This window comes from Equus quagga, chromosome 6 (genome assembly GCF_021613505.1).
Source record: "Equus quagga isolate Etosha38 chromosome 6, UCLA_HA_Equagga_1.0, whole genome shotgun sequence".
NCBI lineage: Eukaryota > Metazoa > Chordata > Mammalia > Perissodactyla > Equidae > Equus > Equus quagga.
This window is the reverse complement of record NC_060272.1, coordinates 62,147,027-62,291,205: the sequence shown is the minus strand read 5'-3', so window position 1 is coordinate 62,291,205 and position 144,179 is coordinate 62,147,027. Positions and strand designations below refer to the sequence as shown.

Genomic DNA, 144,179 nt, shown 5'->3' with positions numbered 1-144,179 from the left:
TGTCTCCAGGGTTCGCCACAGAAAGTGATGCAGCTCCGAGTGTGTGTCAGATCCACAGCCAACAAGGGATGAGGCTCAAGCACAAGAAAGAGGCCAGAGGAACAAGGCCCTAAGCCACTGAGCTGGGGAAGGCGCCACTGCGGATTTCCAAGGACTCAAGTCCTGAACACCAGGGCTTGGGTTTGCCGGAGCCACCCTGACTTGTTTCTGCTGATGGCAGGAGAAATAAATTGAAACTCAGTGATTTGAAGATTCAGCTATTAGAGTAAATTATTATGGGATTGAGGTCATCAAGCGAGAGAAAAATCTGCTCCCTTAGAACGCTAGAACTGAAGTCATATTTTCTAAGAAACAAACGGGCGGTGTTTGTAACCAAGTTTTTCCGAAACGAAGCCCGGCTAATGTTCACGGAGGAGATGTATAAGCGATGGGGCGTGCAGTATCTAGGTAAAGGCTGAGAATGACAGAGGGTGGGAATGTACCATCTGAGCACTGCTGCACACAATCTGTGGTGTTCTGTCCCTTCCATCAGGTGAGCAATTTCTAGAACCCCATCTCTGTTCTCTCCACACTGTGTGGTGATCACGAACAGACTGTCATTGAGGGCAGTGATTCTCAAACTATAATGCACATGTGAATTGTCTGGGGAATCTTGTTAGAATAAAGAATCTGGCTCAGCAGTGCTGGGCTGGGCCTCAGATTCTGCATTTCTAACAAGCTCCCAGGTGATGCTGATGCTCCTAGTCCCTAGACCACACCTTGAGGATCAAGTGTCTAGACCAGTCTGGACAATAAAGAAATGCTTCCCCTTTTAACACTCATGTTCCCAAAGACAGCCAAATGAGAGGCTCTGGTACCATAGGAACCTGGACCTGTACAGACTCCTCCTATTGGCCTTTTAGGCTCAGCTGAAATATCTCCCCTCCACCAGGAAGCCTTCCTTGATTCCTCCGAGGGGAATCAGTGCACCCTCAGGGCTTCATGCGAGACTTTGTTGCAGAGCATGTTGCTTTAAGTACACGTGTGCATTTTTCTCTCCCTCCCAGACCATGCGACCCTGGAATGCTGGATCATCTTTGCATCTCTGCTGGCTGGCTCAGTGCCTGGCTCATAGAAAGTTTTAGTTTTCTATTGCTGCTGCGATAAATTGCCACAAATGTAGTGGCTTAAAACAACACAAACTTAGTACCTTATAGTTCTGTAGGTTAGAAGTCTAACACAGGTCTGAGAATCTCCTTTTCCAACAACTAGAGGCTACCCACATTCCTTGGCTTGTAGCCCCTTCCTCTATCATCAGTTGGTGTGTTAAGTTCTTCTCACATTGCTTCACTCCAACCTCTCCTTCACCTGCTTCCACTTTTAAGGACCCTTGTCATTATGTTGGACCCATCTGGATAATCCAGGATAATCTCCTTATCTTACAGTGATTAGCAACCAATTCCATCTGCCACCTTAATTTCCCTTTGCCAGGTAAGGTGACCTATTCACAGGTTCTGGGCATTAGGACATGGACACCTCTTGGGGGGGGTGGTGGTCGTTATTCTGTCTCCCACAATGCTGGGCTAATGTTTACCAAGTGAATTTATGCCTATGGTTGGCCCTATGGGCACGGCTCTCAGCAGAGGGGTTTTGAAGGGCAGAGAAGTCTACAGCTCTGGACGTCCAGTGGCCCCTTGTGTGGCATTTTTTGGTTATTTTTCATTCAGCCAGAATCACGTCTGACCACTGACATCTCAGAAGACATTGGCAGTCTCTTGATTCTAGGCATACACACGTGGGCAAGGTCTACGCAAAACCAAAGAATTCAGTTCACCTCAGTGAGCGTTATGTGGGTTTTGGTTTCCATTCTGGGTCAAGACCCAGGAATGGGAAGATGGTTACTCTCTCGGGGCTCGCTGTGAGTATCTTTCTGGTGGCGGAGGATGGATCCCTAGGCAAGCGATGGGCTCAGCTGGGGCGTGCGCCTGGCTGTGTAGGACGTCCAAGGCAGCTGTCTGGAGAACCAGTGGTCTCGTTACATAGATGGTCTCCGTAGAAGACGTTTGTAGCACTGCTAACGGTGTATGCAATTTACCCAGGATTTAAGCCAAATTTGAGCTGATACACGCTTTAGCTTGTGACCAGGACGGAGAAGTGTGTTGAGAGAAGCACATTTATTTATTTGCTTTTTTAGTTTAATTTTTTATTTTTCAGTTGTGGTAAAATATACACCATAAACTTTACCATCTTAGCCATTTGTAAGTGTAGAGCTCAGCAGTGTTCAGTCTATTCACATGATCGTGCAGCCACACTCCAGAGCTCTAAGGAAGCACATTTCTTAAAGGCCACCCTCTCAAATGATTGAAGTTCTAAGTTGACTTCCTAAGGGGCTAGCTCGAACCTTATCCCAGCAGGTAATGAAAACAAAGCCCAGTATCAACACCCCTCAACTTTCCCAGATGTAATGTCTCTGGCTGTAAATTTGAGTGAAAATTGTAAAATACAACAACCAAGTACCCAAAGATGCTTGTTTGCACCATGAGCAAGTGTCCAAAGACTACTTGTCAAAACTATCCCCTGGTAGTGCAGTGGTTGAGTTTGCATCCTCCACTTCAGCGGCCTGGGATTTTCAGGTTTCAGGTAAACATAGATCTACACATCGCTTATCCAGCCATGCTGTGGTGGCATCCCACACAGAAGAACTAGAAGGATATACAACTAGGATATACAACTATGCACTGGGGCTGTGGGGAGAAGAAAAAAGAGGAAGATTGGCAACAGATGTTAGCTCATGGCGAATCTTCCTCACCAAAAAAAACAAAAACAGAAACCCTAATCTGGGTAATATCTGGGGGTCCCTGCAAACAGGTTTCCAGTAAATAAAAATGTGAGCAGTAAAAGTTTACCATGTGTTTTTGTCTCACAGTCATCCTCAAAGCAGGCTGATGACTCCTTTTGTGGAGTCTCCTGAAGGCATTTCAAAAAAGAGATTTCTTTGAAACTGATTTGCGTCTATGAAAACTTTAAATTTCAAAAGTTGGTTTGCTTGTGAAAGATTCTTTATATACATGTGAAGTTCTAAAGTGCTGCAAAAATGTATAATTTGTACAGTTTTTGGAAAGAGTTCTGTTCCTTGAGCTAAAATGTAGACTCTGACAGCGTTACTGTCTTTTGTTCCCGTTATGCCTCCACTCTCTCAACCCCACCTCCAAGTGTCAGAGCAGGCGCCGACACCCTCATGCTCACCTCAGTCTTCTTGACTTGTGTGTCTGGGGCCTGGGGTTGATTGACCAGAATCAGCCTGCCACTGATCATGCAAAATGATGACAATGACCAGGACAGAGGACTTTTCAGCCTGGTTGTCTGTCAAGAGACAGAACCAGTTGGAGCATTTTCCAAAATGGCTCTTTATGGGAATCACGTTCTGGCTAACTCCATTTATATCCATGTTTCAGATTTGCTAGATTTCTCTAGGAAATATCTGCACCCACTCTTATCACATTTGCCAATTAAGGACGATACAGATCAGATTTCCAAGGGCTTCTCTGATTTCAGCCTATGGGCCACCTCCTATAAAAGAGGACCTCCCTCCACGTTGAAAAAATTTCTGAGCAGGCTTCTGAGCCAAATTAAATGATTGGAACTATGAGCTGCAGAGATCAAGGACCCCATCTAGTGGGAAAATATGAAGCTGCTACTGCCGTTACTGAGTGAAATTAGTAGGATGGTTGAAATTCCTGCCCAGCTCTTCCTGTAGGGCCCAAGGTGACCTCTGCAGAAGCCTCGGTTCAGGATCTCAAAGATATTAGCCTTTCTCTATAACTGTGTGGGGCAGAGGTGGGCAGTCCAGGAAATGTTTTGTCAAGGGCAGGAAAAGAGGCTTCTATGACTCTTTGGGGCATGGAAGATGCAACCTGTTCCCCTGTCGGAGTAAAGGGAATCCTGATCCTGAGTCAGGAGCAGTCAGCTAGCAGAGGAACCCGGGCCATTGGAAGATTCCTGAACCCTAACAGCCTCCACATCAGGCAGCTACAGCTTGCGGGCAGCTAGCCTGAAACCATCAAGGCCTGTCTGGCTGGAGCCCAGGGGAGGGGGTGTAACTGAGGGCCCTCCAAGACCAGTTCAGCTGACCCCATCTCTTATCAACAGAGTCATTAAGAATTGTCTTTCAGAAAATTTGCAAAGTCATGTAGCCAGAGCATGTGCAGAAGAAAAAATCTTGACCTGAAATGACCGTGAAACTAAAGATTCTCCTCCCCATGGAGCCAAAGGACCAGGACACGACCGGAACTTCAAGGAAGCTCGGGGTCTGTCACTCAGGAAGATCTGGTGTTAAAATTCCTCCCCCTCCTTACCGTAAATGTTTAGAACCTCATCACAAATGTTTAGACACTCATTATAAATGTTTAGAACTTTACCATAAACATTTAGAACCTTACAGTAAAAGCTTGAAGCCCACCAATCAAAACCTGTCAAACGCTGTCCCACCAGCGTTTCCGTGCGCCAGGCTGTTCTCCCGCCCTCTTAAATTTCTCCCCAAATCCTGAATCAGGGAGACATACCCCCCTCACCCCCATCTCCCTGCAGATCAATCTCACAGAATAAAGCTGATTTCTCCCCCCAAAAGTTGAAGCCATAATTAATTGCCTTGTTTATGCACATCAGGTAGGAGAACCCCATTTTTGTACAGCAACAAATTTTGGCAACCATGAAGGGTCTATGGCCAGTGACCGCACACCCAGGCTCTTGGGATGGGGTCTTTTCACTGACCCTAAGCGGCCACCTAGAAATTTTTGTCTGGAGGCTCAGCTGGTTGGATTCCCATGTCCCTCCATGGCGTCCCAGGCCCCCTTGGAACTTTTTTTCTTTTCAAAGAAGAAACAGCTCCAAGATCAGATGTCTTTTGGGTGCGTGACCTTGTGAAAATGCACCTGTGCCTAAAATTGTCTCATATCTCATCAGGATTGTGGGTTAGAGTCTCCACTGGTGAGATTTTTTGCTGAGTTAAAGTCCCGAGGCTGGAACTGTGGACTCACGGGACATCATATGAAAGGGTTACAGCCACTGGGGCACTCAAAGGATAGAGTTTGAGAGTCCCGAACTCTGGGGGAGGGTTGCAGCGTACCCTGGGTTAGGGTCCCAGGGTACTGGATTTCAGCGTCTGTTTGTGTTCGTCTACATTTGACTGTTTTGTTTGTTAAAATTGGCCGTTTGAGGACTGAGTTTCTCGGTAACCATAACAAACTCTCTTTAGAAATTACCTTGTTTGCTGTGGCCGCCTTGGGAAAAGCTCCCTAGAATGGGGATAACGGTAAACAGCTGGCAAGATAACCGAGGATAATTTAAAATTACAGTGGCCATTTTGGTCTTCTTTTGAGCTTTCAAACGGAGAAACAAAGACATCTTTAAAGAGTTAACTGCTCCACCTTCCAGGACAATTGTTCAAGATCTAAAGTTTCCAGAAGCTGTAAATTTTTACAAAGAACTGCAGAATCCTACCGGGCTTGCTTTTTGACCTAAGGGCTTGGCTGGGTAGTCCTCAAGGTGGGGCATCCCCAAAATACAGTCAGACAAAAATGAAGCTGCAGCCCATTTTGCGGTCAGAGATGGCTGGACAGAAACGCCAGTTGCACTCCCTTTTGTGGCTAAGGGTCCTACTACACTGCCATCAGCATCAGGGAAATTACACTGGCCATTAGAAGGAACGCTCCAATTAGATAAGATCGTTTAAAAGTGCACTTAAAAATGTAGACTTCAAAATTCCAAAGTAACCTTACTGAAAGTTTTGTTGCGAAAAGCTAATAAAAATTATGAAAGGTACCTAAAAGAAAGCATATTAGGTCATGGCTTTACAGACACCCACATAATCTACTTCCAGAGTAAATGAGACTCTGAGGCATTTTCCAGGAAACTGCTGTTCAATACTGCCATGTATAGTTACTGTTTGTCCTGGCAGAAACCTGACAGATATTTGAAAGAATTTAGCAATTTATGGACAGAAATGCAGCCAAAGTGGAAGCTGATATTCAGAGCCTGATAGGAACTTTCTTTCCTTCTTCCCTAAGTTAGAATAAAACTAAGCATCCAGAGGGAAAGTAGCCAATTGTGAATGACATAATTGTACAAGCAGATCAACCTATAATATGATTTAAGTTACAACCCAATTTCTGAAGAATTAAGAACAACTATCCTTAAAAAAATATCCTTTGGGCTGGCTCAGTGGTGTAGTGGTTAAGTTTGTGCACTCCGCTTTGGCAGCCCAGGGTTTATGGTGGTTTGGATCACAGGTGCGGACCTATACACCGCTCATCAAGCCATGCTTTGATGGTGTCCTATTTACAAAATAGAGGAATACTGGTGCAGATGTTAGCACAGGGCCACTCTTCCTCAAGAAAAAAGAGGAAGATTGGCAACAGATGTTAGCTCAGGGCCAATTTTCCTCACCAAAAACAAACAAACAAACAAAAATCCTTGCAGGACTGGAAATGCAGCTCAGATTCCACTCATTTGCCTTATCTCAAAGAGCTTGCAAACTCTCCAGGAACTATCTAGCCCATCAGCAATTCCTAAAACTGAAGAGAAAAAAAGGAAAGAAGAAAGAAAAAACGGCCATAAAAGCACCCATGCCAAAAATCTAGCATCTTGAGTGTCTTCTTCACAAATATTAGTAAAAATACTTAAAACAAAATTTGGATTCATAACTAGGAAGCCTTGTATTACTGTACCTGATTCATGGCAGTAATTTTAAAATAATAGCTGTGGAGTCTCTGTGTATGTATGTCTATATATATGTGTGTGTGATCTCTTACCTTCAGATGGTACAATTTCTAAGAGCTCCATTCAGTTGGCTTAAAGCAAGCACTTACATAAATTATTTCTAAATGGAATGGAAGCTAATCCAAATGTGTTTCAAGCTAACATGATATAAAATAATGTTCAGTAAATAAAAACTTGTTTGAGTTTGTCGGTTTAATTAAAATAGACCTGTCCTCAGGGTCGTCAACATAGGATATGATGTAAACATACACCCCTTACTGCTTCTTGCTGGTGGGTTTGCTAACAGAGCTAACATGAGCCAAATAAACTCATGTTGTCTCTGTTGCAGAATTTGTCAGCATGAATAATAACTTAAAATAACAGCTGACTTTGTCTGATGTCTCATAAAGTCTTCATAGGCAATCTCAATAATTATTGGAAACAGCTAAACTAGATTTATGTAAAAAAGGCAACAGTTTTGGGGAAACTTTTTTACAATGATTGTGCAGTATGATGTATATAGTTAAAGCAACTTAAGATGATGGCTAACTGCTTTAGTGTCACGTAAAGTTTTTGTGACTAATCTAAATATGAATTGTTACAAACAAATGGTCTACATATAAGTGAGATAAGAGTTAATCAATAAACTTTTAACAATAAATATAGTTTACGACATGTGTACTTAAAATAGCTTCCAAAATCTCTTTGGTAACTTGAAACTTTGAAGTTTTGCTCAGTTAAATTAAATGATGGAAAATTCATTGAACATTTTGAATATTTCCAAATAAAATAAAATATTAGATGTTAATTATTAAAGATAAGTTTATCTACTTTTGGCTTCTTATTATAGAGAAACTAAAAGATGTTTTATCTATTAGTAAACATGTATTTTATTAAAAGATTATACTATGAAGTAGCATGTTTCTAGAAATTATAAAATGTATTTATAAATTTGCCAAGCCACAGAATGCTAATGTAAAAGACATTTCATAATTGCTTACTTTTCAGTTTTCACTGAAAATTAAAGTCTGTAAGGGTTAAGAAGTCTAATTAATATATTTGATTAAGCTACTAAAAATTAATAAGGAAAACATCTTTGTATTCAAGGAAAGTAAGATGCATATTCTCAGTAAAGAAGGTATAAAGAATGGAAATATTTTTGTTTGTTTTATTAAGAAAGATAAATTTGCCTCAAAGTACTAGCAGGGAGGAAAGAAAGCATGGGACAAATTCTGAATGTAAAACGAAGTTATAAACGGTTTGTGGGAGAGGAACCCTGAGGAAATAATTGTGTGCGTGGTCAAGTTGGATAAGATTAAAATAAATTTAATTAAGTGAATGAGTTTTAATATCATAAGTAAGCTGGTGTGAAATTAAAATTTGGTTTTCTCTCTCTTAAAAGGGACAATTCTCTTGAACGTTTAGTCTGTTCTTGATGAAGAGATTATAAAAGGTTTTCTTTACTTTTGAGTGAGTCTCACTTTGGTTAAATAGATAGCTAAGCATTGTTTCACAGTGAGCATTCTTTCCTATTTGACCAAGTGCTTTAAAACCTTTTGATATTTTTGACAAGCTCCCCAAAATTCAAAACCTAAATGAAGTCTTTCTTTTTTTGATTTTTCTTAAAGATTGGCACCTGAGCTAAAAACTGTTGCCAATCTTATTTTTTTTTCTGCTTTTTCTCCCCAAATCCCTCCAGTATGCAGTTGCATATATTTTAGTTGTGGGTCCTTCTAGTTGTGGCATGGGGGTTGCCACCTCAACATGGCCTGATGAGCGGTGCCATGTCTGCACCCAGGATCCAAACCAGCAAAACCCTGGGCCGCCAAAGCAGAGCATGTGAACTTAACCACTTGGCCACAGGGCCGGCCCCCTGAAGTCTTTCTTTTGACTTGAAAATTTCTGAGGATTTTCAGAGGGCCCCTAGGACTACTCAAAGAAATTTGTTCTTTCTTCCCATAAAGAAGAAGATACTAAACTAATTAGGCTAATTTGGTATGTTAAATTACATAGGAATCATTGTCAGATAAGTGATGATAAACCTCCTTAGGTTATATTACGTGGGCAAATGTTACTGATATAAGTGTTTAAAAAATTATATAACATTTCTAAAATTCTGATCTGTCTCAGTTGTCAGCCATAATTCGAGTTATTATCTTGAAGTGCTGTGTGTCACAGAAATAGCCAAGTTTCTTTGTCAATTGCCCTTTTTGAGTTTTTTGTCATTTGACGATAGTTGTTGTTTTACTCTGATGTTTTTGTAGATGTGTTTCATCTTCAGAGAGATTCGTGGAAAGGACTCTGACACTTACTCTAGAATACAGGTTTCTGATAAACTTTCAGATCATAGAGCTGCACGGGGTAAGAAATTACAGAACTCTAATGGATAAACTGATGACATCATGAAACTGCTAACAAAAGATCAAGATTTGGTTACATGAAACTGAAGTCACTGATGAGGATGATTTTAATTTTTATGACTTTTCATTTGAAATATTGCTAATTTTTTTAATGTTTTGTTTTTCCAGACTTAAGGAAAGCTTTTTCTCTTTTTTCTTAAGCTAACTATGTCTTATAGCAAGTTAGTAAATTATACCTCTGTAAGCAGAATTGAAACATTTACCTTTTTCTCCCTACCTGATCACTCCAGAATTTGGAAACCTGATGAGTGTGATTTCTTATTTTCATAGCAATACAGTTATTTGAATTAGCTCAGTAAGAATCTGATCTCCTTATAGCAGGATACAACTGGAAACATTGGTTATATTACCAAGGCTTTGACTGGAATGTCATATTTGAGACAAACATGCATAGACTCAAATATGATCAGATGGTTTTTGAGGGACAAGGAATAAGAAATAAAGCCACTTGGAAATATTGGCCTGGTGCCTTACTTAGAGGGTTCCCAGCAACCTTACCAGGTGAGTAAATAAGGTCACTTCCCTGGCAGGTGCAAAGAACATCAGGATGTTTTGGGGAACCTCAAGAGAAGAAAGGAATTCACCCAAGTCCATAGGTATTGCAGGAAGAGACTGATGACAAGTCCTTGGTTTGGATTTCCTGGCCTCAAGAGGCCTTTAAAGCTCAATCTGAGATTCCTTATGAAAATTTCCAGCAGAGCAGATTTAAAAGAGCCTATGTGATTGCTATTCTTGCTGTACGTGTATAAATAATTGGGCAAAGTTTATTGAAACTAGATATTTTGAAAACTAATGAGTCAATTTGGCTATCTTTGGTAAAAATTATGAAAAATTATCTTCCAATAAAAACTATAGTACACGTTCATGGATAGTAGATTCAAGTTCTGTTAACTGTCTTTGAGTTTTTTGTTTTCTATCTGTAAACTGGACTGGATCCTGAATTCTTCTAGTCTTCTGAAATATCTGGCTACAAATCACCAAACTAATATTTTCATTTTTTTCCATCATTTTCACTTGGAATCACTGACAACTGAAACCACCCTTTTTCCTGAAGCCTTGGAAACTGATGTAAGGTTGATATAAACTTAAGAGAGAGTCATGCCTGTTGCTGTGTAAGCCACTCAGAAAGATACCTGAACACCCAATGACATCATCAGAGACATTTCAAACTGCAAAAGATCCTCAACTCTGAATTCTAGAAATCTTGTTGACTGGCTGGCCCCTGGGCTCAGAAACTGGTTTATAATTTTCTCCAACCATTAACCTTGTTTTTCTTTTTGTTTCTCTACAAGTGCTTCTTATTAAATACCTGGTTACTTACTTACACAATATAGGCCTAACTGCAGGAACCCACCTGCCTCACTGTCTTACTAAGAGACTGGTTCAACAAGATGGAACAACCTATGCTCCTTATCTGCAGGAAGAAGCTAGAGCAGTCATCACTCTATCCCTCAACATTGAGGGATGAACAAAAAGGAGGGATTTATAACTATGGGTCCTCCAGGACCAGTTCAACTGACCCCATCTCGTATCAACAGAGCCATTAAGAAATATCCTTCATGAAATTTGTAAAGTCATGTAGCCAAAGCATGTGCAGAAGAAGAAATCTTTACCTGAAATGACCACAGAACCAAAGATTCTCCTTGCCATGGAATCAAAGGACCAGGAAATGACCAGAACTTAAAAGTCAGACTCTTGGGGCCAGCCCAGTGGTGTAGCGCTTAGGTTTGTATGCTCTGCTTCATTGGTCCAGGGTTCACAGGTTCAGATTCTGGGTGCAGACCTGTGCACCACTCATCAAGCCATGCTGTGGCAGCATCCCACAGATAAAATAGAGAAAAATTGGCACAGATGTTAGCTCAGGGACAATCTTCCTCACTAAAAAAAAAAAGAGAGAGAGAATTGGACTTTTATCAGAAGGGAGATGCCTGTCATTCAGGAAGATCTGGTATTAATGCCCCCCCAACACACCTTACCATAAATGTTTAGAACCTCATCGTAAATGTTTAGAACCTTACTATAAATGTTTAGAACATTACCACAAATGCTGGAAGCCCACTAATCAAAACCTGTCCTGCCAGAATTTCTGTGTGCCAACCTGTTCTCTGTAATCTGTTAAATTTCACCCCAAATCCTGAATCAGGGAGACAGATCTGTGGGCACAAGTCCCCTGTCTCCCTGCAGATCAATTTCACAGAATAAAACTGATTTCTCTCCCAAAAGCTGATGCCATAATTAATTGGCTTGTTTATGTGCGTTGGGTAGGAGAACCCCATTTTTGTGCAGTAACAGGTGCATTTGCACAGAACCCTGGTTCCTGAGGCCCACAGGGAACTTGTACCCTCAGCAGGTGAAGAGGTTTTACTTTTCTGTTTCCTAAAGCATGTCCTGCCCCATGGGAGTGGATTTTGGTCAATTAACAAGAAGGCTCACCATGTGGTGGAGGGAAATCGTTTCTGTCCTTCTCATACACCACAGACCTAGTCCCTAGTTGGTCATTTCACACTTGAGTGGGGCATCTGGTGAATCCATACAGGCTGTTGTCCATTTCTGAGTCTCCTGGCTCTTTACAGTGCTGTCTCCCTTTTAGTTTATTGCTCTCAACTTAAATGCCACCTCCTCTGGGGGACTTTCACTGCATTTCAGAAGCCTTTACTCCTGGTCACCATTGTTCTCTCATGGCACCTGATGCATTTCCTTCACAGTGCTTCTCATGACTTGCCATAATTTAACATGACTCCATGTTTGTTGTTATCACCCCACTGGGGCAAGGACTGTGTCTGTGTGAGTGCCTGGCATCAAGTAGGTGCTCCCAGGTTTGTATGAAGGAATGAGGAGATCTGAGACAGGCGGCTGCATGGTGGGGTGGTAGAAAACATCCATGAAGACCCCTTCCGCTGGCCCCTGGTCTGTTTCCTGCCTTTTCACTAGAAGTAATAATAGCAGTGCAATTTACCACAGGTTGCTAAGGAAATCGAATGAGTCCAAAGTGCTTTGCAAATGCGAATCATTATCAAGTGCTGTTTCATTCCCATTTGCTTAGTTCCATTTACTGTAAATGCATCTGCTTCCTAGGTCCCTTTATAAGGGGTAAAGAGGTGTGAGGCGGGAGAGGGCCCACCATCTCCTGGAGCCAAGGGTCATGCTGGGAATGACAAACATCAGAGATGAGGGGCCCTTAGAGATCCCCCAATCCAGGGCTTCTAACTTGTCTGCATGTTGGAATCAACTGAGCAGTTTGTAGCTGCAGGTCCAGGCCTTACCCCAGAGGTTCGGATTTCATTGGTCTGTGAGGAGGTGCAGGTGCAGGTATGAACCAGCTCTCCAGGTGACTCTCACGTGCACGTGAGGCTGGGGCCCCTGATGGGCCCACCCTCTGCTCACAGGTGAGTAAGCAGAGACCAGGAGGACATCCTTTCCCAAGGGAGTCTGCCTTCCAGCCCTGTTCCTTCACCTGCCATGCAGAGAGGGACTGGCCACAGACACCTGGTGGGATTTTACTCAGCAGGACTGAGTCTGAGAGGTTAGTCTCTTGCATTTAGGATAAGGAAGGGCATCCACACCACACCCAGCCAAAGGTCTGAGAGCAGTCTGCAGACGCCACGTAGACATGGAGGAGGAAGCGGTACAGCATCAACTTCTGGGCAGACATGGGGGCAGGCATTCAGGACCTGGAACTTCCCTGGGATGAAGTCCCTTTGCGGACCCTGGGCCTGTTGCCAAAGCTCTTTGGAGCCCCTTCCTGTTGCAGCTGCAGCTGTTTCACTGCTTCCAGCAAGGGCATTAGAAGACTGATATAAGCCAAGGATAGGCTGAGAGCTTTCACACTGGGCCGAGGATCAAAGTGGGCTACTGCCGGGAGAGAAAACTGGTCAGGTGATGGATGCAGGCCAGACACTGAGACGAAGGAGAAACCCGGAGCCATTGGCAAGTGGTGCTTTAGTTTACATTTGAGGAGACACAGGTGGCTTGTCTTGTAGAAAGAGGTGAGAAATCCTTCAATGCATGAATCAGAGTCCCGTGTTATCTCAGATGGCCGCAGGGTTCTCGAAGGTCTTGATTCTGCAGACACCCATTTATTAGAAGCCCTGGGGATGTCAAAGGAGGAACAGGCCACTTCTAGTTTTTGAAACACCTACTATATAAACAATTTAGAAATTCCAAAACAGATGAACAAATCAGGGTATATTCTACATGTTTACATTTAACAAACAAATGCTTTCAACACACATCCAACTGTGCAGTGCAAGATAATTGTTCTGTTTAAATGTAATCATAGGATTTATAAAAGTATGGAATCAAAATACACTACAAGTGACATGGTCTGATAATGGGCCACAAGTTTAAAGTTAGGTAGTGAGCATCTTTCAATTTATTTTTGGTGAGGAAGATTGACCCTGAGCTCATCTCTTGCCAATCTTCCTCTTTTTGCTTGAGGAAGATTGTTGCTGGGCTAACATCTGTGCCCATCTTCCTCTATTTTGTATGTGGGACACCACCACAACATGGCTTGATGAGTGTTGTGCAGGACTGCTCCCAGGATCCAAACCTATGAAACCTGGGCCCCAGAAGTGGACCACATGAACTTAACCACTACTCCACTGGGCTGGCCCTGAGCATCTTTCAATTTTGTAGGTATAGCTCTGACTGGGTGTCTTGGTCAGCCTGGGCTGCTGTAACAAAACAACATTGATGGAGTGGCTTAAACAATGGACATTTGCTTCTCACAGTTCTGGAGGCTGGAAGTCCATGATCAAGGTGCTGGCTATGTGGCTCCCAGTGAGAGCCCTTGTCCTGGCTTGCAGATGGCTGCCATTTTGCTGAGTCCTCACATGGTGGAGAGGGAGAGATCCTTCTGGTGTCTCTTCTTATAAGGACGCTGATCCCATTCATGAGGTCCCACCCTCATGACCTAATCACCTCCCAAAGGCCTCATCTCCAGATGCTAGCACACCGGGGTTAGGGTTAGGGTTTTCCATACGAATTTTCGGAGAACACAATTCAGTCCATAGCACTGGGTATTTCACAGCATTTGGGAATCCTGTCAACTGCCTTTATTTTGAGACCCTTTGTGAACGTGAAGCTTGAGTCAAAGTGTCCCCTGCCCCCTCCTCCTCTCCAGGGCCTGCCCTCAGCTTACTTACTTTCTATAAGAACACAGGCCAGAAAGCAGGGCAGGAGAGAGGGAGCCAGGGTGTGAGGTGTCGGGACACTTGATTACATAAATCCTGATACTTCTATACCACAGAACACTCTGTAACCATTAAAAGTGAAGTTGAAGAAAAACATGCAATGATATAAGAAAAGGCACAGTCCATGGAATATTGTTAAGTAACAAAAGCAAGCTTCAAAACTATATGCAAAGCATGGCGTGCTACTGTAGTAGGTGTGTATAGGCCAAAGCACAGAGATGGACACTGGTAGTCTGTGCACCCATGGTGGGATTATGTGGGATTTTTAGTTTCTTCGTTGTGCTTTTCTGAAATTTTTAGAGTTTCCATAATGAATATGTATTACTTTTGTAATCAGATAAGAAATATATATTTATGTTATTTTAAAGTACTAATTTGAAAGAAAAGAAGAAAGAGGAAGAAAGGAAAGAAGGAGGGAGGAGAGGAAGGAAGGAACAAAGGAGCCCCCCCCCCCCACCTTTGTGCTTGGTTGGTTGGCTGTGCTGCAGTCCAGGGGCATCAAGAGGTGGGGGACAGAAAAGAACGGAGAAGCCAGGGGTGGGGCTGGGTCAGAGGCCAGCCTGGGTGACAGAGGGGACATATAGTCCTCAGAGCAGTCCTGTCTCTCTTCCCCTCCCTAGCGAGGGGCGGCACAGACACAGTGCATGCCCCTCGTGGCACTGGCCACAGCCCTGTTCAGGTGTGCAGGACCCTGGAATCGATGCAGACTGTGGCCTGTGTGTGACCTGCCGAGTGTCGGGGGTCTGCGAGGTCTCCACATCCCAGAGGGCTGTTCAGGGTTTGATTCTAATGCTAAAACTTCCATTATTAGTTATGGAGCATTGTTTAGAAGTTTAGCACAAGGCATAATTTTGGTTAATCAATCTGTATAAACACATACGACATTTATCAACATAAATAATTTGCATAATGTGTTTGTTTATTTCCATATGCACTCTCTTTAGTTTTCAGGGTAACCAAGAGCCGCACACGTATATGGCTGTACTATACACACACACAGAGACACACAGACACACACACACAGACACACAGAGAGACACACATGGACACACACATATAGGCACACACACACGTACACACGCACACACACAGCTCTTCTCTTTTATGGGGCCAGATGCCCAACTCTTGCTGCTCTAACCCCCTCCCATCCCTCCCCTCTGTTTTCCCCATCATGTACCTGAGGGGTCACTTGCCACCACGCAGCTCTCAAAGGAGGAGTGGGGGCAGCAAGGAACTGACATCAAGTTTTACGAGGACCAGGGCCACACCGTCTCAGTCACCACTGTCTTCCCAGTACCCAGCCTATTGTTTTGGGTGCTGGCTGCATGTTTCCTGGGTGAATGAATGACTGCATGGATGCATTCTCAGCACCTCTAGCTCGCTCATGGCCTCAGGGGCCCAGCCCTGGGCAGGCACCCTCCTGGCCTCACACCCTTCCTGGTGTCACCGGGGTTAAGGCCCTGGGACGTGCCCTGTAATCTGGCACCTTGGCGCTCCTGCAGGAGACGTCCCTTCTGGGAAGCGGTGTCTTACTGCTTAGCTTCTCTTGACAGCTCTTAGGAAGGGAAGTGACCACACCCTTCACTCCTAAGGCTGAAGGACTGAAATCGGATTGGCTCAATAACTGTTTATTGAGGCTCTGGTTCTGGGTCCCAGAATACAACGATGAATGAGAAGCAGCTGGGTTCTCTGGAGGACACATATAGCTTGGGTTTGGGATCCAAACTGACCTGGGTGCACCTCACCTCTTATTTGGGGCCCAGGGCGGAGTGTTATCCAGGTCCCCCCATCAGTGGAGTGAAAATAATACACCCACGGCTGGTTGTGAGGATTAGATGAGGTCGTGGAAGAAAAGTACCCAGCACACACCAGAAGCCCAGAGCCAACTGGATCCTAGTGGGCTGACCCTGGGGCTGGGTGGGCAGACGGGAGCCTGGGGGAGACCAGAGGGTGGGGCAGTGGATGCATCTCCTCTAGCTCCTCGCCGGCCTGGTGACCCTGGGCCAGGTTTCAGTGACACGGGTCCTCTCTGTCCCTCCACCCTAGGAGTGGAGGTGGCTCCTGCTAACGCTAATCTCTGCTTTACCCCAGTCACCCGCTTGCCTTCTTGCCCCTTCCATCACCTGCGTAACCAATCCCCTGTATTCAAGTCCCTTTGTTTCAAATACACAAGTAGTTCCTATTTTTTGGTTAGATCCTGACTGACACAGAGAGGGAAAGTGCTACAGAAAGAAAGGAGTGTGAGGAATGGACTCTGACCAGGGCTAGGCTAGGGACAGAGGTGGAGGCGGGCCTCTCAGAACCTTGCCAAGACTAGAGCGAAGGATTCGAGGAAGAAGAAACTGTTGGGCCAAGGATGGGGGCCATTTAAGCAAGGGCTGGAGGTTTGCGAATGGTGAGGAAGCTGAGGCTGCTGAGGGAGCATAGGATCGGCCTCAGCGCCGGCTTGAACCCCTCGCCTCCCCTCTCTCCAGGCTCCAGGCTGCTCTCAGCCTCAGTCGCTGCTGCAGCTGCACCACCGCCTCCTAGGCCCTCAGGCTCCGGGCCCGAGGCGGAGGCGGAGCAGCCACACGCAGGGCAGTCGCGGTCCTCCCGCTCTTCCAGCCCCGGACTGCCCCAGCGCCTTACTGCGCTCTGGCTTCGCGGCGCCGCCAGAGGGCTCCAGGAGGCTGGGCGAGGTCTGACCAGTGGACGCAGGAGGCAGGAAAGGCTGGCCGCGCACGCGCCCTCCCTCCCCCAGGGCGCAAAGGGGCAGGTCTGTTTGTGTTTGCTGAGGAGCAGGGGCCAGCTCAGCCCCTACATCTCCCATCCGCCCCCACTCTCCATCTCTTCCTTCGTTCTCGCTGCTCTGGGGCACGTGGGCCTGGTCGTATCCCGTGTGAGCAACAGGGTTGGAAAAGCCGATGGGGACCAAATCACCAAGGCTTCTACATGGCATTTTAAGGAGCTTGGGCTTTATCCCAAAGGCAACGTGGGATCCTTGAAGTGTTTTAAGGAAGAAAGCCATCAGATTCACTTTTTTAAATGTTTAAGGAGCCCATACTGGGTGCCAGGAACTGAGTGAGGTTCAGGCTGGGGGTTGAGTGGGGAACAAAAGGAGTCTGGTTTGAGGACCAGACCAGAGCCAACTTCTAAGGAAGTTTTGCATTTTAGCCGAAGATTGGTCATGGTGGGGGGTAACGGGGCCGGGGAGGACTTCCTAGGAGCCCGTGAGGTCACACCTGTGACATTAACTCTGGCCTGTTAACCATTCCTCTGCCACGTCAAGAGTGTGGGGTGGGGCTCTCCTGGCTGTCCTCCCGCGGGTCTCAGCTCCCTGATGCTCTCATGGCTCTGCCTGTATCTGTGATAATGATGATGACAATATTCTAACAAAAATGCCATACCTGTGCTAGGTGTCGCATCTAATCCCTCCAGCAATGCTAACCAAGTAGGTATTTGGGGTCTCACTGACAAGGAAGTTGAGGCACAGAGAGGTTCCATGACTTGCTCAAGGTCACACAGCTACAAAGAAGCAGAGCTAAGATAGTGGAAAAAGTAAGGATTTTTCCAAGAGAATCCCAGAGAACTCTGCTGGCCCCTGGCCCCAGCCTTGACTGACTGAGATCCTGGACCCCTTCCTTACCTCTTCTGGCTCTCAACTTTCTCACCTGTAAAATGCCGGGGGCTGTTGTGGGGATTACATGAGATGGGTATAAAACACCTAGCACAGTCCCTGGAAAATATTAAGTGTGCAGTGAAGGTTAGCAATGGCAATGATTACTGTCTTCCTGTGCTTACTGTTATACCATGTAGAAGTCCCTGCCTGACATGGGAGCCCTGGGCTCCAGCTGCTCCAGCTGCTCCCAGGGCCCCTCCCTTCCCTGTGGCCTCGTCAGCCCCCGGAGGATCTGTAGGAGCCTCTGGTGCTCACGCTGGGGAGTATTCCCGCTCAGTTAAGGAGTGCCTCAATGTCTTTATTGGACACCTCTTCGATCCCTTTTGCAGGACTCGGGAAGGAGCTCATCTCTGCTCTTCTCTGCAGAGTACAGACTCTCCTGCTGTGTCTTTAGAGGTGAACTCTGGGCCTGCAGATAGATCAATTGATTAGAATTTGACAGTTGGGGTGGGAAGGACCTTGGAGAATCCAGTTCCTCTCATTGTACAACAGGAAGCTCAGAATGGGGAAGGGAGCTGCCTAGCCCTTTGTAACGGAGCCCTTTTCTCCTCCCACATTGGGCATCTCAATAAGTCTCTATTTTTCTGTCCAAATTATACTTGAACCAGCCCCCCACTCCCCTTCCTCCTGCCCACAGCCCCAGTGTCACAGCTTTATCTATATGAGCATAATTCTTTTGGTTCGGATCGCTCCCTTTTACTCACGCTCTTAAAGTCAGCCTAGCTGAGTGCCCCAGGGACGGTGGTGGAGACCATCTCTGATGGAGTTGCTCACTCACAGGGGCCAGGAGGAGGCGAGTGGGCTGTCCCAGGACACCTTACCGGCTGACCTGGGCCTAGTCCCAAGTGTCTCTCCCTCCCGATTTCTGTCCATGTCTTCTCCCTTGCTTAGGGTATCTTCCCAACCTGCCCCATGGCCCCGTGGACTCTCAGAGGTCCGCCGTGCCATTCGTGGCTCCCTCCAGGTTGGAGAGGAGGCCTTGCAGGCAAACCAGTGGCTCAGACCATCAGATCTGCACTCAGTGGAGAGGCAGCCTCGCCAGGCCCGGGGCTTCCGCATTGCTGTGCTGAGTCTTTCCCTCCCACCCTTGGCGTGGAGCTTCAAGGGGCCTCTTCCCTCATGCCAGGTGGATCTGGGCCTATTGACAAGAAAGGTTTATGGTTCACATACACAGAGAAGCAGAACAAGAAAGGGGAGAGGAGAACCCCAAGCAGCCACATAAACCCCTCCAGGATGGAGAGGTCAGCCACAGGCTGCTGATACTGGCGATTAAATTAACTTCACATAGTAGGAATGTCCTGGCTTGCTCGTTTTCTTAATAAAGGAACAGGAATTGTTAAACCAGTTTAGTTGGAGAAATGAGCATATTTTCGATCTTTTATATTAACCGTCATAAATTCCAAGAGAGTTAGGAGTTTGGAGAAGATAATCGCACTCCACACCTCATAATGGCCCCTCTGCTGAGAGCCTGTCTGTCCAGCAGAGACAGGGGATGGGATGATGACTCCCCCGGACACCACCGAAATAGTGGGATGACCAGGCAAAGCCAAGTTTATTGTACACCTGGTGAGAGAAATTCTGAGATTTCAGAGTCTCGGAGGGGAGAAGCCAAAGAGGGGAGATCATGGAGTGTTTGGGTTCTGATTCCAGTAAGCCTGTTGACATGGGGCTGGATTACAATTGGGAGAGTTGGGATGTCATAGTTGAGGATTGGGGGACACAGGGAGAAGAGGATTTGGGCTAGTTTGCTGCTATCTATGGTCCTGAAAAGGGGATAAATTGACTAGACTTGTGGGAAATTTCACAAACAAACAAAAAAGTGATTTGCAGCTTCATCTTCCAGGCCGAGTGCCCTGGAGTTGGGGCTCAGGCCAGGACAGCTGGTGGAGAGCAGCCTTGCGAACCCCACAGTGCACCGTCAGGTGTGGTCCAGCTCTCGAAAGAGGGTGCAGAGACCCCAGGATGCTTCACTGGGGTTTTGCGCCTTGTCCTCAAGACTGGCTTCTTCTCTTGTCAGTCTCTTGTTGAGGATGGACCTTGTTGGGTCCAGAGTTTCCAAATGTCCTGTATTATAAAGTCCTGCTTTTCCTGTTCATTTTCACTCTTGGACACACAGTGGCAGAGTTTGAGATGCAGAAGGCAAAAGTGCTCACCGCCACCTGGGAGGACCCTGTGCACCAGACCTTCAGTCTACATGGAAGAGCCCCCAGACCAAGTGACAGGCATCCGGCACCCGCTGCCTCCCTAGGACCTCAGCTCCTGGGCTCTGCTGGGGGGTGGGGTCCAGCCCAGAGGAGGACTGGAGCATTTATGAAATTGCCAAATTTAATTTAAAATATATATTTAATGAATTAAAAATATATATGTTTATATAATCGGTAGAGAAAATTTCCTCTATGTGTAGTATTTTTTGCTGTGATAAAATATACGTAACATAAAATAGACCATTTTAAGCCTTTCAGATGTACAATTCAGTGGCGTTAAGCACATTCACGTTGTTGGGCAGACATCACCACCACCCATCTCCAGAACTTCTCCATCACCCCAAAGAGAAACACTATACCTAGGAAACAACAACGTCCCGTTCCCTCCCCCAGCCCCTGGTAACCTCTATGCTACTTTCTGTCTCTCGAATTTGACCACTCTAGGACCTCACATAAATGGAATCATACAATATTTGTCCTTTCATGTCTGGTTTATTTCACTTAGCATAATGTTTTCAAGTATGCATAGTTTTTTAAAGTATAAATTTCATAAAACATTGTCTTGTAAGCAATTAAACTTTAAAATTATTAGACTATTTCAAATATTCAGAAAATAATATATCAGACACTTGCAACCCCCCACCACCTGGATTTAATAGAAAGTAACATTTTGCTGTATTTGTCTCATAATTATTTTCATAAATGTTTAACTAAGTCACATTCCACTGAGTAACGAGCCAGTTTTACTTGGCCATTACTCCACGTACGTAGGTTCACATGTGCGGAGATGCAGTATAATGTACAGGTTAATAAGCAGCCACTTGCCTGAATTCAAACCCAACTTTACCGCTAGCTGTGTGACTATAGGCAAGTTAGACAACCTTTCTGTGAGTTAGCTTCCTTTCCAAAAGTGGGGAAGAGAATAAGAGTATCTATCTCATCGCTAATATCAGGATAGAATGAGTCAATAAATTGCCCACACTGATGCCTGGCAGATGGTTAGACTCTGGAACTGCTGGTTGTTACTCCTTCAAGATGTGTCTACAATTTCCCTGGAGCCTCTTTCCTTTTCCTTCCTCTCCTCTCATCTTTTAAAATTCCTCATACACCTGGCACTTGACCCCTGCTGAATTCTTCATTTGTCATAACAATCAGATATGGTCTTGATCTTTGTCCATCAAAAACAACAACAACAACTAGCAGAAGCTGACTCCAATCTTGGACTGGAACCCCTTGGCAATCCATTCCCGTCCTTTCCTCTTGTCCCCTGGGAGGCCACTCCCGAGGCCAGGACAACGAAGTCAACATTCTCACAAGCCTCTCCTTTGGACCTGGTGAGGGGCTCCCATTTTGTACAGCACCTCCCCTTTGCAAATGCATTACTATTTGCAAATAAAGCACCACAGAACTCTGGGTGCATGTGGGCAATTTAACAAACAGATCATAAGGTAATGCTTTTTAAATTTATAGCTCAATTCGGTAATATCTTAACTTCAAGAAAATAATTCTAATATTCTCTCCTGCATCCCTCTTTCATCCTCAGATGATTAAAATAGAGTTTTGCCTGAATGCAATTACTCTATTTTTTCATGTTTTTATTAACAGGAAAGATGCTTTATAAGCCAATTAAATGGCAGTCAACAGGATTAGAGGGAAATGCTTATTTTATTTGTGTTAAGACAAATGCATTTCCTTGGCACTTCTCTTCATGTAAAGTACAATTACAAATAATTCCTTATTAAAAGAAACAGTTAAGCAAGAAGCATAATTTCTGGTATGCAGTAGGTGCTCAATAGTGACCGTAACTTTGCCACAACTTATAAGATGTGAATATACACTTGTAGCTCCAGCCGTCCATACACATACACACACAGACACACACATGAAATCTGGACGCTCTCACTGGTTCGGACAGGTTTCCTTTCCCTCCAACCACGGTCAGCCTTTATTACCACGGTGTGGGTTGTCCTTGCTGTGCTCTCCACGCTGACCAGAGCAGGGGCTGCTCGTGGGCAGGTACTGCCCTCTGGTGGAAGCTAGAAGACTTGCATGCTCTGCCAAATGGAAGAAATGACAGTCACCACCCTAAGAGCTCAGTAAATATTAGCTCATCACATTTTGGTTGTATTTGTCCAACGACTGACAGAACAGGAGGAAACTATGAAGGAGGCAGAGAAGCAGCAGCCAGAGGAAAACCCCATAAGCCTGGGACAGTGATGAACACAGAATAGCCTCCAGTGAATATTTGCTGATTGATCAAGAGGATAAACCTGGGCTGTCGCTGATGTGGATACATAGATGGGGGTGGGGTTCAGCGCTGGCAATTGAGGTGACCTGAGTAACTCTACGTAAGCACTGAGAATTCTGCTGAATCTTGAAATTTTTCAGTATTCACTTCTACCCAGCACTGTCACAGAGGTGTGGGGCTTCTCTCCATCAGCTCTTTGAGTCACAGCATTGAAATGGCCAACCATTTTCCACTTAAAGAGAGTTAAATGGCTTAGAGATGAAATATACATTCTCAAAAAGCACAGTCTATGCCCCGGAAACCTCAATTCAACCAGATCAATATTCGATGCACAGTAGCAGTTTCACTCAGATTCCAAGAACAGAGAAGTAACATGTTTTGCTGGAAGGGGAAAGCTGGAGATCTGAGAATTTAGTCAGAAGATAATGCAATTACAGGTCAGAATGGACAGGCCCCTGGCACATTTGCCAATTTTGCAAACCTTGAAAGATTGAGCGCCTCTAGCTACACCTGTTCCTAATTTACTTGTCACAAATAAGGCTGGCACCTCTGCCCAGGAGAGAGGCCGTTACTGAGTGGAGCGACAAGGCAGGTCCTCTTCAGAATCTGAGGCAACCCTTCAGGCCCCCTTTCCAGTCGAGACTTGAGGAGGAAAAGCAGAGCAAAACTTACATAGAGGTTTTCCTACAGAGTGAGAGTAACAGGTTTCCTTGGAGTATGACCAGGAGGAAGAATTCCCATTGAACCCTGGGAAAAATAAAGGGAGGCCTTGGAGTAAAGCCACTCTGCGTGTTATGGGAACAGAGGTTTAACATAGGAAGTAGGGCTTACACGAGCTGAGAAGTGCTGGGAGACTGAAAGCGGCTAGAAGCTCGAGGAACCAGCTGGAAGAGCGGCCTGAAACACGTGAGTGGGTGATTCATTAAAGTCTGATGGCAAACTGCCACAATTCTCAAGAATCCCTGGGAACCAGCCCACCAAATCTGGTTCTTGCCAAGAAGCCTAGAAACTGCCGTGAACCTTGTGTCTGCTCTGGTCCCTGTAACCTCCTGAGGATGATTCCTCTCTTCACCTCCACCTTCCACAGCTCGGGCAAGATCCTCTCCCTGGAAAACTAAGCCCACACTGTACAAGGCAGGGGATTCTGGGAGAGGAAGGTGCACTACGAAGTGGATGGTAGTGTGGCAAAGTTGACAACATAACACAACCCTAAAACCCCTAAACTCCTTGATTTGCTTCCTTGTTATGTGAGACAAGTCATTAATTCATTCATTCAATAAACATTAAGTACTTTCTAAGTGCCAGGCACTGGGGGGTGGGTGATGGAGGCAGAATTAGCCATGTGGAAGAAGGGATTCCCACCCTGCACGAGCTTGCCTTGTACTAAAAGGGGAGACCGGAGGTGTAAACAAACCATTAGAATGCACAGAAGTTGTTAGGGCTGTTCGCAAATATTCCAGCTCTCCTCCAGGCATGTGCTGGATTGTACTTCCTCACCTGCTTGGGAGTTGGGAGAGACCGTGTGACTTGCTCTGGTCAATGAAGTGTGAGCAGAAGGGACGTGTCTGGCATGCACTGGGAAGGTCTAGGAGCGCTGCACCTCTCCCCGTGCTGGCTTCCCCCCGCCACAGTAAAGTTGTCTGGATGGAGCTTCTGTCAGTCTGAGTCCCCCAGAGACTAACAGAGCAGAGCCCCAGCCAACCAGCAGTAGACGTGCAGTGTGCTGGAGAAGTCTGTGTAACAAGCCAATAGGAGTTTGGGGGGTTATTATTACCATGGCAAAACTATCCCACGCTGCAAGACCTGTAACACATGAGTGAGAACCACTCACAGCGCGAGGGTGGCCAGGGAGAGGGAGAGATTCTTGCTTCTAGATTGTGGCTTTGATTTAGCTTCCTCTCTGGGGAAGATCAGAGAGAACTGACTAACAAAGCAGAGACAGCAGTAAACAAAACAGACCTCAAAGCCAGCCCTCCTTTCTCCCCGTTGTATTCTGCACTCACGGCCCCTTCCCCTGGTTTGGCTTTGGATGGTGGTGAACTAATCCATACGTGATTAGTGCAGATCAAGTAAGGGTGGGTTCTTTAAAAAGTTGAAATGTTTCTTTAAATCTTTAAATGGTTCTTTTAAGTCTTTAAAATGATAATCAGAAACAAGAGCAGAACTGAAAAATGATCAAAATAGAGATCCACAAGTTCCCAAGGAATTATGTCCGAATTTAAGACTGGCCAGGAAGGAAGATACATCACAGACTATTTTGGGGAGTTGATAAGCCTCTAGCTTGGAGCACCAGTAAAACCCAGGTGTAGCAGGCATGGGTCAGATAGAGCCCAAAACTGCTGAACTGGACTTTACAGCAAGATGATGACGGTATAAAGAAATTTTTTTAAGTTTATAAGTGCCTTCATTTTTTGGTCATATATTCTGGTAATATATATATTTCTGGTATTTATTCTTAAAATAAATATGTAAATATATATTCAACATTTGTATTTTACTGCATTTACTATTTTACACATTATTTTCTAACCTTTTTCTCTTAATATACTATAAATATTTCTTATATATTTAAATATTCTTTCTCTACAGGACATAGAAATAACACATTTTTACTTATAACAAGAATAGCACATGAGATATTTATTATACGGACATACACAAAAAGGAGGCTATTGCAACAATGCTTCACATGGGACTTCTCGCACTTGTTACATTGTGAACCTCTTTTCATATTATTAACTGTTGTTCAAGGGCATCATTTTTAATAACTGTGCTGTTCCATCATGTGACCATAATGTATTTAGCTAATTCTCAATTATTGGAAATTTGTGACCAAGTATTTGGGCACATCCGTGGTTATTTATTTTTTAAATTTTTTAGGATACATTGCTAGAAGTGGAATGGCTGGATCAAAGTGAATACTCAATTTTGAGGATTTTGATATATGTTTCCAAACTACCCCCATAAATTTATTCCAATGTGGACCCTTACTAACTGGGTATTAGAGTATGTTTTTTTCTTCATCAGCTTTTCCAACCCTCACAACACAGGGTACTATTTTTCTAAAAATTTTTTCCAAAAAGGGATAAATGTCAGCTTTTGGTAATTTAAGTGTGCTTGATCCCAGTGAGGTAGGCACTGTGGAATAATCTGTACTTTCATTGCACCATTCTAGGTCTCTGGCTCTGGCTCTGCCTGGTTGAATCCTTTGTCGCATCTCTCAGGACAGCTCCAGGCCCTTGAGAGTGCCGGCGGGTGACTCCTCATCTTGCCCTCAACCCTGAGCTCGGCCACCATCATTACAGCTGGTGATGCACGGGAATCTTTGAAACCCTCCCACGAAGGGCAGGAGAGGGCAGGGTTTGTTATGACTGGCATTCTCCTGAAGAAGAAACCAAAGGCTTTCCCAAGATCGCACAGCAATAATTGACAGATCTGAAAAACAGAACCCAGGTTTTTAATCTCCACCCGCAACTAGTGCTTTTTTAGGACCTGTTAAGACAGAGGCAAATGAAAGAGGTCGTTGGAGTAGTAGAAACGGGGTGTCACGTGGAGGGACACAGCATCTCACTCCAAATGGAAAAAGAACACTCCACTGGCCTCAAGGTGTTTCTCCTTTGAGAAATCTCCAGATAATGATTTCTGATGACCACAGAAAGGTTGAATCATTCATTCAACACATATTTATTGAGAACCTACTATGTACCTAGAATGGCAGTGTGGATACAGCAGTGAGCAAGAGAGGCAGAAATATCTGCTCTCCTAGAGCTTATTAAAACCTGGTGAGTATCCCAGTTTCCAGTAGCATGGTTTCTGGAGTTCAAATCTCAGCTCCACCATGCAACAGATACATAGATACGGGATGCTGGGCCATTCCTTAAGCTGTCTGTTCTGATATGTCCTCATCTCTTCCACAAGGATAATAATCATGCCTAATAGTGAGGTTGTGAGGATTAAATGACATGACATATGGAAAAGCCCAGCATAGTAGTCAGTGCTTGCCAATGTTAACCATGATAGTTATTGTAACTTTCATATGGAACCTCAATGGGTGAAATAACTTACATTATTAATAATAGTAGTGATTATTACTGAGTGGTCATTTATTGAGTGTCTATAAATCAAGCGTGGACTTAGATGCCTTACATCTGTTATCTCGTTATGAAGCAGCAATGTTTCCTAAACTTCCATGATGATAACAACCTTCTGAGATGCCTCTTAAAAAAATAAATCAGAACTCTGTACCCATTAAACACTAACTCCCCATTCTCCCTACTCCCCAGCCCCTGGCAACCACCACTCTACTTTCCATCTCTGAATCTGACTACTCCAGTACCTCACAGAAATGGAATCATACAGCATTGGTCTTTTTCTGTCTGGCTTAATTTCACTTAGCATAGTGTCCTCAAGCTTCATCCATGTTCCAACATCCATGTGTCAGAACATCATTCCTCTTTAGGCTGGCTAGCATTCCATTGTATGTATGTGCTACGTTTTGTTTAGGCACTCATCTGTTGATGGACGTTTGGGTTGTTTCCATCTTTTGGCTATTTCACTTCTGACTCCGTATACCATAGCAACAGGAAAGAGTTCATTTCTGGCTCTGCCAGGGGCAAGCAGTCAGACCAGACTCTTCTTGTGCATTTTGCACCTGTTGACCTCGCCTGTGACTAGAATAACTCACCAGGTGAGTGAAGAATACTTAATTGACATCAAACAATCCTTTCCCAGTGCATACAGGTCCTATTGACGGAAACGGTTCTGAGAACTGCTTCACCTTCCTCTTGATGACTTGAGGCTCTGTATCCTCCACACTTGGGAGCCATAGGACACACCATACGTCTCAGCATGTGAATCCAAGGGCTGCCGGCAGCTGTGGTTTTGTGGAGGTTACAAGACCTTCCCTTTTGGCATGCTATTCATGTTATGCCAGAGACAAGTAATAGCCAAACTGGATATATTGTCACCTTATGTGCGGGAATATTTTCATGTAAGTATTTTCTAAGTTACTGCCACTGCCTTAAGGAGAGAGTCACCGCTTCTAATCAATGCACTGAGGCTGCCTTGAAAGCCACCTTGAACATCCCATCAGGGAAGCTGCTGTTTTTTGTACCTTTCTTCGCTCATTCCTGCTTCTAGGAGAGACTTACTGAGGCTCATCCAACAGCGAATGCCTGCCGCTCCAACGCTGGGGAGCCCCGTGAAGCACTCAACACTGGGATGGGAGGAGATAAGGAGCCGCGAGGAAGCATGAGGTGGGAGGACGGCTGGGCTCTCTTTCTGGCTTCCTCTGGAGGAATGTTGTGAAAGAGGCAGCTAGAGACCAGTTTTGGGGAAGGAAAAGTCAGAAATACTTTCATCTTCTTGTGAAAACCTGCAAGGTAGTTTTTTCTCTCTACATCTCTACTCGAGGTCCAGAAGAAGAAATTTTCTTCTTTGTCTGCTTTTCTCTTCTCCTTTCCTAACACCGTGAATGAAACCAAGCCATTCATGCAGAGACTGCAGGTCATCCCCCTGCAGCTGCTATGGCAACAGAAGGTAGAGCCGGACACAAGTCCACTGAGTGAAGAACCACATTTCTCAGCTTCCCGTGCAGCTACAGGTAGCCATGTGGGTAGATTCTGGTCAATGAGAGGCGAATAAAAGTGAAGGAAGTTGCACACGCTTTTCTTGCCTACATTCTTGTTGACTAAAACAAGGGTCCCTTTCTTTGGGCCACCTTCGCCCACGCAGGCAAGAGCAACAAGCTCAAACAAAATGAGCAGCAACAAGAAGGGAGGGGCCTGGGCCCCTGATGGGCACGTGGAGCAGCGGCATATACCTGGATTACCTTCCTCCACACTGTTACACCAGAGAGAAAAACATGGGTACATTGTATCTCTGTTATGGAAGCCAAACTGGTACTCTAACTAATATAATACCCTCCAGTTGGAGAGAAAAGGGAATGAAAAAAGTGGGGGGGGGGGGGAGATTGTGGAAAGGAAGAAGGTAGAAGGAGATGAGGTGCAGGAGCAGATGAGAAAGACTGGATAGGCAGATATTTCATCTCATTCCAACTCCCAAAGCACTGTCAGGCTTAGCCTTTCTCTTGGGCTTTGGAAAAATCACATCCAATTTTTCTGTTGATAGTCATGTAAATGTTTGATAAAGAAACATAAAGGTTCATGAGAAGACTGTATCCTTTTTCTGAGAGTCCTGACACATGCTGCAGTATTTCACTATGAAAATAATTAAGAATAAGATTGTGTCCCTAAATTCATCTTTCCAAGTGCTATGTAATCTACTCCTAATTATCTACATTTCTTTTTGGGAAAAATGAGACTTGTTCCTATAGTGATTTATGACATTTGATTTTGGGTAATGTAATCTATTTTACCATCAATCTGAATGTACTTAGAAAGATAAACTGATTGGGGTACATAATACGCCCCAAGTCCAATATAAATATTTTGGAGTTTCTCCTTAAAAAGGAAAATCTATTCACTGTCTGCCCCCCAATGAGGTCCTCACCCCTCCACCTGGCCAGCCACCATAGCTCCCAACAGACTGTGGTGATCCGTTACACTTGTGGCCCAATACGCCATGCCTTCCCTCTCTTGTGTAGTCCCCCCCTCTTTAATCTGAGCTGGTCCTGTGATTTTACTAAATCAATAGAATGCAGCAGAAGGAACATGGTACTAATTCCCAGCTTAAGGCTTAAGGCTTCTTTATATATTTTGGATATTAACTGCTTATAACTGTAATTCATACAACTCAGCAATAAAAAAACAAACAACTTAATCAAAAAATGATCAAAGGAGTGGTTGGCCCTGTGGCCAAGTGGTTAAGTTCACACATTCTGCTTTGATGGCCCAGGGTTTTGCTGGTTCTGATCCTGGGTGAGGACATGGCACCACTCATCAAGCCATGCTGAGGCAGCATCCTACACAGCACAACCAGAAGGACCTACAATTAGAATATACAACTATGTACTAGGGAGCTTTGGGGGGAAGAAAAAAAAAGAGAAAGATTGGCAGCAGGTGTTAGCTCAGGGCCAATCTTTGAAAAAAAAATGGGTAGAGGATCTGAAGAGACATTTTTCCAAAGATATAAAGATGGCCAACAGGCACATGAAGAGATGTTCAACATCATTAATTACTAGGGAAATGCAAATCAAAACTACAATGAGATATCACTTCATGTCCATCAGAATGGCTATTAATGAAAAAACAAGAAATAACAGTGCTGGAGAGGATGTGGAGAAAAGGAAACCCTCATACACTGCTGGTGGGAATGCAAACTGGTGCAGCCACTATGGAAAAGAGTATGGAGACTTCTCAGAAAATTAAAAATAGAACTACCATATGTTTCAACTATTCCACTTCTGGGTGTTTATCCACAGAACATGAAAATGCAAATTTGAAAAGCTGTATGTAATCCTATGTTCATTGCAGCATTATTCACAATAGCCAATACTTAGAAGTAACCTAGCTGCCAATCAATGGATGAATGGATAAAGAAGATGTGGTATATATACATAATGGAATACTACTCAGCCATAAAAAAGATGAAATATTGCCATTTGTGACAACATGGATGGAACTCAAGGGCATTGTCAGAGGGAGAAATAAGTCAGAGGGAGAAAGACAGTTACCATATGACTTCACTCATATGTGGAAGATAAAAAAACAAACACACAGATATGGGGAAAAGATTGGTGGTTACCAGAGGGGCAGGGAGTGGGGGGAGGGTGAAAGGGGTAAAAAGGCACATGTGTATGGTGATGAGTGGCAACTAGACTTTTGGGGGTGAACGTGATGCAGTCTATACAGAGCATAATGATGCACACCTGAAATTAGCATAATGTTATAAACCAACGTTACCACAACTGAAAAAGAAGACTTACGGCTTGGCGGTTTCTGCCTTTACACTGTGCGAAGCCCTGAGCAGCCACGTTAGAATTCTGGCTACTCTGCTGGAAAGATCACGTGGAAGAGGAGGGCCCAGCCGTCCCAGCTCCTCAGCTGAGCCCAGCCCCAGCCAACACACCAGATGAAGGCAGTCACAGGAGTGCCACTGAAATGCTCATCAAAAGCCCAGCTGAATTGTAGAATTGTGAGCAAATGAAATGCTTGTTGTTTTAAGCCACTAGGTCTTGGGATGGCTTGTACACAGCAATAGTGAAATGAAGGACTAACTAATGAGTCTTGTGGAGCTCCTATTTACGGTTCCTAAATGGAATTTTCTCACAATCTCATTTGCCACACCATTTTCTGCTCTAAGTTCTTAACCAGTCAGGGTGGCCATGTACAGTTAGATGGGCTGTGCACTGCACCAGGGCATCCTGCCAAGGGAGCCAGTGGTGATCATTTGCCTGACCTTTGCCTAAACAGGGCACTTTCTCCGAATCGCATGAATATGCCTTATGAGCTCCCAGAGCTCTGACAAAGATGACTTGGTTGAATCAAATGCAAAATTGTTGACCTGGCCTCCGAGCTCCTTTGTTAACTGCCTGCTGTCGCCTCTGAACTCTTCTGCAACTTTCTCTGGCCAGTCTCCCTTTCCTCGTCTCCAGTCTTGGCTTGGCAGAGTTACGCTACCTCCCACCCTCAGACACGTCCATCTGTCTTCAGTCTGCAGCAGTTCCCAGATTGGGGCCGTGCCTTCCAGGGGAGGGTACAGTGAGGCCACCAACCCTCTGGGTACCCAGGCGCCAGGATATTTTCATCCTGTAAACATCAGAGGACCAGATGTTTGCTCCCAGGCACATTTTTTAGGGATTTCCAAGCATGGTAAGGTAAGAAGGGATGGCGAAGCCACGTGGTACTCTGGTTTCCATCTTCCCACATGGAGGGCCAAGCCCGGGGGACACGAGTTTCTCTGACCCGGGGAGGGCTGTGCTTCCTTGGAGAAAGGTCCACAGGTACAGCACCCTTACCTGTGCCAGGGAAGCAGGTCTCCAGGGGGAAGTCTTTCCCTCACAATTCACAGCCCAACCAGAAAGCGAAATGTTCCCACACGCTGTGCAAATGGACCATTGTGACACAGGAGACACGTTGTCGAACTTTGTAATCTTACCCTTCGTTAAATATTCAGCACAGACGATTTGATCTCTTCCTCCGCTCAGCTCCCCCTTCTTCCTTGGCGTCCCCTCCTCCTTTCATCCCCCCTCTCTGTTTTACCTGCCTTCCGGGAAGGGCTGACTCAGAGTCGCTCTCCTGGTAGGGACGCAGCAGAGGGGGTTTCTAGACATGAGACGAATGTACAGGTTGTTTTCTTTGACTTGAGAAGCTTTATAGGAAGTGCAGTCACAGCCTGGAGGAAACTGAGATGCATGTCCCACTATGACTACCCAGATCATACCACAGGAATGGTCAACGTGCCAACTGTGGGAGGGGAAGTGCTGGGTGCTCAGCTGGCCTCATGCCAGAAGGGGATGGAGTCCTGGCCATGTGCCCTCTGCTCAGGACTGCTTAGGATGACTAGCGTTTCAGGGAAACTCAGCATCCTTCAGGGCAGTGAGCTAAACTAGCAATTTCTAAGCTGCTCCTTATTAAGGCTGGCCCACCTGAGCCAATGATCTCCACAAATTTTGAAGGATGAGAGGCCTCTATGCAAAATATTCGCCTGGGACAATAGTTTGGCAACTGTAGGCTGGCAGCTGCAAAATAGAAGTAGTCGTAATAATTTTTTATATTATTATAAAGTAATAATTGCTACTTTTGATTGAGCAAATATGACAAGTGCTCTCTCTATATTACCTCATTTAATCATTACAACAACTCTATGAAATAGGTAATATCTATTTTTGAAAATGAAGGCACCAAAGCTCAGAGTTTTAATAACTTTCCTGAGCTGGTAGGTGGCAGACCTGTGACTCAAACCTGATCGCAGTGAGGCCCATGCTCACATTCCTTCCCTCCACCCTCCCCTGCCCAGCAGCTGTGAGCATTGTCACACCTTCAGCAGCACAGACTAGGCTGGCCCAGGAGCAGACAAGCTTGGTCACCCTCCTCCACACCTCCTGCCCACAGCTGCCGTCACCCGGCTACAGAGCAAATCCTCTGGTCTGCTCCGCCACTGCCCTGGGGTTCAGCCCTTTGAATTTGAGAAATTGTGGAATAAAGCAAGCTTTGTTACACTGGGTCACCTTATGTTGATTCGCCAGAGTCCTGGTCAAGCCTCAAGTCTCTTGATGCCTATATGAAGAGCAGGTGTGATCTGTACCAAGTGAGGAGCTCAGTTCTAAGAGCAGCCAGCTCCTTTCCGGTCCATGGCAGGACTGGCATGGATGGGCCAGGCTGGGGGCAAGGACGCAGGCCCTTCTCCCTTCCCCACTGGGTGCTTGCCCAGCATTCTCCATGATGCAAAGGAAGAGTCAAGCCTGGGTGCCTGATTTGGGATTTAATGGGCATTTGTAGTGTCCTTGAAGCACATTTTTTTTTTTTTTTTTTGCTGAGGAAGATTTGCCCTGAGCTAATGTCCATTGCCAATCTTCCTCTTTTTTTTACTTGAGGAAGATTAGCCCTGAGCTAACATCTGTGCCAATCTTCCTCTATCCTGTATGTGGGTAGCCACCACAGCACAGCTGTCAATGAGTGGTGTAGGTCCATGCCCAGGATCTGAACCCATGAACCTAGGCTGCTGAAGTGGAGCGCACCAAACTTAACCACTAGGCCACAAGGATGACCCCCGAAACACACCTTTTAAGACCCCATGGTGATTTCACACCCATTTCTTCTAGCTGAGGTCTGAGAAGATCTAAATAAGGTACAGAGGCAGTCACCATTCGGGGTGAATTCTCTTGAGCAGAGATGACAAATATTTTTGTGGAGAGAAAGCACTCTCTTCCCTCAACTCCCTCAGTAGGAGCTGCAGACAGAGGGGTGGCTTTGGGGCTTGGCTAGTGCAGGAGGCGAGAGAGTCAGCTAGCTGGGCCGTGGCTGGTGCTGACGTCCTTTCCGTAGTATTTATGAAGTGCTCTGCAAGTGAGGTCGCTATAATTTTCCCTCAATTTTCTTCATGAGTTTGGCCCTCAGGAAGAATTTAGCGAGGGGATAGAAGTAGAGAAGAGGAGAATATAGGAAGATAGTTTTACTGTGACATTCTGGATATGAGATAGGTTAGACTTTTTTTTATCTACTTAAACTTTTTCTGAATCTGTGTAGAGTAAGTATCATGATAAGCCCCCTTGTGCAAGCTACTGAGGAAGGCTGGGTGGTCGCAGCCCCTGGATTGCTCTGGGAAGAAATTCTGTCAGCACTTGTTCAGCCTGGGTGCTTGGATATTGTGCCTGTGTGAAACCAGAAAAATGGGCTGGATAGAGACCGCCCCCACAAGACCTCGGAGTCCGTGACTTTATGTGTTCAGGGCACCGAGGGGGCGGTGGGACCAGCATACCCAGCTTGAAGCTGGGGTGTTGCATTTGAGGACCAGTTTCTCCCTCGCCCGATTTAGACCTTAGATAAGTCTCCTAACCTGTCCAGGCTCACCTTCTTCCTCTGTGAATTGGGGATGAATAATGAGGGTAACGGAAATGATGCTTCTCTCCCAAGGAAGCCATAACAATTCAAAAAATTAATATATTAATACATGTGGAAATGCTTCATCAGCCCTAAAACACTCTGCAAATGTGAGTGTAAATGCTTCCACTTATTTGGGGTCTTCTCACCACAGCACCTAGGAGAACGCCACCCCCAGAGGATGCCCTCAACACAGATACATTTATGATGTCCTTTTATAGCTACATTGCAAAAAGCAAGTTATTCTAGAGCAGGATATAAACATTAAGTTTTTTTTTAAATCACAGACCTGTTTGAATATCTGATAAAAGCATGAACACTTTATCTCTCAAAAAAAAAAAACCCCCAGCAAAATAAACCATGCTGATACATACATCCAATAACATTTTACATACAATTTCTGGGGGCTCCTAGTCTCCTAGAATGCCCATCTCAGCTTAAGAAAATGCCTCTGCTAGAGATTTACATGCTTCAGCTCTCTGAGAGGAGTCTGGGAGAGAAATAGACTGTGTGGAAAATGAATGCAATAATGATGTTTAGCATTTGCCTGAGAAAAATCCTAGGGGGAACAGCCCTGAGATTCTAATGTACTCAAACGATGCTCTTAAAAAAGTAGTTTGTGTCTGATTACAAACAGTGTATTTAAATGAAAATGAGCTCAAGCTAAAGGATGGGTCTGCCCGGATATGTGGCCACCCTCAGCTCGCTGAGGCTTTGTGCAGAAAGTTGTGGTCCAGACATCTGAATCCTCCGGCCCCACAATGGGCGGCTATCTGGTATCGGCTGCGAGGTCTCGTTACTGCAGGGTGAGGTGCCTCCAGGACGCTCGAATGCCTACTCAGAGCCCAGCTTATCGGGGATCTGAGAGCCTCCTGCCAACCCCCCTCGCCCTGTCATATCTCGGGGGACTGGATTTGACCTCAAGCAACACACTATTTTTGGCTTAGTGGTGTCCTTGCACAGCAGGATTTCATTTCGGATACAGAGAGTTCAGGACCAGGGCCAGTTCAGCCAAGAAGGACAGGTAAAAATCCATACCAAGATCAAGTCAAACTGAGCGAGACCACCTCCAGAAACAGAAAAGGAAAAAGAAAGAAAATAGCTGAGCAGGAGAAGCATTGTCACACTTTCCCCATCCACCTGGGGCCTTCGATGGAAGAGCACAGAAGGAATTTGCCTGAAATGGTGCTTAAAGCCAGCCAGGGCGCTTGCTGTTAAGCTCACGGTGCATACCTCATATCTTCGGGTGGCTTATGACATCTTGGTTATTGGACGTAAATGTCGACCCCATGAGAGATGCCCAGGTCGCCCGCCTGACCGAGCCCACAGCTGCTGGGATTCCAGAGATCGGAGGCCTCCTGGCAGGCAGATGGCGGCACGCCTGCGTGTTGCCTCCTCGACCCCCAGCTAGATTAGGTGGTGCCGCGCAGGCAGCTGGAAGGCACCCACAGAGAGAAATCGAGCACCATGTTCAGAAAGATCCACTCCATCTTTAACTCCAGCCCGCAGAGGAAGGCGGAGGTGGCGGAGAGTTCCTGCTACGTCGGAGCCAGCCCCTCGGTGAGGCTGATCCGAAGCAGCTCCATGTATGTGGTCGGCGACCACGGGGAGAAATTCAGCGAGTCCTTAAAGAAATACAAAAGCGCCAGCAGCATGGACACCAGCCTGTACTACCTGCAGCGGGAGGGGGACCGGGCCTGGATGTATTCGCGCACCCAGGACTGCCTGCAGTACTTACAGGAGCTGCTCGCCTTGCGCAAGAAGTATCTGAGCAGCCTCAACGACCTGAAGCCCAGCCGCGCCCGGGGCGCCTCCTCGACGTCCTCCAAATCCTCCAAGGGAGGAAAAAAGGCCCTTGGCCAGTCCACCTCCAAAGAGATGAAGGTAAGTGCAGCTGAGAAGTGCAGTTCAGAGTTCTTCCAGGAGCCTCGGAGGCCAGTTTGAAACCTGGCTCAGCCCCCTTCTCATCCACACGCAGTTTAATTAATGTGCACGTTCTGAGCAATGGCTCAGCTGTCTCTCAGAGGCTCTCCATTGCCTCGTCCCCGGCCTGGGGAAGGGTGGCCAGCCCCATGTTGATTTTTCCGGGCAGAGGCAACGGGGAGGAGCCGTTAACGGTGTCCCCAGAGCAGCCTGCTGGGAGGGCCTCGTCTTCAGTATCAGGGGGCACCGCTTCGCCTCATCCATCTGTCGCTTACCGCCCGCTTCATGGATGAGATAACGCTTACAGGGCATCTAAAAATCCCAGTGAAAAGTGACGTCTTCATGTGAACTAGATGTTTTAAAATCTATAAGTGTTTTGCCCCACGTGAGCCAAACAGATAGAGGATTTGCTCTGTCTGTACCTTGGGCCCGGGTATTTTGGAAAAACCTGCACAGTCTCAGAGAGAGTCTGTGACTCCAAGGAGATGGCATGACAGCCTCGATGGGCTCTGGAGGCTTCAAGCCCAGTTAGACCAAGCAGGAAATGAGTGCAAGAAGTAACTTGCATTTATCTCATTGTTTGTGCTTATCACAGTGTTTGTGCACATTATCTTTCTTTGAGCGTTCCAATAGTGCTGTGGGAGGCCGTGGCAGGACCTCCCTCTGTATCACAGAAGAGCAAGCCGAGGCTCGGTGACCTGATTCCAATAGGACCCCCGATTCATTCAGCTACTTGTTCCTTCATTTCCCTAGAGCAGGCCTGTCTCCCCCACATCCTAGCTGTCTCCCCAGAGGGCCCTGCAGGCAGTGCAAGCCCCCATTAACGCTGAATGACTGATTGGCCTGCTACCCAGTCTCTGAGGCTCGGCCTCGCCCACCTGGTTTCTACTGTCTGCATTTTATCCCAGGTGGGAGCAGCTTAAATAATCATTTCAACTCCCAAACTATGGCAGTGTTGGGGCTCATACAGAGGGTCCCCGCCTTAGGTCCCAGTACTGACCCTGTGGCCAGGCAGCTGTAGATTTGTGGGCCGGTCACCTATCCTTTGGGGCCACCTCCGATGACAGGGAGTTGAGGGGTTTCTGGCCTCCCTTCCAGCTTCAGAGCCCTGGGGTTCTAGGTTCTGCTTGGATGCCCTCCAGGCACGACATTCTCCTGCAAAATGCCGTCCTCTCTTGTAGAACCCTGCTCCCTGCCTGCCTGCTCCCTTCCTAGTTGAGTTGCCTGAAGACAGAGGGAGGACTTAGAGGCAGGATAACCGGCTGTGGCCCCTACAGGAATGGCCATGAAGAGGGTCACAGACATGACACAGTGGATGGATTTCCTCAGGGGGCACCTCCTACCTGCTGTAACCAGGAAAGAGTTTTAACATGACTTTGAAGTCAGTCAGACCAAGGCCTGAATTTTAGATCTGTGTTTACCACCTGTGTGTCTTTGTCAAGTTCAGTTGACCTCTCTGGGCCTCTCTTTCTGTAGCATACAAGTGGAAATGAGTCTATCCCTTATGAGGAGGAAGCAAGATCCTACCTGTGATAGGACCTGGCACACCTTGCGTCGTCCGGGGTTTACTGACTCTGAAATGCGGTGTCAGGGCAGCCTGTAGATCAGCTGCTCTCCTTCCTCATCACGCCTGAAGAAAGAGCCGTGTGCTGGGTGTGCCTGAGAAATAATAGATGCGGTCTCTCTGGCTAGCAAGGTGGCCTGTGGTAGCCTCGCTCTCTGTGCACAGCAGGGGCAGGGGACCAGGAGAGCGCCTTCCTTCTGGAATGCCATCACCTTCCCGCTCTGGTAGAAAATGCCTGCTGATATTCAGGTTTAGGGCCAAAACATTTTTTCCCCTGAACTCCGGTTATGTACTGAATTGTGTCTCCCCAAAATCTTATGTTTAAGTACTGTCCCCCATCACCTCAGAAGGGGACCTTCTTTGGAAATAGGGTGATTACAGATATAATTAATTAGTTAGGGTGATTGCAGGTTATTAAGGTGGACATTTAATGCAATATCACTGGTGTCTTTATAAAAAGGGGAGTTGGGGCACAGGCATGCACACACAGAGAATGCTGGTGAAGATTGGGGTTATTCCGCCACAAGCCAAGGAACTCCCAGAAGTTAGGAGAGAGGCCTGGAACAGACTCTTCCCTAGGCTTTCAAAGACAGCATGGCCCTGCTGACACCTTGATCTCAGACTTCCAGCCTCCAGAACTATGAGACAAGAAATTTCTGTTGCTCTAAGCTGCCCAGCTTATGGTTCTTTATTATGGCAGCCCCAGGAAATGCATACACCCCTCTACAGAATTAGTCTTTTCTCTTCTCTGATGTTAATGTAAACAGTTCTCTGTCCTGGTGTTTACCATGTCCTATTGTGGTTTGCTAACACAGGAAGAGTGGTAAGTTTGATGATGCTGAAACAATATCTTTGTCATTGTTCTATCCCCAGAGCATAGCAGTGAATACTTATTGGTCACTGATGGTTGCTTTATAAACTTTAAAGTCGGTTGTTTTTCCAGGAAAGCTGGCCTCAGGTAGCGGGGAGCAGTGTTCCCTGGGCAACAGAGCACCACGGCAGCCCCTTCCTCCCTCCCCACAATTCCAGCCCCTGGCCTGGTCATAGAACCTAAGTTCCTCTGCCTGTCTCTCTTTTGGGGAAAGATAATGGCTTTTAAACTGTTCTGTTTAAAACTCTCAGTAAGAAGTATGTTTTAGATATTGACTCAGTTTACCCAAACACACAACCGAAACGAAAGTGTCATGAAATAGACTTATTCTTGTTCTCTGTTATATAATCTGATGTTTTTCAAAGTATTCGATACCATTCTTTTTTATTTTTTAACCTTAGTCATGAAATGCTAAATTTATTTCACAAGCCACTACTGGGTTAAGACCCACAGTTTCTCACACCCTGGAGTAAGGCCTTCCAATAGGTCCCCTTGAAATGCTAACGTGTCTAAGGCGTGAAGTGCCAGGGTGCCAAGTGGTCTGTTATCCCAGGCCCCTGGAGATACTAATTGCCTAGAAGGGCATCTCTGTGGGTCCATGGGAGGAGGAAGCGAGGACCGGCCAGAGGGGAGGTGAGCCTGGGGTGAGTGTGGGAAGCCGTCCTGGGCCCCCATATGGTGGAGGTCCTGGCCAGGCCCTCTGACAATCTGCTTCTCCCTCAGAATAGGAGGTCATTACAAAAATGAATGAAACACACTTTTTGCAACATTTTTAAATCAAAACAAACAAAAATCCATATCTCAGGTTTTTGTGTCAGTGTTGAGCATAAGCTGCAGTTTGGGACTCATCATATTTGGATGCTCAAATGTTAAAATTTCCAACAGAGTGCAAAATTCATGTGGCGGAGGGACAGCATATTTGAAAGTGTCCTGTCCTGGAACATAGTGTTTCTGAACTGTTGGGGCAAGGCCACCTGACACCCCTGCCCTGGGCACCTCATGTGTTTCTGTGAGGGAAGAGGGGCAGTGATGGTCTCTTCCACACCCGCCTCCCCTGGCTCCTGTGCCACAGCCCAGGCTCAATCAGGACCAATCAGCAGTTATTCCTGACTTTTAATCACCCTCCAAACCCCACAGTTTGAGTATTAGCCCCATTCTACAGATGAGAAAACCGGGGCTCAGAGACGTTAAGCAATTCATGTAAGTCTGTGCACCTGATAAAGAGAGAGCCAGGATTTAAACCTAGTCTGTATCATGTTAGAACTCACAGTCCTGTCAGTGTATCCACAGCAGCTTTTAACTGGAAAGCACATTTTGAGCTTGTCTAATCTGTATCAGATGTGGGAGTGTGCCCCTCAGGACGAGGCGAGGAGGCTGCTTACTCCTGCACATCTGGGCCAGGGAAAATTGTCAGCCAGGTTCCTGTCTCCTACCCTGTGTGGATTCTGTGCGAGGGTGGAATTCTCCCAGGCGACCACATGGCCCATGCTTTCTTTATCCAGGAGAAACTTGGCTGGAAGCATGACTCAAAGGCATGCTTTACACTCTCCTCTCCACAATCCATGAGTAAAATTTCCCTCTGGACAGCTTCTCTTCACATGGCTGCCTCTGATTCCAATTTTACTCTTGGTCTCCGCAGCATCAAAACATTTAGTTGTATTATCTGCTTTTGCCCTTCTCAACACGCATGAGGGAGAAGCTGGGGAAACAGTGTGAGCACAGCTACAGTAAGAACTTCACAATGGGTAGGTACTGTGTCCTCAAATCATTTCAGCAGAAATACTCTCAGATTTCCCAACTCCTTCTTCAAAGTCTCTGAGATGATCCACACACCAGCAGAATAACGTAGCAACAGAAACTGGAAAATCAGGAGAGAAAAAACATCAACATAAAATCAAGACCGCTCAAAAGAATATGCAGATCATACAGGCTAAATCAGCTGCCAAAAATGAGTTTTATTGACTCTGCACTTTCTGGAAGCTGCAATAAAAAGGGAGCTGGATTCATTTAAAAATTTTGGCTCTCTGAGAGGAAGAACCATACCCATTGCTTAGGGGAAGCGAGATTTTACCTGGCTTTAAATTCCAAAATTTCTCGTATGGGACTTGATACAGGGTATTGTATGTGATGTAATTTGTAATGCCCTCAATAATATTTTAGTAACAATTCATCAATAGATATATCATTCATTCATTCCTTCATTCCTTCACCAACACATATTTATTGTGCGCGTGCTGCATGTCAGGAACTAGTCTAGATACTTGTAAGCAAGTCGAAATCCCTGTGCTCATGGGACAGTCTCTCTTGGGGAAGAGCAAGCTATAAACCAGCACACAGATTTCTGGTGGCGATTTCTCAGAGGCCCTGCTGTGACAACCAAGGGCGCAGCATTGCCCTGCCTCTTAGCGAGGGCCTAGGGAACGCCTGAGTACGAGGCATCTGCTGGTCCCTTCTGAACCCAGTGGAGAATTCAGACGTCAGAGGCATGGATGGACCACACAACCCTCCAAAGACTTTTTTCAAAATCTTCTGTCGATGTGGCTCACCCTATGAGAGAAAAATGTCTGTAAAAAGTAAGAAGTTGTCCTATTGAGTTTCTTGCAATGTTCCTCCTCTTTCTAGCATCTTGAAGAGCAAATTGCTTCCTCTGCAATCTGTTCAAGGGACGTGACTGGCACTGGCCTCTGCGTGTTCCTCTCCTCACCTTCTTGTTATCTTGGTAATTTCTTCAAGCTGCTGGGAGGGGCTCTGGCTTATTTGAGTTTTCTCTTTTCACTCCTTCTCACAAACAACACTTCTCTCAGCCTAGGCTTTTTTTTTTTTTTTTTTTAAATAACAGCTTTAATTCACATATCATAAAATTATACAATTATATATACATTTATATACAATTATACCCATAAAAGTGTATAATTGAGTGGTTTCTAGAATATTCAGAGTTGTGTAACCCATCATCACTATCTAATTCCTGGACATTTTCATAACCCATTTCAGCTCTTTTTTTTTTTTTGGTGGTAAAATAAACATAACATAAAAATGACTATATTCAACATAGTACTTCATAGCTCCTTAAATGAGCACTTTTTAGGATAATGAAGTCTATCACAGCTAAGGAATTCTTAAGTGCTTTTCTTTGAATAATTTTATATAGATTTCTTTTAAAGAAAAATGTATAACACTGGATACCTTTCAACTTGTTAATTGTCAGATAATATCCAGAGTTCTTCACACTAGACCTCCATGAACTTTTCCAAATTGTCATTTATATAAACCCATAATAACTCATCCAAAAGACTATTAAGTCTTAATTAATATATTTTTAGAAAACTTTACCAAAGTATATTAATATTGTACTAGAAAACGAATTCCTTAAAAGGTCATGGAAGCTCTAAAAATACTTTATTTAGGAATTAGGGGAATGTTTTAATGAAAGATTTGACAATTATCTCTTAATTTCTTAAAATATATAATAGACTTTTTAAGTAAAATATTTAAAACTTAAAAAAATTTACCATTTTAACCATTTTTAAGTGTATAACTAGTGGCATTAAGTGCATTTACAAGGTTGTGTGTAGCTTACCACTATCCATTTCCAGAATTTTTTCATCATCCCAAGCAGGTCGTCTGTATCCATTAAACAGGAACTCCTCATACCTTTGGTAACCTGGATTCTACTTTCTGTCTCCATGAATTTGTCTATTGTAGGAACCTCGTGTAAATGGGATCATCCCATATTCGTCCTCTGTGACTGGCTTTTTTCACCTAGCATAATGTTTTCAAGGTTCACCTATGCTGTAGCATGTATCAGAACTTCCTTTATAAAGCTGATCAGCTTGAGTTTTGATGGGAGGTGAAGAGGAAAAGTTTGAGATTATGCTCTGATTCTGACCAGAGTGCTTGCCAGCATTTGGGATCCTCACTGAGGGCTGTTCCACACACTTTCAGCACCAAATGAACAGGTAAACAGCCAGCATCCCACTAGGAGGACTGGCCATGTAAGTGGACACTGGCCTGGATGGACCACAGAGAAGAGCCTCGGGGAGGCTGGCCACAGAGCCAGGGCTGGCCCAGCGAGGCCGTTTGGGGTTGGGTGCACTGCCCCATGGAACGTTGCCCAGGTGGTTTGGGATGGACATTTTTTTGAGACTGGGGTTACCAGTCACCTACCACAGCCAGAAGAAACCTCATGAATTCCCCTGTGGATCATCTAGTTCCAAGCAGCTTGGGTACCTGATGTATCTACCTGGATGAACCAGCTGCAAAATGTGCATCCTCCCTGCACACTCCCCACCTCTCCCTCACTAAAGAAATTCACCTGCTACAAGAATGATTGAAAAAGAACCAATAGGATTCTGGAGAATGCCTGCCAAAAGTGATTGATTTTTATTTAAAATAGTTTTATTCTGACAATAGTTAGCTTTCGGAATCAATTTTCTATGGAGGAGGCTATTCAATCCTGGTTCATTAAATAAGACCATATGAACAGCAAATGGAAGATGCTTCCTCCTCTATGGCAGGAGGGTCTGAATCCAATTCATCTGAAACAGTTCCAAACCATCCATATATAAATTGCATATGGGATGGGAAACAGGTTCTGGCTCTGTTTTATGCCACTGGGAGTTATTTTTCAGATCTGTTGGGGAGACTTTCTGCAAACACAGTAATACTAAAATGCAGGTTTTCTGTGAGCATCAATTACTGGGGGGTCTATATCTGATTTGCAGAGTTGAAAGGCAGTAAAAATTCATTATGAGCTGCAAAGAATATTCCATTATGCTTGGCAGAGCTCTCCACAAGATGACAGACAGTATAATAATGACTGATAACAGAGCGTATAATTCCTGCAGCCCCTCTCAGTCAGGCCACAAGATGGGTAATTGTATTTCCCAATCCATCTTCCAGGCACCTGCTGTTTGCTCAGCCTGGAAACAATTCCTGTTCTCTTTATCCTCTCCACCACACCTTGGTCACCTGGCTAGCTTCTTGCCTTTTATGACAGCAGGGAAAGCACTTCCCCGGAAGCTTTTTCTCCCAGCTGCGGTCTAACGCAGTGGGTTCTCTTCCTCACAGTGTCTGACGCCTGTCTCAGCACTCAGCACTCAGCATTGTAACTGTCTCTTCATTTGCTATTTCTGCTGTGAGCTCATCGTGTGGAGGCACCATGTCTTATTTATCTTCTTAACTCTAGCCTTTAGCACGTGTCCAGGCACAGAGAAGATGTCCAATAAGCCAGTCAGCTGAGAAACTCCAACTGTAATTTAAGAAGGAAATTGTTCCAAAGTTTAATGGAAGATCTGCAAAAGTAATAGGTCTGTGGTGTTTAATGAATGAACAACTATGTTTTGTTTTTAATGGAGTAGAATATAGTTTGAGTGTATTCATATGGAATCATATTCTAACAATTTAAATATCCAGTGTGCGATGGATCAGAGCTCACCATCAAAAGGACAGTATCTTAGGTAAACATTTTTTTCTGATGATAAAGTTATATTTGCTCCATTAGATGAAATTTATAAAACACAGAAAAGTGTAAAGAGGAATAGAAACATAACAGAATCCTACCATCCAGAGATAAGCACCGTAAAATGTTTAGGTATATTTTCTTTCAATCATTTATTTCCTATATATTTGCTTATATGTATATTAGGATTGCCAGAGAAAGTAAAGGATGCCTAGTTAAATTTGAATTTCAGTTAAACAATGAATAATTTTTTAGTATAAGTATGTTCCATGCAATATTTAGTATATGTTTATACTAAAAACTTATTCATTATTTATATGAAATTTAACTGCCATTCTGTATTTTTATTTGCGAAATTTGGCAACCTTAATGTATATCTATGTATAAATTTACTAAATTTGGTTCATACCATATGCTTTTTTATAATCTCTTTTTTCAGTTAATATTATATATTGTGGGTTCTTTCCCATCTCATTAACTAGTTTTTGAAAACAAAAGTTTAATGGCAAAAAATTTAACAACTCACATTCTTGAAACAATTATTAAAAATTGTAGATAAATACATCTTACTCCATGTCAATAAAGCATTTTTGAGCAGTGATTCCCAGAAGTGTAATTTATGGGTCAAAGGTTAAAAGTCATTCATTTTTAAAGATTCTTTTACATACTGCTTTCCGGAAACATTTTACAATTTATACTTTCATTAACAATGAGTTAGAAAGTCATTCTTATTGCACTTTATCAGCACCAAGTATTGTCATTAATTTAAAAAGTTTACTGATACAATAGATAAATTGCAGTATTTTATGGTACCTTTCTCTGATTATTGCTTGAGCAAAGAATGACCATTTTATTTTATCAAACCAATGGGTACTTCTTGTTTCATGGATTGCCCATGCATATCTTTATAAATTTTTCTTTTGACTGTATTAAAGATTTGTTATTTATTTATATGCACTCTTCTTATATTAAGGATATAAACACATCATCTGCTATGTTTGTTAGAAATATTTTCTCCAAGTTATGATGTATCTTTTAATTTTATTTGACATTTTTGGATGTATAAATGCTACTGATTTTTATGTAGGCAAATATGTCCATTTTTGTTTTTGATATTTCTTCCATTGTTTTCATGCTTTGAAAGTCCTTGTATGTCTTTAGGTCAATTACATATTTGCCATTTTTCCCCTTTTTTATAGTTCCACTTTTAAATATTAAACCCTTTTATCTATCAGCAATTTATTTTGTTATGTAGTGGCAAATGAGAATTCAAGTTGAATTTTTCACAAACAGCATAATTTCCCAACACCATTTGACACATCCATCCCTTCTCTCCTTGGATTGTCATGTTTCACTTATCATATGTGATGATTTTTTACTGTGTTTCAAAGATATTAATTCAATTCCATCAGTTGGGCTTCTAACAGTTTGATAAATGTCAGTAAAAATTTTTCATTCAGTGTTTTGTTAAAGCAAGATGACCATTTAGATGACGTATAAGGTGAAGAGTTACCGGATGCTAGCGACAGAAATAATGGTCTTATGTTTACAAAACTGGGAGAGAAAAGACTAAACCTATCAGCCTAAGAGTCTGCAACCTCTGATACCAAAGACAGAGGGTGTGCAGCTATGCTCCCACAGCGATTGTAAGATTTAGTTATAATAGGTGATATCAAGGTTTAGTTAGCCTAGAATTCCTGACAAAACTCTTCCTTCTTTTTATCTTTGAGCTGATTTTCTCAGCTCTGTTGTCTCTTTCACTGATTTTTTTTAGCTCTGGTCGGTCTACCACTTAGCTTAACTATTGAAAATCTGTACACAGGTATGCGTATGGTTGTATTTAAATTTCAGTGACTATCCTTTTCTCAAGTTGTTTCTTTCTTGCATCTATAGTTCTTGTTTTGTAAACTCCCACTTTTTTTCACAAACCCCTATTCAATAATTGGTTCACATTTCTCAGGTGCTGTAGTATAAAGGGAGAAAATAAGCATCACTTTGGACTTGATCTTGGATAGCCATCCTGAGGATGGCAGAAGGCAAAGAGGATGAATCAGTTAGAGCTCATAAGGTTTATCCTGAAAAGCTTCTTTTGAGGATATTAAATTGCTTGTGGCTAAATTTGAACTGTTTTTCATTTAATTTCACCCAGCTGAATGATCCAAGGGAAAAATCTTCTCAATCCAGACCAATTCCACATTTGATCCTGGAAGTTTCATTACCGACATTGACATTCATATTTCTAGGTATTATTAGCTCAAAAGATTATTATCATCAGTACTTCATAAAAATAAGTATAAAGTTCTTAAATTTGCTAAGTTAAATCCAAAAGTATACGCTAGCAGCATGCAAACTGGTTGGAGAATATAAACATTAGGTAAGGGTGTGTAGAGAGCATACATTCATTCACTCAACAAATAGTTATGACTCGATGCCAGGCACTGAAATAGGTGCTCCACATTCACAGATGAAAAGACAGTTTGTCTGTCCTGATGCAACCCAAAGTCTGAAGCTGCAACTCTCAGCATCATTGCCTGAACCACACTAGGGTGTGGAGTTTCCTTGGAAGAGAAACAGGTAAAATTACAACCAGAATGTTGGGAGTTTCGTATATTGTACAACCTGTCTCATGTATGCAGAGGCTGGCAGTGAGTATCTATCAAAAGGGAGTCATATCCGTGAGTGCTATTTGCCAAAGCTATGTCAAAGAAGAGGTTAAGACCATTGGTCTAGTGTGAAGCGACGAGGGTATATTACAAGGTGCTAGAATGGACTCTCCACACAAGGCAGAACATGAGCCTAGCAAAGAGGGCCTATGTCTGTCTGCTGCCACGAGTGAAAGCTTCAGAGAAGAGGTGACATGTAAGCTGGCCCTGGAGGAGGTGAGGGGGAATTGCCAAGTATGGGAGATGAGAAGGAGGCTAGATGTTCAGGGGTGGTCCTCTTGGCTTTGGATGGGTTTAGAATGCCCCCCTACCCTAACGTCTGACCAAATATTGCTATTTACAACTGGAAGTTCATTTCGTAGACTCCAGATTCCTTGTGGAAAATACTGACAGAATCCGGAAGAAAATGAACAGATCGGCGAAGGGACAGCGCAGGGAAACAGAGGGCAGGTGAAGTCAGGCAGGATGGCAGCTGATGAAAAGGCAGGAAAATATCATAAGCGGCCGCAGGGAACTTGGAGTTTGGTTTGGAAAAATACAAAGGGGTCCATCCGGGAAAAGTAATCTGGGACCCAGGCCTGGTGTGAGGAGGTGGGACAGGAGGTTCGGAAAACGATAACCCTAGAGCCCTTGAAGGTCAGATGTGAAAGGCAAGCTGGAGCAGAGTCGGCAGCGCAATGCAGATGCTTTCAGAGAAAGTTCCTTCTCCCTGGGGCTGCTATGAGGTTGATGGCAAAAGAACATGAGCCCTGTGAAACGCAGGCCTGACCAGGTGCAGGAAGCAGGCTGCATTACATGCAGTCTTTCCAAGGACATAGTTAAAAGTTCTGGGCTAGAAAAAGGTCGAGACTGGGAGGGAAGCAATCCACTTTTTCCTGGAGTTCGGAATTCAGAGAGGGCAGATTATTTCAGATCTCACCCAGAGGTGCTGATGATTGACGTCCTATTTTCTACAACCACCTCTTTGTAAAGTAGATTTTTCCGTGACTTTAGCCTGAGCCCGGATCCCTGAGCCTCAGCGGATGCAGCTCTTGTGCTAGTGGTCTCTGCCGGAGACCCAGAGAACATCGAGGAGAGACAAGACAGGCCCATGGAAGCTGTGGGAAGGCAGAAAAAGCTAGAATCAGCCTGGGTTTAAACTAGGACCTGAAAAGGCCCAGAGAGCAGGGTCTCGTAGCTTAGCCTAGGTAGTCAGAAACATCATCATGAAATTCATTTGGAGACATTTAAAAGTATACTTTATAAAGTACAATAGAAGCTCTGTTGATCAAATCCTGCTTGACTGACTTTCCAGATCACTTGATGTTCACCATTCTCTCTACAAAACATACTCATGGCAAGCTGAATCCTTAAAACTGGATGCCAATCCAAACTAAGGTTTTATTGGCAAAATGCAAAATGACATATATGTAAGCACTAATCGTAGTAGCAAAAGACTAACAAGCTAAAGATCTGCCAGTGGGGCCTGTGGTTTGTTCCTACAGCGTGTCTGTGCAGTGGAGACTCTGCAGCTATTACAGGGGACCAGGAGGATCTCTAGTCACTGCTAGGAAGTAATCCGAGGACACACTGAGTGAAGAAAGTGATGTTCACAGGTGGATATTGCATGCTACCATTTGTTTTTTAAAAATGTCAGTAGATACAAGTAGAAATATACATTTACTTATGTTTTCATACAACAACGATGGAGAGAGAGATAAACAAAAAACTTGGTGTCTAACCAGAATGCAGTCTAGCAGAGTTGAATGCCGAACATTAAACCCAGGAAGCAAACCAAACTGCATCAATGCAAGCAGAGGGAGCGCCTCCCAGGAAGGGATTTAGGTCAAGTTTGGGGGCTGGGATAGAAAGACGGATGTTGGGTGCACCCCCGTGGATGGGATGCTCTCATACCCTCTGGCTAGTGAGGAGGCAGGTTCAGAGGATGGATGGAGTCCCCTTACCTGGCCTCTCTGTGTGCCAAGCCATAGGAAGGACACAAGGAGCCTGGGCCCTGAAATTCAGGAGCTCTAATCCTCTTTCTTCAGGGACCTGAGTCCTTCCTCTTGGGTTCTGTCCCAGGTGTCCTTGGCTTCATGGAGATGCTCCTGTCTGTTCTTGCAAAGCCAGGGAGTAAGACTGGCACTCAGGATTTGCATCCTAAACCGGACCCTGAGGTGGGGATTTGTGGGTGCTCTTGCTGCCTCCCTCATGCCCGGGGCCCTGTAGAGTGGAGGTTCTCAACTGCTGTGTATTAGAATCACTTGATTCTCTCAATTAGTTGGCCTGAGAAAGGGCCAGGTATAAATATTCTCTAAGAGCAGCCCAGGAGATCCTGACGTCCAGCTGGGATTGGGGAGCGCTGTCACAAAATCTCCCCGATGGGGAGGAGGGAGAGGCAGACCACTCCTGCCTCCCGAGCTGGGCTCCCAGACTCCGTCAAGGGGCGGTGCTTTCACGTGCAGGGAAGGAAGGCAGAGCGAAGTATGGAAGGAAAGCGATTGTTTATTCGTTTACGTTTATGTCCCTACCTCATTGCATGAAGGGTTTGGAGGGAACTGATGAAGGTAATAGCAGCTGGCGGGGGAAGCTCTCTTTTGGGATGAGACTTGGTCACACAGGTATGTTTGGGTCAGCCACAAACAATGTCACCAGTGTGTCACCAATGTCTCACTCTCCAGCCACACCAGGATCCAAAAGCTCTCCTAACAGAAACAAGTTTTATAATACTAAGGTATTGAATGACCAGCTAGAGACCCTGGAGGTGGGGCCTGGAAGGGGGCATTCCTCAGTGTCGGCTAGGGAGCGTACCAGTCCGTGTCTGTGCATGTGCCCAGGATGGCAGTCACTGCCAAACACAGTAGAAAGGGAAAGTTATGGGAGCGACACCTGAATCCTGAATCATCAAGCTTCAAGACTGGGAAACTAACATGTTTGGCTATTTGGACTAACCAACAAGTGTGCAGCTGAAAGTGCTGTGATCCGTTAGCTTCTGTGGACCGCGAGTTCAGTGGTTAAGGTGGTGACGCATATGCTAGTGGTTTATTTTTTTATTTTGTAAGTGTTACCCTCAGAGGATAATACGTGAGGAGATTCGGGAACTTCACAAGAGGCCACAGCATAAAGGATTCGCGTTAACCTAACTAATGGTAGGGTACTCACTGTTTTCTTAGCTTGAATAGTTAAGACACTGAAGTAGACTCTTTTCTAAACTCTTTAATAAATGAAAGCGATTCATTCAGGCTGCTCTGAGCTGAGGGCCAAAGCCTGCTTCCCAGAGACACGGAGGCGCGAATAGCTAGATCAAATTGTAGGGTGACCCAGACAAAAAAGACGATGTCCACAGGCAAGACTAAGACTCTAGCATTAAGCCAAACACTGATGGCAGTTGCTGCTAGAGATGGGGTCGCCCCCTCCGTGTAGAGATGGGGTCATCCCCTCCGTGTAGAGATGGGGTCGTCCCCTCCGTGTAGAGATAGGGTCGTCCCCTCCGTGTAGAGATGGGTTTTGATATGCAAAAACCTATGGATCTTGCATTCTTGTTAGATGATATGCATCCTTCCTTTGGGGCTCATTCCAGATTGTAAGGCTTTCTCTATTCTTTGTTTCTCTCTCTTCCACTTCACAAACAAAAAGCTCTAAAATGATATAAATGTCCTAATGGAATTAGTTTAGATTACGGAGGACCACAGAGTCTAGAGGAGGGAAACAACCCAGGAAAGGGGTGTCTTCCTGGAGAAGGAGCTGCCTCAGCCAAGTCTTACTGGATGAATAGGAGTCAGCCAGATGAGGCGTTCAAGCTAGAGGGACCAGCCAGAGAAAACGCAGGGAGAATAAAAAAGTATGGACTTGTCTCCAGGGCTGAGCCCTCTTGTCATCTGCCTGATGTGCTCACACGGACCTTCAGCCAGCCTCTCGGTTTTTCGGTCCTGCATCCCGTTCCCAGTTGGTGGCATACTTGGTGTTGCCAAGTCTGGAGCATTTCTGGTTCCCAAGCATCAAATAGTCCCGGGTCTCGGCTGCTTCCCCCACTTACGATGCTCTGGGTGGTCAGTCCTCTGCTCTGTTACGTCAATTACCCCGCTGTTACATCAATTACCCCTCTGTTACTTCAATGACCCCTCTTCAACCGCTTTCCAACTGCCAGAAGCTTTTGGAAATCTCTGTTTCACTCATGGCCGCTCTCTTGTTCTCTTTGTCATTGGGGTTTTACTTTCCCTCCTCCTCGCTTTCATTTTAGTGGGCTCTTTGAAGGGGGAGGGGTATGATGACACGTGGATAGTTTTCCACTTTTCGCAGAAAAGATTCAGGTGTATGTTGTCATTCTTCAATATTTTCTCTAAGAAATCTCCTTACAAATATAAAAGGAAAAAAGCCTTCGTTTAAAAATGTTTTCTAGTAGTACAAAATGCATGTATTTCACCAAAATCTTGCACATACATAGAGATGTCATCCTTTTATTTCCCAACATGCCAGTCTGTAATTTAATCATATTCCTTTTTAATACCATCCTACTTTCAAAATGCTCACATAGAATAAAAGAACTCCACGCACAGTCAAAATAGCTTGGGTTAACACACATTGTCCCCTTTTGTTTTCTCTCTGACTTCTCTCATTTCCTAAATTCCTCAGAGAGCTTTTTATTAGCCCACATATTGACTCTATGCCTTTCATCGTGAGTTCTCCATCCAAGTCCACCATGGTGTTTGAACTTCCATGTCAGTCACTTGTGGGCCCTTGTGAAGAGGAAAATGATGAATGAGGTCGTGAAGGAGAACAAGACAGGATGGAGTCCCGGAACCTAGTTAGGCACTCGGTAGATTTTCTGTAACTCTATATTTTATAATTCTTTATATTTTTCAAACAATCACACTAATTTCTCTTGAGTTTATTCCATGACTTGAGCCCAAATTTGGCCACTTTAGCTACTGACAATTCTTAGGGAGCATTTCCAACATATCTTGTCCTTTCTTTCCTGCTGTGGGCATCTTATCACCCGCCTAAAGAACTGTACAATCCTTATTGGGTGTTTGGCCGGAAAACAAGGCCAAAGAAAGTCTGAGCATTTTGCCTAATGGTCAATAACAATCCCTGACCAAGAAAGAGGCAGTTCTTATCACCCTTTCTCTCTCCCCCCTTGAGGTAATTGGAAATCCATTGACCCACAGCAATTGTGGGTCTGGAGTATCTATCTGCCTTCCACAGGGCACTTACTCAAATTTACCTTTTAAACTCTGCAACTTTATAACTTCATATACATTTAGTTTCAGTACATTTAATCCTTTTTGGTGGTTATGACTTATTCGTGTGAGAGCGCTCTGAGGCTGGCTCAGGCAACTCTCCTCCCCTTCACATCTAGCAGAAAACAGCCCCAAAGGAGTACTCGCAATTCAGCGCAGATGTGGCCGAGGCCATTGCCTTCTTTGACTCCATCATTGCAGAGCTGGACACAGAGAAACGGCCGCGGGCTGCTGAGGCAGACCAGCCCAATGAAGACGTGGACTTTGATGGTGAGTGCCGTCCCCCAGGGCAGGGGGTGGGTGGGTTGGGGGTCTCTGGAGTGGACTTATAAGATGGGCTATCAGGAATGCCACCTCCTGATTACAAGGAAACTCACGTCTACAAGCCGGAGCCTGGCTCTGAGCTTGTTCTTGTCCTTGGGGCCCTTGCTTTAGTTGTCGCTCCTGCCACCACCCCAGCCTACCCCTCCAACACTCGGGGCCATATTTGGACAAAAACTCCTTCCCTGTGGTTCACTTGCCACAGCTGAGACAGGGTAGGACTTCTGTAAGACTCCATGAGGGACACGATTAAAGAAAGGTGTTAGATGGGGAGTTGTTGTTACACAGATGTAGAGACAGAGTTTCAGTTTTGCAAGGTGAAAATGTTCTGGAGATCTGTCACTCAACAAGGTGAATACATTCAACACTACTGAACTGCACACAAAAAGATGGCTAAGATAGTAAATTTTATGTTATGTATATTTTACCAAAATTTAAAAAAGAAGAAAAAGGAATAAACTGTATTTAAAAATCCAGCTTCTGACCCTACCTGAGCGAGCCTCGCCCTGGGGCAGCACTGTCTGCTATACTTGACTCTGACACTTCACCCACTTTGTCACCCCTCCCTCTAGCACTCCGTCTGTGGCTTTCACAGGCCACCACTCTGCAAGGATGTACAGAGCAGAAGAGGGCCAGGGTGCCTGCCCAGGCCCAGCCTGATTGCTAGAGAAGGAGTGAAGTGAGGGCTGAGGGCGATGCTTTCCTCCTTAGCAAGGTGTATCACTGGCTTTCTCCTGGTGGAGAGCGAAGAACTCAACACTGTTCATGAGTGGAGCCCACTTTTAAATTCCATTACTTGACTGTCAGTTTCTCTAATCTTTGACTTGATCCCCATTGTGTAATTATTGATGATTTTATCCGGGGGTTACTGACTCCTGGTTACTGAGGTAACAGGTTTTGGTACCTATACTAAATGATTCTTGAATGTTTTATCTAATTCTCAAAAGACTACGTTTGGGTGGCTTGTTGTTCTGGCCTTGATAGACATGTATCTGTGACCTTCTGGTTCTCATTGGGTTTGGTGGAATTTCGCAGAAGGTTACTCCCATTTCGAAAGCTCATTGTACCCTGCAGGTACCTGCCCTCCTCCCCCACCACAGCCCTTCAGTCTCTGACAAAGAACAGCCCTCTCCTCAGGAGTCGAACCTGGGGAAACCCAGGACGTTTGTGAAGGGACAACAAAATCCACTGTGGATGCAAGTGTCATCTTCACAGTTATAATTTTTTAATGAAAATGACTATATGGTTTTTCTTCTGATAACAACAGTAAGGTATGTTCATTGTAAATCATATAGTCAAACAACACACCAAAACATAAAGAAGAAAGTAAAGAATATGACCTGTAACACCACCACCCAGAGATAATAATCACTGTTAACATTTTGGTAGACGTTCTTTCAAAAAGACATTTGTTGTGAGTTCTCAACCTGATTCACCCTCTCCATTGCCTTCTGCTCCTCCCAATGGCAATGGCGAGATCTCCTTTCCAGGTCCCTGCTTCTCTCTTCCAGTGGCCACCAGCTCCCGGGAGCATAGCTTGCACTCCAACTGGATCCTGCGGGCGCCACGCCGGCACTCGGAGGACATTGCTGTGCACACCGTGCACATGACAGATGGCCAGTTTCGAAGGAGCACAGAGCGCAGGACCATCAGCACTCAGAGGAGACTCGAGAGGCACCCCATTTATTTGCCCAAGGCTGTGGAAGGAGCATTCAACACCTTGAAATTTAAGCCCAAAGCCTGCAAAAAAGAGTAAGTGCTTCAGCCAAATAGTATAACCAAGATGTTCTCATGTGCTCCTGATGCTGGTGGTGGTTCTTATGGTACCTTGAGCCCCCATCCTACATGGAAAAATTATTCTTGGGCATTTTTTGGGACGGAGGTCTTAGTTAAAAAAAATTTTTTTTGATGGTCTATCCACAAAGTCTAGCCTGGTTCACTGCTGTCACCACACCTAACTGTTGCTTCAGCTCTGCATCTGCCCCCCTTTCTTTCTGGCCCACTTGGTCCTCATGCTTTGTGTCATCCTCTCTCGCTGTTTCCCCCAAGTGCCACTGTCACACTGTGTGCCACAGGTTTTTAATGAGAGTTTGGAGTTGAAGAGGGCTTAGTACCAGGAGGAAACAACATCAAACCAATTAGACACCCTGCCTTAGAAAGGCATTAGCCAGGCTAGGTGGAGAACTTCTTGCTGGCTGGGCCCCTCCTCACCATCTTGCCACCATCTATTGGCTTCTCTCCCTCTAGATTCTCCTCTCCCAAAACCAGTTACTGTCTCTAACCTCCAAATTCCTGTGACCTACTCATTCAGAGCAGTAAGTGCTCTCTTGCTTTGGCCAACCCAGGGCATGCCACCAGGACCTTACCTGTCATAACACAAAGGGCTGTCTAGGCTTACCTACCTGTTTTTCTTTGTTTCTACATGAGCCACTCAACTCTGATGGATTCAGGGGTTTTCTAAAGAGCATTTTCCTCCTATAATAGTGGACCATGCACTGAACATTCCAAAACCAGGACCCAGTCCTCATCACCCATCTTTCACCTTCAAGGCCAGGCTGAGCTCCAGCTGAAGTCCATCCATGGCCCCCATGATGACACTGCTCTGTCCTCCCCAAGGCCCAGCCCTGGGGGAGCATCTAATGTTGTCCATTTGAATGGCAAATCAGAGCATCCCTTTTCTCTGCAGCTGGCCAAGCCAAACTTAAACCCTCTGCCTCGTTCCTCCCTTCCAGCCTGGGGAGCTCCAGACAGATCCTCTTCAACTTCTCTGGAGAAGACATGGAATGGGATGTGGAGCCCTTTGCGCTGGAGCCCCTGGCATCTCTGGGGGAGGACTACTGTGAGACAGAGAACCCCAAAGGTCAGTGGCTGCTTCGAGAGCGACTCTGGGAGCGAACGGTGCCCTGATGCCCTCGGTCCTTCAGCCTGGCCAAGGCAGGGGCCCTCACAAGGTGTCTGCTTTCAGCCCAGCATGAGGTGTTTGGCAGAGTTAAAAACGGAAATCGTAACAAAGTCAAGCCTGTGAGCACACTGCCTACTGGTGCCCAGTTAGTGCCAAACACACCTGCGGCCTCCCAGAGGACCTGCCTTAGGAGACTTCTGGGGCCTGGCTCTCCCTGCAAGGGCAGGCTAGCAGGTAGTTACAGCCTACCTGGTCTTCAACAGCAGAAGGTAACGGCAGGCCTTGAGGGGAGTGTCCAGGCTCCCTCCCTCGCCTCCCCTGGCCTGTTCCTAGCTCTTCGTGCATCTGTCCAAGTGGCTGCTAGTATCGTGCTTGGTACAGGAAATGAACCCACTCATGAATCTCTGGGCCAAAGTTTTTACAGAGGCAGCTCCTCTCTCTCCAGGGCTCAGAAACTCTCTTATATACTGAGGTTGCCTTCTTTTTGTGCAGAACTCAGTTCAGGAAGCAGCCCCTTTTGCCCTAACCTTTTTCACAATGTTCTGGAAACTTTCACTGGATTAGGCTGAAGAAGAGACCAGTGCCTTGGCAATGGGATGGTAGAAGGAGGGTGTGGAGACCCTGCCTCAGGACCACGCTATCTCCCCCAGGCCCAAAGCTCAGCTCCACTCCGCACAGGCAGTTGGCTGGGGAAGGAGGGAGATGCAGTGGTGCTTGTACTCTGGGTCTCGCCCAGAAGATCCTGATGGACCCCATGCAACTGGTTTATGATGGGCTATGCCTCACCTTTGCCCCAGTGAAGAGGGCAATCAGAATCATTAAGTTCCTTTGAACTAGAAAGGATTTCGGTATTTCAGTAGCTATCTGAACCAGAATTACATTTTTAAGGTATTCTTTGCATCCTCATGTGCTTTTTGCATTTTTGCTTATAGTTGTGCAGGCTCAAGTTTGAGAACCACTGGTTTGGAGAATACACTGCATTTTGTCCATCCTCACGTGTTTATTCTGGCGTTTTCTTGTAAAAAAGATGTCACCTGAGGGGTGCATGCCCATGAATGCAAGAGCGCTAGGGAACATCATGAAGGGAGACATACTAGGAAAACCCAACAGTCCAAGGGCCAGCCCGGTGGCATAGTGGTTGAGTTCATGCACTCTGCTTTGGCGGCCCAGGGTTTGCAGGTTCAGATCCTGGGTGTGGACCTACACACTGCACATCAAGCCATGCTGTGGCAGTATCCCACATACAAAACAGAGGAAGGTGGGGACAGATGTTAGGTCAGTGACAAGCAAAGCTTTCCTTAAGCAAAAGGAGGAAGATTGGCAACAGATGTTAGCTCAGGGCCAATCTTCTTCACACAAAAGCAGAAAACAAACCAATAGTCCAAATTAAGCCAAGGATGCTCTAAGTTAAAGTCACTCTGAGAGCTGAATAAAGCTGCCTTTCTGCCAGGCCCGTGGATACATGATATTCTTATTGTTCAGTTTTTTAGAAAGAACCTTTTATTTACGTGAACCCAACTGTTTGCATCTAAGTATTGTCTTGTGAAAAAAAAAAAACCCTAATAATTATGTGGCATTCTTAGGAATTTTAGATCAACACATTTTCAGAATGAACATATGCTGGAAATGTTTTAATACTTGCCCTTCTTATTTTTTGAGTGCCAATGTCAATGTTTGGGAGATTTCTTTCATTTTGTTTCTTATACTAAGCCCACTACAGCCAGAAGCTTGACTGAAAAATAAATGTTTGGGAGGTTTGTTTTATAAACTTCACTAAAGCACACCAAGTTGACATCACCACATATCTTTCTTTTCCCAAAATGTGGCCTTGATTTGAAGCCCCACAAATGAAAGTCCACTGCTGAGGATAAACTCAGAACGAAGGTCTCTTTTCTCTGCCTCTTATCAAACTACAGTTTATCGTAGAGCGACCCTGACATTATGTGGTGAAGACGCTGTGTACATTTTGCTTTTACAGATAAGAAAAAGATAAACATGCCAGAGAGGATGTTTGGAGTCTGGATTTCTTTTTAGCCTTTGTTGCGTATGGGGCATGAAGCTGTGCTTTTCTCTTTTGCTTCATGTTTTGTATATTTTTGTCTTTAATGAGACTATGCACAGACTGTTTGAAAAGTTCTGTGATTCAGAAACATAAGGCTGGCTCGTCTTTGGATGATTTTAGGTCTTTCAAATTGGTGATAAACCCCAGGATCTGGGCTCTACCTGGGGAATCCTGAGGTGGTATCTGCTGGGATCTTGAAATAAATAAAATGAGACAATAAAAGTCAATTCAGTAAAATCAGTTGACGTGATTGATTCTTTTCTTCTTTGAATTGACCAGTTATTCAGTCAGCTGGTCCATGGGGTGCTAGGTTAGTGGTCCTGGTTTTCCCAGGACTGTCTCAGTTTTGATATATGAAAATCTACCTATCCTTAGACAGAATATCCAAAAGAAGATGTGAGTCCCTGGCATCTGGCTTGTTCTTTAGCTCTTGGTTTCTGGCTCCCACCACAAAATGTCTTCTCCTTCACAGAGGAGATACACGGGGCTTTTAGTTTGGATGTGTATGCCCAGGCCTTTGCCTGGTTGCTAGGCAACTGAGAACACGGCTGCCAGGACAGAGCTTTCTGGTGCCCACTCTTAGACACAGAGTGGTTCTGACGGGAGGCTGCATTCCCCTCATCACTGATGGCCTTTTCATGGTGGATTAGTTCCCTGTTGCTGCTGTGACAAATTACCACAATTTTAGGGCCTTAACACAACACAAATTTATTCTCTTCGAGCCTGGAGGACAGAAGAACCAAAATCAGTCTCACTGGAAGAAGTCAAGGTGTGGGCAGCGTTGGCTCCTTCTGGAGGCTTTGAAGGGAGAGTCCATTTCCTTCCCTTTCCAGCTCCCGGAGGCTGCCTGCATTCCTTGGCTTGTGACTCCTTCCCTGTATCACCTCAATCTTTGCTTCTGCCATCACACCTCCAACTAGTCACTCTGATCTCCTGCCCCTCTCTTATAAGGATCTCTTTGATTACATCAGTCCCACCTGGATAGTCCAGAGTCATCTTTCTACCTCAAGATCCTCAACTTAATCAAATCTGCAAAGTCCCCTTTGCCATATAAGGTAACATTCACATGTGCCAGAGATGAGGATGCAGACTTCTTTGGGAAGCCATTTTTCAGCCTACTACACATAGTATCAGGAGATGTTCTAGTCCTTCTTATCAACCTAGCCCAATTTCTTTTTAAAACTTGACTATAACAGCCCAACATTCATGGCTAACTCCAACTTAGTCGTCATTTTCGAATTCCTTTGGTTGTAGCTGCTACCTGGTTATTTTGGGACAGTGAAATTCTGCCTTGTCTGACAGATTCCTCTTTCAATTGTACAAAATTTCCAAGTGGAAGAACCTAGCGCTTCACTCCCGTAGGGTGAGGAGCGGACAGCAGTTCGACACAAACACTGCTGCTGGTCAAGAGTGATGTCTTCCTTCAGTCAATCCATCAAGTCTTTATTAAGCAACTGCAACGTGCCGAGCAGAATTACATACAATGCACTTTCTGCCCTTCAACAACTGGCGATCTAAAAGGGGGAAGCTAGGACAGACACAGATAAAGCTGTGCTGAGCACCTGCTGCTCCCTCAAGAGCCTCTGTCTACCTACGAGAGGAGTTCTGAGAAGAGCGAGAGCCCACTTAGCTTGGAGTGTCTGGGAAGAACTTCACGGCAGATGTAGAGCCTTGAAAGATAGATTTAGACTTGAGCAGAGGATTGCTGAAAGTTGGCAATCCACAAGGAGGAATAGCATGCCAAAGGACAGTCGTCAGGAAGTCACGGAAAGGGTGGTAGGTGGTAAGGGGACACCTGTGGCTGAAGGGCAGGCTTTCTATTGAGCAGCCATGGGAAGCCAGATTGGATAGACTGGGGGAAGTCAAAAGCGGAGTATAGAGTTGATCAGTGGGGATCTTGAATTGAGCATTAGTCAGTCCTGAGTTGAAGCGTGGAGAGCAGAACCCTCAGAAGATGCAGTACAGTTGTGGGGGGCAAATCTGGAGGAGGGCCCCCTAAACGTTGTGGGGTTAAACCAATCCAAGCTTCCCATAGCCTCGGAAGAGAGGCTCTCAAGCCCCTGATCTGACTTCTGTGGTAGATGTCACCCGTGGTCCCCATGTGGTTCACATGCATCCTCCATGACATCTGCTTTCAGCTATTCCAGGCATCCACCCCCTGATCAAACACAGGGTGCCCGGGACCCCCAGTTCTTTACCAACAGCTTTGGTCTGGGCAGCTCTCCTTGAAAGGGGCAGGAGGTGTGTGGTGGCGGTGAGGGGACGGGTTGGGCAGACACACTTTGTAAATCAATTCATGCAGCCATTTTGATAGACCACTCAGGCCATGGAGGATGCCAGAGCCTGCCGGACATTCTCTTGGGAGATTGCCCATGTTTGTTTACCCATTTATTTGTCATTTGACAAAGAATGTTGAGCATGTACTGTGTCCCAGCCCTGTGTCTGGGGACACGACAGAAACAGAGCCTCTCATGGAGATTCCAGTCTGGTGGGAGTGACAGATGTTAAGCAGAGGATTACACCAACACACATGAATCGGAACTTTGGTAAGTGCTGTGAGGGAGGCCTGTGGTGTCACGGGGAACTAGTATGAGGGGTGTCTGAGCTAGTCGGGCAGGGTGCTTGGGGAGGACTTTCTAGATCCTGCATGGCTTCATTTGTCACACACCAATACTCAAATGTCACCTCCTCAGAGAGGCCTTTCCTGACCACCCTATCTCAACCACCACTGCTCCTAATCTCTACCGTGCTTTAGCTGTCTACACTGCGCTTACTGCAATCTAACAGCTGACTACACACATGCACACACACATCCATGCCCCCGTTAGACGGTGAGCTCCACAAGGACAGTAGCGAAGTCTGTTCTGTCCATGCTCCACCCCCAGTGCTGAGAACAATGCCTGCACCAGCAACTACTTACTGACTGAGTGACTGATGGACAGAGTGCCTAAATGAATGAAATGACAGAGAGCTGAGATCTGTAGGGGAATATGAGGCATCAAAATGTCGGGCGCTGCAGAGAGAGATTCGGGCTGAGGACATCTCCCAGGCTAGGGACCTATGCTGGAGGGAGAAGCCCCACTGGAGGGAGTTCAAGTTTAACTTATTCCTTAGGTTTTATTGAGCACCCATGTTTGTCCAGAGCTCTTCTCCAGGCCCTGAGAGTAGAACAAGACAAGATCCCAGCCTTCAGGGCTTATAAGTCTGAGGGGGAGAGGTGTACAGGCAGGAAGCAATCAGACATTATATCACATATATTTAAATATAATAAAGCGTCAGGTAAGGATAAATGCTGTGGAGTGAAATGGAGGAGAGAGAGAGTGGAGAGCCGGGAGGTGGGGTTTGAGTCAGGGGAAGCCTCTCAGAGGAGGTGATCCTTGGACGGAGACCTGAATGAGTGAGGGATTAAGTGAGACCAGGGGAAGAACTGGCAAAGGAAGGGGGCAGCTGAACACACCGAGGCAGGACGGCAGAAGGACCTTGAGGATGCAGAGGGACTGTGCTGGGTTGTCCTTGGAGGGTCCTGAGTAATGTAATCTGAGTTAGTTTCTAAAAGATGATTCTGGCTGTCGGGTGGGTCAAAAGAAGAAGGTGGAAAACCAGTTGGGTGGCTCTGTAGTGGTCCAGACAAGACATGGTGCCAGCTGGGGCCTGGGTGGAGGAATGGGGCCATTTAAGATGATTGGCTTTAGTATAAACTGTGAAGCAGAACTTATAGACACAGAGATACAGGGTTTAGCTGGTATCAGTTATTGAATTGAGTAAGGGAAGGGTTGGTTAGTAGGGGTGTTTTGGGGGCAGTGGGGAGGGAAATCAAAAGTTCTATTTCAGAGGCATTAACTTGGAGCTTTCTATAGACTTCCAAGTGGGGGCTTCTGTCAAATGGGAAATTAGACATCTGTCGAGCTCAGGGGAGTGGTTGGATCCAGAAGTAGAGAACTGGGAGCCGTCCACGTGGAGACAGCATCAGAAGCCCTGGGGAGATGTGCTCACTAGGTACTGAGTGGAGGGAGCTCTAAGAGGTGAGTGAGGCGGAGGACCAAGTCTGGGTGCCCTGACATTTAGCAGCTAGGAAGAGAGGAGCGTGTCCGTGTGAGGAGAAGCAGGCTAACGAGGTGGAGAAGATGCTCCAAGGTTGGGGGAGCAGAGCACAGATAGCAGGGGATGGGCAGGGGGTGCAGGGCCAGCAGGGCATACTCCAAACCAGGTGAGAAAAGCAGTCTTGATTTTGATTCAAAATGGCTACATCTAGAGAGTTCACTGACCCAACCACGAGACCCAGCTCCAGAATACCTTTGGCTGTTTCTCAAACTCGAGCCCTCCTGAGAGGCAGTTGAGTGTAATGGCCCAGGCCGGCCAGGACCCCGCAGGCAGCCACAGTGACTTAGGCGTCCCTTCCCCTGGGTGGCCTCTGGCCCGCACCGGGTGAGGGTGGGGTAGGTTTCAGGGCCCTCACAGCTCCTCATCCAAAGAGCAAACTTCCCCTCTCACCTGGAGGCCCCCTGTAGACCTTGGAGCCCGAGTTCTGTAAATGTGGGCAGGTGACTCAGACCGTCCAGCCTCATACTTCTCAAATGTCAATTGAGCATGATGATAATAGTTCTTAACTTGCAGTGTTATGATGAAGATTACATGATTTATACCTGTTAAAGTATCTGGCCTATGGGAACTGTTAACTCCTGCCATAATAAAGGATGATGATTTGTCGTCACTTAGAACAGTCAAAAATTTTGCCACAAACTGAAAATAACTAGTAAAAGAGAAATCCTAAAGCGTTCTGGACATAATTGGAGAAAGTACAGCCTCCTGTGAGTGTGTGAGTGTGTGTGAAAAAACTGGAAGAAGACTGCACTGAGCCAACGTGAGGTTAAGAGCGGCCGGTGCAGTCAGAGGTGTGGCTGGAACCTCAGCCCCGGCATGCATCCCGGCACGGCCTTGGGAAGATACTCCAACGCTCTCAGCCTGTTTCCAGTTGTAAAACACCCCAGCACCAGTGCCTGTTTCATGGGGCATTATGAGCACCATGATGATGCACATGGAGCGCTCAGAACAAAATCCAGCACACAGCAAGCACACAATCAATATTGTGCTCAATATTACTATGGGCTCTTGAAAAACATCAATATATAAGTTATGGTCTGTTGGTTACAATGTGACAATCCTTTACTGTCATACCTCCTCCACGTTTGGCCCCCAAATCACCTGACTTAATTGTAGCTTTTCCCAAAATTGAATGGAAATATAGATTAGGTTTGATTTGAAGGTTGCTGAATTGGGTCTTTTTTTTTCTTTAAAGACTGGCACCTGAGCTAACATCTGTTGCCAATCTTCTTTTTCCTTCTTCTTCTTCCTAAAGCCCCCCAGTACATAGTAGCATATGCTAGTTGTAGGTCCTTCTGGTGGTGCCATGAGGGGCGCTGCCTCAGCATGGCTTGATGAGCGGTACCATGTCCACAACTAGGATCGGAACAGGAGAAACCCCGGGCTGCTGAGGCAAAGCACGGGAACTCAACCACTCCGCCACGGGCTGACTGCCCCGTGAATCTGGTCTTAAATGAGCCCTAATGGGAGTGCCACAGCCGTCGTTTGACTCCTCATCTCCCATCCTGCCTGGTTTCTGTATGTAAAGTGTAAAGGCCCCTGAGGATTCACTTTGCGGTACCTGGACCCACCCCCAAAGATTATAGCCCCATCTTACACTGAGGGGATTACCACTTGGGGAAGACAAACGAGTTTTTCATGATTAATTCAGACCTTGGGTAGCAGTCCAGGAGGAAGGACTCAAACTGGAGTTCGATGCTCTGAGCCGCGGATCTCCACCTGATCCGGATTTGAGCGCCTGATCAAAGCCGCGTACCACTTCCCTTCTGGTGGAGGCATTAATTACACAGCAGCCTGTTGGTTTGTGGTCATTTGACCACACGGTGGCGCTTCACGCCTAACAATTCCGCGGGTCGTGTGCGTATCGCTCAAGATTTGAAATTCAAACGGAAAGGGAAAAAGGCGTGCCCTCTTTCTCAGAATGACACAGATACCGCCACCGCCGGCGAGCACGGGGCTATTACGGTTGGGGGGTGGGGGGTGAGCTGTGTTCGTTAACTGGTTGCCACACTGTAGGAAAAGCCTCAATTCTTGCTGATTTCCTCGGAACTAAGGGGAAGGTTCTGGTTTGAAATCAAAGGACACGGAATGCTGTAATCAGAGCCTATTTTTCAGAATATTCTTACAACATTGCACCAACTCCACCTACAATGTAAAATGTCATTTACCAGCGAGGCAGATGAAAAAAAGTGGACCCACATGAGCCAGAGTCTTCACTTTCCTGGTAAAAGAAATTTTTCTGAAGGTACCACCTGACTCAAGACAGGTCTAAGCTTCTTCCAGAAAAAAGAGATGGGTTATTACCCACCATTTTTATTCTTTTCTTGGAGGCTGCATAGGACATGGGCCTGAGCTGCAATACCAGCTCTGTCACTAACTGGTTTGGGCACCTCCAGGAAGCTACTTAACTTCTCTGTACCTTGATGTTGTCATCTTCTAAGGGGGGATAATAGAACCTCCTTTATAGGATTGTAGTAAGAGTGAATTAATATGAAGTGCAACCTGATGAAATTGCCAATATTCAACAGTCTTTGACCCAGAGAGCGGCGATTCCCTGTGGTATGTCCTCGTGCTTTGGGTGGGGTGCACAGTGGGGCCTGATAGAGTGAGCTGTTACCTTGCAGCTGGTGTGACAAGAGGATAACAAGTGCTCGTGGTGAACGTGTAGAAAATAAACCGCCCTATCTTCTGGAGAGTTTTTTCCTGAAGATTCTTACTGACAGGTGACCCTGTTGTTCTGGGTGCTAAATTTCCGAATATGAAAATGTGCCTGAAAGCAGTCTGGCTCTAAATCACAAGCTGTGCCTTTAGCCAAGTCATCAGGACCACAAGCCATCTGTCAGTGAGGTATGAATCCCGTGAAGGGAGAAGACCAAGGCCAACCCAGTACCCCCAGTGACGTGAGTAAAATTGAACTCACTTTCATCTCTCCTCCACCGTCCAGACCTCCCTTTACTGTCCATGCAGAGCTTGCCTCTCCAAGAACACTCTGCGCCTTGGACTGACGTCTCTCCCCGTCTCTCTGATGTGCACACAGCCAAGTTGATCTCTTCTACGTCTCCTTCCCTCTTCGCAAGCTGGGTGAATACTCGCTGATCTCATTGGCCAAAGGAAGAGACGCTGTTTTCATTTTGGCAGAAGTTTTCAAAGCTGTAGTCAAAAACGGTGAGAATTTCAGACACCAGACAGGCCCGTGTGGGGGATAGTTTTGATCAGAAGGTCCTCTGGGTGCCTAGCAGTGGGGCCACATCCCACGTCATGGTTCCGCTGCTGTAGGCCTGGTGGGAAGCCGGTGGCAGCTCTGAAGCTGGGAAGCCTGAGGTGGGCTGGGAGCCACACACTGATGGTAGGCGTCCCCACCAAGAGGACGGCAGCCACGGTCCTAGACATGCCACAAACAAAAACCAGGGAGTGGTTATGTTTTATGAGAGAATGTTTTCTTCCCTGATGCTCTTTGCTTACACTCTCCCTCTCATTTCTTTCCTCAAACTATAGAGATTTGCTCCAGGGACCTCCCTCTGGCACCTTGCCCTTCCCCCCGTCATAGGAAATCTGTCTGTGTTTATGGACTTATGTCTAATGTGGGGAATGGTGTCTAACTCTTCAATTCACTCACCGTGGGTTAAAAGTTAAGCAGCCAGACACGGAAGAGAACATACTGTATGATTTGATTAACATGAAGTTCAAGAGCAAGCAAAACTAATCTAGAGAGACAGTCTTCAGAACGGGGCGGGGGGAGTGCTGACTGAGAAGGGGCGCAAGGGAACTTTCTGTGGTGATGGAGAGGTTCTGTTTATTACTCTGTGGCTTCACCGGTGTAGATTTATCAAAGTTCATGGAAATGCACCCTGAAGATTGATAAAGATAACAGTGAAAAATGTCCCTCAGAACAACGATTGCAGAATGGGCAGGAAGGCCCATCATGTCATAGAAGAGAAAAGGGAATTTCCATATACTGCAAGATCCTCGCTAGGCTGTCCGCGCGGTTGAAAAATATATAAAACGTCAGCCAATTTTCTAGACAGTTTCAAAATCCAGGGACGTTTTTTCTTCATGCACACACTGCCTATGTCTTTTCAAATGTTTACAGAGTATTTACAAAAAGTAGTCCTTTGGGTGGCAGTTGTAATTAGGAAAACTGGCAGGGAAAATTAACACATACCATGAAAGAGGGCTAATTGCTCCACTGCCATATACAATATTATTATCAAATGGCATTCACCGAGGAATCCAATTGGTCCATACCAGCTCCATCTCATTGTTCTAGGGCAGATCCCCCCTTCCTCGTTACCCTGAGGATGAAGCTGCCACGGCCCACGAATGATATGCCATATGGTACTTAACATCAGAATCAAAATGAGCTTGCGCTTTTTGTGTGAGATGCTGAAATTTATTAGAACATCAGAAAGCCTCGTTTCCACCACGTTCCTGAGACCTGCCATCTGCTCCATGAGAAAGAAAATGGAGATTTTTTTTTTTTTTTAACCATCTACTTATTGTGAAATGTGAGAGTGCTGGTGTGTTTCAAAAGCAGGGTTGGGGGCTGGGGGAGCGTGCATAAGAGAGAGCCAGAGCAAGCCCACTTGGCAGGGGAGAAAGAAGACTGTCAGCTGAATGGTGGCGAAGGCTTGGGAGGCATAATTATGGAAATCACCTATTCCAGAGCCTTTTTTCTCCTCCTGACCACATGTTCCTTCCACACAGGAACAGCACATGGAGAGGCCAGCTTTTGAGAATAAGCAAAGTCTCCATTTCAGACAGGAGGAAGGGAGTTCAAACAAGTACTGCTCTTTCTGAGTGTTAGGTGTCTTCACGGAGAGGGTAGTGCATGTAGACAGGAGGGTAACGGACAAGGGAGCCAAAAAGGCTAATGGATGGAGGGGGAAACAGGGCTTTCTAAGGGGATGAGCAGAAACGGGGAGAGGCGAGATGAGAGAGGGATCTGAATGGGGTTGGTGCAGGAGTACCTATTGAGTGGGGAGAAATCCTTCAACAAGTTGTTTGGAATTTTGCTCTGTGTGTTGGGTGTTGGTGCTACAGAGAAAAAGGCGCTTTGTCTTTAAGGAGGGCTTCTCAGAGGTCTGGGCACTCAGTTCAGGGCAACGCCTCTGTCTCCGGCATTATCAGGGGCACGAGATGCTGCCTTGACCGGGAGTCCTTTGCGTCCACAGAGCACTGCAGTCCGGAGGGCTCACCTAGCCCCTTGATTTTTTTGTATTTATTTATCGTTACTGTTGTCCTTGCATCAAAGCTGGCACGTCTCTTGGAACTACCGCAGGCGACATTCCTGGGACCTGGTTAGTGGCTGGGTTCTCTGATCACAATACTCGGGAGATAGACCTCCAGCAAGTGCCTACTGGTGCCTGAAATGGAGCGGGGATGGGGAGGATGGTCTGAGGCCCAGGGAACTTCACATAATAATATTATAGACGCAAGTCCTCGTTAAGGCAGGCCTTTCTTGGACCACATCCAAGGAGGTTTAATTAAAGAAGAAGTAAAGAGACCTCTCAGTAGGCAATCTCACCCACGAGGCAGTCTTCCAGCGAGATCCTGGGGGCATCCTCAAAGTCAAGGTCAGGGTTCTAGGAGTGCTCCAGGACCAGGTGCCCAGTGACTGGCCACCCACCTGGGAGCACAACCCATCCCGTCAGCCTCTCCACTCCCCAGGTGCTCATCATGGTGCCCTCACACAGGGAGGTGACCAACAGCTATCTGTCAAATGAAAGGATGGATGACTTTTTAAAAACCTGCCGGGTTTCTGGAATCCTGGCCTCCCCCTTGAGCCAATCGGAAAGAATGCTTCGTACAGAGTCAGAGGCCAACCTCTCTGAGGAGGAGTTAGTGGGAGGGGGGGCAAAGTGAGCTTCTGAATTTGCAGGGAAGTTAAGTGGGAAGCGACGATAAGCCCTGGGGGTCCAGCATGTTCGGGAGGTGCCTGTCCTCTGAGCCTTCTCCCACCGCGGGCAGCAAACTGGTGGGGCCGCCAGCCTCCCGGGTGCTCTGTGGGGCTCTGCGGGCTCCCGGCCCCAGGGCTCCATGCTGGCAGGATGGTGCTGCTGTTGTGTTGGCACCCTGGGGGGAAGTTCAGGTTTCAGGCTGAGCCCCAAGGGTTTAGCATTGGCCACGTTCAGCCCTGGGCCGCCTGGCTGCAGGTCCCATGTGGGGCAGCCTTACTTTTTACTCCCTGGGCGGCTGAGGGCTCAATAGTTAGCTCCTTGCCTGGGGGCCGGTGATCAGCTCCTGATTTCCCTGTGGGCCGCCCAGACCTCTACAAGTCAGCCTTGTGGAGATGCTGGGGATTCTCCTGAAGGCTGACAGGACCGGCAGGGGCTCGATGCTCCACAGCGATTGCTCGGGCCTGAAGACAGCTGCTGCAGGAACATGGTAAGCGGCTCTCAGCATCCTCTGTCCTGACTTCCTCTCAGCTTCCGTTAGTCAATCACCTATTAATCATAATGCATATTATCTAAAAGAACAGTTGTCGTTTCCTTAGCACTTGCCGTGTGCCAAGTGTCTCATACCGATGATCTAATTTAATCCTTAACACAACCCTGTGAGGAGAGGACCATGCTCAGCCCCCTTTTCCAGATGGAACAACTGAAGATGAATGAGATTTAGTGAAGGGCCAGGGTCAAACAGTTGGTCATATGTGGGGTCAGCAATCAACCCGTTTAGTCTGGCTCCAGAACCATTACTCTGTGACACCCACAACAGTCCTCCAAAAGAGTAAGCACTGTTATTTCCAGTTCGGCTTGTGAGCAGACTGGACTCAGAGAGGTTAGGTCATTTACCCAAAGCCACACAGCTTTAAGGCACAGAGACAGGAACCCGTCTGGCTCCAGAGCCCAGGTTATTTCCCCAAAGCCACATCCCCTCTCTGAGCTCACTGAGGCTGTAGCATGTTATGGAACCCCATCCCCCAGCCAACGGATGGCAGACCCAGTGAGTGGGATTGGATATGGAGCGAGCAAAGTGATCTTTACAGCAGGAAGATTTAGCTAAACCTTAACAGTTTGGGACTTTTAAAGAAAGAAACAAACTGTTTCTTTTGAAGACTGGTGTTTCTCAGGGTGCCACAGCTACTACGCAAGTAGCCCCCAAAGATTTGGGTGCCACCTGCCAATGAGAGTCCCTACCTGCTTGATGAGCTAACTAGTTTAACGGTGCTAGTTCCGTCACGTTAGAGAACTTGGTGTGTCATCCTTGCCCATTTCACCCAGGCCCTCAAGTGTGTAAGGAATGTGTCTTACCAAGAATCCCTATGACGTGGTGTGTGAGAAGCTAATACAAACGCCTTCCAGCGTGTGCTCGACAAATCGTGTGGGACCAGCCCATCAGTTGCCTCTTTTTGCTCTCTCCAGGGGCAGAGAAAGACCCTGATGGCAGCACCCAGGACAAGGCATTCTTATCATCAGCAGAGGGTGAGAAGGCTGCCCTCTGACCTCTATGCTCAGGGCCCCCCAGTAATTAGCTATGCCACCGGCTTCAGGGACTAGTGAACGTCGAAGACCACGTCCTGGGCCGCCTCTCTCACTGACCCTAAATTCATTGAACCCAGGTGCTTTATCCCATGTGGTTGTAACCCAGCAGCAGACCGCTGGGTTCTCTGTGCCTCAGTTTCCTCTGTCACACACTAGGAGGGTGTCACTGGTCACTTGGGGCTTAGGCAGTGGCCAGGATGTTTTCATCTGACTCGACGCTCTTCTGCAGAAGTTGCTGGGATGAACAACTGTGATCTTCCTTACCATTGGATTGATTTTAAATGCCTGGAGGTTTTGAAAGATTTTCATGGGTTCAAACTTGAGGCTTCAATTCAGTATTTATTTACTCAATAAGAACTTATTAAATACCTGTTGTGCCAGGCACTGTCTTGGCATTTTAGTCAAAATATAGATAAATTACAGCTACTTCCTGACCCTGAGGAGCTTGGAATTTAGCAGAGGAGTGGGGAAAAAATTTATGCGTAAAAATAGTGTATATGTATCTACACAACATACACACCCATACCTATATTTATATGCGTGTGAGTATGGGTGCACGTGTGGATGGAGAGATATAGAGATAGAAAGGAAGAAAATATGTGTGTGTGTGTAATATTTTAACAAAACAGTCCTGTGGCGATGAGGACACAGAGGAGTGGAGAAGTGAGTCTGGGACGCAGAGAAGGGCAGCCAGTGTCCGGCGGAGGGAGAAAGGAAAGTTATAGAGACAAGGTAGCAGTGGAGCTGAGACTAACAGGCTACTGTCTGTCAATTATACTTCAATTAAAAAAAAAAGGAGAAAGAAACATTATGTGAGAAGTGCTGTCTGTGCTTGGGGAAGGATGGAGGCATTCTGGGTGAGCCTGAGGCAGTGGGAGGAGGGGATCATGGGAACATTCAGACAGTTCTAGAGTGCTTTGAATGCCAGGTGGTCCTGTAAATGGGTCCCACCCAGGAGCAGGTAGAGCCAGGAAAAGCGGAGGAAGGGAAGAGGAGACGCAGCAAGGGACTGGAAATGCGTTCTGTTCTGGAAAGAGCCGCTGGGGTTTAGTCTCCCTCTGTCCTGTGAGCCTTGCTCTCTTTCCCTTTAAGAAATCTCCATATATGAAAATCCAAACCTATAAGGTACACCTTGAGCCTGATATTTGTGAGACAGAAGGATTCTTCGCTAGATGAAGATCATCTTTTTAAAACTGAGCTCCTTTGGTGCTTTCGAATGGAATCCAGTCCCCACATGCCCTCAGGTTCGGGGTCCCACGTTGTGGGAAGTGGGGTGACCTGTGTGGGTCGTACTGCCCTTCCCCAAGCAGAAGCATCCATGGACTCTCTTTTTCCCTTTTAAAATGTTTTTAATCTGAAGGAGTAAAGAAGGGATGTCACAGATTAGTGAGCAAACCTGGTAGAAAGTTCTTTTTGCTAATCCTAGTGCTGTCTTTCTTGTTGGCTTTTTTCTTCCTTTATTTTCCTCCACTTTTTATGTCTTTCTCCACAAACACACCCATCCCTAGCTTCATTTTTGTAAAGAAAAGAAAATTGTCCTTTCACTGCCTTTTGGAATTGACATGAGGCGAGTGCCCTTGCTCACCACCACCACCCCCCCCCCAAATACCCCCTTTGCCACTGTTGTGTTTTTCAACTCTTTGTTCTAACCAAACAGTTCCCTATTCTGGAGATGATTATAGTGAACCTCTCTAATTCTAATCCGATTTCAAATTTAGCTGTGCTTTCTCGGTGGCAATGACTGTTCCCCGAGTCAGGAACGAGCGCAGCCGTGAAACGAGTAAAGTCACGAGAAATAGGGAAAAGGTATCTTTCGTCTCCCCAAAAGGATGTCTCTGCACTTTTTTGGAGCCCCTTCAGATCATGATGACTGGGGATTTCAGGCTCCGTTACCCACATTTCCCCTCGTTTTGTGTTGTAGTATGGACTTATCAACACCTGTCTGCAGTCCCTTGTGACAGAGAATTTTGCTGAAGAGACGTGGGAACAACTGAAGTAAGTATTTTAGGGGAAGACTAAGCCTCCGTCTTGTAGCTCGTCCGCCTCCAGGATCTTTGAGGTGACGCGTTTTTATTAACTTTGTGATTAAGCCAGTTTGTTGACACTAAAGAGATCAGTTCAAGTACCTTACACATACCCACTCTGTACAGAAAAAGCCTGCTCTCCCCTGCCTGTCTTTAAGGAAGGTGTCAGGCTCAATTCCGAAAACCAGCTTTAAAACAAGGTCCCCGTGGGAGTAACACCCATGCTATTCTACCTTTTATTTCACGAGTGAATTCTTATTTGCTCTTTTTAATCGCAGAAGAGAAAGCAACTGTGTTGTCTCCATTGCACATAAATGCAGCTGCCGAGACCCCACGGGGGCGGGATATCCCTTTCGAATGTGGCCGGAATCCCTCCTTAGGCATCTTTAGTTGACTGTCGGAGCTTTCCCTCTGCCTCCGCTGGTGAACCCCTTACGCTGCCTTTTCCGTCTCCTGATCATCTCAGGTCTGATTCCTGCCGGCTTTGCTATCCCTCTGCTTTCTCGGAGGCTCCCAGCCGTGAAATGTGAGAGGATGGGGCTGGAAGGGCCTCCAAGATCTCCTGGTCCTAAGAAAAGGGAGGAATTTAAAAATATGGAAAAATGATTAGCTTTCTCAGTTGATCAATGATATGCAAATGAAAACAATTGGGCATGATGTTGCCCGTTAAATCTCCAAAAAATTTAAGTGATAATAACCAATTCTGCTTAAGACACAGCAAAATGGGTAATTGCTGATGGCATGGTAAATTAGCGCAGCCCTTTTGGAAAGGAATTTGACAACATGTACCAAAAGCTAGGAAAATGATGAAATCTTTTGAATAGTAATTCCATTCTCGAGAATTTATTCCAGAGAATTTATTCCCTTAGAAACACACATACCTATATACAACATATATGTATATATATGCAAAAAGATGTAATGTAGCTTTATGTTTATAAATAATAAAAGAAAAAATTGTGTATAATATCCAAGAACAAACCAACAGACAAGTGGAATGGCAAATGAAATATGCGTCATTATCTGTGATGATTGCAAAGATCATGAAGCAACCTATAAAATTTTATGACAATATTAAGTAAAAAAACAAACAAATGAACGCCCCCCCCCCCCCCCAACAAGATACAAACTTACATAGTTACTGGGTAAATCATACAAATAAAAATAGAGAAAGACCAAAATAATAGTTAACAGTAATTGAATTAGAAAGATGAAATGCTGGATGACTGACTTTTTTCTCATATCTGTCAAATTTTCTATATGTTTTCATTGCTTTTGTAATGTAAAAATAGCTTAAAATGCTAGTGCAAAGTTTCCCTCAGCCCCTCCTGCCCCATTTCACAAACTGATGGTCAGAGCTGGGAGTGCAGGTGACTGGAGGTTACATGAGGAGGAGCGGAGCTGGCCCCACAGCCTCAGCCCCGCTCCTCACCTTGTCACAGCAGCCAACTGTCACACGTATGAGCCTTGACTGCCTCATTCTAGGGAAAGGCAGCCCCTGGCCATTTCCATAGCATCTCTGCAGTAATTCACTTAGAGTGACATAAACTCAGGTGGGAAAAAGGAGGTTTGGCGTCATGGAGGCAAAGAATACTCTTTTCCAAATATTTCAAGGAGGAAAGCTGGATCATTACGATAAGAGAAAGCCTGGACTGGTGGGCCCTTGAGCCATCACCTGGCTCAGATCGCCTCATTTTACAGGTGAGAAAACTGAGGCCCAGAGAGGTTAAGTGAAATAATGGAAATAACCAGAAGTAGCCTGAGCACTTAGCCCTGAGTGGAGGTAAAACAACGAGGTGTTCCGTCTGCCTGTGACAGGCCGCTGAGACGCACTATTTAAAGATGGCCTCTTGCGCTCCCCTGCATTACGAAGCAGATGCAGCATGACCAGCTCCCAGGACCCTGACGGGGGGAGATTGTCAACATACCTTTGCAAATCCAGGAAAGAATAGCTTTCCATGTACAAGTAGATGGAAGAAGCTTTTAGCATTTTGTATTCTTGGTGTGACCTCACTGAAAGGAATGGTCCATTTTGCTTCCTGCCCCCAGAGGGGCCGTCCACACAGCATTCCCAAACAAACAGGAAGCCCTGGAGTCCACAGGAAGCCCAAGGTGAGGAGGACATTTGAACAAGGAGTGTGAAAGGGCGCAAGGGAATCAGAGAAACAGGTCTGGGATCAGAGAACCCAGTGGGGCTGTATCCCGAGTCTGTGTGGCCAGTTTTTACCTCTTTCATCTGAAGCACCAATTATCTGCTTAATTGAGTCTCACAGGGTGTGTGTGTCTACAGAGCACTGGACACCTATGCGATTGCACTGGAAATGCACCTTTAAACCAAAGGCGAAGCCCATCTGACAGGCTCAACCAGCTATGAAAACTGCATCGTATTAAACTCGTTAAAAAAAAAAAAAAACTGGTGCAGAAAACTCAATGTATAAAACACAAATTAAGGCAAGATTATTTGCTGTGTAAAAGGATTTGCCTCAGGCTGCATTTAAGTAACAAGTTCCCTGGTGCTTTTAAAATAGAGTTTTAGCTGAAAAAGAAAAACCTATCAGTTCCTACACAAATTTTAAGAAGAAACGATTAGGCAAAATGAAGTATGTCTCCAGACTTTCTGACATAAATTTTATTTTATGTGAAATAATCAGAAACAGATGTTTCTCCTCCTTTGCCTGCATTGTTTATTTCCCTCTCATATAACCTAGATTTATAGATTTCTAATTATGAACCACTCTCTTATAACCTCCTGGCTAAAATCTTTGTCAAGACCTAACAAGGAGAAGCAGCTAATAGATTGGAAGAGTAAGGCCCCTGGAGTCAGATAAACCTTTACATTTTGCCTGGATCATTAACTAGCTGTTTGACTTGGACAAGTTTATTTATTCAACAAATATTTCTTTACTTCCTAGTATGTGCCAAACAGAATTCCTGGCACCGGTAAGAGTGTGAAGGGCTAGACGAGGGCTCTGTTATCTGGGAACATGTCTGCTAACGTTGGGGGCAGACAATAAACAAGTAAATAAAAAAAATCTTTCAGATTGTGCCAAGTGCTATAAAAATATAGGGTACTTGGTAGTGACCAGGGAGAGGAGATGTCAGTTTCCCCAAGGTAGTCAGAAAAGGCCTCTCTGCGAAGGTGATATTTGAGCTGATAGGCAGGAAGGGGTCAGCTTTGAGTCAGGGAAAGATATGTGTTATAGGCAGAGGGAACAGCAAGTGCAAAGGTCCTGAGGTGGGGCTGAGTTTGGTGAATTTGAGACCCAGAAGAAAATTCAATGTGACTGGTGTACTATGAGAGTCTGGTAGGAGATGAAAGGGGAGAAGTCATTAAGGATCAGAATAGATAGATGTATAAAAGATGGAAAAGAGTTGAAATTGTATTCCAACTGCAGTGGGTTACTGAGGTTTCTGAGCCTTGGTGTCCTCACTTGTAAGTGGGGATAACAATAGTCTTTGTGTCATCTACTCGTGGGGATTGAGATGACTAATATAGGTGAAGCGCCTGGCACTTTGGGTGAGGAGCTTAGTCCAGGATTCTGCTTTCAAAGATCAGCAATTCACTATGTGAACTAAAATTTAAAGGAGTTAGTAGAAGGATGCAGGGGACTCACAGAGCTCAACTGTGGAAAGCACCAAGAGACCTCAGAGGTGACGGAAGAGCAGTAGGCCTCTCTCCATTTTTGTCTCTCCTCATATTTACTCTGTTTTCCTAGCTCACTCTGCAAGTCTCTTAATTTCTATTTCTCCCAAACTTTTCTGTATGCTTTTTCAATTCAAGGGATCCCCATCCTCTGATTGGCTCAGTTTCTCGGTGCCTTCGTTCCAGATGCCTGAGACAGAGGATTTGATGGGCCGACTTTGGTCAGGTGCCCATACCTAGCCCAATCAAGTGGACTTTGAAAAGTAGGGTCCCAAAAAAGAGGTTATGAGTAGAGCCGCCATGATTGGCGTCTTCTCCACTATATAAACACGTGCGTGAAGAAGAGATGAGTGGCTGGAGGATTTATGTATGAATGAATGAAAGATGAATAAATGAATGGTAAATGGACCAATGACTACTGAGCCCAAACCAATCCATTTAGGAGGGAGGTGGCTGGGATTACATGACTTCTCTCTGTGTTCTTAACCAGAGGTTCACGGACGGACTTGAGAGGGTCTGAGAACCTCTGAAATCATCTATGAAAATGTATACACGTGGCCGTGTGTGTTTTCTGGGGAGAGAGTCCATGGTATTCATCAGAATCTCCAAGAGCTCTGTGACCTAAAAAGTTCAAGGATCCCTACCTATACTTTCTTGGGATTTTTTCTTCTTACTAAGTAAGAAATGGGCCTAACATTCTGACATCGTGAAAAGTATCCCTTCAAATACATTGAAAAACGATTTGAGCCAGAAACAATCAGGATGGCTCCCATTCATCCGACTTCTCCTCCACCTCCTCCAACCTATCGACTCACCAAGCCTCCCCCTCTTCCTTAGAGACCGAGAGCACCCGCTCCTCCCAAGTCCTCTGCTTTTCCCATAAATAAAGTCTAGTTAAAAAGTAGCTGAAAGCTGAGTTTCTATTTTTTAACTTTTCTTGAGGAATGCTGCCTGTCTCCCCACTCCTACTCCATTCCTGGCCATGAACATGTGTTTGCTGATTCATCAGGCTGCCTGGAATCGTAGGTCCTCAGAACGAGACGAGCCCTGAGAAGTCAGTTTTGTTAGGTTGTCGCAACTGGGGGACTCACCCCCAAAAGATCATATCAGAATATTCAAGGGCTTAGGAGATTTTAAAAATATATTTAATATTATGATATTTTTATAAATATAACACAGAAATTGTTTTTCTAATAAAGATCATTGCAAGTAAAACTTGAGAAACATTTTTGTTAAGTGGGATTACATGGAAGATCAATTTAGCAGGAGTAGGAACAGATATACTAAGGCTTGAAGCTTACGTAACTTGGAAAGCTTCCTTTAAAAAAGAATATAAAATTACAAAAAAAAATTTACCTACAAAAGTGAGTACTTATTTAGAATGAGAAAAAATTTTTAAAGCTGGCAGATAACATCAACATCAAAATCCCAAAAGGTAACATTTATTTATTGTTACTATCATTAACTATTGACCCATTTTTATAACATTTTCCCCTGCATCTTTGGCTGCTTTTGCTTTGCCTGTTCCTCTGGCAATAATTTAATAAGATCATTTCCCATAAAGAGAATAGAATGAATATTGATTTAACATGACTGGTTGAAAATTGTTTTTAATTATATTCTAGTTATGGGGCCGGCCCGGTGGCGCAGCAGTTAAGTTTGCACGTTCCACTTCGGTGGCCTGGGGTTCGCTGGTTCAGATCCCGGGTGCGGACATGGCACTGCTTGACAAGCCATGCTGTGGTAGGCGTCCCACACATAAAGTAGAGGAAGATGGGCATGGATGTTAGCTCAGGGCCAGTCTTCCTCAGCAAAAAGAGAAGGATTGGCAGCAGATGTTAGCTCAGGGCTAATCTTCCTCAAAAAAAAAAAAAGGTTAATTCTATTCTAGTTTTATTGATAGCTTAGGCAAATTTCTTTCTGCACATCTATAACTTTTTCAGCAGTTTCTTGAGAAATTTCTTTTCTCCTTGTGGCAAGTCCCAGGACGCCAGCCCTTGATCTCCCTCCACACGTCTCAGCCCTCTCCCCCAGCTTCCTGCAAGTTCTCTGGCATGAGATGGGCCCCAGTCAGGGAATTGTGGACTCTCCTTTGGATGTCTTCTTTTGGGGTCACATTAAGATCTGGATGCTTGTTGAGTCCCCCGGGGGGAGGTGGCTATGGGGCTGGGTGGCCTGTAGTCCTCCTAACAGGCACCCAGGACCAGTATCAGGGCATGCAGGGTCCCACCCTCCCAGGTCGGGGATGGCCCCAAGCCACAGCGGGCTGGGCAGGGCTGCTTCCTCCCTGGTAGCCTCCGCTTCATTTGCTTCTAAAGCAAATCTGGTTCACTCTGGGCTTAAATGAGAAGTCCTCAGACATTTTGGTCTTAAGAAGCTTCTTTACTCTTGAAAATTATTGAAAACCCCAAAGAGCTTTTGTTTATGTATTGGTATTTACTATATTAAAAATTAAAACTGAGGAACTTAAAAAGGTTATTTATTAATCCATCTAGGAATAACAATAATTAACCTATTACATGTCAGCATAAATAACATTTTTCAATGGAAAATAACCATATTATCCAAATAAAAAAATTAGTGAGAAGAGTGAAATGTCACTCTTTTTATATTCTTTGCAAATCGCTTTAATGTTTGACCCACTAGAAGATAGCTAGATTCTATCTTCTGCACTCTGTTCTTTGTGATCTGTGGTTTTGTTTGAACTATATGGAGAAAATATAGATGGAGGAAGTACTTTGATGCTCTTTTCAGAGAATTGTGGAGATTCTTTAAAACCTCACGAAAGTTCTTCAAGTGGTAGTTTCTCAAACATCAGTTACAATGTTGAGTGTGAAGCCACACCAATGACCTCTTTCATACTCTATGTGAAAATCCCGTGGCCTGTGTTACACTTTGAAATAAATCTTTTACCATCATTTTGAACTATCAGGCATTAGTCATTTGGAAAATATTAGCTCACTGAGTTATGCAGATCTTACGAATGATGTCAAGATACAGTACATTATCCAATATCAAAATCACATTTGTCAATATCACCAGCATCTCATCAAAGCCTCTAAGAATCGGGAAGCTAATGAGCTCACAGTAGCAGATGCAAGTTTTCCAAACTTCCAATTTTCACTTGAAAGCTTGAGTTTTATCGTTGGCAACAAATTCTGTCAGTTATTCTCCTTGAAATGACAAGCTAACTTTGTTCTTTTTTTAAGAAAACGTCTGCCAAATATCCAAGTCTGAGTAACCGTTGTTCGTCTGTCAGTGGTTCTTTCAAGTAGAAATGATGTTGCGTGAAAAAAGTGGCTAATTCAGCTCACAAAAACAATTGTAGGGTGCTTTTCCTGGAGGTGACCATCGCCACTTTACACAGCACAGGGCTTTATGTGTTTGTGTACTTCCCATTTCGTCACACAGATGTACAAAAGATGTGTACTCAAGGCCAAGATTTAATAAAACTGACATTTTTTACTGCTTCATTAAAGATGACCTGAAGTGAAACTGGCTTAAAAAAAATTTTTTTTATTACTGTGAGTGTGTGGCAGTGAAGAATTCAATGACGGCTTAGTACAGGTCAGTGCCACTGCCTTGATTCATGCTAGGGCAGTGATGGTTTCACCCACTAATGCTTTTGCACCATTAGCGCAAATGTCAGCCAGTAAAAAAGGCAAATAATGTCTTGAATTTTTATGAAAATGGTTTTGACCTCTTGGACCCCTAGAAGCATCTTAGGGACCCCCAGGGGTTCCATGGAACACACCTTGAGAATTGCTGGTTTCTGTGCCAGAGTCTTTCTCAGTGCATTATATCATGTGTTGGCTGGGGAAAGTGGAGGGCAAGGGAGGGGAGGGCTGTACATCCAAATCTTCTTGGAAACATTGACCTAAGCCAATACTGTTGTTGTAAAGATGAAGAAATGGAGGCATAGTGAGATTCGTTCCAAGTCATCTACCTCTGTCATGGTAGAGCCAGGGTCAGTGACACTCACAGTGACTATGTAAGCCTCTGTCAAGTTAGGTGTGTCATATCTCCTAAATTCTCTTATAAATATTCATCGGACCCTTATTTTGTGCCAGGTACAGTGGTAGGGAATTGAAGATATGAAATCAAATGACGTTTTCCTGACCTCTGGGCCTCTGTAGTCTAGAAAGCATGCAGACAGGTAAATCAAAGCCTACAGTGCAGCCGGTGCCAAGAAAGGTAAATGTGGTGAGCCTCTGGGCTCAGAGGAGGGATGCTGAATCTGATTCCTGCTCAGAATGACAGTAGCCAGTGACTCTTAGGCTGAGTTGGGAAGGAGGAACAAGACATTGCCAGATAAGAGGGAGTGAAGGCCCTTCCCATGGAGGGAGAGTCTGTGGGAAGGTAGGGAGGAAGGAACTGGCATGGCAGGAACTTTGAGGAGCTAGAGGAACGGGTGGCGGAGATGGTTGGAGGTGAGAGGGGAAGACTCAGGGGCTATGTCATGGGGGACTGTACGTGTGAACCCAAGAAGTCTGGACTTATGAAAGTCTTGGGGAGCTGGAGAAGCCGGCTGGAGGACTAGCTAGAATGATGACGGGCTGGTGCTTCTTCCGAATACCAGATGGTCATGACACCAGGACAAGCCCTTTGACTCTCAGGGCCTCACCTGCCCCAACCACACCTCGAGTCACATGATAACACACAAGTTTGTTATATGAATTCCTGCCTACCATAAGGGAGCTCTTGAAGGAACAATTTCCCATGCCTTAGAATTAATCCCATTTTCTTGGCCTGAAACTTGCTACAAAGTGCTATTTATTTTTCCTGTGGGCTTTATGGCTCACTCCGGACTCTTAGAAACCATTGCATCAGTTTAGTAATGTTGAACAATGTAAGATCTATAATTTGTAATCTGTTGCCTTGCCAGACTGAATCCTAGAAAGTATTTCTGAGCAGGGGTTTCCAAACCTGGAGAGTCATCTGAGACAAGTGGTTAAAAAAGTACCGATTTCCAGGCACCGCCTCCAGGGCCCGGGAATCTGTATGTTTATTTTGCTCCCCAAGTTCTTCTGGAACAGGCAGCCTGGCCCTGATTTTCTGCCCAGACATTTTGGGTATCACAAATTGGAACCATCTAAAGAGGAACATACATTTAATCGCTGACTGTTCCAGGTAAATGTTGATTCGTCAGATCACTTACGCGCTGTGTGTTACACGGCCACTTATGTGGTTGGTATTTTTCATGTTACGTGAAGTGTGCTCCTCCTTGTGCGAGCTGGAAACATTGAACTTTTACTTCATTTCTCACATTTGTTGCTTTTCCACCCCCCGACTTCTTCAAAATGTTTTCTGATGGCCATTTTTCTCTCCTTCCTTTCTTCTTACTAGAGCCTTTACCATCTCACTAGAAAGATATCAATCGTTTTATTTATTTTATTCTTGGTGAGCATATTGCTTCACTAAAGCAGTTTGAATGACTATATATGCGAGTGTGCACTGATTCTGTGGGAAGTGTTACATGCAAGAGCATGGAGATCAATAAACAAGGCTGACAATTCCTGTGTAATCATAACAGTCTGGGCATGTCTGGCATCCCAGAAATGTGCAACATATATATAAACCAAATAAATCTTTGACACTAAATTATTATGAGTTCAGCCTACAGGAAAGAAGACGCTGCCAGACCCCGCCAGGGATGAACGGGTAGTCCCATCAGAGGCCTGCCAAGTGCCACAGAGTTTCCTACATTTCCAAGGGTCCTGGAGATGACATAATCCTTCTGGGGCCTTCAGAACAAATTAGGACAACATGTCAAGTTTGAATTTGGGTCTTGCCCATCGTGTTCAATTTTGCTCATAGGCACAGATGCACGGCACGCGTTTTCACAAAGGCCCACAGGCCCTGGGGAGATGGGTGGAGGGTGATGCCAACGTGGCAGCGAGCACCTACTCAAGGGAGTGATGCTGGTTCAGATCCCTCCTCTGCCCCGGGCCCCACATCCTGCTCCTCTGAGCAGCTGCATCTGATGATGCTCGGAGACCGCTGTACAGACATGAGCCCAAACAGGAAATTTCACAAGGGAGGGAAACTCAGAGAGCCTCTAGTTCAGTGGCGTTCAACTGGAGGGACCGGGCCCTGGGGCTTTTAGAGATCCCCAGTGAATGCGTGTGCATGGGGAGGGAGGCATGGACTTAAAAAAAAGTTGAGGAATCCTGATCTCACCAACCACCTCTTACACTTTACAGACAAGGACGTGGAGGCCCAAAGAGGGGAAGTGAATTTCCCTGGGAGCTCATTCATGTCAGGGATAGGCCTGGAACCGGAGTCCCCTGACCACCAGCCCCAGCCACCCCCCAGTATGTTCTCATGATTATTACAGTTCCTCCTCCCATATCTGTGGGGTTCTCATTTTCTCCAAGCTCTTTCACTTTGGTTATCCTCTTTTACCCTCATCAACACTCTTGTCAGAAATGGGGCACAGGTATTATACACTTGATCTTAGACAAAAGGCCGAGAAGCGATAGCTGCACAGGTATTATTATCCCACTTTACAGTAAGGAAACTAAATTCCAGGTAGATAAAGGGGTATTTAGCCCAGAAAAAAATATAAAGATTTAGGAATGAATAAGAATCTTCAAATGTTACTGGGCTGGTCCCTGGAGGAGGGACCAGCCCAGTCTGCATTTCCCCCATTGGCAGAACTAAGGCCAGTAAGTGAAACTACTCGGCAAGATGCAGGAGCTATGTGGGCTTCAGAGCTCAGAGCCCAGATCCTTCACTTGTCAACTGGGTGATCCTGGCAAGACGCTTAACCTCTCTGAGCATCAGTTTTCTCAATAGCAAAAGGGATGATCAGAAATAATCTGTGGCCAAAAGCAGATCCTCAATAAATAAAAGGTATTATTAGGGCCCCAAAATAGGTTTCAGTTGTACATAAGAAAGAACTTTCTAGGGGCCGGCCCAGTGGCGCAGCGGTTAAGTGTGCACGTTCCACTTCGGCGGCCCAGGGTTCGCCAGTTCGGATCCTGGGTGCAGACATGGCACCACTTGGCAAGCCATGCTGTGGCAGGCATCCCATGTATAAAGTAGAGGAAGATGAGCACGGATGTTAGCTCAGGGCCAGTCTTCCTCAGCAAGAAGAGGAGGATTGGCAGCAGTTGGCTCAGGGATAATCTTCCTCAAAAAAATAAAAAGAAAGAAAGAACTTTCCATCAAATAGAGCAGTCTGTAAGTGCAATGCACTATCTTGCAGAGGAGTGAGCTTCTTGTCACTGGAAGCATTCAAGACGAAACTGGCAGATCAGCAGTCAGAGGTAATATAGCGTGGCAAATTGGACAATGAGGAAATTTTATACCTTTCCCAATTCCAAGATTCTATGGTGTGTTCTGGGATAAACTCAAATGTTCTGTACAGTTTTCTTCTATATTCTTCAAACATGCTTTCTGCTGCCTCAGAGCCTATTCTCTCTGTGCAGAATGCTCTTTTTTGCCCACCCATGCTTCAGACTCAGTTAAACCTCCCTTTCCTAGGGAAGTATTCCCTGACCAGCCTCCTTCCCCCAGAATTGACTGAATTGCTAACTGCATTTTAGTGATTCACACAAGGACCAAGCCAAGAGTGCAAGCCTTCTAAATCCCAGGTGAAGGCTCTGTTCACCGGCTTTGGTGAGCTGTTGCAAGACTAAAGTCCAACACAGCCATCACATTGCAAAATGTGAGATACTCAAGCAGCTCCTCTACCTACTTCAGACCACAAGGCTCCACAACCACTGAGTTCTAAGTTCACTACCATGTATTAGGTTTTTAGCATGTGCCAAGTATAGTGCCACTTGCTTGGGGTCTAAAGATAAAAATAAGTCACAATATCCATGCTGGAGGAGTCCAGTCTAGGGGGTAAGACCAATAATCTTGACATAAATTGGAGAAACACATAGCCTTCCGTGGGCACTTGAGAGGGGAGCTCTTGGCCCAAACTGGGGTCCAGGGAAGGCTTCTTGGAGGAGTTGACACCCAGACACTCTAGTGTTTTCCATTCCTTATGATCAGGAGAGTTCTTGCTATATTCAATCTTGCTGGGTCAGGGGATAAATTCCTGGGGCAGAACTCCGGTGGCTGGGTTTTCATACAACGTGGTTTATCTTTCAGAGCTTCTGCAGAAGTGCAAGATGCCTTCATGACTTACACCGTCTATGATGACGCCATCACCATGAAGCTCATCCAAGAGGGCTGCAAGGCTCTAGGTGGGTATGAAAGGAACTTGTTTTGGTTTCCCAGGGCTCCTGTGACAAACGACAATCAGTACTCATTATTTGCCATAGTTCAGTTCTATAAATTCTCTGCAAACACTGAATTTGCGAATACTGGGCCATCGCTCCTAGGGGAAATACAGGGCCGGGTTCCTGAGAGCCTCTGGTCACAACATTTTCATAAATACATAACCTCATATTGTGTGTGTTTCTGTAAAGGCGCCTTATTTAATATATATTATTAGTCATTAACATTAAACTCATGGCCAACAGCACTACTGCTCATGCCTGCGAGAAGCTTATCTAACACCTGTATTTTCTCTGTGAGGCACATCACGACCGCACACCGAGGGACACTAGACAACACTTCAGGCCTATGCCTGGGGGCATTTTAAACAGTAGAATCACCAAAGTACAAACATGCAGAAACGTGACACTAAATAGATGGCAAAAAGGACGCTAGTTTATAGTATGAGAACTGAAACAGGAACACAGAGCGTTTCCTTGTTTGACCTTAGCTAGAAACATCGTGCTGGGCGACTCCGAGTTTTTGCTCTTCTGAACATGTCCATGAATGACTGGGAAAGCTCTGTGAGTGTTGATTTTGGGATTACAAATATATTTTGGCAAGTAGGTGAATTTGCAAATACAGACTGCGAATAATGAGGTTTGACTGTACCACAAAATGGGCAGCTGAAAACAACAGGAACTTATTCTCTCAGAGTTCGGGGGCCAGAAGTCTGAAATCAAGTTGCTGGCAGCTGCTCCCTCTGAAGGCTCTAGTGAAGACTCCTTCCTCTTCCAGGCTCTGGTGGTCCCAGGTGTTCCTTGTGGTGGCATAACTCCAGTCTCGGCTTCCGTCTTCACATGGCTGTCTTCCTCTTGTGTGTCTGTGTCTCTGTGTCCAAATTTCCCACTTCTTATAAGGATCCCAGTCATATTGGATTTAGGGCCCACCCTAAACCAGTAATCCATCCTTTCCCTTTGAGTAGTCTTAGGCTTCTTACAGACAAAAGTTGTAAGCATCACTTTTAGTTTCATCATCAGCGCCACCAGCGTCATGTTTGGCCTTGATGTTGACTTTGACAGGAGCTATAATACCTTTGAAATGGATCATCATGATTACGTCTGGGTATCAGGAAGAACAGCACTGAGCATTCCCTCACGTCAACCATACTTGTGTTTATCTGGAAATGGACGTGGTGTACTTTGTGAGGTACTGAGGGCCCTTCTCCCTGATCTGCTCTGCCATGGAACATCTTCCCATCTGCCTAAACATTAAAATGCAATGGAAGGTGTCATAATGGGGGGACCACATATGGATGGTTCCACTTACAGTGCACATGTACTCCCAGAATGATTTCTGGCAAAAGATGATTAATTGTTTTAACCTGATCACCCCTCAGATCCCAGGAGGGAGAGCTATGGGAAAAAGACAGAATTTAGCTTCGCCTCTTTCTAGTTTAATGACCCAGGACAAGTTACTTACTCCGTCATAATTTTCCCATTGGTCAAATTATGAGAAGAATAATAATATCTATGCTTCAGAGTTGTTCTGAGGATTAAATGAGATAGTGTATGTGAAAATATCAAATGTGCTATCTGGCATATAATAAGCTCTCAAAAAATATTTTCTTCCTTCCTTCCTTCCCTCCATATTAATTTCCTAGGGCTGCCATAAGAAAGTACCATAAATCAGGCAGCTTCAAACAACAGAAATTTATCTCTCACAGTTTTATGTCCTCATAGTGGAGGCTAGAAGTTCACTGTCAATGTGTCAGCAGGGTTAACTCCTTCCAGAGGCTCTGAGGGAGAACCTGTCCCGTGCCTCTCTCCTGGCTTCTGTCGGTTGCTGGCAATCCTTGGCTTGTAGCCTCGTCACTCCCATCTCTGCCTCCATCTTCACATGGACTTCTTCCCTGTGTGTCTTCACACAGCCTTCTTACAAGGACGCATCATTGGATTAGGGCCCACCCTAACCCAGCAGGACCTTATCTTGATTTAAGTAGTTATAGTGGCAAAGACCCCATTTTCAAATAACGTGACATTTGGAGATTCAAGGTGGACATGGATCTTGGGGGGGACACTATTCAGCTCAGTACACCCTCCTTTCCTTTAACCTTCCTTCTCACCAGCATTGAGCACGCAATGAGCTGGGGCCTGGAGAGGCAGGAGGGGCAGGTGGCCTCCACTGTCTAGACTCTCGGGGGCTGCATGCAGGAAGCAGAGGAGGCCCCTCTGGTACTTCCAGGCTCTTTGACGACATCACTCTTTTGGTCCCAGTTGAGCTTTCTTTGCCCATTCCTCATGGGCAGCGTGGCTTTGGGTCACGCTGAGATGGCATTTAGGGATTACTGCAGGTAGACTCTGCGTCAGCATCCTCTCCTGGCACCTGAAAGCTTGGGGCAGATTGTTGGCAGTGTGGGTGAAGCCTGGGAGCTCAGGGCCTTCTGGCTGGTTCCTGTGCAGCCCACGGAGGATCAGGCGGCAGGGGCTGTGGTTTCCAGCTGTTTTTCAAGCTGGTTTTCACAGTGTCTCTGAGGGCCAAGCAATTGAGTGCTGTCCTTGGGAGCTCTTCCTGAGGTGGTTACAGGTTAAAGCCAGCCCCACGCACCCAATAACCAGCCCCGCAGGTGTGCTTGACAACACACCCGGGCAGCTGCCTAATGTAATCCAGTAGGGACAGGTGGCTTCTCCAGGGTGCAGCTGTGATGTGTAATGTGCCTGTGTCAAGTGAGGCATCAAGCTTATTTCCTTTTCCTTTGAATTTCAGAGAAATTCTCTGATTTTTAAAAAAACTGTGCCAGCTTTAAGCCCATGCACCTGGATCTGGTAGAAAAGAAAGCTTTTCCCTTGATTTTCCCATGGCAGTTCCACATCTGCGACTCTCCTCGTGTTCCTGGTCATCTCCTGGATACAGAAAACCTTCCAGGCATCTGCATCTGGGAGAAGCCCCAAGTCTCTGCAAGGCCGGGAGGGGGATGCCGTTGAAGCCTGGGGAGCTGAGCGTGCATGATGCGCAGAGCCTCTCCAGCAAGGGGCAGTCACCTGCTGTCCCTGCCAACTCCAGGCCACCTGCTGCCCCTGGCTCATCTGGCTGCTCCAGTCTGTCTTGGAGCCACAGAGCCAAGCAGGGGCCAGAGGTGCCAAGGAGGGCTGGCAGGATGACGGCGGTTGGAGTAAGGAGGAATCTGGGGCACCAACTGGTCTTTAACTTTCAACCAGATATGTGTTGGCTCTTAGTCACTTGCCCCCACACCTCCTAATAAGATTCGACAAGGTTGTTTCTGAGACTGGAAATAAGGCGCAGAGAAAGAAATGTTTGTTTGCTCCTTCAGCTCCGGGAACTTGGGCTGTAAGAGCAGCGCATCTCCCAGTGCCTTCTGAAGCCAGTGCTCAGCCTCCCTCCGCAGGGACCCTTTGAGGGAGGATGCCGGTGACGGGCAGACAGGGCTCATGTGGCCTCCCAGCAGTGGCAGCTGGGATTTTCCTTACCCACTGCCCTTTCAAAGATGCCCACAGAGAGAATTTCTAGGAAAAAGCTGGGCCGGGACCTAGGCAGGGTCAGTGGCACCTGCAAACCCACCCCTACCCTGTCCAGCCTGTTTGGGGGACGCCTAGACCTCTTTGTCTCCCCTTTAGCTGATGCCAGGAGCGTGGGCATCAGAAAGAAACGCAGGGGCAGTTGGGATTTCTCGGCAGGAGTCTGACCCCAGGGCGTGTGCTCTTTATAGGGCTGTGCTGCGCCAGGGGTCTGGGAGCCCGGAGACCTGCCTTCTGGACTCAGCTCTGCTCCTAAGCATCCACCTTCCTGCTCCACGCATGGCAGCACCCCTGCAGCAGAGCGAAACCTCCCAGGCCCCTTATTTGACACAACTGCCAAGAGATTTATGATCTTAAACGCTGCTTTTTAATATTGTAAAATATGTGATATTGATATTAAATATGCCTTTCAAACCCAACAGGCAGACCATCCCTTATTCTAGCTTGCACTCCCCCGCGTATGCAGGGCCTGGATGCGGTCCCTCCAGCTGACGGTTCTGTGACAACTGCCTCCTTTCTTCCAGCTGAGTAGGAGGGGCATCCAGTTACTCTCCCTCCACAGAAAGAGTAAAAATCATTAGGTGGGAATTCTGTACTGAGAGGTGACTATTTAGATTTGATCTGAAAAGCTGGAATTTTGACAGAGCTTGGAAAATAAAAGAGCGAAAAGGCTTGGATTGGGTGGTGGAATAAACCCTTCCTTCAGTCTTTTCTTGATTTTGTTTCAAGAGACCCCAGCAGCAGGAGGGTATCACAGCTGTATTGTGCGGTGTCAGTTTGGTTCTGAGCTCTCTGCCGAAGGGCGTCTTGTCATCATTCTAGAATGAGCGCCAGGGATTGGATTCATCTCTGTGATGCCAGCTGTGTGACCTTAGGCCAGTGACAGAATTTCACGGAGAGTTAATCTCCTCAAAAATACTTGCTTCAAAGGGTCATAAGAAGGAAGGAGTTAAATCAGGTGACAACTGTAAGGCGCTTGGCAACATGTATGGCACACAGTGGGTGCTCAGCAAATGTGAACAGGATGGTGAATCTGAAGGGGAGGCGGGGGATTTCTATGTTTTGTACCTCTGGCTGTTGTCCCTTAAAAGTAGAGGCAAGCTTTGCTGTTCACCTTGAACGGCTGTGGTATAAAACACTGTCTGAGCCCTTTTAGTGGTAGTTGGCAAACTACAAACAGCCAATGGGCCAAATCTGGCCCCTTGCCTATTTTTGTAAAGAAAGTTTTACTGGAAGACAGCTATGCTCACTCGTTTACATATTGTCTATGGCTACTTTCGTGTTGTAATGGCAGAGTTGAGTAACTGAGACAGAGGCTGTATGACCTGCAAAACTGGCAATATTTGCTATACCCTTTACAGAAAAAGTTTTGTCATCTCATGCTCTAGAGAATGGATCTTTTTTTTTTAAAGATTGGCACCTGAGCTAACAACTGTTGCAAATCTTCTTTTTTTCCTCCTTCTTCTTCTCCCCAAATCCCCCCAGTACATAGTTGTATATTTTAGTTGTGGGTCCTTCTAGTTGTGGTATGTGGGATGCCACCTCAACATGGCCTGATGAGCAGCGCCATGTCTGCGCCCAGGATCTGAACTGGCGAAACCCCTGGCCGCCAAAGCAGAGCGCACAAACTTAACCACTCGGCCACGGAGCAGACGAGTACAGGAACTCTAATAAGTTTTTAGATCTCCAGAAAGAAATATTACGTATGTCTAATATCACACGCAGACCGTTTTTTAACAGTGTGTAGCAGAGAGATGCCATCACACACTCACCCTAACGCATTCACAGTTCCAAACCAACCGATACCTTTAGAGGCAGCAACGAGTTTATAGACCAAGATGCGGGGCTTTCTACCAAAAGCCAAAGTATATCACTGTGATTTCTTTCTGTCTCACTTCTTGTTGTTTATCACAACAACACCTCTTGCCTTATACCTGAAAGGGTGTTTAAGTATGGCAAGTGCATTTTCAATTAAAAAGTTGGGATGCAAAATCGAGTAAACACATGCATGTGTCTTAGAATCAGGGTGGCCCTGGGAAGCATGGGCAGAGTGGTCTCTCTCTCTCTCCATACATATATATCTCCCATGAGTCAGAGAGAGCAAGGCCCTGCCAGGAGGAAGTCTGCTGGAAGGACATTTCACTGTTTCACAAAATACACTGGTCACTTGAGATGAACTCCTCCCTTAGACAAAGAGAAAAGCATGCTCAGCTACCACTAGTCAGTGCTTTGCCTTCCAGTGGGCTCCAGAATGCAATTTTCCTACCTTTAAGCAATTGTTGGGACTCTTCCAGACCGCTCTGCCACTGCATAGCTCTGTGCTTTCTAATTAGCATAATTCAGGATGGGACCAGATGGCGGGTTGAGCATTGCATAAGGAATTGTTCTGTATATGAATAAGTGCCTACTTAGTGTGTAAGTGGGTTATTAACGATCTGAAGTGACAAAATTCAAAACAACACACAACAGCCATTTGGCACAGCTGTGTCCGTCTAGACTTCGCTTGCTGAGAAACCAAGAGCAAAATGTGTTTCAACAGTTAGCCATCAGCAAATGCCAACCAGCCTTCTCTGCACCTACCTCTTTAAAAACAAGAGTAACAGCATAAAATTGGTGAAGTCCTGAAAACAGGCATTGTAATAGTTGCTCTTCACCATGACCCCCTGAGGTGGGACAAGTAACCCAGGCCACGGAACCAACTGAAAAAAGGAGACTTGAACTCAGGTGTCCTGACTCGGAGGCCGGTGCTGAAGGCCGTGGGCCGAAGGGGCTGTTGACTGGGTGGGCACAAGGTCTCTAGCAAGGGCTTTGGGATCAGACAGACCTGGGTGAGCCTTACGTCTAAGAATGTAACCTGAGTCAAATTCCCCACTGGTAAATGGCAATGATACCCACAGCACCGGCCTCAGAGTCTTGTCCTAAAGGTGAAATCCAATAATATGAGCAAAGTCCACAGCACAGAGTGGGTAGTCAACAAAGCAATCCCCTCGCCCTGTCCCTCTCCCCCGACCCCGCCCAGTAGACGCTTGGTTGGGCTGACTTCTCTGTTCCGAAGTTTGCAGGGAAGCCCTGAGCTTCCTACCTACCGGGTTTGAGTGAGATTGCTTCACCCCTGCAGAGGACCTCCCACTGAGCCACCTTAACTCCCCAGCCCCTTCTTCTCTGTGCCCTGATAGACTTACTGCTACACCTGGAACCCAACCCTCCCAATTTAGAATCTGTTCCCTCCTGGCAACTGATGATGCCAACGTGGGTAGCTGTTCCTCTCTTTTTAAACTCCTCTTTCTCCTACTCACAAAGGATGTCTCCGTCCATGATCTCATGCCTGACTTGAGCGATACCGTTTGAGAAGGAGAGTGCTCTGGATGAGCGGCTCTTTCCAGATATCCGAAGCTTATTCCTTTGGATACGAAAGCCTTAAAAAAAACTTACCTATTTTCAATAGAAAACTTTAAAAAATGTACTGCATATACTTCCCTGTCTTGTGGAAGAGCATATGTTTTCTGGGTACCTTAGGTGGGCCACCTTGAGGAATAGTTCTTGTCCCCTGTATCTGGGTGATGGGAGGTGGGCAGCGGTCATGGGCAGTTCATCAGCCCTGAGTGGACCCTTCGCTCAGGAGGCCCAGCGTCGGTGACTGTGACTTGGCGTCATCCCTCTGCCCGCCCACCCTCACTCAGGGTTTAGCAGGCATCCTGTCCTCTGCCCTGGACAGCCCACCTCTGCTCTTTCCAGTCCCTTGAGCTATCACCCAGCAAGAAATAAACATTTCCTGGTGACGCCAAAAAGCCAAGCTCGTTAATCCAGGAAGTTTGAGTTTATACATCATTCCAATCAAAAAGCTTCTTAGAAGGCTCCACACTTCTCCTGGAAAACTAAGCATAGATGCTTTATGACTATTATTTTCCCGCCAACAAAGAAGTCTTCTATTTAAAAAAAATTTTTTAATAGATTTTTTCACACATGCACAAAAGTAGAGAGAATTGTATACTGAAGCCCGCATATCCTTCACCTAGCTTCAATAATTATTAATATTTTGCCAATCTTGTTTCATCTCTCTGGTCCCTCCACCCTTTTTCTGGTTTTGTTTTTGCTAGAATGTCTTAAAGCAAATCTCTGGTTTCCCCTAATTTTACTCATAAATATTTCAGTATGAGTCTCTAACAAGATAAAGACATTTTAAGACATAATCATAATGTCTTGATTATACCCAAGAAAATTCATAATATTACAGAGGCCCAGAATCCAGCTGTATCTCGGCTGGCCATGGATAAATGTGGTCTTTGTGGTCTTATTATATTAGATTTCTTAGGGTCTTTTCAGGACAATAGCAAAAACTTTTTACTTTGACGTAATTTCAAACTCACAGAAATTTTGTGAGAATAGTACAAAGAATTCCCATGCTCTTCGTCCATAGTTCCCGAATGTTAACATTTTACCATATTGGCTCCATCCTTCTCTCTATATCTACATCTATAATTTTTTTCCTGAATTGTGAGTATGTTGCAGACACGATGTCTCTTTATCCCAAAAAATTCTCTTACATAACTACAGTACAACCATCAAACTCAGGAAATGAACATTGATATAATGCTATTATCTAATCTACAGACTTTATGGAGATTTTTCCAGTTGTCTCAACATTTCCTTTAGAACAAAGGAAAACCCTGGATCATGTCAGTTCTTTGACTCTTTGGTCTTCTGTAGTCTGGAACAGTCTCTGAGTCTCTCTTTGTGTTTTATAATGTTGATATGTTTGGAAAGTTCTTGTCGGCTATTTTGTAGAATGCCCCTCAACTCAGCTTTTGCCCATATTTCCTCATGATTCAATTCAGGTTATGCTCTCTTGGCAGGAAGCCCACAGAAGTGATGTTTTGTCCTTCTCGGTTCATCATATCAGGAGGCATATTATGCCAATTTGTCCCGTTATTGGTGTTAACCTTGATTACTTGGTTAAGGGGGGAATCTGCTGGGTTTCTTCATTGTAAAGTTCCTCTTTTTCCCTTTGTCATTAGGATCTTGTGAGAAAATACTTTCAGACTATGTAAATATCTTCTTGCTTCTCAAACTCCTTCTTCCCTAATTTTAGTATTCTTTGGTGATTCTTGCCTGAATCAACAATTATGATGGTGGTCAAGTGGTGATTTTTCTAAGTATATCATTCCTTTTATATTTATTAGTTGGATTTCTACTATAAGAAAGAATTTTCCCATCTCCTATTTATTTATGTGTATCAATGTGAACCCTTGATTCTTATTTGTTAATAGGTTGGAAGCCTTTACTTTCATTATTTTTGATATTCAAATTTTCCAAGATGTAGCCAGTGCCCTTCCAAACTGCCCCTTGTGTCCTTTTGATGCGTCCCTATCATTGTTTGGTCACTTCTTTACTTTCTGGCGTGATGAGAGGTTATAAACTCATCTCATCCTTTCTATGCACCAGGCTTGAAATTTGCCATTTCTCCAAGGAAGCCTGAACACACACACACACATGCACAAACACCGCCCTCTCTCTCTCTCTCCATCCATTTCTCTCTCTAAAACCATGATGGGTTTTGTGGTCTTATTATGGTAGATTTCCTAATCTGCACCACAGCCTTCATTCTGTTCCTCCCCTTTCCATAACTGTAATTCCTTCTCACACAGCAAGAAATCTGGTTCCCATTATGTACAATGTATTTACTTATATGCTTAATCCTCGAATCTTCAGAAAGTCATTTCAGAGTTGCTCACCCACACCGCTGTGCAAAGGAAGCCTGCTAACTGCAGTTAAATATTTATTTAAAGTCCTTTTTGTCTTTAGCCTGAGGACAAAGCCGTCGAAATATTATGTTCAAATGCTACTGGATTAATTTTTTTCCTGGGTAATTAGGTTATTCAAAACTGTTCTGTCGAAATACTGTTCTGTTAATCTGTTTCTGTTTGTATTCCATCTGAGGATTTTCCCTATCCTTATTGATCTTATTTATTTTCTTTATTCAAAGTATATGAGTTATTAACACAATTCCCTAAACCAGAACTATTCAAAAAGGTGTGCTCAGAGCAGGGTCAGTCTCCTCCACTCCACAATTTTTCTAACCTTTCCACCTCACTCCCGCCAATGCCTGTAGGTAACGAATCTCAATAGTCCCTGGTTTATCATCCTGGTGTTTAATTTCGCACAAATAAGCAGATAGATACATATTTCCTTATTTCCCCTTATTTGTTACATAAAAGATAGAATATCAAGCATACTATAGATTCTTCTTTGCACTATCAAAAGCTCTGTTAAGGAACCCACAACTTCGGTTTAGTTCTCTCTTGCATTTTCTATATATCCTTGACTCCCTGTGACTTAGAAAACTTATGGAATCCTAAGTCCACTGAGGTATACTGTACAACAAACTCAAACAGGTGGTGGTTTTAAAAAGTGACTTTTATCCTCTGCTAGACAAGCATCCTCAACCAAGAATCCTAGAAGAGGCCCCAAACCCAGCACAGAGCGAAAACACCACACACAAACCCGAGATCCATGTTCAAGCAACAGTTGTCTCAAGCCAGCCGTCCTTTCCTCTTAACAGAGCTGGGTGCCCAGAAACAAAATAACCAGGGTCTGGAGCAAGCAACTTTGTGGATTTTTTGTAGGTTTACAGATTTAAAAGAACAGCCAAGTGGGCAGACTTTCTACACAAGGTGGCCACTGTCACTTTACTGTAACTGCTTGACTTGCAGACAGCCTAGTCCTCCCCAGAGAGGTCCCCTGGAGAGGGAGGGCTCTGGGATCTGTGCTTTCCTGGCAGGTCACAGGACGCACCTGCTCAGAGCTCCACCCTCCGGGATGCACAGCACAGCTGTTTTTTCTCAGCTTGAACAAGTTAGATTTAGCAAGAAAGCAGGGGTGGAAGGAGGAAAGAGGAAAGAACAATTCCACACCTGTTCATGTACTTTTCAGGAGTTCTCCTCCCAGGGACTCATAAGCTTTGGAAAGGACTTGAGTGGAATTTATTTCAGTTCCCTTGGGGGTTAGCAGGTGGCTCTTGATTGCTGTTATCCACAAGCCTGCCTGCCTCCAGCTAGCGATGGACCTACAAGCAGAGAACCCAACAGAGGCAATTAATGCAGGCTGTTGCCCCCTCCCACCCTAGCCTTCCAAGCTTCCTCTAGATTCAGAAGATCTGGCTAATACGTTTTGGGGACGTATATAGAACTCACCTCTGACAAGACCAGACCTCCTCAGTGGGGATTCTCTCATGCTCAAATTACGGAATGGTTATCTGCCCGATAGTCTGGCCGTAGACAATGTGCTGCAGAGAATCCGCTGCTCAGACCATCTCAGGAAGCAAGGAGAAGCTGGAAAGCGCACAGACCTTCTTGGATCCCCTGCCACCCCCAAAGGAATTGGTCGTAGGAAGCTCAAGTGACGTGGAAAGCCCCTTACTATGAATTCCAGTCCCGGCCAGAGCATTATAGGATCCAAGGGTCCAGCCAAGGATTCTGGTGATTGTGAATCCCATGGCTCTCCCATAAACCTGGGCATTCCAGACCTTCTCCCAGCCCCCAGGACTTGCCATGAGTCACAACGCCACCATAAATAAGAGAATGTTTTCTCACAGATGCGCCAAGCCACCAGCATCAATGGCTTCTCTGTCTCCTGTGTCAATGATGAAAAACCTGTCCACATCCCCCACCTCAGGGGAGACTCCTTGTTTCTCTGACTGCTTCTCCAGAAGCTTTGGGATATGGTACAAAAAGTGCTGAATTCAGAGTTAGAGCATCTGCCACTCTGTGTGATTTGGGTCAATTCACAAAGATGACTCTCAGCCTCGGTGGGCTCACCTGTAAAAAAGAGCACATGATGGTAAGATTATCTTACAAGGTTTTGGCAAGCATTGAGTAAAATAACATTAATTAATGTGTGTTTCCGAAACTATAAAATATTCTTAAAAAAAACTGGCTGGGCCAGCCCAAGTGGCCTAGTGGTTAATTTCAGCATGCTCCACTCCAGTAGCCTGGGTTTGGTTCCTGGGTGCAGGACCACACCAGTCATCTGTCAGTGGCCATTCTGTGGTGGTGGCTCACATAAAAAAAAAAAAAAAAGATTGACAACAGCTGTTAGCCCAGGGCACATCTTCCTCAACAACAACAAAAAAAACAAAAAAACAAACACAGTCTGCCCCTCCGTAAAGGAAATGATAGCACACTGTCTATTCCAACAGTGCAGACAGGGCAGCAGCCCCACTATCACAGATTTACCCCACGTATTTATCAAGCACCTACTTTATGTCTAGCACAGAAAACACATAGAACGAGGTCACTGCCCTTCAGAATTATCATACAGTTAGGAAGAAAAGAAAAATGCAACACTCAGGAAGAGAGAATTCAGTGTGACATGGGATGTTGAGAGAGATCTTTATGGAGGATGCAATGTGAAAACTGCACCTCAAAAGGAAACCAGGATGTGGAGAGGACGAGAGAGAAGGGGAAGACATCGCAAGGGTTTGGTATCATCTTTTGGGTAAATCGGAATGACAGAAGTTTGTTGATATTGTTTTTTAGTGGCAGTATTAGTTATTTCTCAGAGGTAGCTTTTTATTCTGCTTCAAGGCCATTATATTTAAAGATGCCTATAAGGGGTAGGAGAGATTGCAGAGGGCCCAAAACTGCCCTGCCCAGAGCGAGCTTCATTGTGGGCGCCAGATTTGGCCATCAGAGTAATGTGAAGCTTCCTGTTCCCTTCTGGACTGTAGAGAAATTTTTGCCATGGGGGCCACAGAAAAGACCAGAGTAGGGCTGGGGGACTCATGTTTCCTGAGCACCTACCAGGTGCCAAGCCTGCACTGGGCTCTTCACCACGGCCCACTATGTGGACATTATTACTGGCATTTTACTGAGGAGAAAAGTTAAGCCTTAGAGAGAAGTTCAGGAACGTCTCACACAACCAGATTCGGACTCTGTGGAAATAAATGAAACTGCCCGGATGAGAACACACACTTGGCAGGTGCTTATTCTGGGGATCTGCCTGGCTTCTGCAGGTATCTCCATGGAAGCCATTCTGAAACTCTTTGGAGAATACTTCTTTAAATTCTGCAAGATGTCTGGCTATGACAGGATGTTACAGACCCTGGGAGGAAATCTCACGGAGTTTATTGAAAACCTGGATGCCCTCCACAGTTACCTCGCACTCTCTTATCAGGTAAGGCTATCTGAGTCTGGTCTTGGTGGCCATGAGAGGAAGCAAATGTCTGTAGCCGCTCTGGGCCATCTCCTGCCTCCCCCACGAGGGCTGCAGATGCAAGGGGCCTGCAGAGTCCTTGGTACATGGTGTCAGTGGGCCGAGAAGTTCTCTGGGGAAAGGAATGGAAAATAAATACCTGTTGATCATTTTTATAAACCGGCTGACAACAGCTGGAGAGGCTGGCTTTGTGATGGATGATGACCTATTCTGATAGGGGCTGGTGTGGGTTTGGAATGAAATCTAGAAGACTGATCACAGTGGGAACAAAGGCTGGGAAACAGTCAGGTTTCAGTGGACTTGTAAAATCTCTCCTCAGGTTTCCTGGCCTGGATAGAGCTGATAAATAGCTTCTGCAGCCAAATTCATTTATTCATGTATCAGAAGGAAAGACTTGACATGGCCAAGAGCCGGAATCGGAAACCATCCAACTCTGATTAACCCACGGGGTAACTGCCTGAGGTGTTAAGAAACTAACTTCCCTACTGGGATATGTCCTTCTGGAGTTCATTCCTTGATTTTCTTGTTTGTAGAGATCATTGGAAATTCTAACGCCTAGACTCCTTTTTCTTTTTTAAAAAAGAGAATGCTTTATTGAAAAGGCAAAGTGACATTTACACATATCATAATAATAATTTATTATTTTAATGAAATAGTTTCTATTTATTTTTAGGGCCCTTTATGGTTCACTAAGCTCTTTCTTTACCGTTTCTTTCTTTCTTTTTTTTTTTTGGTGAAGAAGATTGGCCCTGAGCTAACATCTGTTACCAACCTTCTTCTTTTTGTTTGAGGAATATTGTCACTGAGCTAACATCTGTGCCAATATTCCTCTATTTTATGTGGGATGCTGCCACAGCATGGTTTGACAAGTGGTGCTAGGTCCGCGCCCAAAGTCCAAACCTGCAAATCCCGGGCTGCTGAAACAGAGTACGTGAACTTAACCATTGTGCCACCAGGCCGGCCCCTACCATTTCTATATTTAATGGCACAACCATCCTTGAAGGTTGGTTGTGCCATCTCCGTGTCATGAAGATAAAATGGAATTATGTACATTAAAGAAACTCTTGAACCATAGTGTACCCTGATAGGTGTTAAATGGGAAAACTATTATTTTTCTCCAGTTGTCAGATAAGGAATAAGAGGCTTGGAAACCTAACTGACTTCAAGTAGGATGAGTAGGCGGGTCTGTCCTGTTGTTATCATGTGAAATACCTAAGGATAGAGGGAGCGGAAAGAGCCCTGGCTATGGGTCAGATGGGCCTACTGTGCTGTCTAACCAGCTCTGTGACTTTCTAGCTGTGTGATCCCAGACAAGTTATTTGCCCTCTCTAGACTTCCATGTTTTTTTTACTTATTTATTTAATAAATATGTATTGAGCACCCACTATGTGTCAAGCACGTTTTCAGTCATTGGACACACACAGAGATAAAAAAGGAATAAATGGAGAAAAAAACCCTCTCTCATAATGATGTGTGGACTAAAAGAAATCATACATGTAAAAGTCTCTAGTGTTGTAATCAGTACAGAAAAGACATTTCATAAATAATAACTCCCTTCACCTTCCTTTTCTCTCTGTTCCATATGGCTAGTTTTAAAAGTAATTCATATAGCAACTTCCTTTCAAATATCTTTGCTAAAGCACTACAATTCTGGCATAAAGAAATACAGATAGGTCACTTCAATAATTTTCCATAACTGTTTTAAAGTCTAATCTTTCATCTGAAAATTTGGGTAATATTTTAAGACACAGTTCTAGAGAAGATATTAATATTCTTCCATTCATTCATTAAATCAAAAAATATTATGGAACATCTTTTTTTTTCTTTTAGATTGTCACCTGAGCTAACATCTGCTGCCAATCTTCCTCTTTTCTTTTCTTCTTTTCCCCAAAGCCCCTTAGTACATAGTTACATATTCTAGTTGTACGTCCTTCTGGTTGTGGCATGTGGGACGCTGCCTCAGCGTGGCCTGGTGAGCTGTGCCATGTCTGCACTCAGGATCCAAACCAGCAAAACCCCAGGCTGCTGAAGCAGAGCACGTAAAATTTACCACTTGGCCACAGGGCCGGCCCCTGGAACATCTCTTATGTTCTACATATTGTCCTCAGCATATTTCTGTCTCTTTTATGGATAAGAGTGAAAGGAATTGAGGTTCTGTAGTCCCAAATCCATTGTTTTTATCCCACTCCTGCTATTCTTCTGATAGTCATTCCTTCATATGCCAAAACCAGCGCTGGAGAAGCAATAGAAGAGAATGTCTCTAGGGGTGAGAACGTTTTGCATATAATGAGATAAATAAAATATGTGACTATCATAGTAGGAAAGTTGAAATAAAATACATACCGTGATAGCTATACAGTGCTTTCTACTGGGTAAAATGTTATAGATTGTCTCTTTAGTCAAAAATAAAACAAGATAATCCTGACTTTTTCTTTATGTCTGTCTCCAGTAATTTGGCTGTGGCTGAAAGTATACATTTCTGCTTATAGCTGTGCCTTCAGTCTTGTTGGGTTTTAGCTAACTTTCACTGGATTCTAATTATGAGGCAGATGTTGGGCTAAGCAATTTATAAACATTGCATTATCTTATTAACACCCCTGAGATTAGCTACTCTTACTTTTCCCACTCTACTGATGAGGAAACTGAGGCCCACAAGGGTCAAATCGCCCAGGCTGTGGGGGCTGAGCTAGGACCCCACGCCAGGGGTCCCTGTCTCCAAAGACCATAGTCTGGTCTGCTTCTCACTGTCTTCCTTTTGCCCTGATTATCCACTTTTATAAAGCCCTATTTTAATCAAGAAATAAAAGTATAGTCATGTTACTTAGAGAGTTGGAGACACTGACCAGAATTAAAGGCACCTGCTTTGTGAAGTGTCTCTGGAAGTGGGCTAGCTGGGGGCGAGGAGTGAGGGTGGAGATGGCAGCAGCAGTATGTGGATTTTCATTTTAGCCCTTCTGTACTCTGCTATTCTGTTTTCATTACATCACACAGATGTAGGATTTAGATATAATTTTTAAAAATAATTTTTAATTTCCTGTTTTACCATAGGCTTTTTATATGTGCTGCCTCTAATCTTCTTTAGATTCAGTCAAGATGTAAACACACATACACACAAACACATGCATTCTTTATGTATATGCTTTTGGAAAGATAAAATAAATATTTGAAAAAGAATCTCATTTTAATTAGCAACCCCTCCTGTCTCGTGGAGGAGAGCAAAGATCTGGGAAGGAACTCAGCTCCTTAATCTCTTCCCTCATTCGGACCAAAAGTCAGGGTGCTGAGCTGCCTATGAATCAAACAGGGGAGAAAATTCCTTCTTGGGGATTCCCCCAGGCAAAATCTTCATCCTTGTTTCCCGGCAGACATCTACCATGAGATGTCATTCCACCATTAATCTAGTCTTAACTTTCCCGGGTCTCAGTTTCCTCCTCTTTAAAATGAGTATAATGCTTGCCATATAGAGTTGCTTAGGGAATTAGGTATAATATAAAATTCCTGACAATATAGGAGCTGAAACCATGGTAGATTTTATTTTTCAATGATTGGAGGGGGTTTGGGACATAGTTCTGTGTGATGTGGTGGATAAGTACTGTTGTTTCACAAGGCCTCCAAAGCATAATTTAACTAACTTTCGTTCACTGGGAAAAACATATTGTGTCTTTTCATTAGGAGATGAATGCACCATCGTTTCGTGTGGAGAGAGAAGCAGATGGGAAAACGCTTCTCCACTATTACTCTGATAGAAGTGGTCTGTGCCACATCGTACCAGGTATGGGAATGGCTTCACCAGTCTCAGAACTGTGAGGCCTCTGGAGTAAGGATGGCTTTCCCCACAAATTCTGCAGAATGGCCAATAGCCAGCTGTGGGTAGGAAGTTAAAGTTCCATTTCTTCTATAGCCTGATTCTTAGCCATCTTAACCATTACTCCCAAAGTTCTGAGTCTTTAAAATAAGTTTCCAAAGTGCCAAAAGAAGGAATAATTTCATTTTCACATCAACATTTAAAATTATGCAGGTCGTTAGATCGTTGTGATAATTCTGCATCTATTATTTTATATCAACTTTTTTTTTGGTATCCGGTATTATAGAAAAAGTATCCTTTCATGTTTTCACAGTCTTTAAAACCACCATCTTCAATGCTGAGTGATATTCCTACTGTGATTAGCTGGTCCCTTATTGTTGGACTCAGCTGATACTCTCCCTTGCTATTATAAACAGTGCTGTGATGAGCATCTTCATGCATGCTTTTCCCATGCTTTATGTTACAACCCTCGGATAGATTCCCAGAGGAACGCTTAACACCACCATCTTTAATGCTTTTACAACTGAATTTTGCTTCCATTATCTCCAGAGTTTGTTTCAAGGGTTAAATGCCTCCCTGAGATAAACAAATAAATAGATGCTGACCTAGAAATTAAAGTGGCAGGAATATATTTGGTATCCAGCCACATATAACTCAAATCTCTGCCTGTAAGTTTTTTTAATTTTATTGATCTTTCATATACTGCCTATCTTGATGCAGGGCCTGGGCGTGGTGAGCTCTGGAATATTCACCAGAAGTTGTATAACTTGATTATTTTGTGATTTTTGTTGACACAACTGCCTTCTGCCATCCCTTACTATGAGGTATTCTTCTGCTTCCTGCAGGTATCATTGAGGCTGTAGCCAAAGACTTCTTCAACACTGAAGTGACCATGGATATCCTTGACGTGAATGAGGAAGAGGAGAGGACAGGGAAGAAGGAGCATGTTGTATTTCTGATTGTGCAGAAGTCTCCCAGACAGCTGAGAAGGGCAAAGCCAAACAGGCTACAAGGCAGTCAGGGCATCCAGAGAGACCAAGAGGTACTGGGTTTGCTACGTCTTCAAAAAGCATTCCCTCCCAGGGCCGGCCCAGTGGCGCAGCGGTTAAGTTGCACGTTCTGCTTCAGCAGCCTGGGATTCGCAGGTTTGGATCCCGGGTGCAGACATGGCACCGCTCATCAAGCCATGCTGTGGCAGTTGTCCCACATATAAAGTAGAGGAAGATGGGCACGGATCTTAGCTCAGGGCCAGTCTTCCTCTGCAAAAAAGAGAAAAGGATTGGTGGTGGATATTAATTTAGGGCTAATCTTCCTAATTAAAAAAAACAAAAACAAAAAACAAAAGCCGTCCCTCCTAGTGGGAGAATCAGCTGGACCTTCTAATAGAGGAGTCAAGGCAGGGTTCCTCAATCTCAGCACTATTCACCTTCTGGACCAGATAATTCTTTGTTATGACAGGCTGTCCTGTGCATTATAGGATGTTTAGCAGCACCCCTAGTCTCTACCCACCCACTAGATGCTAGTAGTACCCTGCGCCCCCAATTGTGGCCATCAAAAATGTCTCCAGGCATTGCTAAGTGTCCCCAGGGTTGGGGTACAGGACAAAATCATTCCTGGTTGAGAACCACTGGGTTAAGATAACCTGGATATACGTTGAGAGGCTTTCTGGGGTGTACCTTAGCCTGGAAAATATCAATATAAAGGGCTTAAAATTTGGATCTAGTGGCTTATTTTGGAATCCTCCTAAAGCAAATTGACCTTTCAAGTCCTTAGTGCCTGCTTCTGCAGCTGAGGCCAGTCAGGGCTCTGGCATCAACTCGTGATCCTGTGATCGGCTGCCTCAACTGCAACCTGTGGAGTGAGCATTATCTGTTTGGGTATTACATATATTAGTGGCCCAGCCCTCCTATCCACAGAGCTTGTACAAATATCCAGATAAGCCTGTGATTCCTAGAGCACACGGTGTTCATATCTTAGAGCATTCAAAGTCCACTTCAAATCCGTTCACTGCAGAATCTTCAACCACAGGAAGAGAAGATGATCATGTGTGATTTTCCTGCCAGCCCCTCTTGAGATTTTGTAAAAAGTTCTTGCTGCTTTTGATAGAGAAACAACATGAGGGTTATTAGAAATTTAGGGGCTTACGAAGGCTTGGTAGAATTGACCTCATACCCCGTCACTGTTCCTCTGGCCCTAATCACAGCAAATGGGGTTTGTGCATCTCCAGTTCCATGACCAGGCACATGACCAGGCACATATGCTTCTTTCCCTGCCATCTGCAGGCCCTGGACACAGCTTTCCTTAGGATGAAGGAGAAATATTTGAGTGTCTCAGTTTGTCTGGTGAAGAAGTCCCGCTGGGAAGTTGTGAGAAGTATGGTCATGTTAGGAAAAGGTGAGTGGGCTATTCTCCCACCCCCGGCTCTCAGAGCACAGTGACTGCCTGGTGAACACAAATGGGTGAAGCTTCTATGACTATGACGTCCCTGATTTCTGCAGAGCTTGGATTTGGCAGGCATGGTTTTTAACTTTAAAACGTCAGACTATAACTTGCCTTCCTTTGCCCCTTTTATTTGTGCTGGGTGACACGGAGACACAGTCTCTCTTGTAATCAGGGAAAGCCCCTGGAGAGAGGATGGGATTCAGTCCCACTTGGTGACTGCGTTGAAGAGAAGGAGGATGAGTACTGATATATTACCAAGAACAATGAAGTTCCTCATTACTCCTCAGGCCTGGGATGCATTCTGGCCTAGAAGTCTGTGGACAGTAACCATGGTGCCTAGTAGTGCAAAGGACACTGGACCAAGAGCCAAGAAAGCAGACTTCTGGCTCTGTCCCTGAGGAGCTGTGTGATCTTGGACAAGGTCCTCCATCTTCCACCTGAAAAATGAAGGCAGTAGGCTCTCTAATGGTGGTCAAGTGGTTAAGATTCGGCATTCTCACTGTGAGGCCCAGGTTCGTTTCCCAGTCAGGGAATCACGTCACCTGTCTGTCGATTGTCGTATTGTGGCGGCTGCATGTTGCTGTGATGCTGAAAGCTATGCCCCTGATATTTCAGATGTCAGCAGGGTGACCCATGGTGGACAGGTTTCGGCAGAGCTTCCAGACTAAGATAGACTAGGAAGAAAGACCTGGCCACCCACTTTCAAAAAAATTGGCCATGCAAACCCTATGAATAGCAGTGGAGCATTGTCTGATAGAACGCCAGAAGGTGAGAGGATGGCGCAAAAAGACAGGGCAGTGTTCTGCTCTGCTGTCCACAGGGTCGCTAGGAGTTAGAATCAACTCAATGACACTAATAATGAAGGCTCTAGAGAGGTGCCCTGGTTGGCACTGAGCTGATCTTACGATCAGCACCTAACACCTGAGTCAGAATAAGGGTTCCGACCCACTGGGAGAAGAGAGCCAGAGTGCTCCTCATCACGTCCCCATGGGCCATGTTGACATGCATCTGGGATAAGGGCTGCGGCGCTCAAAGGGCTGCATTTTAAGTCCCTCAAGCCATGGCAAGTGAGTCAAACACGCAATTGACATCCTTTGTCTGGGAGATTTTCATATCAAAAAGGCTCCATTTCGAATCTCTACCCCCTGCCAAATAGGGCTGTTGGTTAAATTTTCATGTGCCACCCCAAACTGTCAGTCTAAAAAGCTCCATGGCAAATGTCCCTGACGCTGGGCCGGCACACACACTCTACTCTGCTAGCTCATTGTCTGGCTGTCACCGTTTCAATGCCGACTCTGTTTTCATGGCGAGACGTACTCAATTGGCCCAGAAACTCTTCAGCGGCGGGCAGAAACTTGGCAGGGGGCAAGGGGGCTTCTCAACCTGGTAGCAAGTTTTCTGTTTGTTTTAATTTGGAAGAAGAATTGCCGTGGCCATCTGGAGATGCTGAGGGAGCCCGTGCTGAAGAGCAGGGACTGCATTTTTCCTTTGAGCCGTTTAAGATACTGTCCCGAGCTCTGCTCTGTGCCAGGTTCGTGCTGCGAGTGGCCTGTGAACAGAACTCTCTTTTTCTACATCCAGGGCATCTCGTGAACAACTTTGTGCCGATTTATCCCAAGAGGCTCTGGATTGAAGAGAAGACGTTCTGCAATGCTTTTCCTTTCCACATTGTATTTGATGAATCAGTAAGAGGCCCTTTCCCTCTGTAGCTTGGATTGTGGATAGGCCTGGGAGGGAGTATGGTGTATGGTCTTTTATGGCTGGTGGGGACTTTCAAGTCCCCAGGACTTGGGAGATCAGGATTTAGCCTGGCAGGTCCATCGACTTCCTTTTCATTGTGGCATCCTCCAGAAACCAGAATGCAGGATCTCCTTGATAGGTATTGAAGGAAGCACTGCCAAGGGATTTGAACTAGTGAGTGCATGAGAAAGTTTGCCATTAGAAAAAATGGAACTGACCCTAAAATTCACTACACCAAGAGACAAAAGTCGGTAGCAGTGGCAGGGTGGAATTCTCAACATGACCACTTGCCATCCTTGTGGCTACCGTGGATGTCTCAATTCCACCAAGCTACACTTTCTGCATCTTGGAGGTGGCAGAGAGGTCTGTGCCAACTCAGGCCACTGTTCTGTGGGAATTGTGAGGATGACCGTTAACGCATAACGTTTGGTCGCTATCAGTTACCATGGATAAAATGTATGTCAACTAAACTGATTATAAGCTCTTGTAAACGGCAATTAGGCAAAGTAAATTTGGTCCAAAAAATCAGTTAAAATGCCTTCAGTCATTGTGGTTTTTCCCTGATATTTATTTTTACGCATAGACATGTTGAATCATCATCTACCAGTGGACTGCTAGATACAGATTCTAGGACATTTGAGGGTCATCTCTGTTTGCAAAGCATTGATCCAGCTGAGGAAATAAACACCCCTATAAGAAACAACTAGGGAATTATGAAGCAATGTACCCCAGCTTTTCCCCCAGTGCCATGAGGATATTATTATTATTGCTACTACTAATATTTTAAATTCTGATCTACTTAAAAAAATCCCTTTCTTTTTAAGTTTTGGGCATAAAATAACAAAACTTAATGATACTTATTGCATAAGGTCAGGTTGATTTCTATAGCCTAACAAAGTCCCCATGGTTAGTGAATTTAAGTATTCCTGGACAGCCTGGGCTGACACTGGACATTTCATGTAAATGATGCTCATTTTGCTTCTTCCTTCTGTGTGTTCCCTGGAGACAGAAGGTGTTTCCCCATCTCTGTGATGGACTCCTTCACCCAGGGCTGGGTGTCAGATCTAATGCTACAGAACTTGCAAGTTTCTTTATTAATTAAGTCTAAAGAGAGGGAGAGAGAGATAGAGACAGAGAGACAGGAAGACAGAAACAGAGGCCTCACAGAGCTAGGGAAGCACTATTAGCCCAATGAGAGCTTTAACCTCTGTTTCTGGTTAGTCAGAGATATGCTTTCGAGCATTCTCATACTTTTCTCTTTCAGAGATTAGCTGCAGATTTGACTTTTAGACTAATATTTATTACTTCCCTGGTGTTTGTTCCATTACTTACCCCTTCCCCCCAGAGAGTCGCAAAGCATGGCCCGAATGCTAGTTCTAAGGGAAAGCTTACGGTGCAGGTTGCTCTTTATGCCCCATTCTTACATCTGTCCTCTGTGACTAGCTGAGGGTCAAGCAAGCTGGAGTGAATATTCAGAAGTACGTCCCAGGACTCCAAACCCAGAAGATTCGATTGAATGAGTATTTCTCCATCGTTCATCCCCAAGTTACCTTCAACATTGTCAGCATCTGCAAATTTATCAACAGTCAATTTGTCCTGAAGGCACGAAGGGAAATGATGCCTGACGCATGGAAAATTCAACCCCCCCTCAAACTACGAGGTAGTGACTCACCCCTTCCCCCTGTTCTCTGCTGTTTGGAGACTGGTCAGAAAGGAGGGAGGCAGAGTTTTCCAATTTCCTCCCTCAAAAAAATGGTGAAAAAGCGGAGCAGGGACTACATTGAGAACAGTTGTTTTTTTCTGATGTTTCCATTTGGCCTGATCTGTAAACAATATATTTTATTTCCTCAACCATTTCTGGTTTAGAAATAAATGAACTCTAATTAGACATATCTATTATATCACATATATTATACCACATATATAATAGATATGTGTATACATACATATATACACAATTATAAAATTCTGGTCTCTGTTACCAAAGTTTTCAGAATGTATGTGGTACTATTGGTATTAATGTAATGTCTGTCCTTTAGATAGCAATGTGATCATCTGACCTACTATTAATAGGGCACACATTTCGTATTCATTTTTGTTTCAATTGTGGTAAAATTTACTAACATAAACTTTATCCTTTTAACCATTTTTGAATGCACAGTTCAGTGGCGTCAAGTACATTCACTTATTTAATGGTTGTTGCGCAACCATCACCACCATCCATCTCCAGACCTTTTTTCATCTTGCAAAACTGAAACTCTATTCCCATTAAGCAATTCCCCCTCCCCCAGCCACTGACAAGCACATTTTACTTTCTGTCTCTGAGTCGGCCCTCTCTATAGCTACCTCATAGTAGTAGAATCATACAGTATTTGTCCTTTTGTGATGGGCTGCTTTACTTAGCATAACATCTTCAAGCTTCATCCATGTGGTAGCATGTGTCAGGATCTCCTTCTTTTTTACGGCTGAATTATCATTAGATTAGTATAATTATATTATTCCATTGCATTTGCTGATCCATTCATCTGTTGATGGACATTTGGGTTACTTCTACTTTTTGGCTATTGTGAATTATGAGTGTACAAATGTCTATCAAGTCGCTGCTTTCATTTCTTTTTAGTATATATCCAAAAATGGAATTGTTGGGTCATATGGTAATTCTATGTTTAATTTGTTGAGGAATTGCCATACTGTTTTCCAAAGCTGCTATACCATTTTACATTCCCATCAGCAGTGCTCAAGGATCCCAATTTCTTCACATTCTTGTGAACACCTGTTATCTTCTGGGTTTTTTTTTTTTTTTGATAATTGCTTATTCTAATGGGTTTTAAGTGGTATCTCATTATGGTTTTAATATTCATTTCCCTAACGATTAGTGATGTTGAGTATCTTTTATGTGCTTATTAGCCATTTGTATATATTCTTTGGAGAAATGTCTATTCAAGTACTTTGCTCATTTTTTAATCAGTTTGTTTTTTTGTTGTTCAGTTGTAGGAGTTCTTCATATATTCTGGATATTAATCCCTTGTAAGAAATATGATTTGCAAATATTTTCTCACACTTTATGGGTTACCTTGTCTCTCTGTTAATTGTGTCCTTCGGTGCACAGAAGTTTTAAATTTTGATGTAATCCAATTAGTCTATTTTTTCTTTTATTGCCTTTGCTTTTGGTGTCACATCTAAGAAATCATTGCCAAATTCAATGTCATGAAGCTTTTTTCCTATGTTTTCTTCTAAGAGTTTTTATTGTTTTAACTCTTACATCTAGGTCTTTGATCCATTTTGAGTTAATTTTTGTGTGTCTGTAAGAGAGCACACATTTTGAGCTGTCTTTTCTGTTAGACAATCTGACAGTTAGGTGTTCTAGGCATAAACACAGGCAAAGCTGTGGAGACATCCAAGAGGAGCCCTAAATGAGTTGTAGAGTAGAGAAATGGGAGATGAGGCTGGCAAGATGAGGATTTGAGCTCTATTGTGCAGTTGAAAACATTTTTAAGTATCTACCGTGATCAGATTTGAGGTTTAGAACGATCGCTGCAGGTGTATGATGGATGGACCAGAGAAAATGGAGGCTGGGAGGCCGGGTGGAGGCTGCCACTGGAGAACGGGTGAGAAGCTTTAAAGCGCTGAATGCACTCAGGCAGTGGCACTGGCATGGTGACGGAGGAATAGATTCACAAGATAATTAAGGCAGAAATTGGTGACCATAGAGGTAGGGGTTGAAAAAAAGAGAGAATATTTGGGATAATTATTAACTTTCTTGCCTGGGAGCTGAGTGTGATTAACTGAGAAAAGACACGGTGTAGACTCCCTGAGGGCAGGGATCTTTGCCAGTTTGAGTGACAGCTGTATTCTCCAAGTCTAACACAGTGTGCCTGGCTCCTAGTAGGCACTAAGTGCATGTGTGATGAGAGAATTAATAAAGAGAAGATTTGCAGAGGGGATTGAAGGCGAGTTCAGTTGTATACGTCCACGTATAGATAGGTAATAATAATTTTTAAAAAGTCACTTTGATGAGAATGTAAGTTGTCACAATCATTCTAGAGCACAATTTGGCAGTATGTATCAAAAGCCTTAAAAATGACCATATTCTTTGTCTAGGCAATTCCACATCTAAGAATATATCTTTTAACAAAAGAGCCATGATTATACACTTGGCTCAAGTTTGTTTATTGCAACGTTGTGATAAATTAGGTGTAATATAACCAATGCTAGCTTATTACTTAAATATAATATAGTATAACCAATGTAGCCACAAAAACAGGATGCTTATCTATATTTAATGCTGTGGAAGAATATCTATTATATATCTTAAGTGAAAAATTCAGATTACAAAAAGAAGATGAGAGATAACCCCATTTTTTGGTAATAAAAACATGTATTCCAAAATACTAATAGTAATTATCTATGTGGTATGACTGTGGGTGGTTTTATTATTTTCTTCCCCTTTTTTTCCTTTTCTGCAATGAATGTGTATTACTTTTATAATAAAATAATGAACATATCTATTTTTAAAGAAATACGCATCTTGAGTCCGGGGAGCGAGGTTTCCTCTGGAAATTCAGATTCATTGTTAGCATGGTTTAAGATGCAATTGTGGAATGCTCAAAGAGAAGAATATCAGAACAGAATACTGGGGAATACCAGCATTTAAGGAATGGACCGAAAAAACCCTAAAAGTGTAATTGAAAGAAGTAGGGGAAATCTCAGGGAGAAAGCAGCGTCAGGGAAGACCCCAGAAGCGAGATTTCAGGGAGGAGAGTCTACGTCATGCCATCCAACAGCAGAAGGGCTGAGGAAGGAAAAGGCTGCCAGGCTTGTGTTGCAGCAGGCAGTTTGGAGGCCACAGACGGGAGCCACCTCAAAGTAAGAAAAGCAGCTGTGGAGAGAGCCATTGTGGAGAGAGAGGGAGATGAGTGAGTGGAGACAGAAAGTATAGATAACGTTCGAGAAATTTGGCTACAAGGGAAGGACAGGCTGTGCAGTGGACAGAAAGTCATATTGTGTGGGTGATGATCTGGCAAGTTGATATCATCTCCTGTTGGTGACATGCTATATTGTCGCGTTTCTCTCCGTGGTGGGAAGGCCAGATGATCTGGATGGAGTCCATGCGGTGCATGATATACATGTGCTCCCCGAAGCTCCGCAGGCTGCAAGAGCTGGAGGCGCACAAGATGTATCTTTCTGATATCGCCCCCCACGACACCACCAGGGATCTCATCCTCCTGAACCAGCAGCGACTGTCTGAGATTGAGCTGTCCAACCAGCTGGAGAGGAAGAAGGAGGAGCTGCGGGTCCTCTCCAAGCACTTGACCATAGAAAAGAAGAAAACAGAGACCTTGCTTTAGGCCATGCTGCCTGAACATGTGGCCAACCAGCTGAAGGAGGGCAAAAAGGTTGCGGCAGGTAGGGCCTTCCTTTCCCTTCACAGGGATTTCAGAGCAGGAGGCAGTGCATCTCAGTGGTTAGGGCCACAGGCTCTGAAATCAGACAGATCTGGGTTTGGGTTCTGGCTCCATGCCTTGTTAGCAACATGTTCTTGGGCTAATTACATAAGCTGTATATCCTCAGTTTTCTTCTCTCTACATTGAGAATAATAAAAATAATACAGGAGTGAAATATAGATTAATAAAAGTGCCTGTCATCTGCACACACATATATTACATTCTCTAAGAATTTAAAGCTGTATCTTGAGACTGGCCTCTTTTCTCAGTGACCATGAATAGGGTTCTTCACTGTAACTAGAAATGATACACCTACACCTTATATAAATCATGGGGTGCCTCTAAGGACCATTCTAGGAGAGGAAGCTATTTCTGGAGGGAAGAATGCCATGTTTACTCTGAACTCACTTTCCATTTGTCATGGGGAGTGTTCATTCACCAGAAAGGCATAGAGAACTTACTCAATGCCAGGGTGTTGTCCCAGGTCTTGGGGACCCAAAGGAGTTCATAGTCTTGTGGGTTTGACAGATATATACAGAATAAATTAATGGGGGTGGAGGAGGCCAAAGGAAAGGAAACTAACGTGCATTAAAGAGCAAGGATTGTGCCAGGATCTGTGTCAGACATTTTACATGTGCTATTTCATTTAATTTTCTGAACATTTCTATGAGGAAGGTGTTATTATCCACAACAGCCAAGCAAATTTACATTCACTTTAGTTTATGAGGAAAAGAGCTGGAAACCAATCAGAAGTCCATCTAACACCAACATTCATATTCTTTCTACCACAGAAGGTGCTGTGGAAACACAGATGACAGGGAAATTAATAATAAATAGACACTGGAAGAGAAAGAAATGGGGCACGTTGGGACTGTGAAAGCTTATATAAAGCATACGCTCTTGAGTTGGGCCTTGAGTCTAATTTCAGCAAAAAAAGAAGGGAAAGGATTTCAGCAGAAGGGGATAACAAGCACAAAGGTGAGGCAGTGTGAAGATAAACACTGCAATGCATTGTCCCCAGAACATGGGGTGCACGGTAAAGTGGTGCCTCTGGAGGCTGGGCAGGAAGGATGAGGCTCCAGTAATAAGTGATGAATCTGAATTACATGGAAAAGGAAGTTGTCTTTTATTTTAGATGTGGGGATTCATGGAAGTTTTTTTTTTCTTATAATGGAAGGAAGCAATTAGCTTTATAAATATGATTTTGGCTGCAGTGTGGGGAACGGATGTAGTGAGCACGGTGTAGGGAACTGAGCTCAAGTGCGGTTGAGTGATGGTAAAGTCCTGAGTCAAGGCAGCACGAGTAGGAATCAGCAGGATCTCATTACTGATAAGATGCGGAAGGGAAGAGACAGGAGTCAGCGATGAATGTGAGGTTTCTAGTGCAGAAAGATGTGATGCTTTATCCTAAGACAGAACCAGAAAGAAGAGCAGCCTTGAGGGCAGGAGGGTAAGGTCAGTTTCAGAACTGTTTAGTTTGAAATGCCTGTGGAATACTCCACATAGCACGACCAACAGGTAGTTAGGAATTGTAGGGAGAGTTCAATGGGAAGTTCTAGGATAGAGCTACCAATCTGGGAGTTATGGCAGCATGGGTGGTGGTTAATCTCCATAAATGATGGCTAACATCATATAGGGAGCATGAGGTAAGAAGAGGCTTGGGTATTGAACCCTAGGGAACACCTGTTATTTAAGAAGGGAAAAAAGCCAGTGAAAACAAGGAGATCAGAAAAATAGGAAGAATATGAAGAGAGAATGGTGGGCCAGGGGAAGACACAGTTACACAAAGGGGAGATTATTATCAGAGGTATAAATAATACAGAAGGCATCCAGCTGTGTTCAAGGAGTCATCCATTCCGTCAGTCAACAAGTATTAATGAGCATCTACTTCATGCGAGGCCCTGCTCTAGATGGTGGGGATACAGCAGAGATCAAAACAGCCTTCCATCTCATGGAGCTTATATCTCGGTGGGGAGACAGACAGTAACCAAATAAACAATCTCATATAAAATATCATGCCACATACATCTTATGGGGCAGAGGGCAGCAATCAAGCTAAGAGGATAGAGATCTGGGGACTGTTGTTTTAGATAGAGTGTGAGCACAGTTCTCACTGAGGTGGTTACAATTGAGACGTAAGAGAAAGAGCCCTTTGGATATTTAAGAAAAGAGTGTGTCAGGCAGAGGAAACAGCAGGTGCAGAGGCCTTAAGCACTTAATATGCTGGAGGAACCCCAAGAAGGCCAGTGTGGCGGGAATGGAGTAAGCCGGAGGGAGAGAGTGGAGACATGAGGTCAGAGAGGTGGTGTGGACAGAGGGGGCCCCTTCTAGGCCATGATAAGGTTTTGTGTTTCATTCTAAGTGTGACGGAAGTCGTGGAAGATTTGAGGCAGAGGAGGCAGGGATCTGACTTAAACAGATCATCTGGCTCCTATATGGAAATTAGCAAAAGCGGGGGCAAGAGTGGAAGCAGCCAGATGAGTTAGCAGGGCATGTGGAGGATATGGCGGCTTCCCTTCTGTACAGAGACAGGGAACTCGTCACTTCATGGTGACCAGTCTCCATCAACCCTGACCCTGGGTCTCCGGTAGTTGAGGCTCTGCCTTGGCCCACCTGCCAGGGACTTCTCTGTGAGCCAGTGACCACTCAACTCATGTCTGTCATCCCACAGCCCTCATCACATCTTACAGAGTATTTGTTTACTCCTCTGTCTCCTTCTCTGGACTGGGAGCTCCTTAAGAGTGGGGTCCTGTCTGCTTTTATATGGTCTCCTAGCATGATGACTAGCTCACGACAAGCATTCAATAAATGTCTGTTGGGTGAATAGTGAATGGGGAATGGCATCCAGCTCCTTTTTCCCAAGGCACGGTCAGATTTGGTTCCCAAGGGGCACTTGAATTCAGAATTCATAGAATTATTATTCCATATTCTTGGCTGTCACTGACACTTGGTTTCTGTTGCAGGAGAATTTAAAACCTGTACAATCCTTTTTAGCGATGTGGTGACATTTACTAACATCTGTGCTGCCTGCGAACCTATCCAAATAGTGAATATGCTGAATTCAATGTACTCCAAGTTTGACAGATTGACCAGTGTCCACGAGGTCTACAAAGTAGGTGTTTGCACACCGTGGGGTGTACGTCACAGTGCACTCAGGCAGGGCAGGCACTCTGTTATGGGCCTTTCTTTGCCTCTCTCTTCACTGGTCTGGGGTTTGGTGTGGATGGGAGTGGGGTGTAGAGGAAGAGATAAAAGAGAATTGGGGGTATTTCAGGAATTTTAGTTTTTTAGGAATCCTTTGCCAACACCCAGTGCTAAGATGCTTCTGAGGAGCAAACACTATCTTCCCAGGGAGTGGTTCTCTCTTTCCAATTTCAGCAGCAAGTCTAATGCAGACCATATACATCTGATGTATACCATCACATGACTACCCCAGCAGCTTCATCTTCTCTGGGATTTGTTTCTGCCCAAAGCAGAAGGCATTTTTGCTCTCTCTTGGTTGTTTTCTGAGACATTTTCCTTCTACCTCCTTCCTCACACTCCTCACACCCGTAGCAAACAATCACCAGCTTGAATATGGTCCTGCTGACACTATGTGGAAAATTACAAAAGTATTTAATGATATGTTTAGTGCATTAAGGAAATTTTCTGAATACCTTTCTTTTTCTTTTGCAGGTGGAAACAATAGGAGATGCTTATATGGTGGTAGGGGGTGTACCGGTGCCTACTGGAAGCCATGCTCAAAGAGTGGCCAATTTTGCCTTGGGGATGAGAATTTCTGCAAAAGAAGTGATGAATCCTGTTACTGGAGAGCCCATCCAGGTAGAAAGCAGCTGAGCACTTTGCTCAATACCAACCTTCTCACACACAAAAAAGAGAATTCTGTGTATTAGGCTGCTCTGATGATTACTGGATATATTACAGTAATTAAAATGGGTAATTTCTCCCAAGCCTTTTCCTCTCTTGCATATGTTCCTAAGTAATCGAGATATTAAGATATTATTGTTCTAACTTCTCTCAAATTTCAGAAGAGGTTTTATAGCTCGAGATTCTCATGAGATTTATCGTACATATACGGTTCTCATTCTTCCTTTGTCCGTAACTTAGGATGGTGCTGAGCATGTCTCCTCATTTACTTTGTAGGGCTCAATCCATCTTGAAAGCCAGGAATTTTGTAATTCCTGCGTGTTTTTTCAAGCATTTCAACAAGTGGTCCAGGTTTACTAAACAGCCAACTTTTCTCCGCTTACGGAAAATGTGCATCCAATGCGCCGTCTGACAGGTTCAGAACTCAGCTGAGGTGTGAAACTGCCTCCAGCCAGCAGGCTAGACACCATGGTGCCATAAGATATTCAGAATAGCTTTCCTTCCACTACGTGGCCATTAGCGAGACATCTGCTCGCCTTTCTCACAGGAAGCTACTCTTCCAAGTATGGAAGTTTGTTCACACTATAAAAGTTGGACAAATTTAGAGATGAAAAGTAGGTGCCCTCTTCTGTCTGCTCAGCAGACCCTAACCACCCTAAGATGGCTTACAGCAATGTCTCTGCCTTTTAAAATATACTCCCTCTCTGCTCCTGTCAGTCCAATCTTCAAAATGAACTAAATAGCCAAAGGCATTGTAAGATGGAATATGATTTTTCTAAATTAAAAGCCCTATGCAGGAGATTCTGAAAAATGTGCTATACCCGCCCTCACCACCATGATTTAGAAGCTGAGAAATATTGCAGGTCCTGGTTATTGTGTCCACTGCAGACTTCTGAGTAAAAGCTGGCCTTAGGTAGTCACAAGAACAACATGTCCACAATGCCTGGCTTGTTGTAAACACACAGATACATCTGTTGAATGAAACTCCCAATGTAAGAAATGAAAAATCAAGATGGGAGCTAATGAGGGAGTAGAGACAAGAAGGTCAGATAAGAGATAAGTGTTTCAGTTAAAGGACTCTATGTAAGCCACTGGAAAAAAATAATTGAAAATATACTGTTGTGTAAATAGAAAGAGCGTATGTGTGTGTGAGTGTGTGAAAGAGGCATAGCAACAGAGATGTAAATAATGCTGCACCAATAAGAATGACATTAAACAATGAATTCCTGGAAAATCTTGTGGAGGATTTACTGAGAAGAAAACAGGAAAAGAGGCTATTAATTCTAGGATAAGAATAGGGACATTGTTGTGAGCATCATTAAATATCTACCAGAAACAGCATATCCTGTGGGTTTATTTAAGGAAGTAAGAGAAAGGACTGAAAACTTTTTCTCTCTTAAAGGAATAAAGGAATCATGCTGCCATTTCTACATTTAAATTATACCCTAGATCTTCTATTATTTCATCCTTATACTCATTAATATACATTTACTGAGGTCCTACTATGCATGAGACACTATCACTAGGTGCTTTGAAGGATTCAGAGAAATATTGAGATACTCCTTTTCCTAGAGGAATTTATAATCTTATTTCAGGGAGGAGAAAATCTAGCATGAAAAGACCAAAAGACAAGTACATCTGGTTAGGATATAGAAAGCTGCAGGGGACTTCTGTTCCCATACTAGTAGTTTTTAAAAATAATCCATCAGAGAGCAAAGAAATAGAAATGAACTCAATTCTAGAAAGAGACAAGCCCTTTCAAGGAGAAGACACCCATAATTACATTCATCCCGAGTAGGGCAAAGGAGAAGTAATCCACCAGAGGTGAGGGTAAGAAGAAATCAGTCTAAACTTTAGGGAACTTTTAATGGACACCTTGGGGCTGGAGTGACAGGTTAGAATCCCAAAGATCCTGTCTTTGATAAGGCCTAGCCACAGAGTCTGTACTCATCTACCAATTCTTTTCCATAGGCTTTCACCAAGTGCATGGGGTTATTTAGCAAAGGCTAGAGACAGGAGAAGAGAGGTGAGAGAGCTCCCAGCCCCTGAGGTATATGGGGCCTTCCCCAAATGCAAGGCAGTGGCCCATGGAAGAGTGGTGTTAGAGTAAAGGAACTGAGAGAAATCCCTCTGAGGTACTCTTGGCTTTCACCAAGCGCACTACAATGATGCTTTGAAATTCTGAGAGCAGAGAGAAATCTCTGAAGGTACAGAAAGCCAGGTGGGACTGAAGAGCAAGGAGATCCTCAAAAGTCTCACTGTTGGTCTGTAAAGCAGAAAGAGATCTTCCACAATTCAGAAAGCTGGCAGCTTGGCTGTAAAGCATAAAGAGGTTCTCAGAGTTCTGCTGTGCTCAGCTCCCAAGCCCTGCTGGACAGAAAGCCCTGATCTTGCCTTTATAATATTTGAAATCAGTGCTGCCTGGAATCTAGCAATATTTCTGGAAGATGCCCAGATGCAACTCAAATACAGATTAATTCACTCAGTCTCCACTCTAGCAGTCTGACAGAAGAAGGGGTGTGAACTTTTCTGAGGGATAAATATTATCAGCCTCTGTACTGTACTGTCATTTACTGTAAAGAACTGTAGACTTTTACACACAATATGGGACATACAATTAAATAATTTAAAATGCAAGATGCAAGAAGAAACAAGAAAATGGTGGTAAGGTATATAGCCAAGAGAGGAAATAGTCAATAGAAGCAGTTCCAGAGATGGCCTACATGTTGGAATTATCAGTCAGAGTCTTTAAAATAAGTATGATAAATATTTTAAAGGATCTACTGGAAAAGAGGAATGACAAGTTTAAACAGATGGTAATACACACACACTATATCTTCATCTATCTTCCTGTCTGTCTGTCTATCTATTTATTTATCTATCTTAGGGTAATGGATATCAGAAATAAAGAATTTATTTTATGGGCTTAAAAAAGACTAGACATGGTAGAAGAAAGATAAGCGACTTTGAAGACAGAGCAATAGATATTATCTGAACTGAAACACAAAGAAGAAAACAGCATGAAAAAAATGGAATAGGGCATCCTAGATCTGTAGGACAGTATCAAATGGACCACCATATGTGGAACTGGGGTCTTAGGAGAGTAGAGTGACAATAGGTCCGAAGAAATATTTGAAGAGAAAATGGTTGAGAATTTTCAACATTGATGGAAGATATCAACCTTCATATCCAAGAGCTTAGCAAACTAAAACAGGATAAATACAAAGATAAGAACTTCTAGTCAAATAGACCAAAAGCACTACTCAGTGCAAAAAGTGAAGAAAAAGAAATATAAGACATAAATTTGAAAAGGAACAAGTGAAATAATCATTCTTCACCAACCAAATAATGGTGCACCTAGAAAACCTTAACAAACTTCAGTAAACCACCAGATCTAGTAAGCGAGTTTACCCAGGCCACAGGATACAAGGACAATACGCAAAAATTAGTTGACTCTTTATATACTAAGCACAAAAAATAAAAGCAAACTATATAAACCTAGTTCTAAATTTTGGAAAATAACAAAACTGGAAGACTTATACAAACTAATTTCAAGACTTATTGTAAAGCTACAGTAATAAAGACAGGGTGGGAATGGCAGAAGGATAGACAAATAGATCACTGGAGCAGTGAAGATAGTCCAGAAATAGACTACATATTTAAGGCCAGCTTATTTTTGACCAAGGCACCAAATCAATTCAGTGGAAGAAGGAACCTTTTTTTGAGAAATGATTCTGTTACAATTGAACACCCATATGGAGAGAAAAATGCACCTCAATCCCACCTCACTCCACACGTAAAAATTAATTTGAGGGGCCGGCCCCGTGGCCGAGTGGTTAAGTTCACGCGCTCCACTGCAGCGGCCCAGGGTTTCACTGCTTCGAATCCTGGGTGCGGACATGGCACCGCTCGTCAGGCCACGTTGAGGTGGCATCCCAAATGCCACAACTAGAAGGATCTGCAACTAAGATATACAGCTATGTACTGGGGGGATTTGGGGAGATAAAGCAAAAAAAAAATTTTGATATGTATCACAGACCTAAACATAAATACTGGAATCATAAAGATTCTTGAAAGGGAATATAGGAGAATACTTTCATGACTTTGGGATAAGCAGTGATTTCTTAGATAGGACACCAAAAGCACTACCCATGAAAGAAAAAAAGTGATAAATTTCATTGTTATGAGCCAAATTGTGTTCCCCGTGAAATTCATATGTTGATGCCTTAAGCTTTAGTACCTCAGAATGTGACTTTATTTGGAAATACGGCCTTTAACAGAGTGAGTAAGTTAAAATGAGACTGTCAGGTGGCCTCTAATGCAATCTGACTGGTGTCCTTACAAGAAGAGGAAACTTGGATACACAAAGAGATAGCAGGGATGCACACACACAGGGAAAGGACCCTGTGAGGGCACAGTGAGAAGGCGGCCATCTGCAAATCGAGGAGAGAGGCCTCAGGAGAGACCAAACCTGCTGACACCTTGATCTTGGACTTCCAGCCTCCAGCCCTGTGAGAAAGTACATTTCTGTTATTTAAGCCATGAGTTTGTGGTATGTTGTTATGGCTGCTCCAGCAAGCTAACACATTCATCAAAATTTAAAATCTCTGCTTGTTAAAGAAAATAAATATACAAACTCACTGGGAAAAATATTTGTAATACGTATATATTACATATCCAAATATATATGGAACTCCTAGATATTAACAATAAAAGATAAATGACCCAGTTTTTAAAATGAGCAAAAAACTTGAACAGACTTTTCAGAAAAGAAGATATATGAATGGACAATGAGTGTGTGAAAATGTCCTTGACATCATTAGCCATCAGGGAAATGCAAATTAAAACCACAATAGGATATCATTTTGCACCCACCAGAAGACCAAATGATGGTGAGAATGTGGAACAACTGGAAGTGTCACATTGCTGATAGGAATGTAAAATGGTTCAAACTGGAGAACTGTTGGGCAAGATTTTTTGTAACATTAAATATACACCCACTTTTTGACCCAGAAGTTCCACTTCTAGGTACATACCTAAGAAAAATGAAAATGTATGTCCACAAAAAGATATGTATGAGAATGTTCACAACAGCTCCAATCTGGAAATAACCTAAGTGTTCATAAAGAGAAGACTAGACAAATAAATTGTGATATATTCTTACAATAGAATAGTATTCAGCAACAGAACAAACAACTGATACATACAGCAATATGAATGAATCTCAAAAACATTATTTTTGGATAAATGAAGCCTGATACAAAAGAGGATATACTTACTATATGCGAAGGATATACCTATATCCTTCGCATATAGTATGAAGATATACCATTTATGTGAAGTTCTAGAACAGGAAAATTAAGCTTTGGTAAAAAAATAAGAAAGTGGTTACCTCTGCAGAGAGGGATGGACCTGAACTGCAAAAGGGCACAAGATAATTTTGCAAAGTAATGGAAGTAGTCTATATTTTATTTTGGATGGTGGCTACAAGGATAAATGCACTTGTCAAAATTCATGGAGCTAAACACTTAAGATCTATCTTTTTTATTTTATGTAAATTATACCTTAATTTAAAAATAAAAGCGAGAGTATTTGATGGTCCCTTTTCAGTGAAGTTCTCTCTCTGCAGATCAGAGTGGGGATCCATACAGGACCAGTCTTAGCGGGTGTCGTGGGGGACAAGATGCCACGCTACTGCTTGTTTGGTGACACTGTGAACACAGCTTCTAGGATGGAAAGTCATGGGCTTCCCAACAAAGTGCACCTCAGCCCCACCACCTACAGGTAGTCATTCATTTATTCCTGGTTTCCCTTGGCCCTTCTCCTTCCAGAACGTATAGAGGGCCTGGCAGCCATGGGATGAGGGTAGTGGAGGGAACCTGTGTTCCATGCCACCCTCGCGTACAGAAGACATTGTGTCAGACAATAAATATTGTTGAGCCTCTACTGTAACATAGCTTTTGCTCTTAAGGAGCATGTGATCTAGTGCAGGAATTGGCAAATTACAGCCCACAGGCCAAATTCAGTCTGCTGTTTGATTTTGTAAATAAAATTGTATTAGAACACAGCCGTGCTCCTTTATTTATATATTATCTAGGGCTGCTTTCATGTTACAAAGGCAGAGTTGAGTAGTTATGATAGAGACTGTATGGTCTCCAAAGCCAAAAATATTTACTGTCTGGTCTTTTACAAAAAAGCTTGCTCACCCTTTGTCTAGTGGAAGAAGAAAGAAATATTTGCAGATTTTTTTTAAGGAAGTTTAGCCCTAAGCTAACATCCACTGCCAATCCTCCTCTTTTTGCTGAGGAAGATTGGCTCTGAGCTAACATCTGTGCCCATCCTCCTTTATTTTATATGTGGGATGCCTGTCACAGCATGGCCTGATAAGTAGTGTGTAGGTCCACACCCAGGATCTGAACTGGTGAACCCTCAGCCGCTGAAGGGGAGTGCGTGAACTTACCCACTGCTCCACTGGCTGCCCCCATACAGATCATTATTTTTAAAGTGTGTTTAAGATATGTATAAAACAATACTTACGGTTTCTTGAAATTTACAATAGGCCACATTCTGTTCTAAGCTCTTTTACATATGTTAGTTCATTTACTATTGCAACAACTCTAGGAAGATAAACTATTGTTATTCTTATCTACAGATGAGAATAAATCAGGCACTAAAAAGTTAATAACTTGCCTCAGGTCACCAGTAGGCTTGGAAGGAAAGAGCCTGGATACAACCCAGGAGGACAGGCTCAGAGTCCACTTTTTAGCCACTGTGCTCCCATGGCTGAGGGAATTCTAGCCCGTGTTACAGGAGCCTGGGCAAGGGTGCCTAACCTAGTAACAGAATTCTCTGCAGAGGAGAGATTCCTGAGCTGAATCTTGAACAAGGAGTTCTAGAGTAGGATTTAGCCAAAACCAAGGTATTGGAGTGCAAAACAAGCAGAACAGCACAGATGTAGAAGAAGTGCAGAGCACCACAAGCAATCTAGCTTTGCTGGACTGGAAAATAGGAAGCAGAAAGTGGTGAGAGCTGTGTTCCCTATTGAAGGGCCAGGGCTTACACCGCAGGTGACAAAGAGCCCTTAAGAAGTGTGAGATTGGAGAAAATGACAAGGTAGAGTCCTGTTTGACACTGACCACTCTAGAGACCCTGTAAAGACAGATTTGAGCATCAGGAAATGAGAAAGAGAAGACTTGTTAGGAGTTTGGTTTGAACCAGAACATTTGTTAGTGGAAATCTGGGGGAAAGTAAAATCAGCTAAACTTGGTAATTACTAAATATGGGGGGTGAGGAGGAGGGAGGAGCTCTGAATGTCTCCCGGATCTCCATCTTGGGTGACTAGGACCTGAATGGTGACATCACCATCTGAGATAGGGCAAGCAAGAGGAATTCCATTCATAGGGGCAGACAATGAATTCAGGTTTGGACATGTTGAATTCAAAGGAATTGTGGAGCCTCTAAGTAGAGGTGCCATTAAATGAATGGATGAAATTTGGAGTCAAGTTGTTGGTTGGGGAGCTAAACTTGGAGTCAGCAACATATGGGTGGTAATTAAGCCAACAGAATTGATGAGATCATGTGGGGAAGGACGCAGTGTAAGAAGAACAGTGGAAAGAGAACAGAATCCTGGGCAGAATTAACATTTAGGTGGCAGTGGGAGGAAGAGGAGCCCATGTAAGGGGCAGAAGAAATAGAAAAAATACAGCAGAGTTCAAAGTGAGAATCACCCTTGTGGATATTTTTAGGGAGGAAGAATTGAACAAAATTGTCAAATATAGGAACAAGGACTGAAAAATATTCACTAGAGCTTTTTGGGACATTATCGGAGTGGTTGTGGTAGAATGTTGGGCATAGACACTGATTATGGGTTGAAGAATAAAAGGAAGAGAGCGTTTGTATGGGATTAAAGCAGGAGATAATCAAGTGAGAGGTTCTTTCCTTCTATTTCGGATGGAAGAGACCTCAGCGTGCTAGTAGGCTGAGGGGGCATGCAAATGGAGAGGAAGCTGAAGACAAAGAGAGGGAGTGGCTGATGGGGCCAGGGCCCAGGGAGGTGGGAAGGGAGTGTCCTTGAGCAAGACACCCCATCCCCTGAGGTTGGGGGAAGGGTGAGTGTGGTCAATGGGGTAAGAAGTTACAGCATCTCACCTAAAATGGTTATACTTTTGTAGATGAATCAGGTCACTAAGTAGGAGGCAGAGTCAGCAACTTGAGAGTGAGGGGAGCAGGTGCCAGGTCGGGACATGTGAGGAGTGTGGTGAAGGTCTGAAATCTCCATGAAACCAACCAATGACAAGGCAAGGTTGACGAAGTGCTGAGACCCAGTTGAGGCAGCTGACCATGAAGTTGAAGCATTGCTCGTCTACATGGTCCTATGGTTTTTCTCCAACATCTCTCAGCTGCCAGTAAATAAACAAAAAAGTAATCATTTCATAATCATCCCATATCTGTCTCTTTTCATGATCCCCTCCCTATACTCTTCTTCTTGGGTCCCTTGGCAGCCAGAAGTCATGGAGAAGCTTGGGTAGTTAGGATGAGCATGATGACAACTGTAGGCTATTTCAGGAGCTCAGGGAAGATGGAAAGAAGAGAGCTGATATGCAAGGAGCCTCCTGTTTCAGAAGCATGCGGGGATGGTGCACACAGGGGCATTGAGGACATGGTTGTAGAAGCATGCCGGCTGTGGGGATGAGTGCTGTGTTGGAGGAGAAAAGGTGGTGACAGGGCACAGGGTTTTGGTGGGTCCCCTGTGTTCTCTCTCTGCCTTTGGCACCCTGTTCATAATGTCTGAGCTTCACGCCTTTTTGTCCCCCTCAGCAGGCCCCAGCTGATGTCTCGGAGGCCCCCTCCTCCTGGGTGTCCTGTGTCCTAGACTTCTCCTCTTCTATCATTCTTAACATTGCAGCCAACTCTCGAGTTTCAGACCTTCAGTCTCTGACATCTGGTGCACTTTTTTCTCTGTGCAGAGCCCTGGAAAATCAAGGGTTTGAGATCATTGAGAGGGGTGAAATTGAAGTGAAAGGTAAAGGGAAGATGACCACGTACTTTCTGATCCAGAACTTGAATGCGTCAGAGGATGAGATCATGGGGAGACCTCAAACTCTGCTTGATCACAAGGGTAAGTGAAAAAGAGAATCCTGATCATTAGCGTTGAATATTTTTTCCACTAACAACTTTGCGTGTGTTTAGAGTGGTCCTTGGGTTTGCAGGGTCAACACAGGTGTCATCCCCACCCCCACCAAGCTGCTACCTTCCATTCAGTGAAAGCTCCTGAGGATCAGCTCAACCATTTTGCCCTGAACGCTCTTCTCTTGCATCCTGGCTGTTATGGTGTTTCTTGAGCTGGGCTGATGGATCCAGCCTAAAGGGTCTCTCATGCATTCGTTTTCAAGGTTATTCCTTGTCCAAGAAAGGGGCTTTTTCCATTAGCCTCTCCTGCGGCTAGGGGATGATTTCAGAGTCTCTCTCTGCTTCTCAGCCTCCGAGGAGGCTCCAGAACACGGTTTTCTCACCCACTGGAACCTTCCATCTTCCTCATTTTTTGCTGGCTTCCAAAACTGGGAATCAGTACAAACTCTGTGACTCACCCAACTGCAGGAATGACAAGATTGAGTTTAGGGTAAAACAATCTAGTGCTAAGCCGAACCAGGGATCACCATTTGGCACACAGCGCTCAAAAAAAGCAGCAGCTGGAATCCAACAGCAAGGTCTCCATCAGCGTCAAGGCAGAGCCATCCACCCGATGCGGTCAGGGCCCCTCAACAACCGGCCTGGTCAATGCTGGGAAATGCTGACCTGAGGGGGAAACTCAGTAGCAAGAGGCAAACTTTCCTGCAGCTCTGAAGCAAACTGGAGAAGGAAATGTATTCATTCTGACAGGAGTTAATCTTTAGCTGCTCCAGGGGCCTGGAAAGGAAAATCTCTAAATCCAGAGGTTCCTTGTTTACATAGCTAATATATGCAGGATGTCCCTTTGGGACACATGAATTATGCTTACTATTTTTTGAAGTGGGGCTGTACCAAGGGAGAGATGGGTATTTGAAGAACTTGTAAAATTGTTTTCATAGTGCTTTCATTCTAATTATCAGCTCACCTTATTGTCCTTGAGAGCTGTGATTGGTTTGGGCCACAATTTACTGATGGAGACACTGAAATAGGAAGATCTAAATTAAAAACTAGAAATAACTTTAGCTGATAAATACCAGGAATCACCCTCATGAGAGTTTGCGGCCCCTGAATGTCTAGGCTCTGGGTGCCTCGCCCACCATCACTGCTTCCCCCCACCATGTCCTCCCCACAGTACGGAGGGCTGCTAGACAGGGGTAAACAGACAGTTTTTCCTTTTCTTTTCTTTGTTATCAGAAATAGACAAAGTAGAGAGGGAGGTAGGTGTTTTGCCCCTTGACTGTGGGAGAGAGGAAGGCAGAGCTGAAGGCTTTAGCACCAGGACAGGGCAGAATCTTGCTCAGAAGTTGTGCCTCATCCAAACCTGATACTATTTTCTCTCATTTTCCCTGCATGGGGTTCCAAAACCATCCAGTTTGAGAAACAGAATTCCAAAACAGGGTCAGGGTCAGTAGCATCTAATCTACTTCCAGTTCTGAGCTGGAAACAAAAGATAAACAACCCAGAGTAGAAAATGAGTAAGTGTCTCAACTGAAGATCTCCACTTGGATGCTAAGAAAGAGGAGGAAGAAAGGATGTGGAAAGAGGCAGTGGGGTGGGGGGGGGGGCCCTCCTAGAGCCTAAACAGTGTCTCCTTGCAAACTGAGAAAAGGCATCCCTTTGGCAGGTAGCCCCCAGGCATGGCTTATCCTAGAGGAGAATCACTCCTTCCTCCGGGCTGATGTCAGCCCCCAGCCCTACCCACTTGGCCAGGTATCTCTATGCAGAGAAACAGCACAGCCCTGGGTGTGGATCCCAGAAGAGGGGTCTTGGCCTCTTTTCTTTTTGTCCTTCTTTATGTTTCCCTTGCCTCTTTCCCCATCAGCCTAGGATTTCCTGTGCAGAGCCTCAGCTGTCAGGCTCTGGGGAAGCAGGTGTCTGCCTCTCTCTGCCTGCCCCTCCTATCCTCATGGAACACAGCGCTGGCAGCTTCAGCAGGAACAGGAAGGCCAGGACCCCTCAGGGGAGACCCCATGCTGACACTGGTTCCTACATGTTTAAGTGGCTTGAGAATGTGACCCCATTAACCTCCAGGAGCCAAGGGACTTTCTCCCACAGCAAGATGGAGTCTTTCAAAGCCAGGGATGGCAGAGGGGGATACAGAAACACTAACATGCCTGCTAATGCTCTTCTCAAATTGGCCTCTTCCCTCAGATTATCTCCCGTGGGACACATTCACTGGCTCTTTGGATGATTTGGGGGAGGCCCGGGAGGGAGACTGAGGAGATGCACTTGAGGGAATTCGAACATGCAGCCAGCGCCAAGAGCTATGTCTTAGACCGCAGCAGTGCAGGGCGAGGGGACTTAAGCTGTGTCCTTTCCGTGCCCTCATGGGTGAGAGGCCCAAGGGGCCGGTGATGTTCCGATGCATCGAAGGCCCCCCACCTCTACCGCTCATGAAGCCTGCTTGCACGAACCTTCTTACTTTTCTGCCCCTCATGCTTTTTTGCAGAAGCAAGTGCTCAAGGAAGTCGAGACAGCAAACCTGTTGCAGTCTTGAGGTACGGGGACAGCCGGAAGGTGCTCCCCAAGAGTGATGTAGCAGACAGTGAGGACACAAGATCCGTTACAAAGACTCCCAGCTCTGCGTTGCATGAGAAGAGAATTGGTGGGTTCAGAGATGTGCCTTATGGGGGATGGGAAAGAGCCAGAAAGGGATAGCACAGGTGGAGCTTGGGGCTCTAGGGCATGATGCTTCTGCTGGTTGCTCACTGTATTTTGAATAAGCTTTTTTGTTTAATGCTCCCCAACCCACCCACCTCCCCACCACAAGTGTCCCAGGGGGCCCTTCATTCTGAAAAGGCCCTTTATGCCCTCCTCCAAAAGAATCTCTAATTCTCAGAAAAACTTATTAGGATGTACAAAATGAATTTTCTGTGGACGTGGTGCTGTCAGTAGCGTGCCACCTATTAATGAGGAGTGCCTCCTCACTATTTCCACCATATGGTCCCTCATAAAGACCTCAGAGCATTGACATTGCCACAAAGTGTAGGCCCAGTGACCGTCTTCTCTGCTTTGTCCCTGAAGGTGGTGGGGGTGAGAGATTTCTCTCAATTCATTCTTACGCTTGACTGCCCTGGCGAGCCATTCAGCTCCCTCAAGAGCCATTCTCAGAGCTGACACAGCTGGGGTTTGAGTATGGGGTTACAAAGGAGTGGTGAAGGGTCAGGGATGGGCCTGCAAAATGAATCGCCAGAGCAGCAGCCCTTCCTCCCCCTGTCCTTTCTGGCTTTGTGCAGCCACTGCCACTCTCTCATTCTGGAAACCCCATGTTAGGTGGTCCAGATGGAGTTAAGCTTTTGAGGCAAGGAGTAGCGTATGTCTGCTGCAGTGCACCATCTCTCAAGGAAAGACGGTTTCTTAAGACAAACCAGACAATCCATGTGAAGAGTTAGAACAGCTGAATAATCCATATAAAGAACTTAGCCATTGTTAGTTTTATTAGACAATATCTCTTGGTTGACTCTCACTTGAGCCCTTGGCATTGGGCACTGGCCCAATGCCTGAAGGCTTCTCAGATTCTCCAGAATCTGCGGCTGAGGGAATGATCGGCACCTTTCTGTTCAGTTCTGGTGAGAGGAGACAGAGCAGAGCTTCCCTGGCTCTGATCCAAGGTCAGGTGGAATCTTGGATTCTGGGACATGGAAGCTCTCAGCAGGCTTTCTGCCGTCACTCAGAGGCACTACCCACTCCCTACCTTCCTGCAGTTGCATGTTTCTGGCAATGTTCAAGACCCAAATAGTCATCCAATGTTATTAGGGTATGGAATTATAATGTTCACAGATTCATTCAACAACAACAACATTTCTTGGAAAACTGTTGCTGCTCCTGGAATACAGAGTGTCAAGGTGAGGTACTGGGCTAGGATCTGTTGATGCTCAAGGCTTGTTGAACGAAACACATGGGGTCCCTGCCTTCATACAGCTTGCATTTTAGTAGTGGAAGACAGACAACATGTAACAAAATAAATAGGATTATTTCAGCTAGTGATAAATGTTAAGAAAATAAAACTGAATAATGGAGGAGAGGGCCAATGAAGGCTTCTTTGGGGAAGCAGCATTTAAGCTGAACCGTGTATGAAGGGAAAGAGCCATCCACATGGCTATCGGGGTAGGGGCTTCCAGGCAGCATCATGCCCTAAGGCAGATGTAAGCTTGACACGTTTAAAGAAGAATAAGGCCAGTGAGTCTAGAGAGGGGTGGAAGAGAAAGGGAGCAGTAGAGGATGAGGTTAGAGAGGTGGGCAGGAGCCCTGGACAGTCTGGCCTTGAGCTTCCCTATCCACACACAAAAACTAGGAGCATGAAGCACGGGGCAATGTGAGGAGCTGCTGGAGTCCACAGGAACATTCAAGGGGAGAAGGCGTCTGCCATTAGAATTCCTAAATGGCTGCTCTATACACAGCTCAGAAGGGGAGGTCTAAGAACTCCTAATGCTCCAAGGAGGTGAACAAATTCATTTCTCAAACTTTTGATGCATGGAGGGTCCCTCCACAGGAGAGACCGACAGGGCTGGGCATCTTGCTTAGAGGTGGGAGACAAGTTTCTTAACAGGGCCCCTATACCTTTTCTAATTGTTACTTTCCTTGATGAAAACCAACACCAACAGCTAGAGAAGGAGAAACTGAGGCCAGCTCAGTTTGGGTGGGAAAGCTGAAAGGGTGGAGAACTGGTATTTGTTGAACAACTACTTTGTGCCGGGCATTTTACCCTCATTATCTCACTTGATACAACAGTCACGTGACTAGTCCCATAACAGAGGTAAGAAACTTGAAGTTCAGAAAGCTTATATGATTTACGTAACGTCCCACAGCTGGGAAGTAGAAGAAGTAGGACTGGATCTTCAGGCTTGTTTATCTCAGGCAGACTACGTCCGTGTGAGATCTCTTTGAGTAACAGACCAAAATAATCTTCTAGTTTTCCCTAGTTGTAGCCTGCTGTATTTGGACTTCTTGGCTTCACAGTGGCCCAGCCATGTTTCTCTCAGATCCTCTGGGCTCCATCTGAACAGAGTTCTGATTGTTGGGTGTGATTAGCAGGTGTATTAATGAGGAATAGCTGACACACTGTAGGTGAATGATACACTGTGTGGTGTGAGCCAGAAGCTTGGAGAAACGAGGACAAAGCCAGCTGGGCCATTGGACCTCGCTATAGCTACCCAGACCCAGACCGACCAAATCAGAAGTTGCTTTCAGCAACTTCCCCAGGTAATTTGGGATACAGTCTTCTTATCACCGCTGGTTGGCAGCAGACATAGAATTTAGCCTTGAAGGATTCCTGTCACCTGCTCCCAGCGTCTGCCTTTTCGTGGTGGTTCAGATCCTGGTTCTCATGGGCTTTCGGCTACATCTGCTAACGTCATGCTTAGCTCTGAGGTAGGTGAAGGCTGCAGAGGGTCACTGTAGGAGCCCCACTGTCACCTCCAGCCCAGGGGCCATTCCACCTGGCTCGTATGTGGGTGTCATCATGGGACAGTGTTTCCATCAGTAGCCAAAACCTGTCAGGACTTGGAAGATTAGGCCGCTGGATCTGGCTGCCTCAGAGACCTGCCTGTTTCCCCATCTCTAGGCAGTCGAGAGGACAAGAGGACGAGGACGTTTGAGGCTCACCTCATTGATCTCATCTGCCATCAACCTCACCAGGTTACCACCTGGTTGTTAAACCATGCTCCCTCCCCAGGGGCATGCACTTCCCCGTGACTTGGCTCTGGGTTTGGGAAGCAGGCTCCCCCTGCCTCCCTCTCCCCTGTAAGGACCATCTCTCCTGAAACATATCTCAGAACCTTGGCAGCCCATGGAGCTGCAGTGGCAAGGAGCACACCACATAGACAGGGCCAGCTGAGATGTGATGCTCACCCCTTCCTTGGGCTCTCTTTAAAAAGGGGGCCTCATCGAATGGCTGCGGCTGCGGGGCCCAGCCAACATCTGCCAGGGCAATAGGAAACACTCCAGCGGGACCCAGGCCTGCAGGCTGCACCCAGGACCTCATTTGCACTTCAATGACGCGCTTTTCTTTCTCTCCACTCTGTATTTGGGTGTTAGCTGTGTCAGTGGAGAGACTCCCCGGTGCAATTAAACGGGAGTATTGAGTCGGAGAGAAATCAGTGTGTGTTGACTCGGATGTTTAAGCAACCACCTTTCAGTATTGACTAAAAAATTGGCCTTCCAGCTGTCCCTGCTGGCAGGCTCTTCTGGCATCTCGTCAGACCACTGTTAATGTGTTTTTCAAATTTTGGCTTGCTCCAACTCGTCTCCTAACTGATTCTCCCGGCGATTATGATAATGGATTCCAGGCTGACCTGCGTACAGCACTCAGGCAAGTAGCCCAGACTCCTCGCTGGAGGTGACCCCCTTATAAATCATGGTCCGAGGTGTCCGCTGACTGGGTTCACAGCAGGTTAAATTGGTTTGGAGGAGTTCTTACACCGACTCCCAACTCCCGATTGCTCCTCTGGAGTAACAGCGAGGGTCTCTCTCTTGACTGAGTTTAGGGTTTAGTCGTCCTGCCTGCTGGGGGGTTTGCCCAATCCCTCCAAACTTGACTCAGTCTTCCCAACAGGAAGAACTTTCCCACCGATTGCAATCCCCAGATGGGTGATTCTTGCATAGGTCTGTGGTCACTTAATTGCCAGGTCCTTGCCCTTCACTTTGCAGAGTCTTGACAACACAATCGCCTTTCCCAGGCGTGTCCCGTGAGCTGAGGTCCAGCTGGTTTGGAGCCAGGCTAAGGAGCCTGGGCCCCTATTCTCAGCCCTGAGGCCTTTCAACAGCCTTTCTGAGGCCTTCGTAGGCCTGGCTGTTAAACCTTCCTGACCTTTTTTTTCTTGGGGCTGATGAATGGCACAACTGTTGTTAACCTTGGACTTTCTAGAAGTTGAGCTGTTAACACAGCAGTGTTCTGGAGAAGGGTCCTGGGAGGTATAAATGAACTCCTTACAAATAAGGAGGTTGCTAACAGAGGAGTATTCGATTTTCAGCGCACCCAGAGCTAGCCTCTAAAGTCACTGTCAGCCTTGATACCATCGACTGGGACGTGGCGTCAGAGCTGGTTGGCATGGGAAGGCAGGTGGGAGGGCATTGAATCACCTGTGGTTGACAATGCAGGCAGCGGGTCTCACCCTGAGATTGACTCAGTAGGTCCAGGGGCGGAGAGGGGCTTCGACTCTGGTTTGTTAACCATCTCCACAGGGCTTTCTCATGAGCCACTGGGCTCTGGAACCACTGTCACAGTGGAAACAGCATTAGCTTGAAATCAGAATTCCTGGTTCTGCGTCCAGGTCCTGGCACCCAGTAACCAGCTGTGTCACTTTGGGCAAGTCCTTTTTGCCTCTTTTTTTTTTGGATCCTGAAAGCAGAGGTAATAGAGTGCCTGCTTTCCAGGGTCACTTTGAGGAATGTATGAGTTACCACGTATCACTCAAAGACTGTGAAGTGCTGAAGACATATCAGGTATGCCAACCGTATCATCACTGAGGGACCCAATGATTGGGAATTCATCCACTTAACAAATATGTGGGTCTCAGCCCAGAACTGTTAAGAGGCACTACAAGGGTTTTAAAAAGATAAGAATGATCTGCTGCGCACAGGAGCTTTAGATCAGTGGGCAGAAAGAGATCCACACCAAAGTCAGGACCCCAGGCTCGTGGAAGGTGTTAGAGGGCCAACAGCGAGCACAGATGCCACCAGATACACACGGAGGACTCGGAAAACCTCTAAGAGAAGGTGCGGGTGATGGCAGGATGGGGCATAGCCAAGATGTGACCTCTGCTCTGATCTCTGGAGAATGCAGGGGCTTCTGGAAGCTAGAGAGCTAGTTCCTCCAGAGTGTGGCCTCTTTTGCCCATGGATAGAAATAGAAGGCAAGGCGAGTGGGTGATCGTAGAATGGCAACCCCTCCTGACACCTGGAGACTCCATTGTACCCTTTTTGTTACTAGGATAAAATTCTCTCACTGGTGGAGTTAGCCTCCAAAAATATCACTTCTAGAATGTGTGGCTCCTTTCTCTGTTCATACCTCTTGTATGGTCAACCCACCCTTCCCCTAGAACAGGTGGATTCATTGGAATATTAACCCAGCTGGAACCAAGTGGAGGGAGATAAAGTGTTCCACACTTTAACTATATCTGTTACATATACACTTTTTCTTACAAAATGGGAATCATCATACATACACTGTTTTGTAACTTGGCAGGTCACGAATTTCTTTCCTTTGAACATTTAAACACATTTCAAAACATAGGAGGGAAACTTTTTAAAAGACATAATGTGCTTGACATGGTACACTCGTTTCGCACAAGACTTGTGTTGCTACACACCAAAAGCCACATTTACATTGTGTCAAATGGAAACCCCAATTATCTTGTCCTTCTGCACATTTACAACACATCTGCAATGACCCTGATATTCTGTGAGTCCTGAAGTTTCCTCTGAATTTTCCAAGAGAGATTAACCCAGCTCAATTTAGCTTTGGTTTTTAGGTTTTTCCAGGTGTCTAGAAATGAGTAATTCATGGAAGATGTATATTGCAATTTTCAATTAATCAGAAAACTTAATGAACCAGAATGCTACATTTCCCAACCGTCTACAATAATGAGCACTAACTGTAGCAAAATGATGATACTAATAGACAGTCCTCAGGGACTGTGAGCAATGGTCTCGTGGGAGTGAAAGATGATGGATGAGAATTCATCTCAAGTAAACAAGGAAATTCTTCCACCATCTGGATTGTGGAATAGGATTGGGGTAAAGTGTCAATTATGTACGTGTAGAAATTCCAAGAGAGTCTTGCAGTTCTGTACTGACCAGGTCTTGTCTGAATTGTCAGGTGGCATCGACTCAGACTGATGCAGTCATATTTGGCCTGCTCAGCTTTCACTATGCTGTCTCTGCTCTCTTCCCAACACAACCCTAGCTGGTCATTTTTTTTCTGTGGATCAGAGAATTTTTCCTCAAAGGGAGAAAAGAGAAAGAGGAAAATGAGTTTAATAGAAGTGCAAGGGAAATGGAAGTAGAGATGGGGAAGGAGGACCACAGTTAAGAGCCAAGTGAGAAAACGAAAAACGGCCAGATTAGAAGAGAGAAGAAGGTGCTGTGGAGGAGCGAGAAAGGAATCAGCAATGAAAAGCTAAGTTGAAAAGTTTTTGAGAAGAGAAATTAGAAGGATGAAAAAGTGTTGAATAAAGGAGAGACTAAGAGATCTGGGAAATAGTATTTCCTAGTGTTGAGTTTACTTCCAAAATTCTTTGTGAGAGGTTAAGCCACAAAATAGATTATTCATCTTGGTTACAGAGAAATTATGGTGCTGTCTGGAAGCGGGAGCTCGTCATTAACAGAGCCTGCCTCTTGATAGGTGAAGGGGAAGCTTTCCTTTGCTATAATCCCTCTTTTTTTAGCAACTCCAACCCCTTCTTGTTTAGTTTTATTTTTGTTAGGATAACCCCCACTTTGGGTACGATTACAAAGACACAAAACAAATAAGTTCTGTGATCACAATACTATTTTGTGGAGATTTTCTCTCATAGGTTCTTGTAATATTTCTGAATTGAGTGGGAGATGGATGTATTGGTTAGTGTCCTTTTACATCTGGAGAAACTGAGGCACAGAGCGAGGATAGATGGGGAGGGTCAAGTTGCCTTTTCTAGTGCCAGTGGGCAACCTGGAGGCCCACAGCCATGTCTTCTCAACAGAAAAAATATCACATTTCTATCTATAATCAATTCCTTTTTCTTTATTTGCTATGATGCCAAAACAAAACTGAACCCAAACTTTTCAAAAAGACACTGTCCTTATCATTTATCCTGCATGTTTCCATTTTTGAAAAATTCAATTCCTTGTTAAATTATAATAGCACAGCTGAAAGAAAAACAATACTGAAATAAACTCTAATTCAAAATGAAAGAGGTAAAAGGTATTTGGAATAATAAAACTAGTAGAGAATTAGCAAAGAACAAAAACAAAACCCCCCATATCTGAATAATTAACAATTTCCAAATAGCATAAAATATTGCTGAATGTGATTCTGTTTTTCGCCTGTGCAGGTGGGGGGAAGGGAGTATGTGCTACGGTGCTCAAATGACCATGTGACTAGTGACATCTCCGCTTAACCGACTCTGGTTTGGCCATACCCTATAAAAATGCCACATGTGAGGGTTTTATGAACCTTGATTCCTTGTCAAATTAGCCCCCACTTAATGTGTGAGCCAAATACTCCATGAGTCATCACCTAGAGATGAGGACAAACCAATGACTTGGTTCTAGGTGTTTCAGGAACTCCCCTCTTCTTTTCTCCAGGGTCTGTTCCCCAATTCTCACCTCATCCTTGGCCTGAGACTGGGGAGAGACTAGAGACAGGTCCAGTAGCCCAGATATTTCCACATGTATGTCATCACTTGTATTCATTAATAACCAGTACTTTAGCAAATTGAGCTTGTCTCAGTCCACTTGTTTGTGCTGAAAACTGCTCCTTGCTTTCAGGATCTTAAAACAAAGTCAATCACTGATCCAGGTTCAGGAAGAAGTCTGAGGTGCTAACAGCCCCTAATGGTCAGAGAAGTCATTCATTAATTTGGGAACAGAAGGGTGAAGATAGAAGCTGCTCCTGCATTTCCCAGTTAGAACACTAGACATATGTGAGCACCAAATCTAATATCTGAGGCTTTCTGGACTTGAATATCTCTGTAACAATGATTAGTGTAAAAAAAAAAAGAAATAGGGATGATATATGACTTTAAATCTTAGATGCTGACCCTTCAAAATGAAACTGGAGGGAGAGCAGGAGGAGATGGAGACAGTGTCTTCCATCTAGGCTTCTTGTTTCTCTTCTTTCTCTGAGTCCTGCTCCCTCCCTCCTTGCCGTGTCACAGCACCAGAGGTAGTTCTTTTCCAGTACCTTCTCCGTTGGCTCCCTCCCACACTTAGAAATAAGAATTGGCATCTTTGAGTTTGTACTCTGTGTGAGGCATTGTGTTCATCCCTTTATATAAATCATCTAATCTAACTATCACAACAACTCTGGGAGGTAAGTGTAATCACTATTTCCCCCACTTTTCAGATGAGGACAAATGAGGCCCGCAGAGGTTAATAATGAGCAGTGGCAGCACTGGGTCTGAACCTCAGCCTCTGCGATGTTGATGCTCAGACCTCATGAATAGTCACCAGGCCATCAAGTCTGAAGGCTTGGTGCTATTATGTGAGTTATGCACAAGTCAAGATTTGGTATGTGACCAACAAGATGACACAGTGTAGGATGAAAGAATAGCAACAAGGCAGAGAGGTTGTATGGGCCTTTTCAACCTGGACTATGAAAAGGTTCTCTTGACCACGAGGTAGGAAAAGCAGCCCATAGTGTCCACACTGTTTTCCCTGGAAGCCTGGCTCAGACAGAAACCCTCTGACTCCACTGATTTGTTCACCCCACTGTCTTGTTTCAGCTTCTGACAAATCGACACCTGAAGGGAGTCCAGTGGCAGGACAGGACTCTGTGGAGCTGCTGAGCGACAATGGTCTTCGGATCAGATGAAGACACATCACTTTCCTAATGACACTCTGCCGTCTGGTTTCTGCGCTTTGTTGTAACAGAGGGAAAATGAAGCCCTCGGCTTAATTTTTCCCCTCCTCGGTTTTATGGCAGCAAAGAAAAGTAACTTCTCTTCATTTCTCAGGTCAAAACTTCATAAGCTGCATCTCTTCCTCATTGTCCCTTTGAGAATAAAAGTCTAGAAATGAAACACAATCCTGACAAGTTTGGAAAATCTGCTTTTACATTCTCAGTTCAAAGCCAACCCCTACACTTTGAGACTTTGGGTCTTGTTTGTTCTCTTAGATGATAAGTTCAGCCGTGGGGCCTCTTTCTGTTTTCTTCTAACAGGAGTGCATGGCTTTCCTGCTCTCATCACTGTGGTTCCATGGAATCTTTGCCTCGGAGCAAAAGCCCCAGTGGCCGACTTCAGAGGACACCCTGACCTCGGAGCTGGTCGTGTGCAATGTCTTGTTTTAAATGATGGTGGGAGGGAGGGAGGAGGAGGAAAGAGACCCAGACCCGGCAGTTTATAAATCACCCCTAACACCGCCAGGATGTGAAAGGCACTCAGCCAGGGGTTGTGAAAGGAAATAATTTTCATTCCCAGCCCTGGGAATTACGTGAAGCAATAGAACAAAAACTGCATTCCCCAGAGATCTTCTGAAAGTAAGATGGAGGGGAAAATGTGAAAATCACCGGAAGGGCAGAGTTAGGAAAGATAGGACAGCCAGGCAGAGTGCAGCCAGACACCAGGTCCCTAGGCGGGCTGCCTTCCCGACACGGAAAACTCCCCTGCTGCTTCTAGCGACAGGTATGGAAACACCTTCTGCAATGGAGAGTGTTGGAAATGCTCCGAGGCATGGGCTGGGGGAGAGAGGAGGCAGATAAGTGGCCTATGGACCATTCATCTGCATTTGGTGATGTTGAGAAAATAAGTATTTTTTTCACCTTGATAATAAAGAAAATCTGAAGGGCACACACAATTTTGTGATTCGTCCTTGCTAGGGCCTTACTTGTCCCAAGAGGCATTCACTGTCTTTCAGCAATTCCCAGGAGGGCAGAGGCAGGACCTGACTCTATCCCCAGCCAATCTCAGGGGCAGGAGGAGAAGGGAAGGTGACAAGAGTTGAATTCCTTGCTGCATCTTCCAGACAGCAACTGTGTCTAGAATTAGGCAGGTGGCCCATGTTCGGAAGGGCCACAGCAAGCCAGGACTAGACTGAATACAAAGTGCAGAGTCCAAAGATGTGAGCTCTTATCCAGACTCCAGTGCTTAATATCTTGGTATCTCAGTTTTACCAGCTATAAAATGGGGTTAGTGACAGCAACTCCACCTACGTCATGGTTTTTTTTTTGTGAGGATTCAGTGAAATACAAGAGCACAAAGATGACTGGGATACTCACAATAATAGTAACTACTAACATTTATTGGCCATCAACCACATGTAGGCACTGGCCCTGCACGAGTGTTACACGTTACTTCTGCTCTTGGCAACAACCCTGTAATATGACAGCTCTTTCAGCTCCTACCTGACAGACGAGGAAATGGAAACTCAGGCAGATTCAGTAGCCGGAGACCACACCATCGGCGCTGTCAAATAGTTTGAGCAGGACACATGGTGCCCAATGTCATTACAACATCAAAAAGACAGGATTGCTTGGAGGGTGGACCCCGGAGCCAGGTAGAGCCAGGTAGAAGCAGGTGTGAATCCTGGCTCCACCACTTACCAGCTGTGTGAGTTTGGGAAAGTTGCTTAACATTACTGTGCTTAACATTAACAAACTACAGGGTCTGGGTCTCTTTCCTCCTCCTCCCTCCCTCCCTCCCACCAGCATTTAAAACAAGACATTTTATTTTGTAAAATGGGGATAATCAGAAGATCTGGCTCATGGGGGTGTTATGAGGATCTCAAGAAATATACAGGAAGCACTTAGAAGAGTTACTGACACTTAGTAAGCCCACTTTAAATGCTAGCATTTCTTGTTTTCAAAATGCTCTTATAGGGAGTGCTGGTGGCCTAGTGGTTAATTTGGCATGCTCTGCTTCGGTGGCCCAGGGTCGGCTCCCGGATGCAGACCTACACCACTTGTCTGTCAGTGGCCATGCTGTGGCAGAAGCTCACACATAAAAAGAGGAAGATTGGCAGTGGATGTTAGCTCAGGGTGAATCTTCGTCAGCAAAAATAAATAAATAAACTGCTCCTACGAAGTGCTGTTCCTGCTGAAGTGGGGGCGAGGAAAGATGATCCGGTTCACAATTCTTTCTACTTTCCCTACATGATTTCCTTCAAAATCCTCAAACACAGTTGTGAGCAAGAACCCAACCGCGAATACGAACACTGTTAGGAGGTAGCATTGCCTGAGAGATGAAGAGCAAGACAGTTGTTTGGTGGAGTGGCGGCTTTTTGTGTTTTGTTTTTGGAAGGAGGAAAGCAGAAGCCTGTGGCCCCGGCTCCCAGCTGGCAGCACGCTGTGCCTCCTTGGCCCCAGTAGAATATGTCAGTTTAATGTTCGGCTCTACCTGAGACTGCCAGCAACTGTGAAGCAGGTGCCCTAGCCCTGATTGAAAATGGAAAAGGATTTTGTTCAGTGTTTATTATGATTGAAATAATCATTTCCAGCTGTAAATGAATGACTACATCCTACATTTGGTGTCCCCCTGGAGCCTACTATTTACTCTCTGGAATAAACACTGCTGGAGACAAACTTCAGGTGCCCGGGGAAACCTGGCCAGGCTGCCGACGTGTTCCATGAGCCCCTGGCACTCCCAAGGAGCATTCTTTCTTGGATGCACCTCTCTGGGTGGAGCCCTCAGGAGCCCCTGTGGCAAGCTGGGGTGTGTGAACACCCCCTAAGAGGGCAGGTTAGCTCACAGCCCCTCTGCCTGCCTCTGCAAATGCTATGCTCTAACACCAACATCTGGTGGCCTGCCTGATATCCGTCAGCCAAACGTCTGGCTGTCACTCCAGATAACAGACTTTTGTTTATGAGCAGCGAATGCTTGCTCAGCAGGGAAGGCAGAGGGACTCTAGTCTGGGCCGCCTTCCAGCCTTAGGACCTTGAAGGAGTGGAGCCCTCCGGCACCTACTACCTGTTGGGTTCATTTTACGCTGTAACCCTATCTGGCTCCAGTCTCCTCCAGCTCCTCCACCCCAGGGCACCAGCCCAGGGGCACAGCAAACTCAGATCCAAGCAGATGGCTGGTCCAGCTTCCGACCTGGGCCAGCAGGCCAAGGACTATTACAAACTCTCTGGCCTCGAGCCTATGGAGACAGGCGGACGTTTTCATTAGTAAGAACTTGAAAACATTGTCCACCGTCCTCCCCCGAGGGAGCCTAGAACTTAATCCCAGGGCTTCTACAGCCAGCCCTGCCTGACCTCCGAGCCTTTTACACCCCAAGCCTCTCTGGGGAGAGTTCATGGATCTGGGTGGTGGGGATAACGATACCCCAGGTGTCCCTTCTGCCTCCCCTTTCTCCCTCCTTCGTGGACATCTGTGCCCAGCTTCCCAGTGCTCAGGCCTGGCTAGGGGCTGGCGTCTCCCCCTCCTCTGGACTATGACAGGCTCATTCTTTACAACAACCCAACCTCTCTCGCCCCTTCTTTTTCACCCTTTCTTCTTTTCCAACTTTCCTTCAGCTCGAGTTGTGGGTGAGAGAAAGAGGGCGAATCATGTGCCTGGCTGCAGAATGAGATCATTTCTCTCCCCTCTTAGCAGGCTTGCTGTCTGCTAGTTGGGGTTACTGGAAGAAAGCGGGAAAGCTCGATTTCCACAGAGAGCCATCTGGCTCCACCAGACTCACGCTGATGCTAATCTGTTGGTTTCTTTTTCTTTATTCTTTTCTTTTTTTTGTTCCTGTGGAACACTTCATCTGCAGCTGTAAACTCAGACCTGGTCCATCTGAAGGCGAGCGTTCATTTGGTGCATATATTTATTATGGCATTATGCCCCCGCACCCCCATCCCCTTGTAGGTGTCAGGACATCATTGTTATCATTGGTGGGTCTATGTAGTTGTAATGTCAGGGCTGTACTTTCAAATGGAAATCAGGCAATTATGCTCCACACGGAGAAATCTGACACGTGCAGAGGTTTTACACCACTGGCTGTGTCGTGGGGACAAAGGCAGCCAGTGCTCCCAGGGGATGGTTAAGTAAATAGAATATGTTTCAAGAGCACAGAAAAATCCAGGAATAATTAACTGTGTGATGAGAGTTCATAGATCCTGTGGCTGTTTAACTTCAAAATGTGATAATGATATGTCAACGAACTGCTTAACTCATCCTTGAAAAGGCCGCATTAGGAAACTGATTACAATGTGCATTCAAATGGAGGCAGGGGCTGCTCTGCGCATCTGTTTTCCAGTTTCCATATGCAAAGCTTCAGAGTATCTTCACTTGTTTTGCTTCCCAGTCACAGGGGGCTCCAGTTGGCTTAAGCAGATGAGGAGCTGGTAGCAGCCTGATGTCTACCTAATGGAGCAGCTTCATGTCTATATTCAGTGTTAGATATATAGGTGCTCCTGATAAAAAATATGGTGACAGTATCATCGTGGCTGCTAGTAGGTGAGCATGCGTCATGTACCAAGCGACAGCTAAGTGCTCTACTCCTGTGGGTGTGAGGTAGCGACCATTATCATCTACATTTTACAGATGGGGAAAAAGGCACAGAGGTAAGTGGAAGAGCTGGGCATCAGATCCAGCCCTGCCTAACTCTCATCTTGACCTTCAGCCACTGGGCTGTGCCCTCCCTAATGTTTCAACAGATAGTAGGAAGAAAGATATGTACTCACTCATGCAACATTTATAGAGCCCCCTATGTCAGACACATATAGTTGGAGTGAATGAAACAGGAGAGACTTAAAGAAAAGTTAAAACTTAATTTTCTTCCTAAAATATCCAGCTGTTTAAACAAATGGTTAGTTTGGAGCCTGAAACATGTGGTAAGCTTCATCACTCAATGTGTTCGCAACCAGGTTTAAATTAGCTCATATTACCAAAAAGTAAAGTACCCCCAAATCCTGGCCATCGCTCTCTTCTGTCACGGAGGAAACAATTCGGAACAGACTTGGGTGCATGGCTTTGGACTTGCAGCCTCTGAATGTCCCCACGATGCAGCTGCCTTGGACTAGACTAAAGCTGACGCCGATTGAGAAAAAGGGGAAGACATTTTCCCTCTCAGAAAAAGTATTTTTTAAACGAGGCATATGACAAAATTAATGAAACAGGTTTACACAGGAATCTCTAATGCTTTCTCAGATCAGCAAGTGTCATTTGGGAAGTCCATGAGGCCCCACTGTAGAGAGAATACATTAATCAAACAAAACCAGAGGTTTCAGGAGACAAAACATCTACTAACTTGCTAGTGACTAATAACCACCAGTCTCATGCACAGTGCCCTTCCATCGTGACTTATTTTACCTTATCCAACGTGGAAAAACCTTTCAGGAGACTCAAAACCTTTTAGAGCATTAGCTGTGTCTTATGTTAGGAAAAAATTAAATTTCTACTTATAGAAAAATTAGTTTTACGTTTTTCATCTCTACTGAGCATAAGTATTTGAAAAAATTAGAGTAATAAGCTTGCATTGCAGAAATAACAAATGCCATTAAAGTGTCCTCACCAATGAAGATCTTAATTAAAGAGGACTGAAAAGACTAGTGACAAGCACAAAAGAGATAAAAAAAAGTCACAAATCACTCAAGAATGGATCACTCAGGAGCTCAACAAAGCAACAGGAGGGTCATCCTGTGCGTGGGGTTATGCGAGATCTTGGGCCCAGCCAGACTGAATAACCCACCATCACAGCAAAGCCTTGTTCCACAGAGCACAAATGACCTAAGAGGAAAAAATCGGAGCGAAGAAAATGGGAAAACCAATTAAAAGTCAGGAGTTTAAAAATTTTGAAATCAAGAATAACTAAAATGAGGGTTAACTATCAAAATATAGGTCATAGCTAATGTTATTCAACTGTTTAATGTCCACGATCAGCTATTAGCATATAATATCTTTCCAGAAATTTGTTTAATGTCTTCATTCTCAGTTCTTTGCACATCAAAAAGTATTTTTAATTAACTATTTGACAAAAAAAACCCAAATCAGTTTACAGAGAAATCTCTAACACTTTCCCAGATTCAACAAGTGCCATTTTGAAAGTTCAAGGCGCCTAAATTGCAGAGACAATTTATTAACTAAACAAAACCGGAGGTGTCTACTAATTAGCCTGTGATTAATGAACATCAGAATCATTAGTCATTTTAGCTTCCCAAACATAGGAAAGCATTTAGAAAACCATTCAAAAGCTTTTTGGCCATCAAGTTATCTTATGATAGAGAATTTAAAAAAACTCTTGATTAAAAAGGAATTCATTTTGCTTTTTTCTTCTCTTTTTAAACACATTTATTTGAAAATATTATTATAATAATCTTGTGATTGTGACTTTTTCAAAGTGCTTGTGACTGACAAAATCAAAATTTATTTTGACTGAGTTCTTTCAAAAGTAATGCGTGTGTTTGAATAGTACCCAGGATCTAGGTAACATACGTATTGTGACTACGTATATGGCTGTGTACGCATATCACTATTATACCTAAGCATCTTGAAAAAAGTAAAGCAAATTGCTGGCCAACAAGGGTACAGATAAATTGGTAGCAATGCAACAGTGCGGGAAAGCTTTCCATTAACCATTCCAATAAAAACATATCAAACTTCTTTACACCTGGTCATGGACAATGTGAACTTGAAAAAAAACATGTCACTTATTAGAAGAAGAAATGAAATGAAACAGTGGGCAGACCATATGAAAAACACATGTGGGATTTTTCAGATTATACTCTTCATACCCTTGAGAAAATCTTCTCAGGCTGAGCCACAGTTACTCATGGAAGTGAGTCATAGTCCTCAGATGGATGGGTGGAGAAACGGTTGAAAGCCACTGATTTAGATCAAAATGTTAATAGCGGTCATCTTTAGGAGCTAGAATTGTGAGTGACTTTATTTTTCTTCTTCATGTTTTTCTGAGTTTTCCAAGAGTAATGTAATGGGTTTCCAGCATGATGCTTCAATGAGTGGGCACTGGAGCCAAGCCACCAGATTTGGAGTCTGGCTCCACAGCTCATTGGCTTGAGCAAATCACTTTCCACCTTTGGACTCTCAATTTTTCCCCTGTAGAATGGAAACCATCATAGAGCCTACTTCAAAAAGTTGTCATGATGATTACTTAGCGAATGCTTGCAAAGCACATAGTGCCTTGCGTGTGTAGCTGTGCAATAAATGTTAACTATTTAAGAAACAAATCCTTATACAGTCCATGATTGTATGGTTTCTCACAGAAACAGAAAAAGTGGAAATCCTGTCTCACTGATGAAGTCAATGTAGTTTTCATGTGCCACATTTCCTGACCACCTGGTATAAGTGAGCACATCTCCAGTTCCTCCTCTGCCACACTTCCCTGTGTTTTTCATTCATAGCACTCATTGCAACTTGAAGTTAGATTATTTGTTTATGTATTGGAAACAGCCACTATGGTTGATTTTAAGCCACCAGTGGTTTAACAAATGGCTTGCAAAACTCCTGAATATTTAATAATTGGCCCTCATGAGCCAGCACACCATTGGCTAATGTTCTACTTTGATGATTTCAACATCTTAAAATGGGTTTTAAATGGTAGTTTGGGTTTGACAATGAAGGAAAATAAACCCCCCCTCTATACCCGCAGGCCAGCACAAATATGACAATTAGTTTGTAGGCAATATTACCAGTGGGGGCCATTAGCTGTAACTAAACATATAAACAAAACGGTCAATTTTCCGGGTTGATTTTTATTATTGTGGTGGTAAAATGTAAGATTCCTTGGAAAACAATGGGTTGGTCAAAAGAGGACCCATTATTACCTCCCCAAACAGCTCCAGCACCCTGAGAAAAGGAGTAGGATTAAGCATCTTTGGATTTCTTTAAGACCTAAGTATTTTCTTTATCAATTCATTTCAAAAGTCAAAATAATATAAAAAGGCGTACATTAAGATGTCTCTCTCCTACCTAAATCTATCCACCCATTTCTCTCGTTATTGATAATCATTTTCTATTGATTTCTTGTTTCTATTTTCTTTATGAAAATACCACCTCTTCCTTTTATCACCTCTTCTTTTCACAGCTAAATTGGGTCCAGAAGAGTGCTTACTGCCCTTACTTATGCATTGTTTCCTCTGTTGTAAACCTGCCACTCATATTCTGCTCCTCGCCTCATTATCCCCGTTACAGATGTGTCTTACTGACTCGTCCTGGTTTCTGCAGCCATGTACTCTTCTCTCCTCCGCTTCGTGTATGCTTCCCTGCTTTTTGCAGCTCTTCCATCTATTTTGTTGTTCACGATTTTGACTCTCTCCTAGTTTTGCTGAAAATGGAAATTTTGTTTTCATTTCTTATTTTCCATTTGCTTTCCACAACTTCAAAGAAGAGAGGGGGAAAGACAGACGTCCTACCTTCATCTTCAGACCAGAAAAGCACACGGACATTAGTATTTCAAGTTTCAACATGGATAGTCTAAAGGATTGAAGCAGCTAATTTTGAAAATCTTTTAAAGAGAAACAATATGAGATTCAGTTTCCAGAGGACATAGATATTTTGAAGCCTCAAGGTGGATTTAAGGTATTCGGGTATTATCTTAGCTTATTATTTGGACAAGTCATCTTCTCTCTCTGGACCTCACTTTTCCAATGAAGGGAAAGGATCTCTAAAGCCTTAAGACAGAGTGGACAAGTCAAGTTTTAACTCCAAGAAATGAATCACCAGTGGTGGAGTTTAGGCTCAAAGATACTGGGACGGGGGAGAAGTTGGGGCCCTGAGGTGCAAAGAGGAGAACTAACTTGTAGAAAGAAATCTACGTGCCTGGCTCTGTGCTAGGAACTTTATATAATATGTAAAGTTTTTAATATGCCTGGGAGACAGGTATTATTATCCATTTTAGAGACACGGAAAATGAAGTTCTAAGAAATTAGGTAACTTGTTCAGGATGGCAGAGCCACGCAGAGCTACCAGTTTGGGAGCCCAATGTTCTTCCCAGAGCAACTCTCATCGGTGTGGAGGCCTGTCCTGCTTGAAATGCATGGGCTGTGGTAACGTTTCCAGTCACCATGGCCCTCTGCTCGCTTGCCTTCCTTCCCATCTTCATGGCAATTATGTAAAAACCAGGCCTTTTAATACTCATCATATTGATTTAATTTCTAATCATGAATGCAACCAAAATAACTGGATCCACTCTGCTATTCATCCCCTGATGACCAAATCCAGACTGTGTCAAGGTAACCACATGCTGCCCGTTCAGGCCAGTGTTCTGGAAACTACATTCTAGACAACAGGGTATTCATTTACTACAACTTTAATAAAATAATTTCAGGCAAATCATCCATTTTAAAAATAGACCAAATAGATATCTTTGAAGACCCAGGGCATCTTTTACCCAGATCGTTTCTTAAAAACAAGACAAAACACACAAAACCCATTGGTGCTTTTGTTCACATTTTAAAAAGCACGATACTGCATTTTGAACATTTTCCATTTTTCACTGATGAAATCAATGCAAATCACCTTCATATTTGTTAAAAGAGAAAAATAAGGTAAAAAATTCATTTCCTAAAAATACATTTGCTTAGAAATTCTTTTTACCTTATGAACTTCCTTGGCCTTATAAACCTGTCAGCAGAGCAAAAGGGGAGCCAGTTTCCTGTGGCCATAAACTCCATCACCCTTTTTACAAGTCTTTATTCTTTGGAAATGTGAATGCTGTGTTGAAAAGCATTCACTGGGAAGATAAACGAGCAGCAAAATGATTAGTGCCCATTTGGTGCTTAGTTACCTCTAGTCCCTGGTCAAGAAGAAAGCTGATTTGATTGGCTTTGACACCTGTCACCCTTCTTCTCACCTGGGGAAAGGAGGTCCCTTGACTTCCCTGTTGCTCTGCCGGGGCCTGCCCAACCCCCAGCCCCTGCACAGGCCACATCCTCACAAGCCTGTTAGTCAGCCTTTGTGGAGTCTCCTCGGAGCAGAGGTTCTAACCTCAACTTATCTTGGAATTTCTACTGCCACATTTACGCCACAGCACCAGGCAGAGAAAAAGTGAAATTATATCCCAAAGAGATTCTCCAAACCTCTAAGAGCTGAGACTGCCTCCCCGTGAATTCTCCTCCTCTTCTCATCCTGAAGAACGGGCAGATGGGGCACACAGTAGGTACAGGCGCTGTTAATTCCCTTCACCCCCTTGGGCCTTGTCTCAGGCCACACCTGCCTAAACCCCAATTGTTCCAGCTCAAGCCCACCTCCTCCATGGCGCCCTCTCGTCTCTGCCTGTCAACCCTGATCTCTCTCTTTTTATGGCTCTTCTATTCTGTTTGAGAACGTACATTTCCATCCGCTTCAAAGTCAACTCCTCTGCCTGGCTCTGAAGACCTGGATAGCCTTACCTCACCCAATTCATTACCCACTGCTCCCGGGTTCTCTGCGTAGCCAATCTGAGTGCTGGAAAGGAAAGACAGATCACAGCTCTGCCAATTAACAGCTAATGCACCTCAGAGCCGGCTGTCTTCCCTGGAGAAGAGTTAACAAATGGCAAATGGAAGGGTTTACGTTTACTGGAGGAGAAAGCCTTCCCAAGAGAGTAAGTAACACATGCATCCTCATTGCTGATACTGAGCTTTTACCAAATAGTCAAAATAAATTAATTAACTTCATCTTCCATGTAGAGTGAAGCATACAAGGGAGGGGGTGGCACTGAATGGCAGTGTAGACTGAGGGCCATCATTAAAAACACCGTTCTCACAAATGACTTTGTTCTGCACTATAGGGACGTTCTTGGAGTGACCCACTCTGAAATTGCCCTGGTTTTTATAGTTTTGAATTCTTTTATCTGCTTGTTCTAGCTGCTCCCCTCTTCTTGTGCTGTTGAGACAAAAGATATTATTTCCTTCTCTTATCAGTGCACCTGCCTATTGGCTGTGGGCTAGAAACTAGAAAACAGAAATTTTAAGTCTTTCAAAAATAAAAATAAATTGGCTTCGAG

At 44.8% G+C, this 144,179-nt stretch overlaps 2 protein-coding genes across 2 annotated transcripts; both read left to right on the top strand.

Annotated features, from left to right (window-relative positions):
• The first annotated feature begins 35,425 nt into the window (after positions 1–35,425).
• Positions 35,426–54,887, top strand: C6H13orf42 (chromosome 6 C13orf42 homolog). The gene is made up of 4 exons (XM_046664170.1): positions 35,426–35,842; positions 51,782–51,929; positions 53,492–53,732; positions 54,713–54,887. Exons 1-4 carry the CDS (start codon positions 35,426–35,428, stop codon positions 54,885–54,887), a joined length of 981 nt encoding a protein of 326 aa, XP_046520126.1.
• A 15,566-nt stretch (positions 54,888–70,453) lies between these two features.
• On the top strand, positions 70,454–133,128 carry LOC124240732 (guanylate cyclase soluble subunit beta-2-like). Its single transcript, XM_046663862.1, is given in 15 exon segments — positions 70,454–70,521; positions 82,297–82,391; positions 94,951–95,111; positions 98,823–98,922; positions 99,801–99,997; positions 101,238–101,349; positions 102,979–103,082; positions 104,581–104,797; positions 108,223–108,543; positions 111,545–111,693; positions 112,257–112,403; positions 118,078–118,232; positions 121,415–121,566; positions 124,066–124,221; positions 133,040–133,128. Coding segments are annotated over 14 exon segments (2,127 nt in total). The 5' UTR covers positions 70,454–70,521; positions 82,297–82,324.
• Positions 133,129–144,179: the final 11,051 nt, after the last annotated feature.

Bases quoted from the DNA above. Each gene is read 5' to 3' on its own strand.
- C6H13orf42 (XM_046664170.1), top strand. From the start codon at position 35,426: ATGTTCAGAAAGATCCACTCCATCTTTAACTCCAGCCCGCAGAGGAAG. The intron at 35,843-51,781 runs GTAAGTGCAGCT...CACATCTAGCAG, and splicing joins CCACCTCCAAAGAGATGAAG to AAAACAGCCCCAAAGGAGTA. The intron at 53,733-54,712 runs GTAAGTGCTTCA...CCTCCCTTCCAG, and splicing joins CCCAAAGCCTGCAAAAAAGA to CCTGGGGAGCTCCAGACAGA.